The 118,034-nt window shown below is 39.1% G+C and overlaps 2 protein-coding genes across 2 annotated transcripts; one reads left to right on the forward strand and one right to left on the reverse strand.

Moving 5' to 3' along the window:
• The first annotated feature begins 14,304 nt into the window (after positions 1 to 14,304).
• KIAA1211 (KIAA1211 ortholog) lies at positions 14,305 to 79,702 on the forward strand. Its single transcript, XM_027836285.1, has 9 exons — positions 14,305 to 14,471; positions 38,983 to 39,118; positions 47,927 to 48,100; positions 51,875 to 51,943; positions 56,506 to 56,688; positions 58,438 to 61,207; positions 72,644 to 72,834; positions 74,401 to 74,563; positions 76,810 to 79,702. The coding sequence occupies exons 2-9, from the start codon at positions 38,999 to 39,001 to the stop codon at positions 76,968 to 76,970; spliced, it is 3,831 nt and encodes a 1,276-aa protein (XP_027692086.1). The 5' UTR covers positions 14,305 to 14,471; positions 38,983 to 38,998; the 3' UTR covers positions 76,971 to 79,702.
• On the reverse strand, positions 79,466 to 107,502 carry AASDH (aminoadipate-semialdehyde dehydrogenase). The gene is made up of 15 exons (XM_027836286.1): positions 107,190 to 107,502; positions 105,680 to 105,927; positions 103,791 to 103,911; positions 101,760 to 102,079; positions 100,185 to 100,377; positions 94,986 to 95,227; positions 92,147 to 92,253; positions 91,347 to 91,519; positions 90,274 to 90,466; positions 89,811 to 89,926; positions 87,116 to 87,956; positions 83,877 to 84,040; positions 83,367 to 83,489; positions 82,635 to 82,766; positions 79,466 to 81,326 (listed from the first exon to the last, which is right to left on the reverse strand). Exons 2-15 carry the CDS (start codon positions 105,907 to 105,909, stop codon positions 80,934 to 80,936), a joined length of 3,348 nt encoding a protein of 1,115 aa, XP_027692087.1. The 5' UTR covers positions 105,910 to 105,927; positions 107,190 to 107,502; the 3' UTR covers positions 79,466 to 80,933.
• Positions 107,503 to 118,034: the final 10,532 nt, after the last annotated feature.

The following is a 118,034-nucleotide window of genomic DNA, read 5'->3' on the forward strand; positions in this document are numbered from 1 at the left end:
AGACACAGACTTTTCCCACTGACCTTCTAAGTTGTCTTTGGTGTTCCGGGGTTGAGAAGTCTGGAAACCACCACAGCTGCACGCGATTCAGTCCCCTGAGGCCTGCTGCAGGGTCACTGCGGCCTGCGTACCCACGCCGAACTGCACTCTTCTCCCTGCCTGGCGCAATATGCCTTTCTGATCAACCATCCAGGCTGTCTTTGGCTGGAAATTTGTTTCACTCTGTCTTTTTGTGGGTTCTGCTTTTTTAGAATTTGTTTAGAGCCATTTTTTTAGGCATTTGGAGGGCTTTGGGAGAGAGCTCAAGACAGTTACTGCTTTCCCTCCGCCATCTTGGCTGTGCCCCCCCCCCAAGCCAATGTCTAAAGGCAAGACTGCCATTGAAGAGTGGGCCCAGGAAGTCCATGGGATTGATCCATCCTGGAGAGATACTGAACCTTATGAAGAGACGAGTGGCTGAGCAGCAGTAGTAGCCCAGCTGCAGAGTTTACTTGCCTGATCCAGTCCAGCAATAGTCTAGAGCTTGAACAACCCAGTCTTGAAGCATCCATCCCTAGAGGCCAAGAAAACTGTCTAGTATAGCCCAGCAACAGCAGTAGCTGATGAGAAGCCATCTCAGCAGCCAAGTAACCCAAACCAGTAGCAAACTGACCCGTCCAACTGAGATACTGCTCTTTATAAAATGCAAAGTCAGCTTAGCCCCTAATCTAGTTGAGATATTGTTCTACAAGGAGCCAGCGCAGCTGAGCAAAAGAGCAATTCATCTATCACCCAAACCTCACTCCTTAGTGAATTTTTTTTTAAGAACTCTTAGAGAAATCAAGGCCCTGGAGTTTCAGAGTGTTGAATTACCTTGGCCACATGTGTTCCCTATACATGACTCAGTTAAAGAAGTAACTGAATCTACTGGATGATCACTAAAAGGAAGCATGCCAATAAGCTTGTAGCCTACAAGTTGGGAGGATAGTTACCCATTGGGTTACCCTTAAGTAGTAGTAGTGATAGATGCCCCTGCTAAGGACTAGTCAATACCAATGTGGATTAGGGGCACACTCAAGTAATTCCTGTTACTGGGAAGACTGAAAGTGGTGGGTCTCTTGAGCTCATAAATTCTGAGCTGCAGAAGAGCTAAAGCCGATTGGGTCTCTGCACTTGGTCTGGCACTAATACAGAGAGCTCTCAAGAGTGGGCAGTCATACCCAGCAATAGCACTTCTAGGGCTGTGTCCCAAAGAGATCATAGAAATGGGTAAAGGACCCACATGTACAAAAATATTTATAATAGCTCTTTTTGTGGTGGCAAAGAATTGGATATTGAGGGGATGCCCATCAATTGGGGAATGACTGAACCAATTGTGGTATATGAATGTAATGGAATACTATTGTGCTGTAAGAAATGATGAGCGGGTGGACTTCAGAAAAACCTGGAAAGACTTGTATGGACTGATGCTGAGTGAAGTGAGCAGAACCAGGAGAAGGTTGTACGTAGTAACAGCCATGTTGTGCAATGACTAAAGCTGATAGACTTAGCCCTTCTCAGCAATGCAAGGATCTAAGACATGTCCAAAGGTCGTATGATGGAAAATGCTGTCCACATCCAAAGAAAGAACTATGGAGTTTGAATGCAGATCGAAGCACACTATTTGCTATTTTTTTTCTTCTGTTGTGTTTTGTTTTCTCTTTCTGGTGGTTCCTCCTATTGGTTCTAATTCTTACAACATGACTAATGTGAAGATATGTTTAATAGGAATGTGTATGTATAGCATTTATCAGATTGCATGCTGTCTTGAGGAGGGAGGTGGGGAGGGAGGAGAGAAAAATTTAAAACTCAAAAGCTTATGGAAGTGATTGTTGATAAATCAAAAGAAATTAATTAAAAAAAAGAAAAAAAGAGTGGGCAACCATCATGTGGGCCTACAAAGGGACTGACCCAGACCAGAAATAGCAGGTTAAAGCTTCAGTGAGAATCAGCAGTGAGATAGGGCTTGGCCACTCTACTTCCAGCCTGTGCAAGATGGGCAAGAGGGGGGAGGGAAGAGGGGAAAGAAAAAGGGAGGGAGAGAGTGAGAGAGAGAGAGAGAGAAAGGAGGGAGGGAGAGACAGAGAGGGAGGGAGGGAGAGACAGAGAGAGAAAGAAGAAGAGAGACAAGAAGAGAGACAGAGGGGGGAGGAAGAGAGAGGGAGAGAAGAGGGGGGAGGGGGATAGAGGAGAAGAGAGGGAGACAGAGGGGGGAAGGAGGGAAGAAGAGACAGAAAGGGGAGGGAGAGAGAGACAGAGGGAGAGAGAGAAAGAGGGAGGGAGGAAGAGACAGAGAAGGAGAGAGGGAGGAAAAGGAAGGGAGGGAGAGACAGAGACAGAGAAAGAGGTTGAGAAAGGACACTCTGCACAGGAAGTGAGTCCCAGCATTGGAAGGAATCCCTATATTTGCAGGTGTGTTTAGGTCTTAGAAAAGCAGCATGATGTAGGGAAAAGAATTTATACTCAGAAGACCTGGGCTTGAGGCCTGTCTTTGACAATTATTGGGCCTGTGACTTTGAGCAAGTCAGTTAAACTTGTTAAACCTTGAATTTACTTTATCTGTAAAAAGAGAGTGATAATACTTTCACTACCTCACAGGGCTATAAAGTATTTTCCTCACAAGAGTACACAGAATCTTAGAGCTCATAAAGGGAACTATCATTATAAGGAAGGGGTGACTTAGGTGGGAGTAGTTAAGGATGAGTCCCCTCTGAGTGCATATTGAATACAGACAGTACTGAAGATGCGCTTTCAATGCCTGCCTGCCTTATTTCCCACCCCCTCCATACCCACACATAGAAAGTGAATTGGTGCATGAAAACTGGCAGAGAGGAGAAATACCACCCACACACCTTATAACATGTTGGAAAGATGTGGCCAAACAAACACTTTAGCTTTGTGCCAAATATCATAACTGGCTTTGTTACTATTTCAAAATATTATTTGATTTTTCAAGTGAGCTGTTGTGAAACTGTGAGGAAGTCTATCTGTCAGAGAGCCAAGCAGAACTGGAAAAATGAGAGAAGCAGGAGAAAAGGAAATGGTCTGGGGAGACAGGAGCACAGAAAGAAGATGAAGGCCCCAGCCTTGTCAGTGTGCCCCCCACACAAAAGTAGGTGCTTAATACATGTATGTTGTGGTTGACTTGGCCATTTCCTTGCCCTGAGTGACCTGTTTCAGCCTCTTTCTCTTCCTTCTTTCTGTCCTCCCATCTGATGACTCTTACGTTCCTCCTCTTTTCCATTTCTACTTCCACTACCACAAATCAGACACATTTTTCCCTCCTTGAACTGCTGCAGTAGCATCCTAAATGGTCTCCTTCTTTTCAGTTCTTACCCCTGAAATGTAACTTGCCTGTCCCTACCAAATTAATCTTCCTAATCAAACAGTCAATAATCATCTATTAAGCACCTATGTGTACAAAGCACCATGTTAGATGCTGAGGATAAAAAGAGCAAAGGGAAACATCTTGCCTTCAAGGGGCATATATTCTATCAGAGGATGCACATGTAAGTCTAGATAAAAGGTAATTTTGAAGTTGTGGGATGACACAAGCAGCCAAAGGATCAGACAAGGCCTCATGTGGAAGATGGTACCAAAGGAGATCAATAAATAAGGAAGGTAAAGTATGGGAGGTAAGGAAGGGGCTTCATTCCAGGCAAGAGGTGGGAAAGGAAGAACAGCAAGGGGAGAGGCAGCCAGTGCAAAAGAATGGAGGCAGAAAATGGAGTGCCATGTATAAGGAAGAGTAAAAAAGCCAATTAGACCAGACTTGAGTGGGATGTAATATGTAATAAAGGCTGGGGCCCGGTTGTGAAGGGTTTAAAATGCCAAATAGAGAGGTTTACGTTTGATCTAATAGTTAATGGGCAGCTGCTGGAGTTTATTGGGAAGGGATCTGTGCTTTAGGAAAATCACTTGGGCAACTAAATGGAGGCTGGATTGGAATGGACAGAGATTCAAGGTCGGGAGATCAATGAGAAGCCTACTACAGTAGTCTGGAGAAGAAGTGATGAATTTGCCTATGGGAGTGGAGAGAAGGGGATGTGTTGGAGAGATGTCATGGAGGGAGAAAGAATACTATCTGGTAACTAATTGGATATATGGGGTAAGAGTGAGGAATCAAGGATAATACTGAGGTTGTGAATCTGGGTATATGAGTAACTGTATCTATATGTGAACATGGGTGACTGGAAAGATAGAGGTACTCTCAATAGGAAAAGGGAAGTTTGGCAGAGTTTGGTGAGAAAAAGAACAAGTTCTGTCTTGGATATATTGAGTTTGAGATACCTACAAGATAGCCAGTTTGAGATGTTTAGGAGGCACATGGTGATGTAGGACTGGAGGTCATGAGAGAGGTTAGGGCTGGACAAATATAATAATAATAACAATAATGATAGCGATAGTCATTATTGTCATCTCTACTTAGATGATTCCCAGATCAAATGAGTTAACATATATAAAACACTTTATTAAAGTGTTATATAGTAATAATGATATTGATAATAATTGACAATAATAATAATTATATAGCACTTTGATGTTTGCAAACATTCTTATTAGTGGGAACTAATAAGGTTCCCAGTTATTTGGCAGGACATGGATCGCAAAGGCGGATGAGAAGGAGTGATCAGATGAGTTGGAAGGGAACCAGGAGAGAGAAGTCACAAAAACCTACAGAGGAGAGGGTGATCAACAGTCTAAAAAGTTGCAGAGAGGTCAAGAAAGATGAGAATTGAGAAAAAGTCATTGGATTTGGCAATTAAGAAATCACTGGGGGCAACTAGGTGGCAAAGTGGATAGAGCTCCGGCCTTGGAGTCAGGAGGACCAGAGTTAAAATCTGGTCTCAGACACACAACGCACAACACTTACTAGTTGTGTGACCTTGAGCAAGTCACTTAACCCCGATTGCCTAGCAAAAAGCAAAAAAAAAAAAAAGAAAGAAAGAAAGAAAACATCGGTGACTATAGAAAGAGCAGCTTCAGTCAAAGGACGAGGTAGAAAACCATATTGCAGAAAGTTTAGAGTTGAGTGAGAGGAGAGTCAAAGTGGAAGCCCTGATTGCAGATGCTTTGCTATAATTTCCTTTAACTAAGAAGGGGAGTAGAGATGTAGGATGATAAATAGCTAGTAGGGATGGTAGTAAAGAGTGAAGGGGTTTTTAAGGTTGGGGGAGACATAAGGAAGGAGACAGTACATAGGGTGAGATTGAAGATTAGAGAGAGTGTGGGGGATGATAGTTGGGGCAATCTTGGTAGATAAGACTGGAAGGGATGGCATCAAGGATGGGTGTAGAGGAGTGTGCCTTGGCAAGGAGAAAGGCTGTCCCTTCATAAGAGAAAATGGAAGAGGTGATAATGAGGGAAAGCATGTGAATTGAAGAGGAGCAAAGAAGAGAGTAGAAGGAAAACCAAGACAGAATAGTATCATGAAAACCAAGAGAATAGAGACTATCCAGGGGTAGAGGGTGATCCACACTGTCAGATACTGAAAGACTATAAATCATGAAATTGTGCTGATAGGGGCCGCTATGAGTTTATGTTCTGCAATTTCAACTGGGCCCCCAGAGCAGCAAGACTATCCTTTTCTAGCTCCCTAATTGACTCACTATCTTACTCAGCATAGTGGCTTTTCCAAATTTTTCCATCTTTCTGTGTTCCCCTTCCCCCCAATCTTTCAGCTAAAAACCTTGCCTCATATTTCACTGAAAAAATTGAGACCATTCACTGAGAACTCCATTGCCTGGATGTCTCTTGCCACTATCTTCTCTTTTATCCCATCTTGCAAGAAGAGGTGATCCTTCTCATTGCCTTCACCTCTGCAGGGACAAATGATCCCATTACATCCCATCTTCTCTAGCAGATTGCTCCTTCTCTTATCCCCACTCTCTGACTAATGTTCCATCTTTCCCTGTCTACTGGCTACTTCTCTACTGCCTATAAACATTCCCGTGTCTCTCCCATCCTCAAATAACCCCTGCTTGATCCAGCCTAGCTGTTCCTATATCTCTCCTCCATTTCATGGTTAAACTACTTGAGAAAGCCATCTACAATAAGTGTCTCTACTTCCTTTCCTCTCACTGTCTTTTTGACTCTCTGCAGTCTGGCTTCTGACCTCATAATTCAAGTGAGACTACTCTCTCCAAAAGCACCAAATATCTCTTAATTGCCAAAACTAATGGCTTTTATCTTTCTTTATCCCTCTTAGCTTCTCTGCAGCAAATGATCTTGTCAATAATCCTCTTCTCCTTGATATTCTTTTCTGTCTAGGTTTTGATAACATCACTCTCTCTCAGTTTTACCTGTCTGATTGCTCCTTCTCAGTCTCTGTTGTTGTATCTTCAAGTAGGTTGTACCCCCTAACTATAGGTATCTCCCAAGGCTCCTTCTGGGCCCTCTTCTCTTTTCACTCCATACTATTTTGCTTTGTGATCTCATTAGCTCCCATGTATTAAATTATCATGTCTATACAGGTAAGTCTCAGGTCTGTTTATCCAATCCTAACTTCCTACTACCTTTTAGACATCTCAAACTGGATGTCCTGTAGACATCATAAACTGAATATGTCCAAAACTGAGCTCATTATCTTTCCTTCCTCCTCCCCAACCCTTTCCCTCTTCTTGATTTCCCTATTACTGTCTAGGGCTTTTTCCAAGTAACCCACATTTGCAACATAGGTGTCATCCTCAACTTCTCACTCTCTCACCCCCTCCCCAATATCCAGTATCCAGCTACCGAGTCCTGTCAATTTTTATCTTTCATATATGTACTACTTTCTCTCTCCTCTGACACTGCCACTACCCTGGTGCAGACCCTGATCACCTCACACCTGGACTTACAATAGTCTTCTAGTTGGTCTTCCTGCCTCAAATCTCATCCCATTCCAATTTATCCTTCACTCAGGTGACCAAGTGAATGCTTAGAACTGAACATATTGCTCATGCACACATGTGTGCACATGCACATAGGTCAGTTAATGCCAGTGGCTCCCGATAACCTCCACGTTCAAGTATAAAATCCTCTACTTGGCTTTCAAAGCTCTTCGTAGATTACCTTTCCAGTCTTCTTATACTTTACTCCCTTTCACACGGATCTATGATCCAGTAACAATGGCCCCCATCTCCCACCTCTGTGCATTTTTATTGTCCCTCTTGCCTGGAAGCTCTACCTTCTCATCTCTGCCTTCCCACTTCCCTGGATTTATCCAAGTCTCAGCTAAAATTCAACCTTCTGTAAGAAGCCTTTCACAATCCCCCGTATCTCTAGTACCTTCCTTCCAAGATTATCTTCATTTTGTTCCATACATATATTGTTTGTGCATAGTTGCTTGCAAGTTGTCTCTCACCTCATATTGTGAACACCTTGAGGGTAGGGACTGTTTTTGCCTTCCTTTGTATTTCCAGCATTTGATACAGTGCCAGGCATGGAGTAAGTATTTAATAAATGCTTGTTGACTTGAATTGAGAGACCAAAAAAGCTAAGGATTGATACAAAACCATTACATTTGTCAATTAAGAAGTGATTGGTAACTTTGGAGAGAGCTATCTTATTTGAATCAGTGAATTGATTTTAGATCCAAGTTGCCAAAAATTGAGAAGTGAATGAAAAAAGAGGAAGTAGACCTAATGCACAATTCTGATCACATCTCTCACTTGCTTAAATGGATCCTCACTGCCTACTAATCAAGGTCTAAATTCCTTACCCTGGCATTCAAGGTCATCTACCATCTGTCTTCAGCGTAGCTTTCCAGCCTTATCTCACACTGTTCTCCTCACTAGCCCAATAGACCAGTCAAATTACACTACTTACATTCTGCAACCACGTCCATGCTTTTCAAGGTACCCTTGTCCATGTCATTTTCTGTATTGCCTTCTCCCACCATCTATACCTGTCAAAAATCTTATCCAAAATCCTTAGAGGCTAAGCTCAAATGTTACCCCATGCTTTCTTTGATTGATCTCTCCCTTTTCTGAATTCTCATAGCATTTTATCTGCTCTATGTTGAATAATAGCTAGTTGTATGTCTTTTTCAGGAATCTGAGCTGTTCTGATTGGAGAGTGCATGAGAGCAAACACATGGCTAGATGGCTTACTGTATGTAGCCAGTCCTAGTCATACTTCACATTCCACACCTGCCGTCTTCAGGCTATCAGTATGACCTAGATGCACATTTCTCACACATACGCCCACACCTACTCTGCCTCTTGTACTGGAAACTCTAATCAAATGAATACTGCCAATTGGAAATAGAGTATCAAGTCAACTCCCCTGTGGTTCTCACCAGCCTGGATCAAAACACCCCTGCCTGACCACCACCCCCTTGTATGTGTTGTCTCCTCCAATTAGAATGTGAGCTCCTTGAGGACAGGAACTGGTAAGCCTTTGTCTATCTCCAGTTTAGAACAATGTTTGGCATATGGTAAACACTTAGTGTTTTTTCACTCATTCTTTCCTAATAGATCATGAATTCTTTGAGGGCACTGCCTTATTTATCTTTATATTCCCTCATTGAACCTAGGACAGCGTTTTGCAGTAGAGTAGGTACTCAGTAAATTTTTTTAATGAATGAATGTTAAAATGAGATATAGGAAAATGACATGGAAAAATGGACCAGTTTTGTTTGACTTTTCTAGATCATTTGTAAGTTTTTAGAAAAGTTTGTTTTTTATTAGCAATGTAATAAATAAATGAATGATACTGAACTGTATATAATTATAGAGACATAATGACTGACACTGAAAAGTGAAAGCAAACTTTAAAATGAAACTAGAATGAGGTTAAAAAGAAAGAGCAAAAGAAAGATGCTATTCAGGAAGGAGAAAGATTTTCCCCATTGCATCAATCAGTCAACGGACTAGTAAAAATGAATTTATTCCATTCATTAATTAAAGAATAATCACTACTGCCTTACTCCATAAAGGGGAACATACATACATACATATATATACACATATATACGTAGAATGCCTTTCATAGGAGAAATTAAGGCTTCATAAGAGGTATTGAAAGACTGATGGCTGTTCCTGTCAATTCAGCCTGGGGAAGAGAATATAAAAGTGCCTTTGCAAAGGAGGGCTGGTAAAGAGATATGTGAAAAGACTTGTTATTCTTTGGCATAACCTTAGACACCTGTTTGGCTCTGTGGGCAATAAAGTAATCATGCATCCATTATCATGCACAAATTTGAGGACTCAAAGTAATCTCAGGCAGTATCAAACTGGTATACTTAATTAATATGATTTTGGTAGCAGTAACCATGACTCATCTCCCCTGTCCCCTTGTTCTATGGAAGTAAAATTGGGGATATAAAATGTCACAGTACTAGGGAACATTTTTTTCCCAAACAATACCCTTTAAATGTTTCAGACTTCTAGAAGATTTAGTTTTGAATATTTGGGGGTGGGGAGAGGTTTTTTTTTTAATTTATTATAAGAACTTTTTATTTATTATATTATATATATAATGTAATATAATATATTATATAGTAAATAATTATAATTATTTATGTATTATAAGAATTTTATTATAAGGCAACCCAAGATGTAGTTATGAAAAATGTAAGGAGAGAAGTCCTTTTCTCCTTCTTTCCATCATGACCCTGGCTGGCCAAGTTATCTGTCAGTCATCATCAGACGCAGAAGCAATGGTTTTTATTTGTTGATATGCTTTCATTGGCTGGCCTGTTGCTGATGGACAGTTTGGCTCGCCAGTGACAGGGAATGAAGGAATTTTGGAAGGGGTCATTCTTCAACCCTGGAAAAAGCCCTGTGCATCAGCATGAGGTTCCAAAGCATCTGGTACTGTTGTGTGAGGGCAACAGAAACCCTGCTGAACCAATGCAATTCAAGAGACCTTAAGTAAACTCTTATAATTCTGTGTGAAGAACACTGCTAGGCACTGGGCTACATACAAAGTTTAGATAAGACACTGCTCTCATGGAGTTTAGAAGCTTGTCAACTCAAACTATTCTTTAATGTCTCCTTTCAACCTCTCAGTTTGCCAGGCGAAAGTTTGGATAAAGGGGAATTTAATTGTGATCAAGTAGAGCAATGCCCCCAAATGCCTTTGATGGGATGACCATTTGTCCTTGAGCATCTGAGATTCTGACTCTGTTAGAATTTCCCAAGTTTTTCATTTTTATTGCATTGTTAGAATTGCCTTGTTCTTTCAAAATAAAGTCAAATAACTCAAATACCCAGACAGAAATAATTTTTAATATTTCAGCTATCTCAATGCTGATATTACTGTGTTCTCCAACTAGGTAACCATGGGGCAATCTCTTAATCTCTCTAAATTTCAGATTCATCTTCTGCAAAAAGTGACATAGGTAGGTGTTCAGGCTTAGGCAGATGATGGTCACACTTTCCTAAGTCTTGCTAAGTCCACATCTGGATTATTCTGTTTGCTTCTGTGCACCACATTTCAGGAAGGACATAGATAAGAGGGTCTCAAGGTCATGCCACATGAGCATCCACTGAAGGACCTCAGGAGCAGTGGGTAGAAGTTGCAGAAGGGCAAATTGAGATTTGTTGTGAGGAAAAACATCTACAAAATTAGAGCTGTTCGAAAGTAGAAAAGCTGCCTTCAGAGGCTCTTTCTACCTGACTCTTTCTCCAAGCAAAGGCTGGAAGGCCCCTTGTCAAGTATGTTAGAGAAGAGATTCTTATTCAGCTACAAATTAGATTAGGTGGCCCTCTGAGGTCCCTTCCAACATTAAGATTCTCTGATTAAGTGGAGACTTGCTATTAACACAGAGGAGGAAAAAAACCACACACCATTAACCACCAAAATGATCAATTTAGTAATTGCATATAGACTTAGTTTTAGATTTTTCATCGAAAGATTACACGTTTTTCATGATGCCATTCAAATGTATACTTTACTATGGGGGAAAATTTTAGGTACTGTGCTTTTTTTGTGATACAGGATCTTGTTTCTATACCCTCCCCCAAAACAGATTTCTGAGATCAAAGAAACAGGATAAAAAGTCCAATGTAATTTAAAAAAATTCTTTCACTTCATGGTTCTTTTGTCTAGAAATAGAATAATAAGATCATTTTTCAAAGTTTAATCCTAGTTAATTATGTAAAATTTATCCAATATCACAAGCAATCAATAATCAGATAATAGCAAAACAGAGAGCAACTCATTTTAATTGAAGCTTTGGAAGATATTTCAGTCAGATAATGTTGTCTAGGAAGGGATGGGTTTTTTTTTTTTTTAACTGAGATGTCACCAAAACTGAACATGGAACAAAAGTCCTGAAGAAAGTTTTTATAAGGCTGCCCCATCTGTGATCCTACTGTTAGCTCTGACAATTCCACAGTTTTTGGAGAGGGAAGCATTGGCTGTCTCTGAATATATGTTTTGTAACTGAAACATGGATGCACAGAAATTCAAGCAGGTTTTCTTGCTCTTTTAAACTTTCCGACCATCACAGAGGCATTGCTGAGGCAGCGCTTCCTTGAAATTCACAAGCATTCCTTGACCTGACATTTGGACTTTGACATCTGTAAGAGGAATAAGGCGTTCCTTCTTCCACGTTATTACCTATATAATGTGTAATCCTATTGGCTTGTTCACCAGTAGCACAGCCTGACCTAAAAGAGCCGCACCTTCAGAATCCCAGGTCTGCTTCCTAGGATTTAGAAGTGAAAAATATGTTAGATAGAATCTAACCTATTCAAACCGAGAGTCTAGATTCTACCTCCACCACTCCTTTTCCCTTTTCTCTCCGTTCACATGGACACTATCATACTTCAAGCCCCCGTCATCTTTTGTAATAATAGCCTATGAATTAGGCTCCTCTGCCTCAAGTTTTTATCCTCTCCCAATCCATCTCACACACAGCTGTCAAAATTATATTTCTAAAAGCACAGAACTGACCATAATCCAACCCTGATCAAAAAGTTCTAGTGGTTCCCTATTGCTTGTAGAATGAAATGCAAATTCCCATTTGGCATTTGAAGTCCTTCACAGTCTGTTTCCAGACCACCTTCCTAGGCTGATGACACATTACTCCCATCTGTGTTCCAGACAGTCTGGTTTACTTGAGTATATAGTACAGCATTCCCTTTGCTTTTGTGCCTTTGCCTACATATACTGTCCCCCATGGCTAGAATGCCCTTCACCTTGATCTCTCTCTCTCTCAGGCAATAGGGTTAAGTGACTTGTCCAGGGTTACATAGCTAGTAAGTGTCTGAGGCTGGATTTGAACTCAGGTCTTCCTTACTCCAGGGCTGGTGCTCTATCCACTCCACTACCTAGCTGCCCCCACCTTGATCTCTTAAAATCCCCATCAGCCTTCCGAGTTCAGCACAAGCTCTTTTCAAGATTGTCTTTCCTGACCCCATTCCCATTCCATCTGTTAATATCCCCCAAAGAAATTAATTTATGTTTATTTTGTGTATGGTTTGTATTTACATATATCTGTACATAGTGTTTTCACCTCATAGAATGTAAGTCCGTTGAGGACAGTGAGCAGTGCAGTGTAGAGAGTTTTGGACCTAGAGTCAGGAAGACTTCAGTTCAAACCCAGCCTCAGACATCTATGAGCTGTGTGACCCTGGACAAGTCAGTCAACCTCTCTCTGCCTCAATTTTCTCAACTGTAAAGTGGAAATGATCTCTCTCCTACAGTTGTTGTGAAGATAAAATGAGATGTGTAAAGTGCTTTGCAAACATTAACATACTATAGAAATGCTAGCTACTACTATTATTGTTGTTTTTGTTTTTATACCCCCCAACACTTCCACAGTGCCTGGGCATAGTAGGTGCTTAATAAATGTGTATTGATTGATTGGTTTGTTCAAGGTCACATAAATAGTGAACTGTATAGCACAGATTGAACCCAAGTACACCGACTCCAAATCTAATGTGCTTTCCATCCTGTCCTACACTATAAAGGCTAAGTTAGTTGTCACTTCTCACTGGAATAATGTTTGTTGCCTTCTAATGTTTGTAATTGAGGGCAGAGCTGAAAGTCGTTAGAGCAAAACTATATAAGTGTGCTACTTGTAAAGTCAGTAACCTTCAGTTTGCACCCAATTCTGAGCCTCTAGCTCTGGCCTAAGGGTGGTTCTATGCCTCATTTGAAAGTCAATTACATGGGTTTTCCGATAGTCATTCACTTCGATGATCCAGCTTCTTCTTTGCTTACTTCTGGCTTCCCAGTTTGTTCCAGACTTGTGAGGGTTCCAGAAATGTGACCACCTGGGAAGCGGGGACCTGGCTTTACCCATTTCTTGTAGAAAATGGAAAGGCCTGAAGGCATGGCGATGCCTGTGTAAAGAGACCATTTTTTCAACAGAAGAGACGGGTGACTTGGGTGGGGAGAACTTTATGAAGGGTGTGCAAACATTTGTTGTTGACAAGTATTACCCAGGGTTTAAAGCAGATGTCCTTAACCTTTTTTTGTGTCATGGACTCCTGGTAATCTGAGGAAGCCTATGGACACTTCTCAGAATAACGATTTTAAATAAATAAAATAAAATATGTAGGGTTACAAAGAAAACCAATTATACTGAAATGATAGTTTCCAAAATATTTTTCAAGAACAAGTTTACAGATTCCAGGTTAAGAACCCCCAGTCTAAAGGAAATGCAAGGAGAGCTTCCAGCTCAGCCATTTCAGGAATATATGGAAAGAAGTTAAGAAAAATTCTGTAAGGGCTTTTCAGGGCAGGAGAAATGAACTGTCAAAGTCTGGTGACAGAGAGTGTTAAGGAAATGACTTGCAGCAAGCTTAAGAAAAAATGTCTGTTTCTGACAAAGGTTAGACAAGAAGATTTAAGAATAGAATAATCTTTCCTGCTTCCCCCTCCCACCTCCACCCTGTTACCCCAGTTTGGCTCACACATCATTTTCCAGCCTCTTTTACCCAAACTGGACACTCTGCCACCTGCTTTATTCATGAAGGCTGTGCCACTCCTTTGCACGGAATGTATGAATGGGGTGCCCACTGAGCATGAAGTGATTGAACCTTTTCTCTTTTCCCTCCGATGTTCAGCCAGTCTGAAACCCAGGCCCAGCTTGGGTAGCCTGAAGGACAACTGTTTTTTGTGTTCTTGACTTTGCTTTGTCATGACTGTTCAGGCGGTGTCTGTCAGGGTATTTATATTCCAAGCACAGAGCTTACTCCCTTGCCTGCCGGCTCCTCAAGGCTGATGGCTGCCCTTTGCCCTCAGACTCCCCTGGCCAACAGGAGCTCTGCTATCATTTGCTGTTGGACCCAGAAGTGCCCCACTGTTAAGCTTTATTGTGTATTTGTCTTGTAATCCACAGACAAGAAGAAAATAGGCAAATTCCAGCCCTTTAAGAAGTTGTTTGGCAGAAGAAAAAAGAAAGAAGCTCCCTTGTCCCGGGAGATTTCTGTGGCAAAACAGAATCACGCTTTCCCAAATGCCTGCAATGGTGCCTTCTCTTCTGATGAGGAGACCCTTGATGATTCTCTAAGGTAATGACACTGATTGACTTTCTTTTTGTTCTTTAGAGTGCTGGCATGAGGGAGGTAGTCCCATGTGTGGCAGTGGTGGTTTCATTTTCAGGAAAAGTATGGCAGGAGTTAGAACCAGGACAGGTGGCTCTGGACCCATCTTCTGAGTCCAATTTCCCTGTGTGTGATATAGGGAAAAGTCATCTTTTAGGGATCAAGGGGGAGGGGCACACAAGTAGGTAAAAGAAACCCAAGCTTCTGAAGACTCTGACAGAATAGACAGTCCCTCAGTTTCCCTCTCCTCCTCTGAAAGAAGGATCCTGTTGGTTTCGATTTTGCAGAAGTTACTGAAAAGAGGGCTTCTTGAGTCCTTCTCATCATTTAGTGAGGGGAGAGAAAGGAGCCCAGCTATATAGCCAGCACCCAGGAAATAGGCGCTTCTGGTCCAAGGGCACTTAACCTTCTAGCTTTCATTGAATTTCTTCAGGACCAAATTTGTACCTTTTAGTGATGATGAGAATTTCTGAAGGTGCCATTGTAGACTTTCTCTGAAACCTTCAACTTTGGCTTCAAGGCTTGTGATTATTTATTTGTTTATGTATTTATTTATCTAGCTTTACTTAGTTATGTGTGCAGTGAATCTGCCTATGACAGCATCAGAAACCCAAGTGTCAGGAATTATTTTCTCACCCAAGCATACTGAAAAGAAGTATTTATTTAAGATTTTCAGACTTTAACATTGACAGCTCACACATTCTGAAAATAGTTGTAAGAGGTCTTGTATAGCTTTGTATCTATAGGGTGTCTTGGACAATGCTTTGCACATAGTAGGTGCTCAGTAACTATTTGATGAATGAATTAACAGGATTTTTCTGGGATAAGTAAGATCGAAGACAAAGCCATCTTCTATATTTTGTGTAAGGGTAGGTTAATCCTGAAGGACCTGGTGCCATATTCTAGACAAAGGGAGCCTTCTGTGAGAAAATACTATTTAGATTACAGGAAGAAAAACTTTGTTTAACTTAAAAAAATGTTATTAATATCTTTCATTGTCACCTTTATTCCCAAATATTTCTCTCTCCCCCAAAATTTACTCCTTTTAACAAAGAATAAAAAAAGAGAGGGGGAAAAAACATGTCAGCAAAACCAGCCAACACATCACACAACTCTGACAATATATGCTGTTCCATACCCATAACCCTCCATTTCTGAAAAGAAGAGGAAAACATATTTCCTGGAAATATAGCACTTAAAATTCTAAAACTGCACATTGAGGACTACCTATTCTGTGCTATATTGACTTTTTTTCCCAAAACTTACTCTTTCTATTTCCCATTTTCTTTCTCCTTCATATTTTGAATGAAGACTTAACTGAAGCAAATTTTGAGGAAAGGTATTCAGATCGTTATGGTGATGAACTGGTAGTTGTAAAGTCATTATTGATATCAATCTGTGGTGTGGTCCATATTGCCACTTTCTAGGGGACTGAACTTTAGATTGGGAATTATAGAATCTGGTTTTCTAGGTCTAAATAATACTTTGCATGTACTTAGTAGGAATTGAATGACTGTCTGAATAGAATACTTTTTCCACTTCTGAGATCCCTATTTGAAGAAGGAACTTAACAAATCAAAATATATTCAAAACAAGGTAACCAAGATTATGAAGGATCTGGAAACTATGTCCTTTGGGAAATAGTCAAAGCAGAGGACCACAAACCTGTGGTCTGTGAACTTATTTCCTTTTAAAATATTTTGATAACTACATTTCAATATAATTAATTTCCTTTGTAATCTTGTGTGTTTTATTTTATGCATTCAAAAACATTATTCTGAGACTGGGTCCATAGGCTTCAAAAGACTGCCCGAAGGATCCATAATCCAAAAAAAGATTAAGAATCCTTGAGTCAAAGAAAGTGAGAATGTTTACCCTGGAGAAGAGAATATTTAGGGAGGATATGATTGTTTTCTTGAGGTCAGATATTTAAAGCATTGCCATATGGCAGAAGGATGTGGTTTATTCCCCTCCAAAAGGTAGAATTAGAGCTACTCTGCACATAATGTTGTGCTAAGTGTTGTACCACATATCATATAAAGATGCTACCTATAATCTTTAGGACTTTACAATCTCCCTGGGAAGGGTAGAGCTGCCCAAAGGAAATAGTTGCCTAATAGCATAAGAGGTGTTTAAAAGAGAGAGATGTAAAGAGAAAGAGAGAAAAGGGAAGAGAAGAGAAGAGAGAGATAGATAGACTGGAGCTGTCAAGAAAGGCTTTGTGGAGGACTTAGGACACTAAAAGATACCTATTTGGATGAGCAGAGATGAGGGAGGTGATGATCCAGGCAGAAAGAGCAGCATGCAAAAAGGTTCAAAGAATGAATATGGAGATACCATGCCTGGTGTGGAGAGTGTGTTGGGAGTCATGGGAGGTCGCTGTCCACCTTGAGAGGCTGAGGTCAGGAGAGTGAGAGAATAGTTTTATTGGGGAATAAGTAGGCAGGGCGGGCTTGGATGGGGTACAAGAGTAGGTGAAATGAGAGCACTGGTTGCCTGGAGGGTGGAATCAGGAGGAGGTACCAAGGGAGAAATGAAGGACAGAGGAGGTGGATATGAATACTAGAGGAGAATTCTACCTCTTCCACAACATTGCCCAAAGCTGGCTTGGAGGACAGTTACTATCATTTGACTTTCCATCTGTATAATGAGCCCACTCTCCCTGCCCCCCTTTTAGGATACTGAAAGTGTCTTATGTAATTTGTCTGGTTCATCCTCCTACCTTCTCATGCCAGAGGGTGGTGGAATTATCTTCACTTCTCAGATAAGAGTGCCTGGAAAAGAAGTAAAAATGAAATTACAATAAAACCAAGATTCTCTTTACCACCACCAACCCAAGTACTTTCTGCTTTGCTAATAGGACTTCTCAGATTTGGCATCACCACAAATGAAGAAGACCATTTTTATTAGATTTTCTATTCATACCCAGAAGACTCAAGGACACAGAGAAATTGGAAAAGGGAACAGAAGAACAACAAAAATGATTAAATAGATGGGAATTGGGAACTAAGAGCCAATTTAATGGAATTTGGGCTGTTCAGGTTGGAGAAGAGAAAGAAGATGAATGATTTGCTGTTTTCAAATATAGAGTATCATTATACAATGGAAATCAAAATGGATTAGGTTTGAAATTCCACTCTGGCTACTTACGACCTCTGTGGCCTTTGGTGTCACCTAAGTTTCTTCATCTGTAAAATGAAAAGTTTAGGTTAGTTGACCTGTAAAGTTTCTTCCAGGTCTAATACTATGGTCTTGTCTGTCACTAGCTAACCTTGGACATTTCAATTAACCTTAGTTCCCTCATATGTATGACAGAGAGGAACATGAAATAAAGGAGCTCACATTAAAAAGAAAATATAAAGAGTATAGGAGAACTCTGCAAATGCAGGGTACCATTTTTTCCCTTTATTAAGAGATTATGGGCCAATAGTCCTCCCTCTCCAGAGTACAGAAAAGATTATAATAAAAGTGGTTTACCTTAGAGTCAACAACTTTCTCACTCTGAAGATAATTGGGGTCACTTAGGAAGACCCTGCATAGAATCTCTGGCCCTGGATCTCTTTAAAAATGGGTTAAACTACAATTTGTCTTGAATAAATGAATCTTGCCTGAAATTTGAAGGCTGAGGCGGATGATTCCACCACGTTGCTTCCATCTGAAACATTCCATGGTTTCATGATCCCAGTTTCCTTTCAGGTAGATGTAAACCATGAGGGATATTCTGTAATTCCTATGATTATCTGCTGTAAATTGGCAACTGGTGGCACAGTGGATAGAGCACTGAATTTGGAGTCAGGAAGACCTGAGTTCAAACCTGGCCTCAGCCATAACTGTGTGACCCTGGGCAAGTTACTTAACCTTTGTTTACCTTAGTTTCCTCAACTGTGAAATGGGAATAATAGTAGTATCCATCTTACAGGGTTGTTGTGAGGATCAAATGAGATAATATCTGTAAAAAGTGCCTAGCACAGTGCCTGGCATGTAGTAGGCACAAGATAAATGCTTATTCTCTTCCCCTTTAATAGCTCTGGCTTTTGGTCTTCCCTTGTGTACCCACGCTATACCTTTTCACAGAATATGAAAGCCAGGAATGGGGCTCTAAGTCATCCCACCAAATATAATCTAATTCCAATCCCCTCCAGCAGTTCCACTTGGGTTAGTGAGCTGATTTAATTTGCTGTTTAGCATTTCATATGAATGAGAATAGCTTATCTGTTAGGGAGAGAAACTGCTGATCGATCACTATTGCTCTTGTTGTCATAGAAACAGTACAAAATGCAACTATAATTATATTTCCTCTTTTCTAAAGTGAATCCCTAATCATTGCCATAGTAATTACCCAATATGTATTTCCCCCAAATTACATAGTACTTGTCCAAAAATGACAATGGGTAAGGAGTGGGAGGGCCATAGATGTGTATTAAACTGTGCAGCTGTGCTGAACCCTGCAGGGCCCTACCTTCCATGAGGGAACTCTCCAGGGCTCACACTCCAAGGATGAACTGCTTGACTGCATGCTTTTGTGCTGGGCATGTGGAGGGAAAGGCCTTGGGCACTTGGACAAGCATCATTTACCCGTGTAACCTTGGACAGATTATTTCTCCACTCTAGCCTCAGTTTCTTCATCTGTGGAAGGGGGTTTGGACAAGATAATATCCAAGGTTCCTTCTAGCTCCAAATCCTGTGAACATCCCTGAGAGTCAAGGAAGTTCTGGGAGCAGACAGGGCAAATAGGGTCACTAAATACCTGTACATTTGCTCTTTGTGATACTCTCCCCTCCTCCACTCAGGACTCATGCCAAGACCAGGTACAGAGAGCAGCAGCTCAGCCTCGCCCTCATTATCTCTTTTACTTAGCATTTCCCAAGGGCAGGAAGCCAGAGAAGTGTCATGGGATCATAAATCTAAAGCTGGAAGAGACCTCAGAAGCCATCTGATAATAACTGTTAATGTTTTTATAGCAATTTAAAGGTTATAGAGCATTTTACTAATATTATCTGTTTGATCCTAATAATATCCTGATGGGCAGGTGCTATTATTACCCCAATTCTCTCCCAACCTCCCAGTGCCTACACACACACACACACACACACACACACAGGAAAAAAAAGGAAAAAAATTCTTGTAACAAATATGCATAGACAAGCAAAACAAATTCCCATATTGACTGTGTCTGAAAATGTTTGTCTCACAAAGCAGCTTGAGGCTATCACCTCTATCACCACATCTCCTTTGTTAGATGGACAGCATGCTTCATCATTCATTTTCTTGAATGATGTTTGGTCATTGCATTGCTCAGAATTCTCAAATTATTCAGATGCTGTTATTGTATGAATTGTCCTCTATGTACTACTCACTGAACTCTGTATCAGTGCATACAAATCTTTGCAAGTTTTTCTGTGATCATCCCTTTAGTCATTTCTTATGTATGATAAAAATCTAATATATTCCTGTGCCATAATTTGTTCATCCATTCCCCAATTGATAGGCATCCCCCGCTTAGTTTTCAGTTCTTTGCCACTACAAAAAGAGCTGTTGTAAAAATGGGTCCTTTTCTGTGTGACCCTGGGCAAGTCACTTAATCTCAATTGCCTCGGCAAAAAAAAAAAAAAAAAAGGATCCTTTTCCTCTCTTTAATCTCTTTGGCAGTATACGCCTACCAATGGCATCACCAAATCAAAAGATATTCATAACTTAGAAACTCTGAGGGCACAGTTCCAAATTGCTTTTTGCCTAACTTTATTCCCTCAATTTATTTTTCTTATTATATTGTTAGAGCTGCATTTCTAACAATGTCAAAAAACAATGGTGATAATTGACATTCTTGCTTTACCAATTCTTAAGATTTAAATTATTTAATTTCCAATTTATGTTTAATCCTTTCTTCCAAGGCCTTTATTGAATATGGTTTTATTGCACTGTGGTAAATAAAGAATATGTTTATTATTTTTGTTTTTTTGCATTTATTTTTGAAGGCTTTCTGCCCTAAAAAAAGATCATTTTTTGTAAAGGTACTATGCACAATTGAGAAATATCTCTACTCCTTTATATTCCCTTTTTGTAATCACCAGAGAGCTATTACTTCTAACTTCTATAAAATCCAAATCCTTAGCTTATTTCTTGTTTATCTTTTTGTTAGATCTCTCTAGGTCTCAAAGAGTTACACTGAGGTTCCTGAATAGTTTGGTTATACTATTTCTTTGTCATTTGATTACTTTTTCTTTTAACTATTTAGATACTTGCCATTCAGTGTACATATCTTAATTATTGATGTTGGTTAATTATCTGTAGAGCCTTTAAGCACAATATTGTTTTCCTGTTTATTTCCTTTATGTTCATTTTTCCTATTTACCTTCTATGAAATTATGAATTCTACTCCAGCTTTCCTAAGTTTACCTCAAGCATAGCAGATTTTGCTCCAGCCCCTCATTTTAACTACAAATTTTTTTGTTTCAAGTGTTTGTCTTGTAAACAAGATATCGTTGGATTCTGTTTTCTAATCTAGTGTGATATCCTCTTCCATTTTATGGGTGAGTTTATCCTATTCTCATTCATGGTTATGATCGTTAATTCTGTATTTACCTCCATACTAGTCTCATCCTTTTTCCTCTTATTTTCTATCTCTTTGCGCCATTTACAAAGAAGGTGGTGAAAAAGGAGCCTATCACTAGTGATCTACAGTTGAATCAGTTTCTACTCTGCTGCACCTCTTATCCTCACCCTACCCTGAATCATAGGTTTTTACTTTTACTTTCCTTTTTTCCTTTTCAATCACATTCCACCTCTGGCATTGAAGGACTCTCCTCTCTATGTCCCAGTCTATTTTCTGGTTGAGTTTTATATATTTCCACACCATATTCTTTGTGTGTATGTGTTCAACCCTCTTTTGTTTGGTGAGGTTAATGAGATGCCTTTTTCCTCTATCCTTTTCTTTGTGTTTACATATTACAATATATTCTCTTCCCTTCCTTCTTCCTTCCCTAGTATATTCTCTATCCCTGTCTTTTTCTTTCTAAGTTCACTAAAACAGAACAAAACCATTCCCAGGTCCTCCATGATATTTAGCTCACTTTATGACTCTTGAAGAAATTAGGGTTTTGAATTCCAGTTTTGAATACTTTCTAAAATAGTCTTGATCCTTTTTCCTTCTAACCCCTTTTAGAATATAAGCACTTCATCACCATATGGCTCCTTCCAAATGCTCAAATACATTGACATTTCTAATTTTCTTTACTGCTGGGTTTGCATCTCAAAGTTTTTACTTAATTCTGATAATTTCATCAGGAATTATTGAAAGTCCTCTATCTCGTTAAAAATCCACCATCCCCTCCCTCTGTAAGACTATACTTAGTTTTGTAAAGTAAGTTATTTTCTTGATTACAAGCCTTTTTCTTTTGTCTTTTGGGAATATAGTATTCCAAAATCTCTTTTTCTTTAGAGTAGCTGCCTAGTTTTGGGTGATCATGACTATGGTTCCTTGATGTTTGAACTCTTTATTTCTGCCTGCTTTCAATATTTTTGCCTTGACTGAAAGCTCTGGATTTTGATTATGAATCCTGGGAATTTTCATTTTATAGTTCCTTTAATAGGTAACCAGTGGATTCTTTATGTTTTCACTTTGCCCTCTAATTCGAATTGATATGGGAAATTTTCATTTATGATTTCTTGAAATGTTATGTCTAGGGTTTTTGTTGTTGTTTTTGTCCATGACAATCAGGTATAAAAATATTTACATCACAGTAAAAAAAGGTGAATATCTATCCAGTTTCCCTGTAATCTTACAAAGTGAAAACCTCACTCAAACCTACTTCTACAATCTAATGAATCATAGACTATTGCTCCTTGACCTGTTTTCCATAACAGTTGCTTTTTATACTATTTATCTTAAATTTTCTTCTGTGGTTTTTTCCCAATCTTTTCTTTTAATATTTCATATCTCATGAAATAATTTTTTTTGTTTGGGCCCATTCTCATTTTTAGGGAATCTGTTTCTTGGATAAGATTTACCACCTTCTTTTCTAAGCTATTAATTCTCCTTCTTATTCTTTTCTGCAGAGTTCTAGTTTCTTAAAATTACATTTTGCATCTCTTCCTTCATCAAAGTACTCTTTTACTCTTTGTGGTCAGGCCATTCTTTTCTCTCAGGCTCTACCTGAACTTCTCATGAAGCACATCTCTGCTTCTGGGCAAAATTGTTGGATTCCTCTCAATCCATAGTATTTCTTCATTGTGTTTGACATTTTCTTCTGTTGGCTGGGGTGAACAGGCTCTGCTTAATCCTCAATGTGGTGGCTGACACCAGGCCCCACCCCCAGCGGGAATCGCCGAGTTTTAGCCCACGTTCCTGGTGGCTCTACTTAGGTTTTGCACTTGGTTCCTTCCCTGTTTTCTTCTCCTTTCTCAGTCCCACAGCTGAAGTTGACTCCATTCCTTGTTGTAAGCTTAACAGTACCCAGCTAGATGCTAATTGTGCTGCTAACAGGCCCCTTGCAATAATAACTCAGGTGCTTTGCTTCTTAGAGAATCTAAGTCCTTTCTCCTGCTGGGCTAACTAGGTGTTGACCTGCCTGTGCTTTGCTCTGGTCCTTTCTTCTGCTCTAGCTCGAATAGTCAGTCTCTGAGGAAATTTTAAAAGTTCTTGTCATAGTATCCTAAGATTTTGAGCTGGAAGGAACCTTGGAGGCTTTCTAGTTCAACCCTCTTATTTCACAAGCCCAGAAATAAAAAGTGACTGGTCTGAGGTCCAACAGGCCAGGATTTGAATACAGGTTTTCTGAATCTAATTCAGGTTCTTTCTGTTACACCATACTGACATTTTTAGTTCATGTTAATTCCACTTCCTTAATAAGATATTCATTGTGATTAAGATGCTGATACTATAAACAGGCTTTAAATTTTTGACATCTATGTTACAATGAGATTATTTAGTATAAAAAAGCTTATACCACAAGAGAATATGATGAACATGTAGTTTCTTTGGTATCTAACAGAGTGAAGCCTGGCTCCATCCTATGTCTCCAGCCTTCTTATGTGTTCTTCTTTATTACAGGCCTTCTCTCTAAGATTATCCCCAACTTTTCCTGCATCTGTCTGGTTTGTACATAGTTGTTTGCACGTTGTCTCTCCCATTAAACTGGGAGCTCCTTGAGATCAGGGACAACTTTTGCTTTTCCTTGTGTCCCCAGCATTTAGCACAGTGCCTGGCACATAGTAGGCATTTAATAAGTGCTTATTGACTCGGTATGACTTGATGTTAAATAGATTTATTATACATATGCTTCATGTGTTCTTCACATGAAGACTAGGCCTCTTGATGTGACAGTCTACCTCATTTCCTTGCCTTTGCACAAGCTGTTGTCGTGGTCTTCTTTGAGAATGAAGGTCACGCAGCAACAACAACAGTAATAACAACTCACTCCATTATTAGAATACCTTCTCTCCTTGTATCTCCTTCTTAGAATCCCAAGTTTCCTGAAAACTCACTTCCTACATGAGACCTTTCCTTGTCCCTATAACTACTAGTGTGCCCCCCCTTACCTTGTATTTGGTTTGCATATATTTTATATATGTCCATGCTTTGTCTTCCCTTGAGGGCAGGAACTATTTCCCCTTTGTCTTTGTATGCACAATGCCTGTCCTGTAATAGTCACTTAATAAATGCTTATTAATTGATTGTTTGAAACCTAGGGAATGGGCCTTTTCAAGCCTACAAAGTGTTATTTTAAAGAAGGGTCTTAGAACCTCCAAATGGGGCTCTGGTGGTCAATTCATGGGTCAGAATGATGGAAAGGGAAACAGAGAGGAGATTCAAGCAGCAGCATGTCTGAATGTTCATGCCTTCCCGGGCTTATCCAATCCACAGCCATGTGAAGAGACATTCATTCCTTGAGTGACTAATGCACAGCTTACTCCTAAATGGGGTACACCTAAATCTCTAGCAAAATACTAGGCCTGGAAGGACCATCGAGTCCTAACCCTTTGTTTTATGCATAAAAAAGCTTAGGTCCAGAGAAGGGACATGATTTCACTCAAGGTCACATGGCTATTTAAATGTTACGTGTTGGATTGGTTCATCATATGACCCCTATACCTACCCCAGGTGTTCTCTTGAGCAAATACAATCCCCACTAAAATGACCTGTGTTTTCCAGTCTTCTAGGGGACCATAAGCCTGGATATGTGACCAGGCCTAGGGGAGAACCCTAGGGTTATGATGGACTAGAGCCAATTTCCAAAAGCTGACCCCGTAATCAGGGGATAGCTGGGGGAGAGGGACTCCTTATTGATTCATCATACTTGATTAGATGCTAGTGTTGATTTTTCACGCTGCACTGCTCACATTTCCTCACAAGGGCCACAAGGTTCTTTCTTCTTTGTTGTTGTTGTTGGGCCTGCGCCACTCCCCACAGACAATATATCTCTCTTATTTGGTTACAGGAGACAGGGTGATGTAATGGCTTATTGTGTTACCCATTTAATACCACCCTGTGCCTTAAGAGAGATCAGAGACCACCAACCCCAAACCCATCTTTTCAGCCACATGCATCTGCACTCACCAATAGTAAAAGAGTGGTCATGCATTTCAAAAACCAGCTATGTATATACCAAGTATGTACAATTGAAATGACCCAGAGGAAGACACCAGCTCCCCTTTGACAACTAAGCTTTGAAACACCAGCTCCCCTTTGACAACTAAGCTTTGAATATGCTTCTAAAAGAAGTCAAGACGTTTTCCATTTCATTGTTACTGAGGTTTATAACTGTTAGTGATTGCACAGGCTCAGCTGGCCCATCAATGAGGTCTTCTCATCGTGTGATGACAATGGCCATCATTTGTTCTCATGACTTCTCTTTTCTTGAGGAATTCCAGAACACTCTGTAGACAAAATGGGGTTGTCTCTGTCCTTCCATGATAGAGTTTAAGGTCAGTTTTGGTGGATTGGTAGAGATGCTCACCAGAGAGAGTGGAGAACAACAAATAAATACTAAATACATTGGGGAGGGGGGTAAATGGAGTGACCAAATATGAAATGGGTCCAAAAACCCACAGATCATAGTCTTGCTCACTTGAAAAACTCTTGGCTTGAGACTATTGGGAGCCCAGACATTAAGTTTTGCTTCTTTCTAGCAGATCTTCAGGGCAGCTCGGTGGCACAGTGGGTAAGTGTGAAGTGAAAAATACTCATCTTCCTGAGTTCAAATCTGGCCTCAGACTAGCTGTGTGACCTTGGGCAAGTCACTTAACTCTGCCTCAGTCTCCTCATAAATAAGCTGGAGAAGGAAATGGCAAATCACTCCAGTATCTTTGCCAAGAAAATCTCAAATGAGGTATGAAGAGTTGGACGTGACTGAAAACAGCCAAACAGCAGCAGAATAGAAGTGACATAAACTTATAAGGATCCTAGGATTTTAGAGCTGAAAGAAAGTTCTTTGGAGAATGTCTACCCTAACCCCTTTATTTGATAGATGAGAAAACTGAGGCCCAGTGGGAGTGGGAGGGAGGGGAGAGGAGAGGAGGAAGAAATGACTTGCTTGAGGTCACATGGCTAGTAAGCGTCCAGAGCAGGGATTCCTGCGTCCATGTGCATGGAAGGGCTACCTCCAGAGATCGTCTATGTATACGCTGCATCAGCAGGCCCTGGAACACAGGTACTGGGATAAGGTCACATCTCAGTGCTCCATCCAGATGTGCCCTCCCTCCACTAGTGCAGGCATAGTAAAGTGGTTTCCTGGGTTTCTGTGGCCTAAAAAAAAAATCACCTTTTATTAATAAGGCTCTCTGAACCTAGTCAGACTGATCCTCAGATGACAGACATTTAGTTTGTTTCCAGACCTGTCCTTGGAGCCTTTCCGATGTGGTTGGACTAGCCAGTGCTTCCAGAACCCAGGGGCATCTGAGGTATCAGAGTTAGACTTTAATGAAAGGTAATAATGATAATAGTAATGAGAAAAATCAAAATTTACCTTTGTATGGAAACGTACCATTTACAAACCATTCCCACAGATTCTTGTTTGTCCTCACAGAGAGTCTCCAAGGTAAATAAGGATTGTTATCCCCCATTTTAAGGAAAGTCAGAGACTCAGAGGGTGAATGAGTTGCCCAGAGCTACATAGCTAGAACTGAGACTTTCACCTGACTTCTTGACTCTACCTTTTCCTGAAAAGCCTGACTTCTTCCAAGCCTTCTTAAGCTCTTTTGCTACTTTCTCATTCTGAGCTAACCCAAGGAAACAGCCCCTTTCTAACCTCTTTGTGGTTTTAATTTAGTCATCTTAGTCCCCAACCCAAGTACAGTCACGATAGTGAAGATATCCAGCATTCATGTTCTGCTTTAAGGTTTGCAAAATGCTTTATAAATATTATTTCATTTTACACTTGCAACAACCCTGGAAGATAGATATTACTATTATCCCCATCTTACAGATTAGGAAATTAAGGCACTACATGACATGTTTGAAAATGTCTAAGGCTGGATTTGATCTCAGGTTTTCCTGACTCCAGGTCCAGTGTTCTATCCACAGTGTCAAATATTGACCTGACCTCACTTAGCAAAGTAAAATAGTGTGAAGTTTAGGTGACAGAAGGGTCAGGGCATGAGCAGAAGATAAAGAAAAAGAATTTGGCTTTAGACTACTATTGAATATAAGGTGAAAATGCAGCCACTGCATAGAACTGTCCAGAAATTTCCTAGATAGGCAATTGAAACTTTGGAGAGGGATCAGCATTGGAGGTGTGGAGAGATTTGGGTGACTTTCTTTTAAATAAAAGAGCTAGTTGAAATTTTACAGGTTGATAACCCCACAGTGTTTCCCAAGGGCTCTATGAAGCTCTAGCATTGAGGCAGTCAGAGGAGGAAGGCATCAGAAGCAAGCTGACCAAAAACGAGGCTCTTTGGGGTGATTGGAAGCATCAGACAAGACTTGAGAATCTGTCTTCCCTTGTGGGGAGCAGCTCGGTGGCACAGTAGATAGAGTTCTGGCCTTGGAGTCAGGAGGACCTGAATTCAAATCCAGCCTTAGACACTTGACATTTACTAACTGTGTGACCCTGGGCAAGTCACTTAACCCCAATTGCCTCAAAAAAAAAAAAAGATAATCTTCTGTGGAAACCATTCTCATTGCCACTAACAGAAGAGGAGAGAAGGATGTAAGAAATGAGAATGAAGGAATCTTATCCCTGTACTTGTTCTTATGGAAATGGTGCCTTCTGCCTTATGATAGGAGAGGTTGTCGGGTCCTTAGAAACATCTGTATGCCGTCCACCTCAAAGGCCGTATTCATTATCCCTTTCATTTCCCACCTGACTGTTCTCTGCTGGACTTTCAAAGAACCTCTTCATTCTGCAAGTTCACATCAGTACCCTCTGCCCCTGGGGCCCTAACCTCTCTCTGATTAGAAAGCAGTGGGGAGAGCTCTTCCCAAAATTTAAATTTAGGGAGGGCTCCCAGGCCAGGCATCTCTTCATTTCTCATCTGGCTACAATCCTTTGGATTTCTCTGTCATGGCCCCAGACACCTTACTCCCCCAACCCCCGCTTTCCCCCTGACTTTTGTGTGTTGTCCTCTCTCATTAGATTGTAAGCTCCTTGAGAACAGGGATAATAAGGGTTTCTTAACACTTTTCGTATTTTTAACCTTTTTGGCTGTTTGGTGAAATCTATGGACCTCTTTTCAGAATAATGTTTTTAAATGCGTAACATAAAATACATAAGATTACTATATTGACATATAGTTATAAAAATATTGTTTAAAAAATTTTGGACCCCAGGTTAATAACCCCTGAATTAGATTTTCTAAATTCCCATGATCATATGGTATTTAGCTCATACATAGTATTCAATAGATATTAAAAAGTTAATTAGGAGGTAGAACAGTTAATTAGTAGGTAATAACAATGCTTAGGATCTGTGGAATATTTGGCCACTTAAGCATACTTCTGCCGGGCAGCTGTGGTGGAGTCTAATAAATAATACTCTCCATCTGGTCACAATTTAAAACCACATTTTTCTTATATGCCATTTAAATTTATGAAAAGAAAGGCTGTTGAGATGTGAATCAAAATCAGAACCCATTCCCTCCACTATCTTATCTAGAAATGTCTGTAGAGGCTAGATAAAGTGGAGTAGTTGCTTTCACTCTCAAAGGGGATGCCTTGTGGATATCCTGGCTGAACAGCACTTTTGGGGGTCAGCCAAGTAGTAGGCCTTCTCTTGGAAAAGTGTGAGTAGAGCAATACTTCCAGTCTTCTACAGACTGGGATAGCTTTTGCCATGACTGTACCCCATGCAGGTTAGCCAAGTTTTTCTTGAAAAGGTATTGAAATTGTCCTCAAGCCTTAATTGACTCGAGGGACTACAGTCTCGGCTTTTGACGTATAGCTTCCTGGTTGTCTGAATGCAAAGAAGGGCCAGGGGCACAAGGAGCTCCAGCTGTTCCCCCAGGCTTCAGTTCAACGACCACCTTGGGCAGCTGAATCAAGGCTCTCTTCTTATTGAGTATCCTTTCCATGATGTGTCAAGTGAACCACCTTCTGATAAACACAAAATGTTCCATGAGCATCTCATTTTATTCTAATCTATAAGATAGAAAGGCTTCAGTCCCAAAATGTGTGGGATTTTTGTCCCTAATCTAAGAGGTGAATTTAGTGCAGAATTGATGGTCTAAATCCGGGATGGGGAACCTGGGGCCTCGGAGCCACATGTGGCCCTCTAGGTCCTCAAGTATGGCCCTTTGAATGAATCCAAACTTCACAAAACAAATCCCCTTAATAAAAGGATTTGTTCTGTAAAACTTGGACTCAGTCAACCAAGGACTTAGAAGGCCACATATTGCCCTGTGGCCACAGGTTCCCCATCCCTGGTCTAAATCCACCTGAGCCTAAGTGTAGGCCAGTCAATGCATATTGGAAACTATGCTAGCATATGTATTTGGAAAATCTCCTATCAGTGTTTCCTTGGAACCTTCATGAAGCAATGTGATGGCATGAATAAAAAAAAAGATTTTAATTACTTGCTATCATCTGGGGCTTGATGATAAGAAGCACACTATTATCTATAAACAAGAATCATATGGAGGACTTTGCCTTTGAGAGAAAACCTCTTTTCCCTTTAGACCTTGTATAAGGCAACTTCTATAGAAGTGTAGCCCAAATTCAATAGACATGGGGGCCACCAAAGCACACATGAGGATCCCTAAGGGTCACGTGTTGACTTATAAAACCATACATGTTATGTATTTCTTTTTTTTTAATTAATACCTCAACACATTAAAATCATATAAGAATTGTATTATCATCTGCTTCAGGCTGTACTCACTAGTATTGTGGGCCACCCACAGCCTGTGGGCCTCAGGTTTGACACCTCTCATGTAGACCATCTTTAGTAGGCATTCATCTCAGTGTCTTATGCCTCATTTCACGTTTATCATCAGAGGATCATTGAACAGAGCCATTTCTTCAGTTACAGTTACCAGTGAATTTTCTTTTATGTTGACCCATTGTTCTAGTCTGTCTAGCTGCTTTCAGGGACCTTAGAGACTTCCATAGAAGCAGTAAAGCAGGCCAGCGACACCAAAAAGCAATAAGCCTTTATTTACCCTGTTTTAACAAAGGAAAGCTTGTGACTTAGTGTGAAACACTCAGGGGCATGAGAAGGGGGGATTAGGAGGCAAGGACACATCTGGGTTAGTCAACTAAGAAATCAAGGCATAATGGGATTTCTAGAGGGGCAAGATATATCTAAAACTTAGCTGGGGAATCCAGGCCTCAGCTGAGATGATATTCAGGCCAAGAGGAAGGAAAGGGGTCAAGGGAATCCATTAAAAGGAAGTCTTCCCAAACACACAGTATCTACCGGGCCACCAAATTGGAATGGGAACCCCATACTCCCAGATGCAAAGAAAAGCAACAGTTTCATAGGGAGGGGCAAAGTCTCTATCTGTTAAATCTGATTGTTTTCCCACTCATCTCCCAGGTAGGGATGCAGCACCACTTAGCAAGGTCTTATGAAGCACAGAAGTCTCTAGCATAGGAGGTTCCAGAAATAAGATACTCCTGGAAAAGGGCAAGGTAGAGGTAACTATATAAGATGTATCTGGTGAGTCCTACATAGAGTACAGAGATATTCCATTGCAAGAAAGCCTAGGCCCAGAAAACAAAATGTTTTGGACCATCACATATCCATGAGAGATTCCGTGTTGAAGAGACTTTAAGCTTGCTTTTTTTTTCTCCTTCATTTTTAAATCTAATGCTTTTTTTTTAATCAAAAAATACAAGGAATGGACCTTGTATTCTCTGTACTTTTCTGTCAGTTGTGTGATTTTAAAGATATGGGATGCTATAGAGAGCCATTTGACACTCCATTTGACAATATTATTCCCCAGTTGAGGAAAGTGAAGCAGACAGAGGTTAAGTGATCTGCCCAGGGTCACATACCTAGGAAGTGTCTGAGGCTGAACTCGGGTCTCCCTGACACCAGTTACTCCATCCACTGTCCCTCCTAGCTGAACACATGAGCTGAGCCTTGGAGGAAGCCGAGGTAAGGAAGAGGTATATTGTAGGGCAGAGGAAGGCTCAGACTGCATGTAGAAAGAAACAAAGAGAGGTAGGAGGTGGAATATTGATTTCTGGTAATAGCAAGGCTAGCTTGGCCAGAATATTAAGCATGTGAGTCTCGGGAGCAGGAATCTTGTGGCCAAGGCAACTCACAACTCCAAAACAGCTGGGCCTCAATGCTCTTTCCTTCTCTGGAGAGTGTTCATAGAATTCACTGTGGATCAGGGTATTGGTGTTGGTGATGGAGAAGTCACTTTGCTCCTAGGCCAAGTTGGCTCAGCACAGAGCAGAGCATCTCAACTGGACAGGTGGCTCAGCTAGACTTATCCCTCCCAGTGGTAGCACCTATTTTGGACTGGCCAATCTACTGGGGGAAAAGATGGGGCAGGCAAATTGCACGGCCACTGGACTGCCCAAGGAAGGACAAAATCTCCAGGTCAGAAATGGAACACATAAAAGCATCCATGCCAGTCAGCAATGGGATTAGACAGTGAACAATCACTATACTGCCAGCCTGGGCCAGAGAAGGAGAGTCAGTCTCCCTTTCCCCCCTTCCAAAAAAAAACAAAACAACCAGTCCATGCTATTGTGGTCCTCTTCCCAGTTAATACATCCAACAGTAGCCTTCCAGAGATATTACAAGGGCCTAGTATAATGCAGAGAATACTAGATTCAGAACCAGGAGACCAAGGTTCCAGTTGGAGCTTTGTCACTAACTGGCTCTATGCCCTTAGACAATAATATACCCAGCTTCTGTGGACTTCGATTTCATCCTCAATTAGAGTAGATTATCTCCAAATACCGTAACCACTGTGCATGACAGAGGGCTACCTCACATATTGCTACTTAGCTGAAAGACACCCCCCCTCCAAAAGCTTTGCACTACATCATCAGAAATGCAGATTGGAAAAAAATTTTTTTTAATTTAAATGTAAGCATTCTTTGGTGTGGTTTGATAAAGGTTAGAGAAAACTTTGTGGCCTAAAGATCTCATTCTGTTATATGGCATCAGTTACATCAGTTGCTAAAGGGCAGTTCACAGGAATCAACGGGATATTAGGTGAAATTGATTTTTTTATACCAACACCCTTCCTGTGCCATACATTTTAAAAAAGCCTAATTATATTTTGATGGAGAGGAAGGGGGACTGAAAAGCACATTGATTGGTTGAACAGTGAAACTACTTATGTCTAAAAGGGTGCAAGGTGAACTCTAGGCCAAATACTTAATAGTTGGTGATTGGAAGATTAGGTAGAAAGATATTTCACTCCGATCATTATGATGTGCTATCCCTGGGCAAGAACCAGCAGTCTGCTCAGCTGAAGGAACCTGGGGAGGACAGTAGGGGGTCCATCCACTGAAAGAGTCCCAGAAAAAAATGGAACTTAGAAAGTTAAAAAGTAGTAACTCACCCTGCTGCTTCTTTCTGACGAGTCACCTAATCGTAAGTGTGCTCTGGTTGGGAATCTGGCATAGCTGGAAAACCTGGAAGCCACAATCTGGTAGACATAAGAAAAGAAAGGATGGGCTTCTTCCACAGATATGGGAGGTTTGGGATTGTTTTTCCTTCCAGTTTTTCATTTCTAAAAAGAGAATCACTTCTAACACAGCTGACTATCTAAAAAATGGGGTGAACTGGATTGAAAACATTGTATTGAAAATGCAATATAGTTAATTCTAAACATGATTCTTTGAGTTGTAAAAGCAATAAACCTAGAAATGATGATTCCTGAGGAACAGAATGATAGAGAATTGTTGTCATACAGAATTTTCAATACCAAAAGAAAACTATACTGTTGAGATATCTTGTGATTTTTCAAATCTGATTTTGAAAGTATATGTGCTTTTTTATTTCTGGTGTATAATTATACTTTGGTCATTATAGAGTGTTGACATAATGTCCCAATATGAATTTAACAGTCATATCTTTACACTGCTGCTCTTTTTGTAAAGTTGCTCTAAAGATTACTTCTTAAATGAAAGGATAGGAGACATTTTCCCACATTAACTTATTTTTATAATTCCATAATAGTGCCATATTCAAAAGCACTATAAGGAAAATCCTAAAACTCTCCTTGGGACTTAGACTTAAAAGATTTTCACTTTTCTTTTTAGCTCATCTGTTTATTAGCAATAGTGAATATTTATAGAGCCACCAGGATTCCATCAAAGATTTGTCTCTCCCAGAAGGTGTTTAATTTCTTTGTCCAGGATATCACCCATGCATGCATTCATTGGTGTACTGATACACCAATAGGTAATTGGGGATCTGAGATAATCTCTTGGAGTAAATCCCTTGTTATACCTCATCCCAGAATGAATAACTATTTGAAATCAACTTGAAGAAGTTTGCAAGAGTCACCACGCAACCTCAGGGATATGTGTGGAAGGGAAAAGAGACAGTCCAACCTTATTGACTGTACAGATGTATAGAGATAAGCCTTTGGTATCTTTCAGTCAGCCAGTCAACTTACTGTATTAGCCAGTGGTAAGCACTGGGGACAAAAAGAAAGGCAGAAACAGTTTCAGCCCTCAAAAAACTCATATTCTAATGATACTTTCGGTACCAGATGGAGGAGAGTGAAAACAGTGTGCTGACTATATACGTATGTATGTATATGAATGTATGTGTATATTATATGTATGTATATACGTGTATATATACTATATATATGTATGCCTACTTATCTACATTTTGTGGTCCCCACTCCCATAGAATACAAACTCTCTGAAGACAAGAGACTCTCTCTCTCTCTCTCTCTCTCTCTCTCTCTCTCTGTATATATATATATATATATATATGTATGTATATGTATATAATATCTCTATATCTATATAATCACCAGCACTCTTAGTACAGTGCCTGGAACAGAGTAAATTCAACGAATGTTTGTTGCCTGAATGAATGAATTAGGAAATCAGAATGGGTTAGAAGCAAAATGATAAATATTTATTAAGCAGCAAATATATACTCTCCTGTACATATGTGTAAATGTGTTTTGATATATGAGCATGTGAACATGTGCATGAATGAATGAATGCCATTTGTGTAATCAGGGACAGGTATTGGACCTGTAGTTTCATTGTATAATATACCACAAAGAAATTAAGTCAAAACTCATCATTTCTTTTTCCTATCTCATAACCATGAATTTGTGGTAAGTTTACTGAGAGGGCAAAGAAAGCAGATCATTCAATAAAGAAAACTGGACCCGGAGTTTCTTAGGGAGTTGAAAGTTTGAGAACTTAATTGTATGTGTGGGGATGAAATGGAGAAGGGAGGCTGTGACAAGGACTTTGTTTGAATTGAATTGAACATGAATGGGGACACGTAGAGCAGGTCTTTGTTTTTTCTGACATTGTGGGGGAATGTAGTGTTTTAGGTATGTGTAAAGCATACTCCCTTAAGAGCTGAAAGTTGTTTTGTTTTTAATTTTAACCATTTGCAATAGAAATCTTCCCAAATAAACTACACACTTCCTTGCCTTCCTAAACAGAGTATACTGAACATGATTTAACATTTCCTTGGTGACTAAGGTAATCATTATTACCTATTGTGCTGTAATAATAATAACTGACATTTATAGAGCACCTTAAGGATTACAAAATGCATTATATAAGTCATCTCATGTTAACAACAGTGAGGTCTTCAGGGGTTGCAGAGGTGCTTTGGGCTTTTTGTCTCTGGGCATCTGACTCTACACATAGAGCACGTCAAAGAGCCCAGTTCCCTGGCATTAACTTAACTTGCAAGCTATTAGCTCACTACTAACTGCTGAATTTTCCTAGTTGGTGATTCCCTTTGCTTCCTTACTATCAGCGGGTACTTCTCAATAAATCTGCTAGCAACAACCTCCAAACATTCGCCTTCATTTGTATCCAAATCCCTCCACCATCACTACTCCCTTCTTATCTGCTGGCTGCTATGATTTCCAGCAGACTGAAGGTTGCCAAGTGAAACCAGATAACCTGACTTCTTAAATCAGTAGCCTTAATTTTGCATATAACTGTAAGTCAATAATTCAGTAGACCTCAGCTGGAGAATGTTCTATGTTGCCTCTGTAAAATAAAGTCCTAGTCGGAGAGGTTTTTTGGTTTCTTTCTATATTCATGATGATGTCCTGGATGTTTGAAATCACCAGAAGTCTGACAAATGATGGATGATGATGAAGATTATACCAACAACAACTCATTTTTATATAGTGCTTTAGAATTTTGAGAGGCAGTATGGTGTACTGGCTAGAGAGCTGAACTTGGAGCCAGGAAGACGCCCCACTGACAGAGAGCAGCTATGTGAAAGTCACTCAGACTCCTGGTGCTACAGGCAATTTTCCAAAGCTTTCAATTTCAGAGAAGGTGCTAACCTACAGAGAAAGTAGAGGAAGTTCTGGTTGTTTCTACACCTGTGCAATGACAAGCTCCAATTCCTATTCCTTTCCCTTTACAAATTACAAATTTGTAATTTGTAAATACTGGAGCTCAGAGATGATAAATGATTTGCCTGTGGTCACATTAAGCAGTGGAGCCGGGATTCAACCCTCTAAGAGTTCTGATTTCAAATCCAGTGATTGTCTGACTATACCACACAGCCTCTCCATTCTCCAGATGAGAATAAACATTTTAACTGAATTCATCTTCCTCCATTTGGCCCCTAAGTCTGAATGTGAAACCTGGAGCTACTAAGTATCTTGAGGCTTATTAGAAAATGGCTCCTATGTGTGAAGCCTTGCGTGATTAGAGGAAAAGTAATGTCCAGTAGCTCCCTGACCACAGGTGTCACTTTCTGGCAGGTTTTGTTGGAGATTTTTGAGAGAGGGAGATTGAATTTGATCTTGATTGAGATTTGTTTTTGATCTGGATTGGATTTGGTTTTTGATTGGGGTTGTTTTTTATGTTGATTGGGGTGTTATTTGGGATTTTTTGAGTTTTTGATATTCAATTTGATGGTGCTTGAAGGCGCATAGCTGGGGCAAGAAGCCAAGCACTGCACAGGGCATCTAGACATTCAGATGTTTCAATGTGGTCATCGATCTTCCTAAAAGAGACTTCCTTGGGTAGAAAACAAGTGTTACGGAGTTGAGCCCTACCCACAGAACTGGAGGATTGTGAAGCAGGGATAATAACAAGAGTAGATTGCCCTTTAGGGTTGCCCTACCACAAGCGGTATTTGGACATTAGACCTTGGAGCAAGCTCTTTTTATAGTTTTGTGGGGAAAGGAAACAAGCAGAGTTGACCTGCCATCCCTGCACGCTCAGTGCCTGAAAGCAATGGCAGCGTGCCTGACCCACCTCATGGAAGTCATCTGTCCTGCTGGTAGCCTGGAGTGAGCTAATAGCTTGCGAGTGAATGCCAGGAAACTGAGCTCTTTGATGTGTCCTATGTCCAAGTGGAGAAAGAGCCTAGAATCAGAAGACCAGGTTTAAATCCCAGCCTCTATAGCTGCTAGCCATATGACCCTAGGAAAGTCATTTAGTATCTATGAACTTGTTTCCTCATCTGTAAGATGGGAATAATAAGGCTTCTACTATGTACCTCAAAAGGTTGCAATAAAAGTGCTTTGTAGGGGCAGCCAGGTGACTCAGTGGATAGAGCTCCAGCCTTGGAGTCAAGAGGACCTGAGTTCAAATCTGGCCTCAGACACTTGACACTTACTAGCTGTGTGACCCTGGGTAAGTCACTTAACCTCGATTGCCTTGCCAAAAGAAAAGAAGAGTGCTTTGTAAGCTATAAGAAATTGGACCTGTAATTTCACTGACATAGGGAACTCCCTCTTCTAATACAGGTCAGCACTTTATCTATAACTAGAGTTTTGAAGGATTGCCTAGCAGACTGAGGGATTGAGTAACTTGCCCAGAATCACACAACTGGTATGTATCAGAGGTGGGACTTGAACCCAGGTCTTTTAGTCTTCAAGGCCAGCACTGTATCCCCCACACTATATTGCACCTGAAAAGTGCTCTGAAATGTGAGCTGTTATTCAAGAGGGGCAGCATGATATAAAGGAAAGAGCCTAGACTTAGAGATCTGAGTTCAAATCCTAGGTTTACCCTTTTCTAGCTGTATGACATTGGGCAGGTCACTTTGGAGGCTCAGCCTTCTCATCTATAAAATACTTGCCTTACCTACCGCATGGGGATATTGTGAGAGAAGTGCTCTGTGAGCCTGCCATTGCTGTAGACATGTGAGTCATTATTATTATTTTCTTCATAGCATTGTTGTGAGGAAGGTTCTTTGTAAATTGTGAAAACATATAAATGTGTGAGCTATTAAAACTATTTTTATGATGACAGAGGTTCATTTATTATTACATCTTCCGGGGTGTATAGTAGCCATTTCGTATCTTGCCATTTACCCAAACATTTCTTCCATCATCATTCTCCCATTCTTAAAAATCTTCCCTGGGTTCCTTGTCTGTTGGACAAAGTCAAGACCCCCTTACTCTGGTGTCCAAAGATCATAATCCGTTCTGTCTTTCCTATCATTTCTATCCAATCGTATCTCCTACCATTCTATAACATAAATCACTGACTAGGTAGTGATTTAGACAGGTAGGTTCCTTATCACCTTAAACACATCCCATGTTCAATAAGCCTCTCTGTTTTTGCATGTTATGGTCCCCATACCTGTAATGTCCTCTCCTTGCCTCTCTGACAGTGGAAATATTACACTTCCTTCAAATCCAATCTCTTCGTGTTATATCTTCAAATACTTTAAGAGAGCCATGATTTCAATAGTATGGATAGTCCCTCCATCAATGCAGATAGCAACTCACATATAAGTTAAGTTGTGTGAGTTAGTTTGGTCAAAAAATTGCAATTGTATTTTATTTTGTTAGCTCTAAATATTTGTTCTTTACATATGTGTATATATGTATATATGTATGTGTGTGCATATTACATATAAACACATACAAAAACACATACAAATATATGTACATGTTGTCTCCCTTTTTAGAATATAATCTGAGAATAGGGATTGTTTCACTTATCTATCCCCAATGCCTGGAACATAGTAGGTGCTTAATAAATACTTATTGATTAATTGATCACCTGGTTTCCAGCTTTCTGGTGATTGAACTTCTCAAAACTTAGCTAGTTGTCAGACCCTCTCTGGGCCTGTACTTGGAACCTTTGACTTTCCATCTCCTCAATCAACAAATCTTTGTAGAATGTGTATCAGGTACAAGACACTGCCTTCCCTGAAAGTCCAGGCCCCAGAATAGGATCTGCCTGTTAGTTTTCAGAATTTCTATAGCATTTATAATCTAAAACAAATAGTCTCATCTTGCTTTATTCTCTAATTGCTTTCTATGTCTGTATTTTCTCCTTAGCTAGATTATGAACTCCTCAGTGAAAAGGTTGTCTTTGACTTCTGAATTTCCTGCAATGCCTATCGAGCTACTTAATATGCCTTGACTTGACTTGATTCGCTAAGGTTTATTCAACCAACAATCAGTCAACCAATTAACATTTATTAAGAGCCTACTATGTACCAGGCAGTCAATGTGCTAAGCATTAAGGACACAAATACAAAGAATGAAACAATCCTTACCCACAGGGAGTTTGCAATCTAATGTGTAGGAAAGCAATAGCATTCACTGGAGGGAAGGGTCTTCAAATCACAATGGGCAAATAAAAACTTCCTCAAAAGCTAAAGTGCTAGATCTCTTAACCACTTAACTTTCTAATTGCCTCTAATTTTCCCAGCCTAGTGGTTCTGCACCATGAACCTATGAGAGATCTGTTCTCTTGGGCCTATGGTCCTCATCATCCTGGTCAACTTATATCACTGCTGCTCTGCAGCAAAGAACAAAATTTCGGAAGTCCTTGATCAGAGAGGGAAACCTTAGATAGGGAAGAATGAAAACTGAATTGCAAAGACGATTTTTAATCACCTTAATAAAATGAAGCACGTGGTTTGCATTCTAGGTCCTTCAACTATACTATGGGAACCCGGGCGTTTTCCCATGACAGTATTTTTATCCCTGATGGGGGAGCAGAAAGTGAGCAGACAGTTCAAGCAGTATCACAGGACAACATTCTGGGCAAAGTCAAAACTCATCAGGTAAGAAAGCTTGAGACTGGGAGTTAAGAGCTGAAAAGATGGGGCCCAGCAGAGGAAGAAAATGGGGAGGTCTCTAGTCTGGTCATATACAAAAGATAGGGATGACAAAATGGTGAGGAATGTCACTCAGTCCTGTAAGAACTTTTCATTCATCAGTAGGATATCCACAATTTATTGCTTCTCACCTGCCTGACAGTATCTACTTTTTCCCCAGAAATTTCAGCCTCATTTTTAACTGAGTATCCACATTGAAGGTGATAGGAAAAAGACAAGTTTAGGATGAGAGAGGGAAAACCCCAGTATGGAACTCCTTAGTCAACTTTGACTACAGCCCTGCTACTGAAAGATGTACTTAGCAAATGCTCCATTCCTTTTATCTGTTGTGGCATCACCCAAAGGCCACTTCAGAGTTTCAGAGTTGTGATGTTTTCATTCTTTTCATGTTTCTTTCAAGAAACTCACTTCCAGCCCTCAGTACCTCATCTCCTTGGTAATTTTCCACAGTTGGCCCATATTTCTTCACAAAACTGAATCGATGGAGGCCTCTCACCCACTTGATGATGGAAGAGAATAAGTCACTATGATATAATGTAATATAATATAAGATAACGTCCAAGGGAATGGAGAGGAGTAAAGAGGCTTCAGATTGGACTACCTTGAGAAGCACTGGAGAATTCGTCCAGATTCCTTTGTGGAGTACACACAATCCCCAAGGAGTCCACTTTGTGAATAAGGCTGGTTTCCTAATTACTACCTGTCTATAAATCCAAGCTAATAAACAGTTGAAAGCACTGATATTTACCTACTATTTAGCTCAGAATGGTGTAAATTCAAACATGTGGAAGGAAATTTGCTACCTTCTTTAAAATTCCTCATTGTTCTTACCCAAGATAGACTAAGCACTGAACCTAAAGCATTGCTCAATCAGTGCCCAACAAGTTCTGCAGGCATGTATTTGCGTCAACTGAGTAGAGAGCTAACAAATAGTGAAAGAACAACAAGCCAGGGGGAAAAAAAAACCCCAACTACTGGAAGAGCCTCAGACATTTTTCTGTGGCCTCCTCAGCTCTTGGCCCCACTGTCCGCCATAACTCCATCAGAGAATTAGAAGGAACCTTCAAAGTTTATGCAGTATAACCCTTTCCCTGTCTGATGCATGAATCCCCTTAATATTCCAGGTGGCCTTGATTTCTCCCCTAAGGTAATTCTAGCTTTTCCTAATGGTATCCTGCTTGTGGCTTCTGTCATTTGGGCTTTTACATTTATAGTACCCAGAAGGAGCAGTGAGTTAGAAGGAGTAACAGAGGGGTAGCTAGGTGGCAAAGTAGATAGAGCACCAGCCCTGAAGTCAGGAGGACCCGAGTTCAAATCCAGCCTCAGACCAAACACTTGGCACTTACTAGCTGTATGACCTTGGGCAAGTCACTTAACCCCAATTGCCTAAAGACAAAAATAATAATAATAATAGAAGGAGTAACAGGAAGGGGAGGAGACATTGAAAGAGAAGGCTGACAACAAACCTTTACCCCTCTCCCTCTTAAAAACTCCATTAGTTAATATAATAATCTGGTAAACATGACTTTCATTTCTAAGAAGTCCTGAATTAAGCAGGAGTTGGGTTTTTTTAAATCAATAGTTTTCTAGCTTTGTCCTATCAGAAAACAGGATTGCATAGGAAATCTCTAGACCACAGGTTCTTAACCCAGAGTCCATAGACCCTGTGGGGTAGATTTGAGGAGACACGCCATGAACTTGAGGAAGAAATTCTGTCCTTATTTTCACTAGCTTCTAACCTCCTTGGTAGTCCTTATGTGGTATGTTATATGCATTTGAAAACACTGTTCTGAGAAGGGGTCTGTAAGCTTTGCCAGTCTGCCATGACACAAAAAAAGTTAAGAACTCCTGCTGTATGCGGATTGATAAATATAGATGGAGACATAGATAGATATGCATTTTGGAACATGGTCAGTGTGGGAATTCGTTTACTTGACTATACATATTTGCGATGAATTTTGCTTCTTCATGCTTTCTCAGTGGGTGGGGGTGGGGGAGGTGGGTGGAAGAGAATTTGGAACTGAAAATAAAATAAAACTGAATAAAAAAGAAAAGAACCTCTGTGCTAGAGCTGCCTTAAAAACAGTCACATAATGATGGGTAACTTTAAATGGTTTCTGCTGTATCATTTGAAGGCCCCACTTCAGCACTGGGTTGACCCTAAGCCCCCACTTCTCCCAGTATAGCGTATCTCCTACCCTTAATTTTGGCTGCAGGTGATGGCCCACGCCTCTTAGTTCATGTCCCTCTGTGGGTGATGGGGTAGTGGTTCCTCAGAAAGGCACGTTTTACCTTCAGTGGCTCTGAATGTTTTTGCAGGCTTTGAGGTTTGCCCCTTTTGGACAGAGCACCCTTAATATTAGTTAAGTTCAAAAGACTGAAAAATATAGTTGTGTAATAATGAAAAATTAAAATCAATCACCAAGTTGTCAAATGCCTACTTATATTCAGGGTGCTGTGCAAATAAGATTTAGGGTGTCCCAAAAGGCTTAGAGCCATTTTCAGTTATTAATATCTCCCTTCTCTGTCATTTGCTCTTTTCCCTCCAAATTTAAGTCCATTGACATAGGGAAGAAATATATAAGAAAATCAGAAACAACTTCCAGTTTGGCTTCTGCTTTGACAACATCTGTTAACATGTAATTTGCTTGTCCTTGAGTTTTAAGAACAAATTCAGCCACATGGACCTTATTGTGGGACTTCCAGTTTGGGGATGTAGTTTTAAAATGAAAAAATTTAATTTTGCATTTAAAATGCAAAAACAAAAACTGGAGACCCAATTGTCCAAGGAACAAAGTGGTTGCCATCATCATAGAGAATGTGATTGTTGGTGTATTGCAATCAATAACTGAGTCATCCCCAAAGATTGTGCTTTATTTTGCAGTCGACTAAGCAGTATGTTCCTGGTAAGTCTTAGAAACACTGGTAACTCCAGATTGACTTGCATGAGTGCTTTGCCTTACCCATGAAAACATGACACTGGTCTTGATGCTTAGTGAGCTGCACAAAAGGATTGCCCACCCACATGCATCAGCATGGGGTGCGTGTTCATTGGTGTGAGCATGACCATTTGTATGTCTGGGCGTGTGTATGTCTGCAAGGAGAAATGGGGTCATGAATAACACCTATTTGGCAGAAAATTAACTCTCGAAATGACTGGCCGATTTTTTTTTAGGAATTCCTTTTAAACAAGATTCTACTGAAATGCCACAGGAAAAGGGTAACATTGGCAAGTTTCCTTTAAAGCTTAAGAAAACTTTCAGTGACTCCAGAGCCAACCTCATGTGGAGCTATTTGGAGAGGTGGCCCTCTAGTGTTCATACAGGTGCCTCTCTCAGGTAATGCTGTATATAGTCAGTGTATCCTACCCAAATCTAATCACTGACCATAAGCCCACACTTTTCCAAGTATAGCATATCTCCTGCCCTTAATTTTGGCTGCAGGTGATCGCCCATGCCTCTTCGTTCATGTCTCTCTGTGGTTGATGGGGTAGTGGTTCCATAGAAAAGCATTTTTCTGTGTCTCTGAATGTTTTTGCAAGCTTTGAGGTTTGCCTGCTTTGGACAGAGCAGCCTTAATATTAGTTAAAACTACCTTGCAGTGGGGAAGTGAGTAGAGCTGTCTTTATCTTTGTGAGATCAGATCTGGACCATGAGGTGTATACCAAGAAAGACTTGAGTTAGACTCATCCTGACCATGGTAATCAGGTAAGGAATTTAAAAATTATGAGTCAGGACATGGTGATAGGACTGTGCCAAATCGTGGCCCTATCAGGAGAGGAAACATCCATCCTGCCTATCTGAGGTAGCTTGGGCTTGTCTGAAGCATGCTTTAGGCAACATAATATGTCTGGGGATTTCATCGCTTAATGTTCCCCTGCAGCTGTCAAGGACAAAAGGAAAGATTGTAGACTGTTAAGAACTTCTAAATGGAGCTGATTACTTTAAATTGATGTCGGGATTTAAATAATTTTTTTTTTTGGAATTGTAACTGCTGAGAGAAGGAAGCTGCAGTGTGCTCAGGGTGGCGGCGGTGGCTTCGTTTTTCTTTCACAGCAGAATCCATGTAGTGCTGAAGAAACACCTGGGAGAAGCTTATGTTGGCAGTGTGAGGACTGCAAAGCACAAACAGGGGCCCTCTGGGGAATTTCCACAGGATTAAAAAAAAATCCTCATAAATATGTATGTGCATTCTCATAACATCATTCTGCAACATTCCATATTACAACAAAATGCCCCAATCTGAGTGAATAAAATGTGGCTTCTTTGATTTGACATTCCATTCTGCACAGTAGCTCCATTCATAGCCACACTTCATGCATTTATCTATAGGGCACAAGTTTCCATACTTTCCTCTCCGGTTTATGAATTGCAGTTTGTATGAGGGGAAGAGACGTTAGGAGTACTTCCCCAAAAGAGGAGGATCATTCTTTTAAAAAATGTTAAGCTCAACAAAGAATTCCAAGGCAATGTTAAAGAGTGGCCAGATACAGTTCTGCAAGGCCCAGCCCTGATACCAGACTGGCCCTGTGATCCTGGGCAAATCACTTCTTCTCTCACAACCCCCGCCCCCCGCCCCCAGCCAACCCAGGGCAGTTTTTTTATAAGACTATTAGATGCATGAAATTTGCCCATTTTCTTTTGGCAAAGGGCATTCATTTCCTCAGTCAGAGTTTCCTACCCCAAGGAAATCACATAGTCCATGCAAAAAAGAGAAAGTTCTCCTTACTAGACTGTTGTTTACTGTGATTAAGCATTTTAAACTTCCCTTAATGCCAGTGATCAAAGAGTGGAGAGAGACCAGAGTAACCAACGCCATTTTACGTGACATTCAGAACTCTATTTAATGAATTTATTTAGCCATTAATTCAGTTTCACAGTACCAGAAAGGAGAATGCAACTAGGAGCTTGCTGCATTGCATTGAATTGAAAAGGCTCAGACGGCATTGGTAGCACAGAAATAACAGATCTTAGCACCTGGTTAGCAAGAATGATGAAAATAGAAATAGTTGATATTTTAATTGAATGCCAGACAATAGGTTTGGATGAACTCTCCTCCAGCCTACTCTCCTTCCTGCTGCCACCCTTTTTAGCAGTGGTTTAATGTAGATGTCCCAGGGTCTTTCCCTGTGGAGCCGATTCTCTGCCCTTTCCCACCCCTTCCTACCTCTGTATTGGGGCACTTGCCCCTGTTTTGGTCTATATTTGCCCTCTGAATAAAATTTCCTAGTAATGGTTGTGCCTGAGATCACTAAATGTGGGCAGCAAGAACCTTGAAACTATATAGTGACTTATAGCCAAATGTTGCCAGCCTGCTGAAAGATTGTGGCTACCAAAGGGAAAGTGTCTGAGAGAGCTAGGTTGTCACAAATTACCTCTCTAGTTCTGACTACCTTCTTTGTCATTGCACCATTATGGTCATGACTCTTGAGATGGACAATTGAAGGCTACCTGGACTTCACCACTTTTTGTTCAGTGGTAGTTTGTGTGTTTAAAAACAGTCTTTTGTCTACATGATGAAAAGTTTGCTCTCTTTGTGAACTGTAATTAGTTATCGTTAAAATTCGGTTCAACAGACATTAATTAAGCACCTGTTGTGTGCAAAGCACTGCTTTAGGCACATAATAAATATTTGTAGAACTGGTTTATCTCAGTGCCGCACACCATTCTTCCCTCCCACACATGGACACAACCCCTCCCACCTCCACCGCTCACACACACACTCACTCTGTATGAATTGTAAAGACAATAAAACTTAAGTTAGTAATGTAGGAACACCTGCTTCTAATCTGAATTTCTTTTCTCTGGGGGATTTTAAATCAGCCCCTTCTACTTAGGTGAATGTTTTCATTCTGGAAAGCAATAGCATGAGGTGTCTGCTGCCAGAATAAATACTTTGATGAAACAAAACAGTCTATTTACATATAATCACTCGGGTGCCATAGACAAATGTGTGCACAAATACACACACGTGCACCTCACAACATGGTACATTTTCCACCAGATTTGCCATTCTTCTTCCTTTCCTGGTCTCATCTCTTTTGTTTGCTTACTTTTTCTTTCCCAACTTCTTTCTCTTTGAATTCACCTCTTTTTCTCCTCTTCTCTCCCCCACTCTTCCTCCCCTTCCTTGTTTTTCTGGTCCTTTAACTTCAGCTTTTTTTTTCTTTTCTTTTCCTATCCATTCTTCCTGATGGTCCCCCCCCTTGGCCTATAGGTTATCTGTTTGTCTTACTTCTCTCCTTCCCTTTCCCAGCTTGAGAGTTCAGTTCTAAGTTTTGCTACATTCTTAGCTTACTCCAAGTATCACTGTAGGTCAATATTAATATTTCTGTTGAGCTAAAATAAAATAATGGAAAGCTTATCAATAGTGGTAGTGTTAGAAACATTTATTAAATAACAAAAGAATGTGGAATCAAAGTTAGATCCAGCTCCTTCCCTAAGGAGATCAGCTTTATTTTTCCAATTGTAAGTAGAACAAATGATCTCTATCTCGGTCATTTTAGGGATTGGTTAGTGGAGCTCCTTCAGAAAAGAATGTGAAGTCTAAAATGACTGAGAACAGTTATCTGTAGCTTGGTCAGTGCTCCTAGAAAAGAGAATGCTCAAACTGCAGGCTGAGTTAGGCTTTGCTGGGGGTATTCCTCCTGGTCCTTTTATCCCAAACAAAGGAACACCAACTTCTGTCCTGCTTTGGCCAGAATCTTTGGAGTTTCCCATTCCTACTCTCCCAAGGAGGTTGTTCAAAGGAATGAATGATATAAGTTGTCTGTGTAGTTCCTGTTAATCCATGTCTTTTCTGATTCATTGGCTGTTTCTGCTGAGCTTGCTTGTTGACTGGCTTTCATTAGGCACTCACTGCCCCTTCCCTCTGGTCTTAGAATCATAGCTTCTCCCTCTTAGGCTGCTCCCGCTGTTCATCATTTCATAGGCTGACATCAAAAGTTCCTCAGTATATTCAGTGGGGTTGCCATCTATGATGTTGGAGTCAGGCAAAACCCTACTACCAGTGGGTCCATACTAAGGTCACCTAGTGGAGTTGGTGGCTTATAGAATTATATAATTATGAATCTCTAGACACTTATCAGCCTCACAGTTCAATGAAGAGATCTTTCCTTGTAGGGCTTCCTTTGGGTAGAAGCAAAGAAGAGCACACTCCCTTTGGAAACCCTATTGCTAGAGACCCAGTAACACAAGAACAAATCTACCTCCTGTCTTTATTCTTGCTCCTGTTAGAAGGCACTAAGTTGCTGAATTTGTCTTTGGGTTTAAAGATTAGCCAGAGTAAAAAGCTATTATTTAGAATACTAACTTATTTGACCTTGCTTACCCTCAAATCAGTATTATCTCAAATCACCACATAGATCTTTTCCTCTCTAGATGCCATTTATTTCTGCTAGATATTTATGTTCAGCTTATCAATATTCTTCCAATGATATTGAATGGCAGCAAGCTGTGTTATATATATTATAGTGTCTGAAGAATTAAACTTGAGGTCACCCAGAGGGCAGTGGGAAGGCATATGGTGGCCACAAGAAAGTAGAAACTTGTTACCAGACCAAGAAAGGTCTGTGGAAAGTGTTATAAATGATGTCATCAGTGACACATGTGATGGAAAAAAGAGATGAACTGCTCAGGTAAAGGGAAAAAGAGAGAGAGCAAGGGATTACTGATGAATAGGAAGCCCCATGCTTTATTAAAACAGTGACACCCAGGGCACCATCAGTTGTCCAGCCCGGGAGTCATTGAAATAATAAGCAAGAGGTACAGAGGCTGACAAGATGTAAACAGGTTGCTATCTTTACATCACTGGAGAGAGTACCCTCATGCATAGGCTCACAGATGCATCGAAGATGTGTGACATATGTTGCCCCATCTTCCTTAAGTGTTATTTTTTTCTTTTTCTTCAATGAATATTTTATTTCTATTCCCTTGGCCTTTTAATTATATGCTTCCTTTAAATGTTCTCCCTATTCCCTTCTCATTTCTGTGCCTTGCCTTGCCCTCACCTCGTTCCTTATCTTCCTCCCCATCCCTTTCTCTTTTCTCCTTACCTTTTTCTCTGTCCTCTCCATTCACTACCTTTCTGTGCTCCTCTTTTTTGCATCTGCCTGTTTAATCTAGTGCTTTTCACCGTAGAATTACCAGGGGTGTTTGCAAAAAGTAAAGCAGAGATGGTGTCAGGGACGAAGAGCATCATTAATGAAACTTCCCTGAAGGGTTTCATTTAGAAGGGAAAAAAAAGCTTTGCTAATAAATGGCATTTTCTATATCCTATTTAGAACAGTATTCCAAAGGGTCAAGGTCCCTCTCCACCCACCTGCCCTGGGGTGGAGCCGGAGCTTGGGAAGTGGTGTGAACACAAGGAATCTTGTTCATCCAGAGGGAGGTTCAGAGGGTGAATGGCTCCAAAAGAACTGGCAAGTACTTTTGAGGTTTATAAAGAGATCTAGGAAGATGCTGGTTAGATGAGAATGTTCATGGCTCACCATTGGGAAGGAACGAGAGTGGTTTGTGAGGAGGGGAAGGAAGAAAGGAAACTAAAAAAACACGTGCTCCCAGTTAACATCATAGCCCTTCATCATGGTCACTTGCCTCCATGTGCTTTAGTTTGCTTCGCTCATGAATTGAATCAGTTCCATCTAGAACATACCCTTACTTTTACCAGATACTCTGGGCAGCCCTTAGTTCTAGAATTTCTAATGGCTCTGCTGTTCCAGAATTGACTAGTTTTCTTTTTTTCTTCTTTCTTCAGCCACAGTTGGGCAAGAACATCAAGTTTGGGCAGTCCCCACCACCCACAGCCCTTCCTATGAAGAGGACAGACACTCCCAGTCCGGAGACTAGCTTAGAAGACGATCTGTTCCTGAGTAGTCCCATGGAAATCGTGACCCACCAGGATTTAGTGCTCTCCGATAGTGAGAATAAAGTGAGTTGTCACCAACAGGACCCAATTTCCAATAATCTGATGAGTGACGCATCCTCTCATGGTTGGGAGGTGAGTCAGGACCTTCTTATGCCGGCTGTGGAGGCTGATGGAACAGAAAGGATGAAGCAGTGAGGGAAGGTCCCTAGAGTGGGGAAGGTATCCCCCTTTGAAGAAGGAAAAGTCTGTTTTGTCTACAGCCATTGTTTTCTACTGCAGTACAGCCCTCTGCCATGACAGTCCAAGAGGTTGCAGCTATGTTTCAAAGAAATAAAATGTTAACACTAATATGGTAATTAGGGTCAAATCTACCAGAAATAATTTTATTTCATTTAACCTTAATCTATATCCAAGCCATTTTTAGCTTAGAGAGAGAGATGTTCAAATTGACGTAGTCCCTCTCCCCTAAACGTGGAGCTCTGCCCCAAGAAGATTTCAGATATCATTTTAGGAATATTGAACAAGGAAAAGATATACCAAAATATAACCTGGGTTAACATTTCAGAAATGAGCCTTCCCTCCAGGACCACTTCCCTCCCTCCAGGAGTTTTTTAAAAGGGATCTAATGTAGGCCCTTCTATCACTACGTTGATTCTTTGTCAATGGAGAAGGGCAAGTCCTAGTGCCAATCTCTTCAGGTGGGTGGGGAGGTACCACCTGGCAATTAATCAGTTAGTAAGCATTTATTAAGTACCTGCTGAGTGCCAGACACAAAAAGAGGCAAAAGATAATCCCTGTCCTCGAGGAGAAGACAATGTGCAAACAAATATATACAAAGCAAAATATATACAGATAAATAGGAAATGATTAACAGGGAAAGCGGTAAAATTAAGAGGGAAAAGCTTCTAATTAAAGAAGAGATTTTAGCTGAGATTTAAAGAAATCTAGGGAGGGCAGCAGGTGGACTAAAGAAGAGCATAGGGTGGGTGGGGAGGGAGAAAAGGAGAGAATTTGAAACCCAAAGTTTTAAAAACAAGTGTTAAAAATTGTTTTCACATGCAACTGGGAAATAAGATACAGGCAACGGGTTATAGAAATCTATCCTGCCCTACAGGAAAATAGAAGAGGAAGGGGATAAGAGAAGGGGGGGGTGATAGAAAAGGGGGCAGATTGGGGGAAGGGGTAATCAGACTGCACAACGTCTTGGGGTGGGGAGAGGGGAGAGATGGGGAGAAAATTTGGAACTCAAAATCTTCGAAGTGAATGTTGAAAACTAAAAATAAATAAACTTTAAAAAATAAAGGTGAATTCAAGGGAAAAAAAAGAGCATTTTGTGGAATAGCCTCGGGACCATCATCATTAGACTGAAGAGTTCTTGTCAAGGAGTAAGATGTAAGAAGACTGGGAAGCTAGGAAAAATGCCAAATGGAGAATTTTGTATTTGATCCTGGAGGCAATAGGGAGCCACTGGAGTTTATTGAATAGGGGTTGAGATGGTTGGAACTGCACTTTAAGAGAATCACTTAGGGGCAGCTAGGTGGCACAGGAGATAGAGTCAGGAGGACTTGAGTTCAAATCTGGCCTCAGACCAAACACTTGACACTCACTGGCTGTGTGACCCTGGACAAGTCACTTAACCCCAATTGCCAAAAAAAAAAAAAAAAATTACTTTAGTGGCTAGATGGAGGATGGATTGGAGTGGAGAGAGGCAGATCCACCTGCAGGCTATTACAATAGTCCGGCAAGAGGTCATTAGGTAGAAAGTAGCTGAGACAGAATTTGAACACAGATCCCTGGATCCAAATCCAATGTTCTTCCTGGCTGTAGGATGATACCTTATCACTAGCCTCACCAATCAATGCTGGGCTACAGCAGCAATAGCAACATTGCATCCTTTTTTGAAGGGATGTCCTAGGAATTTTATCATGGTTTTAAACACCTGTGCCAGAGACAGGAGAACTTTTAAAAATTCTTAAAAGTTCCTTTAGGAGGTGTAAAGGAATGTGCTACCACTATAGAATAGTAAGGAGAAAAGGCAGTATGCTTCACCCTTACCTTCCCCAATCCCATTCTTTTTTTTTTTTTTGGTGAGGCACTCAGGGTTAAGTGACTTGCCTTGGGTCACACAGCCAGTGAGTTTCATTTGTCTAAGGCTGGATTTGAACTCAGGTCCTCCTGACTCCAGGGCTGATGCTCTACCCACTGTGCCACCTAGCTGCCTCCCAACCCTCCATTCTTGAAGGAAGTAATTTTAAAGTAAAATAAGGAGGTACTTATCTATATAGCAGGTACCTAAAATCCCAAAAATTCCTCCAGGTTGAAATAGAAAAGAAAGACTTTAGATAAAGTTAGAGATTATATGGGGGGAAATTAAAGATAATTAAGAATACATCCTTTAGGGCAGCTAGGTGGTAAAGTGGATAGAGCGCTGGCCCTGAAGTCAGGAGGACCTGAGTTCAGATCTAGCCTCAGACCAAACACTTGACATTTACTAGCTGTGTGACCCTGGGCAAGTTACTTAACCCCAATTGCCTAAAAAATAAATAAATAAATGAAAATTAAAAAAAAAAAACAAGGGCTAGATTTCCCAAAGGAACCCCAACTCTACCCCAAAAAATTTCCTTCCTTAATGCTTAAAATCAACTTAATTGGACAAGCCAGTTCATTCCACAATTAGAATATGACTAAATTGAAATATTCCCTTGGATAACAAATTAACAAATTCACACTAAATTGTAAATAACTGATACCAAGTTCTCTCTAACAACAGATTTTGAAAGAAGAAAGACACTGGGCATTTTAAAAGGGAAGTCAGAGGATGAAAAGTTACAGGAAAGGGAAAACTTTACAAAAGTCAATTTTACCTATTTTACCCTGTCTCTTTTTCCTTGTATTTACAGTTCCTTCTATGCCCATCTAGTTTCTCTCACCTCCATTTGGTAAAAAGAGAGTTGAGCTTTTTTTGCTTACTATTCTTGCTTATTGTTTGAAAGTGATAGAACCAGGAGAAGAGGATGAAAGGGAGCCTAAGATGAAAAAAGGGCAATGAGATGGTGAGGGCTTATTTAACTGCCCTCTTTGACATCATCAGCTCACATTAGGTGAACTGGGGTCAAAGACCACAGATGTGAGCGGACCATGTACCAAGTCAAGGAACTGAAATAGGAGACTGCCATGATGTGGAAATGTGTTAACACCAGATCAAAGGCCAGCTGCTCGCTCCATGCTCCTATGGAATACATTATTTTTGTTTCTAGAGGTGGGTTTTTTTTTTTTTAAACAAAAGAAGGGCTTTAATCTTCAGCCACATACTTTAGTAATAATGTCTGTTCTTATAAATAGTGAAAAGGAGCTGATTTTGACTCAATAAAAGCTTCACAAAAATTAGAGTTGTTAATGAGATGGAGCACCTCAGAAAGTAGTGAATTCCTCATTATTGTGAACTGGATTTGTTAGACATGTTAGAACCCCCTACTAGACTATAAGCTCCTCGAGGCCAAGAATTTTGTTTTGCTTAAATAGGCTTTGTGTTTCCTAGAGCCTAGGACAGTGCTTTACATACAGTAGGCACTTAATATTAACATTTGTTATACTGTAGAAATTTCCTGCTTGGGTTTTGGTTGGGCTACTTTAATCTTCTGTTTCCATTTGTAGCCCTTCCTGAGCTCCTTTGATACATTGAGAACAAAAATAGAAAAATAAATAGGGAAAAAACCCAACAATAACAGAATACAGAGCCAGACGTGGGCCTACCAAGAGATGAATAAACGTCATCTTTTGTTAATTTTTGGCCAGATGTCCCAACATCTAACTTCTGTAATCTTATTGTTTTCTTAGTCCAGTGATACTCCAACTTCCTTAAGCCCTTTGAATTTACCTGGAACAGGGAGTGAAATGGAGGAGAAGGTAAGAAGATATGCATCTGTTCATTTAATTTCTCTGCTTCTTTTTTTCCTCTGTAATCATTTGCTATTTATTTTCCTCACTTTTCCATTTGCAAATTTTACGTTCACTTATGGCTTTAAGGCCCTTCAAAGTGCAGCCACATGGCCCTTAAAGATGCACTGATAAGTCAGCAGTAACAGATGTTGGGTAATCTGTTTCCATGACAATGTGTGCCTGATGAAACTGGACCCTGCTCTGGAAAACCGAGACTCCCCAGCATGCCTGAATTTGGACACTTAGACACAGATAATTTTCAAAAGAGGTTCACATGCTTCATTAAGTTAAAAAGCCATTTGACACAGCTGTCCAAGGTACATGAAGGTACTTGTAGCTCTAAAAAACTGTCTCTCTTTCTTCTTTAGTACCTAGATATTTGGCCTTTCCCTTCCCCCATCTGTCCTCTGGTTTTGCAGCTTTCATTTTGCATCTGTGAATTTCACAGCAGGAGTCAAATGAAGCCTGTGAGGAAACTGTAGGTCATGCTCTCTTCAGAGTCTGGCCTGCTATGATGACCCTTCTCATCTTCCCAGGGCTCCAGGCTAGGGTTCCAGGCTTAAGAGATTGTACACAGTGGTTACTGTCTGACCTTCTGCACATGAGCCCTTGGAAGTTTATTTTTGAAGATGATTTGTACTGCTCAAATAACTTAAAAATGGCCAGTGCAGGACAAAAGTCTCAGTCAAGTTACTCATCTCAAGATCTAATCCAAGGATAGGGAACCTTCAGCCTTGAGCCCACATGTGGCCCTCTAGGTCCTCAAGTGCGGCCCTTTGACCGAATCCAAACTTCACAGAACAAACGGATTCAGTCAAAGGGCCACACTTGAGGACCTAGTGGCCTCGAGGCTATAGGTTACCCACCCCTGAATCACTTGTGCTTAGGTACAAGCATTGATTTTTGTCGTTTTTACAAGTACATGTCTGTGTGTTCAGTCTTTTAGTGAACTTTTTGAGAGCTGATTTGTCAGTCCTTTTTTTACCCACCTCTTAGGGAAAGAATGGAAATGATAGATTTATTTCGTTTAAATTGAATCAAGAATCTTTTCCTATGTGGTAGAGTCACACAGACTTGGAAAGTTAGAAAGCCAAAGATGACATCTGGGTTTTGTTTTTTTTTATTGGCCATATTTACTGAATGCTAACATCTAACTTCCATAATCTTATTGTTTTCTAGTCCAGTGATACTCCAGCTTCTTTAAGCACTTTGAATTTACCTGAAACAGGTAAAGCCTTTAGGACAAGCCTAAATCTTGCCTTTTACACATAAATATGTAAAGTCATTGGAAAATGAGGGACTACCACAGAAACCCTGCTGATTGCACAGTCACCACCAAGTGCACCCGCATAAAGTTGCCCTCCCCTAATCTCTGCACCGAGTGATAATGGTCATGGGCCCGTGTCCTGCAGCCGGGAGACATGGTGTGACCAGGACCTTTTGGTCCTCACTGGTTTGAGTGAAAACCTCCCCTCTTTATGGGCTGCAGCTGCCTCTCTTTGTCACGCTCAGCCTATTGAGCCTTACCTTCTCTCACCTTCCTGTTCTGCACTACGTGATCCAGCTGTTCCATCCTGTCTGACTCTTCGTGACCCCATTTGGGGCTTTCTTGGCAAAGACACTGGAGTGGTTTGCCGTTTCCTTCCCCAGATCATTTTACAGAGGAGGAAACTGAGGTAAACTGGGTTAAGTGATTTGCTCCAGGGTCACACAGCTAAGTGTCTGAGGTCGAATTTGAACTCAGGTCTTCCTGACTCCAGGCCTGGCACTCCATACACTATAGCTTTCCCTGGTCTATCTGTTATTCCGAGTACACGGCACTTCATTTCCTATCTCCTCGCCATTGCACTGGTAATGTTCCCCATGCATGGAATGTTCCCTCTCCTAACCTCCAACTCTTAGAATCCCTGACTTCTGACTTCATTCATTTAAGGCTAAGCTCAAACTCCACCTCCTCCAGGAAGCCTCTCATGGTTCCCCCCAGGTACTAGTGGCATCCCTCTAAGTTTACTTCCTGTCTCCACTGTATCTTCATTTCCTTTATCTTGTGCATCCTGGTTTGTACATATTGCCTCCCCCGTTAGAATGTAAGCTCCTTGAAGTCAGGGACTTTTTTGTTTTTTGCTTTTGCTTTGTATCTGCAGTACCTCCATCCCAAAACCGATGTATACAGGATGTAGAGATCACAGATGTCAGGCCTGAGGTTTCTGAAACTATGCTGCTAAGAATATTTTGGTCTATATTAGACCATTGCTTTTACCTTTGACTTTTTGGGGGGATATGAGGGGCAGAAAAAAAAGTTTGGTCCCTTTTCTGGTATCATTCCAAATTGAAATCCAAGAGAGTGGACCATTTCACAGTTCCACCAATAGTACCTGACTTCCCTTCTGAAGTAAAGAACTCTGGAACTAAATGCCTCACCTATGGTAAAAAGCTCCCTAAATACTTGTTTATCATTGGATGAATTTGTTTACCCCAAATTGCATTCTCACATTCTTCTTTTGCAGAGATGGAGGGGTAAGCTTTTTACAGGGAACCACAGACTCACCATGAACATGAACATTACGTAAACCCCACAAGGGTGCTAGGGAAGGAGGGTATTGAAAAGAAGCATCACTCTCGCCCAGGCCTAAGGTTTGGTGCTGGCACTGAACATTTCCCAAAATATTTTAGTACTGTGCTTCAAGAAATTGTGACCAGATCCTCTAAATGCATTTTAAATTTTAATTTTTTTTCAATGAACAAATGTGATAGTTGTGATTTTTGAAATATATTGTTTGATGTTGTAGTTATGAGAGGACTCCAGTGTGGAGTCACTTAGGCTAAGTGGTCTTAATGACCATAAACATATAAGCAAAAACTGACAGTCTGTAACTTTTCCACTGTTTTGACTCATTCTGACCATGTGTCGAACATGCAAATGATCTTAGCTCCTGATTGGGTGAGGCTCCTGGCCAACTGTAGTGGCCGCCCCTCAAAACCTATTCCCAGGTCCCCAATTACGTAAACTCTTAATCAATTTCTGGTTTCAGTTAGGAAACTTCTTCACCTGAGTCTGGCATAGATAAGTGATCCAGGACTTTCCTCACTATATCTGGGTCTAATTAGGAATGCTCCCTTCCTCATCTGGAATTGATTATCTATTCTCAACTAAGCCCCATCTTTAAGGTTGAAGACTTCGCTGCTCAGACCTCACTCTGATTGTGTATACCCACCAAGATCATTGCCACCATACACATCTCCCCTGACACTTTGTTTTTTGCCTGCTTGTTATGCCACACAGTAATAACGCTCTTGCTTGTGCCAGCTTCCCGAGTGTCAGTTTCCTAAAAATCTTGAAACTTCAGTCTTTGCTCTCACTTGAGCCATGAGGCCAAATAAAGCAACAACAAAAAAAAAAAAAAGGAAAAGAAAAGGAAACAACAAATAAGGCATAGTCAGGCAAAACAAATTTCCACATTGGCCATGTTCAAAAAATATGGCTTATTCTGAACCCCAAGTCATCACCTCTGTCAAGAGGTAAGTAGCATGCTTTACTATCAGTTCCCTGGAATCACGGCTGGTCATTATGTTGATTAGAGTTCTTAAGTCTTTCAAAAATTGTCTTTATTGACATTGATTGTAGTTATGATCATATAACTTGTCCTCATTCATCCCACTTCACTATGGATCAGTTCATATAGGTCTTCCCAGGTTTCTCTGAAACCTTCCCCTTTGTCATTTTTCTCAGCACAATAGTATAACATCCATATACCACAATTTGTTCAACCATTCTCCAATTAATGGGTGCTCCCGAGTTTCCAATTCTTTGCCATTACAGAAAAAGGAACTGTAACTATTTGGGGGCAGCTAGATGGCACAGTGAATAGAGTGCCAAGTCTGAAGCTAGGAAGACAACTTCCTGAGTTAAAATCTGGCCAGAGACATATATTGACCCTTGGGAAGTCACTTAACCATGTTTGCCTCAGTTTCTTCATCTATAAAATGAGGTAGAGAAGGAAATAGCAAACCGCTCCAGTATCTTTGCCAAGAAAACCCCAAATGGGGTCATGAAGAGTCAGACACGACTGAAACAACTAAAGAACAAATATTTTTGTATATGAGTCCTGGGTCCTCTAAATTATTTTTTTTAATTAATAAATTGCCGAACTTTAAACTTCTCAAATGGTCATATCACACAATTATTTCATGACATTAAATTTATTGTGTACCTATTCTTTGGAAGATACCAGTAAATAATATCTAAATAAAGATTTCTTTTCTTCCCCCTGACATGTTTCGACTTTCTTATGCTCTGACCAGAACAGAGAACCTTGCTAATTTAGTAGGGGGCCCAGCCAAGGTCACCTCTGCTACCTTGACAAAGACATTGATTTTGGATACCTTTTAAAAACAAATCTTTTTTTGATAACTTTCTTCTATCACATATTCATTCTCCACTCAATACCATCACCTTACAAAATGGTTGGCAATCCGGAAATCTCAGAATTGTTTTCTAATTCCTACTTTTGTTTTTAATCACAACACAGGTTGCTCCAGTTAAATCATCTCGGCCAAAGCGACATTTCTCCTCTGCGGGCACCATCGAAAGCGTTAACCTTGATGCCATTCCTCGGGCCATTGCTCGCCTGGACAACAGCGCAGCCAAGCACAAACTGGCTGTGAAGCCAAAGAACCAAAGGGTGTCCAAGAATCACAGGAGACTGTCCAAAGTATGGGGCCATTCTTGCTGACTCACAGATGTACTTTCATCCTGGGCACAAATTCCATACCATAAGGCCTTACATTTCCAAGTTCCAGTAGGGTAGGGAGGTGGTAGGCTGTAGCATGGGAGGACAGGAGGAGTTGTCCTAGGATAAGGGGGCCCTCTTTTAAGTTGAGTTGACCCAAAATTGACAGTGCCATCACCATTACCTGTAATTTACCTATAAATTATCTTCAACCTAGCTCCAAGTTTCATTTCTTCTTGCTGCTGCATAGGCTTCACAGTCGCATTACCAAAGCCTTCTAAGCAGGGGTATTCTGGTAAATGTTTAACAACCAGCTCCCCAGAAAAAAAGACATATGTACAAGACACACTCTTAAGTTTAATTTGCATTTTTCACATTTTCTCCATCACTTTCTTAAGTTCTGACAAGGGTTGGCAAACTAAGGGAATAGGCTAAATCTACCCATTTTCCTATGGTCCTTGACTTAAAAAAGAATTTTACAGTTTTCAATTAAGTTTTAAATAAATGAAATACCATTAAAAATAAAACCATTGAATAAAAACTATTCTTAGGAGGAGAGGCAGACCCCTGGTCTAGACTCTAGTCCAGGGGTGGGGAACCTTCGGCCTCGAGGTCTTATATGGCCCTCTAGGTCCTTGGGTGAGGCCTTTTGACTGAGTCCAAGTTTTACTGGACAAATCCTTTTATTAAGGGGATTTGTTCTGTGAAGTTTAGATCAGTTAGAGGGCTGCACATGAGGACCTAGAGGGCCACGTGTGACCTTGTGGCCACAGGTTCTCTATCCCAGCTCTAGACGATTAAGACAATATATGAAGCCCTGGTTTACGGCTAAGGTAAAAAATTGTCATCCAGGTGTAAATACTCACAGTGAAAATTTGACAGTTTGCTTGCAGAACCTAAGCTGGCTTCAGTATACCCCTGCTTCCAAGCCAGCCATTTTAAATTAAATTAAATTAAAGCCAATTTCATTAAGTACAAATCTGTTATCTTCTTCCAGATCTTTCCGCCGTAAAGGCCTAATTTGCTACCACTGTCTTCCAGTGATGAGAAAAATTAATTTGAAGGGGGGAGGGGGGGTTGAGATATACATGTAGTAAAGGATTTTGCTCTAGCTCTTACCACTTCCTTTTCCTATGCCTGTGGTTAAACCCTTAACTTTTCTTGGTGAAGAGGGGGAGGAGGCAAAAGGATTGATTTGGTTGGTTTTGATCTGTGTCTGTGATTTCATCTTCTATTATGGAAACTCCCTCTAGTGATGCTGATTGGCAACAGTCTAGGTGTGTTGCCAGCACCAAAAGGGTCTTGCAAAAAAAAAAAAAAAAAAAAAATCAGATGACCTGTCCGAGCTGAAAGCACTAGGTTTATTTATCTGGTGTGTTTAAGGAAAGACCATGGGGTTTTCCTGGAAACACTATAGGTTTTTCTAGATTGCAACCACAACTTATCCTTGGGAGTTTCTTGGAGTTTGGAGGTTAGTCAGTGTATCCTTGGTCATACAGCTAATCTGTGTCCTAGGCAAGACTTGACCCCTTGTTGTCCTAAACACGAAAGCCTGCCCTCTACAACTACACCGTGCTGCCTCTCATGACTTATTTATCCAACTATCTACTAATCGACCCTTGTCCCTTATTTTGAGTTAAAACATACATTATAAATACTTATTATCTATTTTTTAAAAAGCAAAACAAAAATCATTTTAAAAAAACTAATTGTTTCCCTCTTCAATGTTAGGACCGACAAAATGATCGAGAAAGCTTTGAGAGTCAGCTGTCCCTAGATCAGAATGGACACTCTGGAGAAGAAAAACAAACTTGGCATGAAGAACTCAAACCCCTTGATTCAGAGGAAGAGAAAAGACAGCAAGAGGAATACTGGAGACATCTTGAGGCTGAATATAGAAGACAAAAGGCAGAAAAGAAACGACTAGAAGAGCAAAGGCTTCAGGAAGTAGAGAGGAGGCTTTGGGAAGAGAATCCAAAACCACTTCTGAAGGAGGAGGAAGAGGAAGAGGAAGAAAAGGAGAAACAACAGCATCCAGAAGGGCTGAGGCCCCAGGAAGAGGAAGGGCAAAGGTTTGAAGAACAGCATCGGCAAGAGCTGCAGGAAAGCAGACTAAAAGAGACAAAGCGGGAGCTAGAGGAGAAAAAGAGCCTGGAGGCGGAGGAACAACCGGGTTGGCCGCTGGAGGCAGAGAAGCCCCCGGAGGAGCTCGAGAGACAGGAAGGACTACAAGAGCGGGGGAAGCAAGAGCCTGAGAAACAGCAGCAGGAGGAAGAAGCCAAGCTCCTGCAGGAGCTCCGGGGTCGAGAGGAGACCGAAGAGCAGATGCGAGAGGCGGAAAAGCACAGGCAGGAGGAGGAAGGGAAGGTCCTGGAGGAGACCGGAGAGCGGAGGGAGCAAGAGGGCGGAGAACCAAGCCGGGAAGATGAAGGGAAATCACCGGCAGACCTCGAAGGACAAGACTTGGGGACAGCCGAACACAGCAAGCAAGAGGTAGAAAAGCAGCTTCGCACAGAAGGAAGGGGAGAAGAGCAGCTGCAGCCATGGGAGAAGGAGGGCAAGCGCTTGGAGGCAGTCCGGGAGCAGAGCAGCCGCGGGGCCCAGGGGCAGCCTGAGGCAGGAGAGGAAAGGCACCGGGAGAGCCCAGCTCAGGGCTACTCCAGAAAGAGCCCGGAGGAACAAAAATGCCCCAGGCATGAAGCCCACGAAAGAAACGGAAGGGGACTGCAGTTTGTAGAGAAGCGGAGCCCCCAGGTGGAGGAAACAGGGGAGGATGGTCACGGAGGTGTCCCTCTGCTTCAGGAGGAAGGAGGAGGAACTCAACAGGGACATCCCCAGAAAGAAAAGAGGCAGCCAGAGGATGAGCCGGCTCAGGGGGAGAAGAAAGAAACTGTTACCCTGAAGAAGGACCAGATGGGGGAGGAGCTGAGATGGCAAGAGGTGGAGGAAAGGCAGTCTATGCCCAGACCGTATACGTTCCAAGTGTCATCAGGAGGAAAACAAATCCTATTTCCCAAAGTCAATCTGAGTCCAGTGACGCCTGGGAAGGAGTCAGGGCTTCTGTCCATCTCACAAAAGCCCAAAGCCAGTAAGTCCAGTAAGGCCTCCCACCCCCTCCCTTCTTCGCTAAGCATTCCGCACACGGCAATCCTGGTCACAGGAGCACAGTTGTGTGACCCAGCCGTCAACCTGAACCAGATCAAGGACACAGCTTGCAAGACTTTACTGGGCTTGTCAGAAGAAAAAAAGCACATGGATATTCCTGCTTTGGAAAACACGCCACGAGGCACTCATGATGCGCGGGCAGCCAGTGGGAAGGCCAAGTTTCCTCAGGAGTCTCCAAGCAGTAAGGCTGCCTTAGCTGAGTGGGAATCTATTCGTTCTAGAATCCTAAAGAATACTGATAATGGCCAAGTCAATGAGAGGGACCTGTTAAGGCACAGTGGGGAGAGTGCTTCCAAAGGCAGGTCTGATGCCCGGGGAAACCTCCGGAAAACCTTATCAGCAAATGCAAAATTCTCCATCATGCCTGCCTGGCAGAAATTCTCTGATGGTGGCATGAAAGGCCAAAAGCAGAATGCTGAAAACCTTAGGAATAAGCCTGGGCTGGGGCCCAGCGAAAGAGCAGAGGTCCAGCCTCCTGCTGGTGGACACCAAAAAATTCCTGAGAGAACAGGGACGCCGCAGGAGCCAACCGACTCTGCAGAGGGATGTAAATTTGCCAAAGACCTTCCATCTTTCCTTGTCCCAAGTTCACCTCTTGCTCCACAGAAAGCCCTGGTCCAGCCAGACTTGGCAGCTTCCTCTGAAACTGAGACAAGCAGTGTGGGGAAAGCGGAGGATGTCATGCCAAGTGGGGAGGAGAGCACATCACCTTTTGGGATAAAGCTGAGAAGGACCAACTACTCCTTGCGTTTTCACTATGACCAGCAAGTGGAACAGTCAAAGAGAAAGAAGAGGCATAGCACCGGTGACACTTTTGATGGGGTAGCATCTGTACTGAAGGATAAAGATGGGGAAAAAGAAATTACCATTGTCAAAGGTACCACATCACCTACCCAGGAGAAAAAGAATGACCCGCTGGGTGTGAAAGACTCCCTAGACAGCCTTGGGCGACACCCAACTCAGCTGGCACCCCAGCTCCCCAGTAGCCACATTCCTCCTCTGGATCATGACAAGCCAGGGGCTAAATCACCACTGCCGCAGAAGCCAGCCCTCGCCCCAAAACCCACCAGTCAGACCCCACCATCCTCTCCCCTTTCCAAAATGGGAAGGCCATTCTTGGCCGAGCTAATCTCCAGGCGGGCAGTGAAATCAGACCAGGATGCCAGCGAGAAGCTAAATGGGGGCAAAGACAGTGGTGATCTTCAGCTACCACCTGTGCCTCCCACTGAGAAGAGAAAGGAAGAGGAGGAAACAGCAGAGAAAAAATCCCCTTCTCCATTGGTCTCTACCTCCCAGCAAGAGAAACCTGAGAAAACCCTCGAGCCTGGGAAAAAAGGTGGGTAAGTTTGGAAACTCTCTAGGTGTCACAGTGGATAGAGTGTCAGGCCTGGAGCAAGGAAGACCTTGAATCTGGCCACAGACATATATTAGCTGTGTGACCCTGGGCAAGTCACTTAGCATCTGCTTGCCTCAGTTTCTTCATGTGTAAAATGGGGATAATAATAGCACCTCCTCACAGGGTTGCTGAGGATCAAACAAGGTAGTATTTGTAAAGCACTTAGCACAGTGACTGGTACATAGTAGGCACTATACAAATGTTAGCCATTATTATTATCCAGGGTAAACCTCAGGGCTAAAGTCAGAACTAACTAAGGAATTAGGCTAATGTCTGCCAAGCAGCAACTGCTATTAGTACATTCATTCATCAGGGGCCTGTTGATGGTTCTATGGTAATGGATAATAACTTTCTTAAGGGAGACCTCTCCTGTGCTGTCTAGTCATTCTTCGATAAATAGACCCCATATGAATGGGCAATATGCTTCTGAAACTCAGGTAAATAAATCATTGTTGAAATGATGATGATGACGATTCCCCACCTGGAGTCCTACTGGATGCCTCATCTTGCAAATACCCTGACTTCTCAAAGGCTGAACTAGAAAAGCATAGAGCTGACAGGGTCTGACCCGGAGGACTTCTGGTGATGGAACTGTCAGCGGAGCAGCCTAGCTAAGTTTGGAGTTAGCCATGTGGCAACAGAATTTTTTGGCCAAGACAACTGAAAAAGCAGAGCCATAGAGGGTCCTCTGTCTGCAGTAGTAGTGCGAGTACCCACCCCAATGAAGTTATAGATCCTTGAAGTACTGAAGACTTTTTTATATAGTATTTTAAGCTTTGCAAAGTGCTTTTCCTATGTTACCTCATTTGAGCCTTACAACCAGCCTATGAAATAGGTGCTGTTATCATCTCCCCCCAAGTTCAAAGGACAAAACTGAGACTCAGAGGTGAAGCTTCATGCCCAGGGTCATTCAGCTAGTTAGTGTCTGAAGCAGGATGAACTTAGATCTTACCGATTCCAAGGCCAATGTTGAATTTACTACACCTGTGCTGCCTCTTACTACTTACTGAATAACAACAACAATAATAGTAAGGATGACTCACATTTAATGTTTAAACTCTGCCAAATTGGATCAAAATGAACTAAGAAAACTTCCACTATAAAATTGTAAATATGACCCTGTCACACTTGTGAACAGCACACTGAGGGGAAATACAGGTAGAAGGAAGCCAGAGGTCACTGACTTTGCCCTTTTGCCTCAGGCTGGCCCTGCTCTCCATGACTTTGGGTTGTATTAAGTTTCATTAGACTGAGATGAGCAACCGACCTCTCTAGGGAGTGAGATATCTTCCAAAACCTTTTCCTGGACCAGATGTGATGTTTTTCAGTTCACTGGAAATAGGAGCTGGAGCGATTAAACAGGACAAAGAAGACAATGGCTACGTTTTTGTTTTTGTTTTTTTCAGAAAATTATTAATCACTAGTTTGTTTGTGCTCCCCCAACTCTAGTTCAGGACCTTATCACCACTTTGTTCAGACCATTATAATAGCCTGATAGTTGGTATCTTCTTTCGGTAGCTTGTAGGGTGAGACTATAACATTTTTAAGTGTCAGGAATGCTAAAGCTCAGGGTGAGCCGAGGAAGCTAATGGCAACAAAAAAGGGATTTTTTTGTTATATTGGAAAAAAAGATCAAAGAAGGAATAGGACCATTGCTTGAGGTTAATGGGGCAAGACCAAGTTGCTTATTTTCTTTCTATTTTCTCTGCAAAGGAAAATGACCTCTAGACAGAACAAAAATACCAACAGGGAATTGATATCTAAGACAAGTAAGACATAGTAAAAGGGAAATTAGCTGCCTTTGAGGAATTAAAGGCACTTGGCCCAAATAAATAATATTCTAGCAGATGTGATTGCAGAACCACCACCAATGGTATTTCAAAGATCAAGGAAAATGTTGTGGTACAGGGGTCACAAAATTAGAAAATAGTAAATGTTGCCCCAATTTTCAAAAAGAGCAGAAAACTTTAAGTCAGTGAGCTTGACTTCGATTCCTGGGAAAATTCTTGGAAAGATCATTAAAGAGATGGATGGTGATTACAGGGATTACAAAGAGACAGCATGGCTTCATCAAACATATTCCCAGCTTAACCTGATTTCCTTTTCTGATAGATAATATAGAGACTATAATAGATGAAATATACATAATAGGTAATATCTATTATTAGATAATAATAGAATGATATGGATATATTTCACTTAGATTTTAGCAGAATTTCTGATAAAGAATTTTCTGCTATTCATTTGGAGAAGATGGAAAGAGATGGATTAGATGATAATACAATTAGGTCAATTCGGAGCTGGTTGAATGGCTGGACTAAAATAATAGATGTTAATGCTTCAGTATCAAAGTAGCAGGAGGTCTCCAGAGGAATGTGTTAGGGATCTGTACTTGGCCCTTAGCTGGTTGACGTTTTAATCAGTGACTTGGATAAAGGTGTAGATAGTATGTTCATCAGTTTTTCAGATTACATAAAGAAGGAAGAAATAAATAGCTAATAGACTGGAGGATAGGCAGCATTCAAAATGATCCTGACAGAGTAAATATGCTGAATCTCATAAGATGAGATTCAATAGGGATAAATGTACTTGGGTTCAACAAATCAACCACTAATCTTAAGATGAGGGAGATGTGGCTAGACAGCAGTTGCTCTGGAAAGGATCTAGAGGGTTTAGTAGAGTGTAAGATCTGTAGGAGTCATTAGTTTGATGTGGCAACCCCAAAAGCTACTCTAGTCTTGGGCTGCATTAGGAAGCTTATAGCTTCCAGGAATAGGAAAGTAGTAATCCCACAGTCCTCTGCCTTTGTCAGGCCTCTTCTGGAGTATTGTGTTCAATTCTGGGAACCACAGGTTAAGTAGGATATTGATAAGCTGCAGAGGGTCCAGGAGGGCAACCAGCAAGGCATCAGTACACTGGTAAATGTTTAACAACTAGCTCTCCCCTCCGTCCCTGAAAATATATGTGTGTATGTGTAAATCTATCTATCTATCTATCTATCTATATCTATATATATATATATATACACACACGTATCATATGTGTAGGACACTTTTTAATCTGCATTAACATTTTCTCCATCACTTTCTTACATCCAGACAACCAACAAAATGATGAATCAATCCCTGATGTTTGCTGACTTGTGGGGTGTAAATGCTCACACTGAAAACTTAACAGTTGGTTCCCACGAGCCTGTATGAGCTGGCTTCAGCGCCTCCCTAGAAAGGATTCTGAGCCCATGACATGAGCATCAGTTGAAGGAACTGAGCTTTTTTAACTGAGGAAAGTGAGGTCTCTGGGAGGAAGGAAAGGCAGTGCAGGAGAGACACGATAGCTGTCTTTAAGTATTTGGATTGTCATGTGGAGGGGACAGAACCAGGAGGAATGGGTGGAAGTCACGAAGTGGCTGATTTAGGCTTGATGTCAGAAATTACTCCCTAACAGAGCTGTCCAAAGGTGAAATGGCTTTGCCTGGAGATTTTTTTAATTTGCCCTCCTTGGAGCAAGACTGGATGACCATTTGTTCAGTATGTTATAATAGAGGTTCTTTTGTGTTTGCGTTTGGATTGGATGACTGCTGAGGTCCTTTCTAACTTTCAAATTGTGATTCTGTGAAAGATAGTTAGTTTTGGAGTCTAAAAACTTGATTTTAAATCCCAGTTGTTTCTTCCTAGCTGTGTGATTGTAGGCAGACTACTTAACCTCTCTGGGTCTCAGCTTCTTATCCATAAAATGAAGGGGTTGGATCAAATGACTAAGGTTCTTTCTAGCTCTAAATCTATGATACTATTATCCTTAGTTTTCATCATCTGTAAAATGAGGTAGTTGGAAAATTCCATAATCCCACAATCTGACCAAGTTAAGTGGGAGCTGAATTCAGAAATCAGGCACAGGTCAGAATGGGAGTCAGCATAGAACCAGCTAGAAAAAGCCCTGGGCTTAGAATCAAAAGACCTGTCTTTGAGTTCAGGTTCTCATCGTTGCTACCTAGATGACTGGGCAAATCATTTCCTCTCTTTGGGTTTCTATTTCTTCATATTAATGATGGAGGATGAAGATGGTGAAGATAGCTAGCATGTGTATTGTGCTTTAAATCTGTTTAATTCAACAAGTACTTGTTAAGTGCCTACTGTGTGTAAGGCAATATGCTAGATGCTAAGGTTACCAACACAAAAACACACAGGAGAATTGAAAAGAGAGCAGTGTTATGAAAACCCACGGAGGAGAGGTCAGGAAAATTGACACCTAGCCACAAAAAGAGAACTAGGAATTGTACTGAACCTGCCAGTAGAAAATTGTCTATCTCAAGCAAGGAAGTCCAACAAGATTGATTCTAGCTTCAGCTGAAGTTTACAGCTCTTTCCTTGTCACTTGTCTAGGCTCTTCTGCCCTTGGCCATATGCAATTCAACATTTTAATTAAAGACTTGGAAGAAAGGATAGATTATTTGAAGATGACATGGAACTTGGACAAGGAGTAGAAAATGTTGGATGACAAGGTCAGGAACTAAAAAAAATCTCGACAGGTTAGAATATTGAGCCAAACAACTTTATAAATACTGGGTGGGGGCATCATGGCTGGACAATAGTTCCTATGAAAAAAGGACCTGGGAGTTTTAGTGGACCATAAGTTTAATATGGCTCATCAATGTGACATGCCAAACAGAAAAGCTGATGTTATATTATGCAACTGGGGCTTTGTCCTCAGTTGTGATCTCTGGGGGCAAGGGTTCAAGGAACATCCTTCCTGTTTTGGTCCGGAGACATCTGTGCCTGTGCCTCATGTTTTGTGGTTTTTTTGCTTATCTATGCCCCTATATGAACTAATTGGTCTCTAACCCCTTCCCTTCTGCCAACTCTGTGGATCACTGAAGTGTTGTCATTATTGCCTGCCATTTGCATAACACTTTAAATTACAACATTAGCTAGTGGCAAGGAAATGGACTAGGGGTGTTCTCTCAAGGTCTCCATAAAAAGTTTTTTGTTTTTTTTTAAAAATAGTCTCAGGTTCCTTCCTCTGAATTTTTCACGTCAGTTATACGTTGGAGGCAATTTTGGCCGTGTCCACATGGTGCCAAAACAGCAGGTTGATTTGGTCAGTTCATGCAGTAGTTGATCAATTTATTAGCCAAATTCAGTCATATATATTTCATGGGACAGAATACATTGTTTTGACTATAGTCAGTCACTTCTGCCTACTCATCTTCTTCTGAATAGCCTGAGTCTGAAAGTGGTCATAGTCCAATTGTTTGTTTGAATCTTGCCAGTCCAATTTATTAGAATTTTTCCACTCAAGATTAACATAGGCCTTGAGTTAGGACTTTGTTAAGCAGGACCCCAAAGAGTTATCTGAAATATATAAGGCATGGTCATAGAACTGGTCTTAAGTAACCAGAATGGTTGAGGAATGGGACAAACTCCCAAAGACTTAATTTCTATTTAACCCAGAATTCAACAGAAGTCCCATTTGGGTTTTAGATGTCATTGTTGGAAAAATTTCTGAGAAGTCCAAGTTCACTTTGTTGCCTGAATAAATACAGTATGCAGAAAACACTTTTAATAATCAGGCATCTTCTGGTACCTTGGGGGTAGATGTAGAAGATAAGAGATTGAACTGAATTTGCTTGTTTTCCTTTCATGTAGAACCTATAGATTCAGAGTAGGAACCCCAAAGGCCATCTAGTTAACCACTTACCCTGTCTACAGCCTTCTTAGCTTCTGCTTAATTGATATAAGGACTCATTCATTATTCCCGGAGGCAACCTATTCCACTTTTGATTGACTTTAATTGTTAAGTTGAGTTGAAATATGACTTCTCATCATTTCTATCTGCTGCTCCTAATTCTGCCCTCTTTGGCCAAGCAGGGTAAATTTCATCCTCTTCCACATGACGAAGAGATAGCATTGTGTTGTGAAGAGCCAGCCGTAGAGCCTTGAAGATCTGGATTGAAATGGCACTTCTGATCATTGAAATGGCACTTCTGATCAATACTGGCTATGTGTCCCCCAGGCAGTTCTCTAAGATGGAGAGAAGAGGCCAGCCTGGATTGGTGGAGTTTCTTCACCCAGAAGTTCTTTATATTAGTGAAATGAAAATCAGATCCAGTCCCTATCCCATCCTCTTCCACATGACAAATATTTGAACATTTGTCATGCTCTGCCTCTTAAGTCTGTTCTCTTCTGAACTGAATTACCTTCATCTAATCATAAGGTGCAGTCTTCATTTCCCACCATCCTGGTCCACCTCTCATGGACACCCTCTGGTTTCCAGATCCACTTCTTCCACGTCTCACACACACACACACACACACACACACGCAGAACAGATGACAGCCCTCTAGAATGGGTCTTACTGGAGAAGAGTACAGCAGGACCATCACCTCCCATTCTAGCACAATCACATTTTTCCTCAATGTCATTTCTCTTCTACTTCTGCCTGCACTACCTCTGTCAACAAAATAAATCAATCAGTCCAGGTGATTGGCAGGCCTGGGCAGCTGGACTCTGGTTGATCACAGTTCCAATCCGTACCATTGTCCAAAAGAAATCAGAGTAGATCCTGCTCTATGCAATGGTGACTCATTCAAAATCAGAATGAATGAGGTTAGAAAAAAACCTACTGGGTTCAAAAGTCTGTCAGCAATTCAGACTGTTTTTCTCTCACAAAGGAACATGAAAATAAAAAATTTTGAAGGACATCGGTAGGGGAAACAACTGGCAAAGGAAAGCCCAGAATTCTCATGTCATCTAGGCCAAATTGGCATCTCTTGATGCTCCAGAATCACCGAGACGGAGAAAAAGCAGGGAGAGAAGGACACAAAAAGAGAGAGTATCAGAAAGTGGATTGTCCTTTTCTTTGCATCATCAACAGAGATGAAGGTTAAGATTCATCTGCATTTGTTCTCGATTTAAACCTAGGTTCATTTTGCTTTTGAAATAAGTTAGCAGACCTTAAGTTAGGGTGTTTTTATCCTGCATTTGGTCCAGATGGAAGATAAAGCATCTTTGCTGCTCTTTACAGTGATTTCATAAGGACTAGAGTCTAGGAAAGGAAAATACTCTTCCTTGAAAGCCCCCTTTAGTTGCTGCCTTATCCATGAAGTCTTCCCTGATTTTCCCAAGCTAGCAATGATTTACTAGGTGTCTTCTTTGTACTTACCACATTTTGGGGGGCTTCATAGTTTTGTTTTATATGTATACACTTGATAATAATAGTGATATTTATAAAGTACTTTAAACCTTGCACACTGCAGATACTCCTTCCTCCCCTTAGAATCCTTCTCTTCCTTAAAACAAGCTCAATTTGTGTCATCTTCTGATTGAAACCTTTCCTGATCCCCTAGCTGCTAATGCTCCCCCAGAATTGCTTTGTATCTACATACATATGTATATATGTACATATATACATATATATCGTATTTACTTATATGCACACATGTTGTTTCCACCCAAAAGAAATAATATAATCTCCTTGAATCCAGTTTTTCCTTATCCATCCCCAGTACTTAACACAATGCCTGGTACATAGTAATCTCTTTTTTAAAAAATTAATGTTTTTCAATCATCTAAAATCTGGTTTTTCTCCTCTCTTTGAAAAAGAAAAACAAAATGCTTGGTATAAGTATGTATAGTCAAGCAAAACAAATTTCTGCATTGGCTGCAAAAAAAAAATGTCTTGTTCAGCACTAAGTCTTTTACTTCTCTATAATCAAGTGAGTAGCATGTTTCATTGCGAGGTCCCCGGAATCATGGTCGGTCATTTTACTGATAAGAGTTCCTAAACCTTTCAAAGTTGTTTGTCTTTACAATATTGTTACCATTGTATAAGCTGTTCTGGTTTGGCCCATTTTACTCTGCATCACTTCATATAAGCCTTCCCAGGTTTCTCTGAAGTCATCCCCTTCATCATGTCTTAGAGCACAATGATATTCCATCCCATTTTACATGCTGTAACTTGTTCAGCCATTTCCTAAGTGATAGGCATCCCCTCAGTTTCCAATTCTTTGCCACCACAAAAAGAGTTATATCCTTATTTAGAGCTTGTTTTTGCTTAGGATTGATCCCTCTCTTAACCTTCTCTCCAGTCATTCTCCTTGTCCCCTTTCCCTGCTGTTTGCCTGTTGACTGAAAGGCATTTCTATAACCAACTTTCTGCACATATATTCTTCCCTCCTTTGACTCATTCAGAGGAGAGTGAGGTTCAAGGGTCAGCCTTTACTCTTCTTGTTTGTATAGATGTCTACTTTTGCACCTGATTATGTGAAGATAATTTTCCCAAACCTTTTTCTCCTTTTCCTCCCATAATGGATGCCTCTTCCCCTCCCTTTCCATTCTTTTAAGACTGAGACTTAATAGAACTGCTCGCAGAACTTATAATTATATTCCCTGTGTGACCCAGATGATGATAGGGTTCAGAGGGGACATATGTATCATCTTTTCCCCATATTTAAATGGAAGTGGTTTATCCTTATTAGAAGTTCTTGTGGTTGTTCATCTATATGTTTCTCTTGACTCTTGTTTTTGACCTTCTAAATTTCTACACAGCTCTGGTCTTTTCATCAAGAATACTTGGAAGTCCTCTATTTCATTAAGAGTTTATTTTTACCCCTGTAGGACTATACCCAATTTTCTGGGTGAGTTATTCTTGGATGTAAGCCTGTATCATTTGCCTCCTAGAATATCATATTCCAAGCACTGCTACAGTTGTAGCTGCTAAAATTGTGTGATCATGTCTCCTCAGTACTTTAATTCTTTCTGACTGCTTGCTGTGTATTTTTTCTTTGACCTGGAAACTCTGGTTTTTATTTATAACATTCCTTGGAATTTTCATTTTGGAGGTTCTTCTAGAAGGTTACTGGTAGATTCTTCATATTTCCAGGGATGGGATCTGAACATGTATTCCTGACTCCAAATCCAACTCTTCAAGTACTATTCCTCGCTCCTTCCTATTACACTGTCAACATTTTGTGGCCAGAGACCATGTCTTATTTCATATTTACATCACCAGTGCTTAGCACAGTGCCTTGATCATGGTAGACAAATATTTGTTGAATTAAATTGAATTACTTATGGCCAATAGTATAGAGGTACAATAAAACTTTGTTAGTTTGTACTCTAGTAATTTGAAATTTTTAATTATTTAACTTGAGTTGAACTTGTTTACTTTTACTGAATATATGAGGAAAGGCTTTACTAACTAAATTATGGTGGCATTACAAGGGATAATTTAAACCTTCTTGAGAGAGTTAAACAGGTTCAGGCAACTTTAGCATGCCTTAAAATCATATAATTACTTATCTATTCATTAAAGAAGGTTCAGAGGGAACTGGAAATGCTTTATTAACTATCAGTTTGAATCACTATATGTACTATGAAGTATTAAAATTGCACCTCTTGTGAAAATACTCCAAAGTTGAGATTTTGTCATTTAACATTATTATTGTTATTATTATTATTAGTGGTAGTAGTAGTATTGGCTAAGACTAGTCTCCTCAATTAGCCTGACTCAGGAAGATTTTTTAAGTTATAAACAATCCCTGCATTTTATATTAAAAATCATGGAAATGGGGAAAATAGACTTCTGAACCTTGATTTCAATAGAACTGAGGATGTTCCTACTGGAATAACATATAGAATTGTCCCTGGGATGCCTCCCCAGTCAATTGAGTATCATGCCACCATGGAATATGCAATCGTTGCCAGCTCGATAGCAAAAAATCTTCTGTAGGCTTGAAGCAGGAAAGAGATCTGTACGTTTTAGAAATATTAAGAGATGAGCCTCGAGAACTTTGTGGTTCTAACCTGAGCCTAAAACAGTAGACTTAAGAATACAAAGGTTGCTTAACTGTGAAGAGATCATGTGTGAAATACTGAGCAGAAACATAATTTGCTCAAAAGATTACAACCTGAGTAATTAATTATTCACAGACATGTAAGCATGAAGCTGCCCAGCCCTATCCCACAGGCACACAAGTGAACAGGAGCTCAGACATACAGTGAATGCATACCCCAATCAAGAGCCCAGATCTCTGGGTCTCTGCCTTTATATCTGATTGTTGTTGCTAGTGGTCTGGAATGCAACACCTTCTCCCAAACCACTTGACCACAAGGGCATTATGATTAGGAAAATTTGCTAACCTTGCATACCTGGATTAGGTGAGGTTTGCTAAATTGATTATAATCAAGAAAGCTTTACATCTCTTGCCTAAATGAAGCTGATTTAACCAATACTGGGTACATTGGAACTTCCTGTTATTTAGGTGGGTCAAAACATGGTGGCCCTTCTGTCAACTAGAGCATAGCAACAGGCTGGATCCTCAGATTAACAAAAGACTACATGTCCTGTATTGTGTGTCTTGGTGAACATTCCTACCGTATTAATACCAAACAATTACAAGCATTTTTTAAGTTTCTACTGTGTGCTAGGCACAAGGTCAGAAAAGCCGCCTGTCCTCAAGGAGTTTACATTCTAAGCAGGGTGACACAGACACATATAGATATATACAGATAAAGAAAGCATGGAAGCCTGAATTGGCAGCTTGCCTGTCTCCCACTTTAGAGACAGCCTGGTATAATCGAAAGTATATGAGACTAGAAGTCCGGGCATCTAGTCTCATCCCCACCACCATCTAGCTATGTTAGTAACTTTGGGCAAATCATTCAAGCTTTCTGGACCTCAGACTCCTCAGCTCTAAAATAAGGGAGTTAGACTAGCTATCCTCCTCAGGTCTTTCACAGCTCTAAGATTCTAAAATGTTCCATCTGTACTGCACATGGGAAATATTTCCCATGGGGACTGCTAGTCACTAGAATAGTCACTTATTCAGTGACTGTTTTGAGAGGAAGGATCTTCCACAACCTTTCTGCCCTGATGGCTCATTAGGAAGTACAATGTGACCCGGCATTCAAGAAAGCTTTACTAAGGGAGCACAAACTCTGGCCAGACCTGACAAGCTGGAAAGGTTACAAGTATGGATCCAGCACTGTGGAAGCAGACCAGCCTAGCTAAATTAACAGCCTCATCCCCAGAGTAGCCACCTTGCAATGATTTTTACTGGCCACCGAAACTCAAAGAGACTGCCCAGACAGGCAGATTGAATCCTTTGTCTTGGTGTAAGGAGTACTCACCTTGCTGGAATCACACAGCCTTTGAAGTATTAGAGTTTTAGGGAGGGTAGTTTGAGCTCATGTTATTTTTCCATCATGATGTGATGTCTTTTTTTGTCTTAGAAAAGGTGTTTCACGAAATCTTGAAGTGAGATCAAGTTGAAGCACTGACTCAGAATCTGTCTGCACTGTTTCTGCATTCTGAGGGGACTGATGAGTGGTTGTCTTTCATTGCAAATCACATCTTTCTTTGCTTTTTTCTTTTCCACAGAAAAGCCAGTGCTTCAGAGCTGGCACTCTTTAGAAGGCTCGAAATCGATGGAAAAAACTGAGACTGCCCAGCCACAGTGGGTTACATTAGCACTACAAAAGCAAAAAGGATTCAGGGAGCAGCAGGCTACCAGGGAAGAGAGAAAGCAAGCCAGGGAGGCCAAACAAGCAGAAAGGGTATCTAAAAACAATGTAAGTAGACCATCTGAAAGAGTGGTGTCTTGCACAAAGCAGAATTTAATACATTTTTTGGATTGTATTGTAGATCCTTATACTTTTCATTGAGCTCAATTTTTGTACATCCTGTGTAGCACTCAAAGCCCCTCAATCTTGAATCCCCTAAAAGCTATCCCCAGATTCATGACATGCTAGGCTCAACATCCACTCAAAAGCAATAGCTCCAAGACTTCACCATTTCCTTTTTTCAGACCAGCTTGGGCAGTGGGGGATAGGAAGAAAAAGGAAAGCTGAGTAGAACAAAGAAAAAAAAAACATATTGGGCAGAAAAACTAAATTTTAAAGGTTAAACTAGGAAAAATATTTACATATGAAATCACTGTGATTTCAACAGGCAATAACCTAATTTGGTAAGATTCCATGGAGGCATATATTTACTAGCGTAGCATTTTGCTTAATCATTATATAGTGAATAGGACATAAGAAAGAAATATCCTAATTTAGGGTAGTGGGGTTAGAAGAGCAAGTGGTTAACTTGGAAAGACTTCTATGAACTGATGCTGAGTGAAATGGGCAGAACCAGGAGAACATTGTACAGTGACCCCAACATTGTGCTATGATCAACTATGATAGATAGACTTAGCTGTTTTCAGCAATACAATGATCTAAAACAATTCAAAAAGACTAATGATGGAAAATGCTATCCACATCCAGAGAACAAACTATGGAGGCTGAATGCAGATCAAAGCATACTATTTTCACTTTTTTTTTCTTTCTCATGGTTTTCCCTTTTTGTTCTGATTCTTCTTTCAAAACATGACTAATGTGGAAATATGTTTAATATGATTTTACATATATAGCCTATATCAGATTGCTTGCCATCTTGGGGAGAGGGGAGAGGAGAGAGTGAAGGAGAAAAAATGTGAAACTCAAAATCTTATAAAAGTGAACACTGAAAACTATCTTTACATATAATTGGGGGGAAAATGAAATACTATTAAGTGGGGAAAAAAGAAGAGCAAGTAGTTGTTTTTGAGGACCTCGTTCTGCGGTCACCTGGTTTATCATATTCAAGAGCTAGAAGAAAGCATTTTCCTACTTTAGTCATCTTGCACTGAGATGTTCAAGAAAGTACTAGAGAAAAGAGAAAGAAATTGATGTAATCAAATCCCCATCTTTCACCAACTCAATGACAATGGGAAGGAGATATCAGGAAATCCAAAAAGGAATCTACATTCCTTATTTTTATCTTAATCATCTAAACTTGGGGCAGGGGTAGCTAGAGGAAGGGTTGTGCTGATCTTTAACAGCTGGCTCTTTCCCCACCCACAAATGTACAAACTTTTAAGTTTAATCTGCTTTAGAAACATTTTCTTCATCACTTTTTCAGGTCTAGATAATTAACAAAACAATAAAGTATTTCTTGATTTGTAGCATTAGCTAATATTCGAAGTGTAAAATCTCATACTGAAAATTTTAAATCATCTCTCCAGCCCTTCCAAACAGGTTCCTGTATTATACCCCCAGGGTAGGGGCCACTGGGAATGAATTTTTTTTTTTTTTTTTCCCTTTCCCTTTCAGGCTGGAGTCAGCCAGCAGCCTGAAAGCAGTAATATTAGCAGGATAGGTTCCCTCCATAAATCTACTGCTCAGGAAGATGAGAAGAAGATTGAGACAGCTGTGTCCAGGCTAGAGCGCAGAGAGCAACTGAAGAAATCCAACACTCTTCCTACATCTGTGACAGGTCAGAATGTTCACTTGCTTCACTGGGTTTAATAAACAGAACTGCCTTCTAGCCTGCTCCTTTGACAAGCTCTAATGTAAGGGTTATGTATAGGATAAAGTGTTAATTTTGCTCTGATTTGATGCATTTAATAAGTGAAACATGATAGTAGTTTCCACTATTGGCTTACTAACACTTGAGCAATCACAGAACCATAAAATTTTAGAGTTGGGAGTAATTGTAATCAGTAATTGTAAAAATTTTCTCTACAACATATACAAGAAGTAGCTATCTACTCTTTGCTTGAAGACCTCCAAAGGGGGAACCCACTATTTTCCAAAATACCTTGTAGCACTTTTCTGGTTATTAGAAAGTTTTTCCTTCCATCAAGTTTCAATTTGCCTTTTTTGAAATTTAATTATTGCCCCTACGTCTGTCCTGTGGGACCAAAGAGAACTAGTCTAATAAATTTTTTTCAAATGAAGCTGCACAACCATGAATAATGTATATACTCATTATTTAGTATATACTCATTACTCAGCACATAAGAACTGTAACATGTTCACATGTTTAGAGTAGATCTAACTTTTTGGAGTTATGACAAGTGAATGGCATTCTGTTCCATAAAACATATCTTTTGATATTATTACTAGAGACTGTCTTAAATAAAAAATACTAGTTATATGAACCCTGATCTTTTCTCCCCTTTCCCTCCCCCATTTTTTAAAGTTCAAAACTTAAAAACAAAACAAACACTTCCATATACATTACAGAACTGCAATCCTCCACTGTGCAGAGCTTGTCCTTTTCAAGTATACAGCAAATTCAACATGCAACTATTAAAGGCATCCAGTCTGTCCATGATTCCCTGTGGCCTTCATTCTGTTTTCTTTTGGGGGAGAGGAGAGGCTGAACCATAACCCTACCTGTGCCTCTGTCTGCCACCATGGAAACAAATTTAAAACCTTGTAACAAATAGGCATAGTGACGCAAAAAAAGTCCCACATTGGCCATGTTCAAAAATGTTATGTCTGAACATGCAACTCCAGATGTGTTCTGACCTGGGCAAAGTACCTCCTTATTCCTAGAAGTTGCAGGTATTTTAGTGCAACCCAAGATCAACAAATTAGCTTTTCTGTCACATCACACTGTTGACTCTTATTGAGTTTGCAGTCCATTAAAACTCCCACATATTTCTCAGACTTCTGTCTAACCATACCTTCTTTCATCTTGTAAGTCAGTTTTTTGAATCCAAGTATAAAGACTTTGCATTCATCCCTATTAAATACCTGTATCTGAAAAGACCTCAGGAATCTACAGAGGAAAATAATTTGCAAATTCAGTGTTTGATTTTGCCTGGTGTGGTACACTGAACCTTGGTCACTTGATATACAGCTCTCCTGAAAGATGGCCAGTCTTACCAGATTCAGCTCTTTCAGAAAGTATTGGTTGCTGCATCTTCAACTCACTCTCCAAAGCAATTCTTCAGGCAAACATAGTTGGCAAAGGGTTTCCCTTGTTATCTGGCAAAAGCAATCTGGAACAAATCTTTCAATATGTGACGAATGAGGAACAGAATGGAGGAGGTACAAAATACCATACTGGATGTACCTGAGAGAGTTAAATTCTTTAATGATAGTACCAAAGGCAGAACCTAGTTTCATACCTTGTTCTACCTAGTTCTGGGAAATAACAGAGTTAAGTCAACAAGACTGTTGCTATCTACTGGAATGATCATTTAAATTGAATTGAATATTTCAATTCAATAAATTCAATTCAACAAATAAGTACAAAAAATAAGTACAAATAAATATAATAAATGAGTACTTCGTTTTTAATGAATTCACTGGTTGAGTGACCAGAATGACAATACTGACCCATTTCTTTTTAGCAGTGTACAAAGCTTCTTCCTGTACAATTTTGGTTCTTGGAAATTAGATTCAAAAGTATTAGAGGTCACTACACTGAGACCCATGTAATTCTGTATGTGTCAGATGCAAGGCGAGGGTTTCCTTGTTTCCCAATTCCTCAGTTCTTCCCCATGTTAAGAGATGTTCAACATTTTCCCCTTCTGGCTAATTCTAATTATCTTTCCAACATTCACACTCCTAATAAGCTTCAAAGGTTACTTACTATACAGCCATGGCATAAGATGACAAAGATATAGGACAATTATCTGCATTGTACTGATTTTTTTTTCCTTTTCTTTTTTCCTTTTTCTTTTCCTTTTCTTTTTGGTTTCCAAAAAAAACACTCTCCAAACCCAGTGGACATCTCAGATTCTGCTATGCCTGCATCATTGGTGAAAGAAGTCCCAAAGAGATTCTCCACACCAGATGCTGCCCCAGTGTCAACAGAACCAGCCTGGCTGGCCTTGGCCAAAAGGAAAGCAAAGGCCTGGAGTGACTGTCCACAGATTATTAAGTAGTCACTTGTGCTTATTTGTATTGCTTACTGACAACTCCTCCTTTGCCCTTTTTATTTATTTATTTTTTTACATGGGGTGAAGAACTTTGAGCAGGAAAAGAAGCGTGTCCTACAGGATCCAAAATAACTGTTAGAAACCGAACTGTTGTTTATGTAATTCACTATTTAGAAGGAAGAAAAAGCATTTGCACAATTGCAGGGCTTAAAGCCCCGAGAGCCTCCCATTTCTGAAGACAAAACTCTGTCCATGGGGACATAGGTAGAGCTCCAGGCCAATTACCTCTCCCTTTCTCTCTCCCACTACCCCCCCCTTCCAATAATAACATATAGTTTGGCCACTTTTTGATGTTTATTTTCACTTCTTAGATGACCCTTTAAAATCAATACAAAACTGCTAGAGCTTGGGAGGATATCTATACTTTTCTATAGGTGATGAAAAGGGTTACACACAGAAAGGGATATCTTTCCCTAAGGTTCCAAATGTGGAGTGCGCATCTGGCAGCAACTAGGAGTGATATAGCTCCAAAGCCTCTTCCTTTACTTCATTTCTTATCTCCCAGACTTGAGTTTGGAGAAAACTTCCTATTCTTATGCCTGAATCTTATTTTCATGAATTTTCCCACAAATTCCAAAGTTTTAAGTCCCCTATAGGGAAGGGGACCACAGAAGCAGAATACCTTTAAAAATTAACCCAAAGCAGCCTTTTAAATTTGGGGCATAGAGAAGAAAGGCTGTTCTAATTATACTCATCCAAAAATGATCTTGGCCTTGACAACCATCTAGGGCAAGTCACTTCACTAGGCTTTCAGTAGGCTTCCTTATCCGTAAAAGAAAGGCATTGGACTAGATCTCTTGTTTAAGACCTTATGCCCTGACATTTAGGAATCTGCTCAAGAAATGCAGACTAAAATAGGTTTCCTAAGTTAGTCATTCAAATTTGGAGCCACTCAGTAGGATATAAATTTCAAAGATTTACACCCTGCAACCTAAAAAATCTTATAGGCTTAGGTTCATCTTATAGGCTTTGTTTTTTGCTTCTAAATGTGTAAACAAAGAAAGAACTTGGTGGTCTAAAAGTCACCAACGTAATGGGTTGTTTTTTTTTAACTGCTTTCCCATCTACTGCATACCAAAAAGGTCAAAATTTTGCCACAATTTTTAATATATGGTACCTCCATATTCCCTTTACCTGTAGATTCTTATTCCAAAAAATACATTCTGGTCCTTCAGAAACAGGATTCCCCTTCTAACAAAAACTGTTATTAGCATTCATCATTACTTTCTTTTATGCTTACTCAGTATGCCATGTGTGATCATTGTACCCTTCAGTCTCAAGTAAAGTTATTTACTAACTAGCCAGCATTCTTCTTTCCTCAGTTGTGGCAACTGGCACATGTCTGGTAAAATGAAGTGGCTTTGTTCTTGTGAGTTGGTTTACTCTCATACAAATTAGACCATCAGGTGGTTAGTCATTCTAAATTTAAAGTTTCATGACATAAGAAGCAGTTGCTATTTCTCTGCATGTTCTTAGTCCTGATGTCCATGTTTAAAAATTGTAGATGAATGCATTTGTTGATTTCAGTGGTTTATCCACTAATGTAATGTTTCTTGATGAAAATCTCCATTTAGGGCCCTGGAATTCTATAATTACACTAATTCCTACAATGAAGTGGTGTTCTTTTTCTTCCAGTCTATAGGCTTTGGATCACATAAAACTTAGAGCTTGGTAAGGGAAAGGAGGCACATATCATTACAAAAAATGTCAAGAAGTTCCTACTGTTTCGAAAAGTTAGGACAAAGTTAAGCTGTCAAAAATCACGAAAATAAAGAATTGCTAAACTACATGGACCCTGTTTTAAAAGGAAAAAAAAAATCTGGTGAATAACTTCCAATCAGAGTCTAAGAAAATAAGAGTAAATTAATGTCATTCACAGTACTTGGTTTTGAACAATTTTAAAGTATACATCTCGTGTAAAAATCACTCCAAATTTGCACTACATACCAACGAAGTGTTACTTTGCTTTACTTTTGTTGTAGTCGTTTTTGATCAACAACTGAGAATTATGTTGTTGTTATTGTTGTTTTTTAAGTTACTGATGAATCTATTAAGAGTCAGTAAAAATGTTTAAAAAACTGATGACCACTATGTTGGAATACACGGGAGTGCGTGTGTGTGGTTTTTTTTTTATACCTTTAGCCATTTACATACTCTTCTTGACAAGATTACATATCATTAACCTTTGTTCATAGAATTATGTATAAAATTAGAAAACGTGTATAACTGAGTTTTTGTTTACTTTTAAAATTTTTCAAGTACAATTGTTTCTTATACATGTTCATTAATTCCTACTAAATTATAATCCAGTCAGTTATCAGCAAATGTACAGTATGAATTGTGTCTCTTCTTAGTTTTACTTAATTATTTCAAAGCAGAATCTTTAGAAAGCTACAGGTACCCGGCAATGTTTTTACCAACAATAAAATCAAGTCAAGAGATGATGAGAAGATACATTACTGTAATTTTAACTATAGATTTTGGTTGTATATGGTTTTATGTAAATCGTCCATTATGGTTGGGGGGAAAGGGAAGGAGAAGGTCTTTGAATAAAAAAATCTGTAAGTGCTTCAGTAGCAAGATGACCTCATTTCAAAATGTAGTTTTTATCTAGTGTTCTCACTATCTGAAAATGGAATTTCATTAAATCCACTTATAATAGTTGTTGGACTAGAAAATTTTGGAATGTTTTCATTTTAGGCAATATTTCATTATAGCTCTCACTGGCTGTGGGGAAAAAAATTGTTTAAGCACTTAGCAGTAAAAAGAAATTTAATTTGTATTCCAAATTGGAATTCATCTAACATGGACCAGAAACCAATTGAAGAGCTTGGTAAGGTAGCCACAAAAAACAAACAAACAAAAACAACAACAACAATAACAACAAAAATCTAACCTTTACAGGGTATTTGTGTACAGACTAGATTATTCACAATAGTGGATTCTCAATCTAGGGATGGAAGACAGGAAAAAAATCAGTAGGAAATCCTGTTACCATTACTTGAGTCACTACTATAGCTTACATTCATAGGCATTTTGTTAGTAAATGACTTTGAATCATATGCTGTGAGATTTCAGGAAAAGGAACTGAGCAATTTTTTAAAGTAATTAAACTTTTCTCACAGTTAACATAAAAGATACATGTGAGAAAGCACTTAAGTTAAATTAAAAGTTAAAGCCCATAGAAGAATAAATTAACATAGTCCTCAGGGAGGAAATGTTACTAAAAGAGAAAATGATAGAGAGTACGCTAACTGAAATCATCCAGTAATTTTACTTTCTAATAAAGGAAACTTGTTCACTTATGAAAAGATCACATCTCTGACAGCAAAAACCCAAGTGTCCTGTAAATCTTACTGAGAAAGAACAAACAAATAGTGCAACAGCAAGCAAAGAGACTGCACTCATCAAGTATCCTGCTGCCATACTTATCCAATTCAACAAGAATTTTTTTTTAAAAAAACACTTATCGTGTACAAACTAATGGGGCAAAAAGACAAACAAATCTAATGCACAGGAAAATAGCACAGACTAGGAATGAAAGGTTTTAATTCCCTTTCTACTTCCTATCCTAATCTTTGTGACTTTGTACAAGTCACTCAATTCTCCATTTCTAGGCCCAAGATCTTTTTAATTGAAATATCTGACGGCATACATTGACTATCAGAACCATTAGTGAGCATGATATGTGTAACCAGCTCATTCAACAGGTTCTGCAATAATCATGGCCTGTCAAACAAAGGATGTTCAAAATGGTCATTCCCAGATAAATCATTTATTAACCAAAATAGCTTTGATATGGACAGTACTTAAGCATAGCTCTCTGTACATGTAAAACACATAGTTTCTATCCATTTGGTACTGATAAAAACAGTAAAGATGTTATGGTTATTTTTGGTTATCTGATGGTTATTTTTCAGTAACACCCAACAAATCCAGACAATAAACATAGTCATCTCGACACCCAACAACAACCATTGATTGCCAGACCACAGGAGATGAAAAAACTTCTCCAGGAAGCTTATGTACTGTTTGTAACTGTCCTCTTTTAGCATTCAAGACCCATAGTTTTCCATCAGTAGATGCTGCTGCTAGCAGCATTTCACTGCTTAGATTATGATTGTGGAAAGTAAATGGTGTTCCGTATATACTTGCAGTAGCCTCAAATTTCCACTGAAAATGTCCTTCCATATCATAACAGTAGATAAAGCAATCATGGGAGCCAAAAAAGATTTCGTGCTTCATTAAGTCAGAAATGCACGGGGATGAAAAGATTGGTCCATTAGTAGAGACCTGCCAAACCTATATAGGGTGATAAAAATTACAGTAAACTATTTATATCTCTACATTTAATCTTAAAGTTAAATGTTCATAAGTTCTACAGAAAAGTTTTTAATGAATATTAAAGATAAATGTCACATACTTAATAATTAATTTTAGTCAAAGAGTATGTTAAGGAATTGCTATCCAATGCACCATCCCCCAAGCTAATGTCATAATACTTAAATATACTGAAACAGCCTTAAGAGTGTTTTTGAGGTCTTCACATTGTCATTTAATGAAACATAAATACCTGTTTCTGGCTTTCCCTGATTAACTGACGTCCCACAATAAACTTTTGGGGACTAAGTGGTTGGGGAAATGAAGCAAACATAGAAGTCTGAAGCAATGTTTCAGTAACTGTACACTCTAATGAATAGGTTCAGAGTCTGGATATACAGCTCCCTGCTTCAATTCTGTCCACAACTATGTGATCTTGGGTAAGTCACTTAGACTCAGGGTTTTATCTATGAAGGGGAGGTGACTAAAAGCCCCATTGACCTCTACCTACACTTCATTCTACCCTCCCAATCTCACAGGATCTCTATTTAAAGCACTTGGTAAGACTATTTACATATAAAACTTTATCATTATGCCTGGGAGTCAGGGACATCTTGAGTATTTCACAAACAAAAAAAATTATAATAAAACATTCCCCAATGGAAATATTTAATTTTACTAATTTAGAGAGACAGGGAGAATGAAAATAAGTGCAATAAGCTCTTGATGGAGTCTTTGGCATCGACCATAGCACCATTTACCACTCAGAAATCTATGAAGAAAGTGACAAATACAATTAATTCATAGAGTTGGGAAGATTTTAATGAACTGATGCAGAGGAAAGTAAACAGACCCAAAAGAACATAGACACAACAACAATGTAAATAAAAATCCATTAAAGGGAAACCATACCTTGAATCGATGAAAAACCAATGATGAAACCTACCCTCCTCTATCCTCCCTCAATTACAGCAGACAAACTGGGGATTACTAGGGCAGAATGTTATAGAAACATCTGATGCACTGTTAACAGATGCTTTTGCTTAATTATTTTTCTTTGTTGCAAAGTAGGGTTAAATGACAGGGGAGGGAAAGGTTAAGGGGAAGCTCTCTCCCTGCCATGACTGTGAAGTAAAGATAAACAATTAAAATGGGGGAGGAATTCTATGAAGACCAAGTGCTCACTACAATGGTTATAGGTTTAAATGATATCATCCAGATTTTTATTTCAGCATGTATCTACCATGCCTTTAAAAAACACTTAAAGGAAAACTGTAACAATTTTCTTACCAGTTGCCCCATGTGGTTAAAGCAGTATAAATTCCCATCCACACAACCAACCAAAACATACTGCAAGCTGCATTGTGGGGAAGAGAAAAGAGGTTTTCCACAGGAATGTGTCCAGACTCTATTTCCAGTAGTCTGTTTAGTAACGATAACAAAAAATCACAATAATTAGTATTATTGCACTGAACTCTGCTAGACCCTTTACCAAGCAAACTAATACAGCTTCCTACAAAGCATAATCATAAAACACCAATTCTTATGATGCAAGGTAAAGGCCATCCACAAACTGGCCCTTTTATCTGACTGTTTTATCTCATACAACTCTGAAGTTATAAATGTAGCCTGACCATGAATACAGAAACAGCTGCATGTAAATTATTAGTCTGTTGACATTTATTATAAAACCGAGAGCTACACAAGGATAAAAAAAACATAAAGAAAACAGGTTAGGAAATAATGAGGGTCCCAAGACCCTCAAGACAAACATGAAATCCTAACTTGGACAATCTAGGAGAAACAGTATGTCTAATCAATGCCAATTGCAAAAAATAAGATAAAAACAGACTTTTAATTTTTAAAAATGCACTGTATTTCAAATTTTCTCAGCTTAGTTGATTTTATACTGGTAATGTCTGGAATCTGATAAGTACTTTACACATTTAGACTTCAAAATGAAAATAATATAATTTCTTAAAATACAAGCCATAAAATTACTCCAGATCATTTTATACCTACAGGATTTAAGGCCAATAGAACTCCTTTCAGTGTAGCAATATATAAGTGATGGGGCGCCAGGCTTAGACATGGTGAAGAAAAGACAGTTCCTTCACAATGTGACTTCCAAACACAGGTCTCCTTCTGCAAATACAAGAATATACTCACTAGGTTTGCCATGGGGAAGATCAATAGATCCAAATGCATCCCTTCAAGATTATTTTTCTAAGAGCTTCACATGACAATGTTTGCAGGGTCAAATTTATTTGTGGAAAACTTGGTAAAGAAGACTGAAATTTCTGTAAACATTTTAAGAGTATATTAATCCCTTATTTTTCTTAGATCAGTTCCCTGTTTTCTTCTCTCACCCTATTAAACTCTGGAAATAATAGCAAGTAAATAAGCAACAACCACCCACAGGTTAGTTCCCTTTCTTCTCATGACACAACTGCACTAATGGTTTCACACCCTCTACCTTATCAAGGAACTATTCTATTGGTTATGCATGAGAATGCTGGGGTGAATTCTTACATAAATATCCAAAGCATATGCATGATGGTCATGAGATCCCACATATATGAGGCCTGTGGATGGATCCATGGTTGCAGAGCTTTTAACGGTATCCTTGGTAGCAAATATCCAATGTATTTTTCCATTACTGTTTCTGAGCACATAAATTAAACCATTATAGCAGCCTTTGGGGAAACAGGAAGACACAAATGGAAGATTTAGATACGTGAATGGAAGACAAAACCTATGAAAATCCACAGCCAAAGCTCTGTAGGTATACTTGGGTTCCTGGTGCTGATCCAGTCACCTGACCTAGTCAGATATTATACAGGCCTTTCTAGCAAATACAAAGCAGAAAGAACCCAATAGTCCCTTATGTTTTGAGAACTGCCTGACTTCAGAAAGCTTTGACTGAAGCCTCGAAAAAAGACTACCTACTGTAGACAAAGTTTGTCCATAAATAAATAATTCACAGCCCCCAAAGCCTCCTAGATTAAATATCTGTACTAGGAAGAGCACTGGGTTGAGTAAAAAATAGTTTAGATGAGACATAGTTCCTGACTTCATGGACCTTACACTTTAGTAGGGGGACAGCAAGAATAATATTAATAATACTACTGCAGGAAGATGTGAACAAAGTGCAATGTAAGGTTGGGAGAGAAAAAAAGGTCATTATCAACTGGGAGGGATAGGGGAAGGAAGGTTCTCTGCAGAAGGTGGAATCTGAGTTTGGCTTTAAAGGATGGGTGGGAATTCAAAAGGTAGGGATGAAAGATTGGGAAGGATTTGAAGCAGAGTAGACAGTGTGAGTGAGAGCATGGAGGTGGGCAGCTGTAGGGCAAGTGTAGGGTGTGGAGAACAGTGCAGTTTGACCAGGGTAGAGTATGTGCAAAGGAGTTGTATGACAGAAAACAGTCAGATAATAGTGCCAGTCAGTAGATGGCCTTTAAAGACAGAAAGAGAAGCCTGAACTTTACTTTGTAGGCCCCAAGGAGCCACTGAAGGGTGCTGCATAGAGAAGTGCCATGGCCAAGAATTGTGCATAAAAAGGTAAATTTGACAGCTGTATAAAGGATGGCATGTATGAACTGGGGAAAGAAGGGAAGTGTCCTATTAGGAGATTCCTGAAGTGGTCTAGGTAGAGGTAGTAAGGGGTATATTATGATGGCAACAATGGGAAAATAAAAGGAAGAATGGAGGCAAGAGGGATGAAAGCGATGAAAGTGCAAAGAGTCAAAGTTTTGAACAAAGACTGGATATCACCACTAACAGTGAAATCAGAAAAAAAAAAAGCAGGTTTTGGGGGAAAGATTGCATGCTCAATTTTGGACATGCAGAGTCAGAAGCAAATGAAGCATTCAGATGCATGGATGTGGGACTGGAGTTTAGAAAATGTGTGTGTATGTGTGTGTATATCACCAGCCTTGACCTTCTAATGAAGATGGTTCATGGACCCATCAATTCACCAAGAGGCTAGTAGTACTCAAAACATTTATAAAATAATATGAAAATGTGATTTAAATATCATAACTGCCAGTCCCTTATCTTAGCCTCAAAATAAATAATATGCAATAATAAAGTATCAACTTATTAGTTATTTATTATAGAAAGACCCATTAGATTTGATAATCCAAGACAACAGTGGTCAGAATAATCATACTAGAGAACAACATATTGTGACTCTCACTTCTGTATTAGAAATTACAGAAAAGCTAGAAGTCTTGAAACAACAACTATTTCTAAACTAGGAATGAAGTCAGGCTTCAGCAACTCTGGGGTTCAGTACTGCTGATTATTGATACCAACAGCTAAGTTATTTACTACAAAAGGTAAAGTCTCTGAAATTTATACTGTTCCCAGACTCTCTAGGAGTGGAGGGGAGGAAAGGTTTTAGGATAATCAGAGGTCAAGGTTATTTCACGACAACTGTCTTGTCAGGTTCACAGGCCTATCAATCCCTAAAATAGCTTAACTATTGCCACAACCACTTTCTCAAGTGGAGTCTATCTGCCTCCTTTTCCACAGCTATTGTTCTAGAATTTTTATCTGATTTGTTACCTCTATTTGGCATGAGTGGGAGAAAAAGTCTAAGAAAGCACGTTGTAAAGTAAAGGGATGGATCCCAGGACCCAGTTAGGTAATGAGAAATTTCTCTAAAGGTACATTGAAAATTACTTCCCAAACCCAATAGATAATGCCTAATCTCAATAACAAAGTTTTTTTAGTTTTAAAAATCTCCATTATTCTCCAATAAAGCAGCATCCAAATTATAATTTAAATACAACTAGAATAGCAAGAGCTAAGGAACAGTTTCAAAGAAACATTTTAAAACTATCTGCTGCTTCACAGCTGTGAAAAACAAGAAAAGATTGATAGCAATGGTCTAAGATAAGTTTTACAAAAAACATACTTATTATTCTGCAACATTTTTTTTACTAGAGAAACTGTGCAGGATAATGGATGTAGATGGAGCTTCAGAGTCGGAAAGACCTGGGTTCAACTCTGACACATACTGGATTAATTGCTTAGCGCTTTGTGGATGCTCTTTAAGACTATAAACTGCAGAACAGCTGTCCATTTGCACTGATAGCAGAAGCTTCCTCAGTGGGAGTTCCCTAAACCACAAATGAGATAATATCTATAAAAGGTTTCACATAGTGCTTGGCACATAACAGGTGCTACATTTGCTTATTCCCTTCCTTCCCTATGACAATGAAGTCACAAAAAAATCAAAATATGTTTCATTAGTATTTCTAGGTTTATTATTTAATGATGTATCCTCTGGTAATAATCATTTTTAATTTGAAACAACACAATCAGTGTCTTACATTTTTATTAAAATTCTCTTTGTTCCATAGCTTTTAGGCCCTGTATTAATTTGCAAAGCTAGTCCACATTATGCTGGAAATCATCCAGAATCCTAGCAACATATACAGACCCAACAGATCCTGCCAGATTTCAAAAGCTGGCTTTCGTTCAAAGTCTGACCTGTAGAAGGTACAAAGCCCTCTAGATGGGTAAGCTGCCTGGCCAAAGAAGAAGACACCACTCATTTCAAGTAATAGAAATGCTTTTTGACTTGGGCAAGGACTGACAGGTAGACCTGAACTGTGAGGGAATCCTTAAATGTTAATATAGAAAGTGCTATTAACAGCTACCTCAGAGGCTCCTTAGAAGCTCTGTTGGGAAATGGAACTGCAGAGTGCATCCTAGGGCCAATCTTTGTTTCATTTCTAAAAATCCAAAGTTCAAAAACGTACCCACTACAATGAAATTTCCACAATGAGAGAGACAAGCTGAGGATTCAATGCGATCTCCCAAGATCTGTTCCCATTTCACTTTCCCAGAATAGAGATCAACTGCTTGTATCCTGTGAGAATGGGATCCAATGTAGACAGTCGCAGATGACTGATTGAGAAGTAATACTGCAATGAGAGGTGAAGCATCCACACATTTGCCAGTATTGGACTTCCACCTGACACATAACTTTATTTTCTCAGACGCTCTCATAGAAGTTTCATCTTCTGAAATTTTTGACACAGGGCTGATCTCTTCTGCACCATCCATCTTCCGGATAATTGTTAAAGGGCTTTTGCTTGTCATATTTTGAACAAAACTGGACTCTTCAGATGAAATGAAATCAGAAGATGTTGAAGGATATTTTTCTAACTTAGTTCCTGTCTGTCTCATACTTAGAGAATTCTTTAAAGACTTGGAGACATTCACAAACAAAATCTGATTTCCTCTGCTCAATGCAATAAAAGCATTCTGCTCTTTGCCAGAATTCAGAGGCCTTCCAGATTTCTGATCAACATATTTGCCACTTATTTCTCCTCTATTCATGACACTGAATTTTCTTTTTGTGCCATTACTCCTCCTGAATGGTATATCTTCATCTGGAAACACTGCTTGGAGAATGTGATAGTATATATCTAAGATGGAGCGACTGAGAATAACTTCTAGAAGTCCAGGTATTGATCTACCTACCAGATTCTCAATCTCATTATTGAACCAAAGGGACTTTAAGGAATCACCACCATTATTAAGGAATAGTGAATCTTTAGAAACTTCCAAAGGATCTTCCAGAAGTCTCAGAGAGGACTACAGGAGAGAAGATGGAAGAAAGATGTTCAAAAAACAACAAAAATCTATGACACCAGAGTCCAGCAAGTATTAAGTGTACCTTAAGCAATATCATAGGTAAAAGTACCAAAATGTGTCTGATATATATGTGTATGTATGTACATATGTATGTATGTATGTATGCATGTGTGTGTGTGTGTGTATGCACACACACATTTTTTTAATCTTAAGAAATTCTACTACTAGTTACTATTAAAGAAGGCCTTCATTCTATTCTGGCTCTGCTACTAATATACTCTGAATCTTCAAAACTCATAACTCTTTACTAGTCCCCCTTCTCAAAGGAGAAAATTGACATGTCAATGTTTGGTTTATTAATCATAATCCACAAGACATAAGTCATGAGTTATCTTTCTATAAAACTGTTAATACTTGCCTTCATCTATTTCACATGAATTTAAAGTAAAAATGATCCTTCAAAGGTTACTGGATTTATCTCCCCTTTCATACATGACTATCACAAATATCTGAATTCATTCTATTCATTTTTGGTTTTGGCTAGGCAGTGGGGTTAAATGACTTGCCCAGGGTCACACAGCTAGTAAGTGTTATGTGTCTGAGGCTGGATTTGAACTCAGGTCCTTCTGAATCCAGGGCTGGTGCTCTATCCACTGCACCACCTAGCTGCCCCGAAAAAATACAATGTTTTAATATTTCATTGTGCCAATATGAATATATGGATCCTTTTTAGTCATATTACCTTTGGAAGAGTCAGCACAAAAAATTAAGTTCAACCCATTTTACTCATGACAATTCTTGGCTGCTTACTACTACAGGCATATGTCATCTCAGCGAAAGGCAAGAGTGCTGGATTTGCAATCAGAGGACACAGGCTCAGCTCCAAGCTGTACTACCTGTGTGACCCTGGGCAAGTCACTTAACCTTCGGGGCCTCAGTTTCCTCACCTGCAAAATAAGGAGGCTGGACCAGAGACCTTAGAGGTTCCTACAGCTCTAATTCTATAACCCTACAACCTCAAACGTCCCCTTCTAGATTAAGGATCCTGTGATTATATATAAATGTGAGTTTTGTTATTATTATTATTACTCATCGTTTACTCAACAAAGTCACCAACTTCTCATTATAATACGAAATCTTCAATTGGTAACTAGGAGAGAACACAGGTCACTTTCTCATGAGCACTAGCTGTTTCTTTTTCATGCTTTCTCACCAATACTGATGTCTCAGTAGGACAGAGTACAAAACCCACAATTCATAATGGAGGGCCTAAATTTTTATAGTATTCTGTGATTTGGAGGTTTTTAAAGACTAACAGCATGGACTTGAGTCTGGAAGAAGTGAACACAAAGAAATGAGGATTGGGCAGCACAACAGTGCCCCAACCATCCATATTATCCTCTTCCTCCTTCACTACTCCTCTTATTCAACCAAAAAAAAAAAAAAAGACATAGCACATGTCAGGAAACAGATTAAGGCACTAACAACTGCCTCTACTTGAAAAAATATAATGTTTTAATATTTCATTGTGCCAATATGAATATATGGATCCTTTTTTAGTCAGATTACCTTTGGAAAAGTCAGCACAAAAAATTAAGTTCAACCCATTTTACTTATGACAATTCTTGGCTGCTTACTACTACAGGCATATGTCATCTCAATTTATGGCAAACTAAGTAATTTTTCCTCAGGCACAGAGTAGCTCTGGTCAAACTGAACAGACAAAGCTATAATACAAAATTTTTGTGCAGCAATAATACTCTAGTAATATAAGTCAGACTTAGTAAAAAGTATTTCATTCTTGACACATGTAAAATGACCCCAATGTGATAATAAGCAATTTGAAAATACTACCTTCCATAAGCACTGCAATCTTTCCCACAGTTCCTCTTTTCCTTTAAGGTTACTGCTAGACTTCAAATTTATGTAGTTAAAGTAAATCTTGGTTAACTCAGACACATCGATTTTGCCTTAATAAAAAAAAAAAGTTTTTTGTTTCAGCTCAAAGACTATCCTCAGTGATCACAATATAAATATGTATTTTTTCATTTTAAAAATCCTAGAGACTCCATGATATAAACTGTTTTTCTTAAGTAATGATTTAATTCTAATGACTTCAACACCACACTACAAACAACAGCACAGAGTTAATCAGAATTAATCACTAAATTCATTTATAAGAAATGGTATTGCTTCTTAAATATCAGGAGCAAAAGATTTGAAATTTGTTCTAAAGTGTTCAGCATTATTTCACACTGAAACATTTGTTTAATAAAAACAACAACAACAACAACAACAACACAATACTGCAATTTACCATGAGATGTAAATGGTAAAGCGTCAATCACCATAATGTCATCTGGGACTGCATAACTTGGAAGATGTTTTTGAAGTTCTCCTAAAATACCATCCTTCACTAAACCATCTTTGGTCACCACAAACAGAATTAATTTTTCCTGATGATACCATATAACTGCACAGGATTCTACTTGACATATTCGTTCAGCAACCTATAGCAAAAGAGATTCTCTTGATTTACTGGAAAGATATTTTGAAATTTGAGCTCCTGAGGATATAAATTCCCCACATCTGAAGATAAACCAATCCATTTTGAGAACCTAAGTAGAAACTACTTCAGTACTTCAAAACATTAGTGACTATGATAATGCAGGTATTCTCTCCACTAGTGTAGATCATAACCCTTCTATGCCTTAAAAGTTGCAATATCCAAAACAGTTAATACCTGCTAACCAAATTTCTAATAGTAACAAGAGCACTTACATAGCACTTTGCAAAATATTTTTTCCCTCATAACTATGGGAAGTAGGTAGTGCAAGTATTATTGTCTCTGTTTTACAATGGGGAAACTGTAATGAGCTCTTCTAACCTCAGCCAGGGCAGTCCTTGAATGAAAGACACACTTGACCCATTCTTAAAACCGTTCCAGCAGGTCCTACCATGCCTTGTAATCTGCTAACATAGAGCCTTGTTCCACATCATGATGGGGCACTGGGGCGGTACTTCATATAACTAAGTAGCTACTGTATTTAAATTGCTTAGCATCAAAATGTCTCAAGAAGTAGAACTAGTACATTGAGCTCTTAACAAAAATTATTTGATTATGATAATAACATTCACTTAGGCGTCTAAAAATAAAACTTTTTGGAGGTGATGATGCTCCATTCTCTCAGTGGTAGATTTAAAAAATACATAATATTTCTGGGATGTTGGAAACAAGAGACATAGTAAAAAATATCAAACATAATCGATTCAATGTAACACAGAAAGATTAAAAAAATTAATTTTGAATTAATAGTGGTAGTATCTGCAAATGAAAAAGATAATCACCTGCATATATATAACTGCACTCGTAAGAGTTAAAAATACTACCTGCTGTACACATTCAATGTTAATACGTTTGCCATGACGTTTAATTTGACTGTCTTGCCGTCCCAAGAAAAACACTGCTTCACCTTTCACAGTAACAAAATCACCAGTCGCTCTCATTGTACCGAAAGGTAGAGTTATTTCATCGTCAAGAAAACATACCCGCTTCTCACCACCTTCACAAAATAGAACCACAAGTGTAATATATCAGTTGGAAAAATATTTTAAATAACATCTTATCTTACATTAGCAAGGTTAAATTAGGTAGACTTGGTAAAGTGTTTACATATACACATACACACATATTTAAGTACATAAAACATTTTACCAAGCCTACTTAATGGCTAATATACTGAAGTTAATTTTGAAGCATTAGATAGTCACATTAAAAGAGAAGATCTACTCTAATCCAGAAAAGTAAAAGTCTTCTCTGCTTTTAAGGAAAAGGAAAAAGCAAAATTTCACTGAAGTTAACTCTATGGTATCTCCTTGACTTTAAAGCACTGATTTTAACAGGAGAAGACTACAAAGATTTTGGCTATGAATTTGGATATCAAGGTCTAAAATGACATCTTCTGAATTGTTTTTATGCAAGCCCTCAAGAATTTTGTAAGAAATTTAACACTTTTAGCTGAAATAATCCCAGAAACCTCATTTATGTTTTATGCCTAGGAAGATAAGACATTTTAGATTTATCCTTGCTGAAAATGTCTATAACTTACAGAAAAATATTGGAATTATATTTTGCTATTCATTGTTTCTTTAAAATAATTATTCCCAATTAACAGAAAACATAAAAGAACCTAAAAATACTTGGCCTTCCCCTTCTCGAACTGTCAAACCATTTGCATCTCTGACTTCAACTACTGTTCCAAGCAGTGGAAATCCCAATTGCACAGGGGACTCAACTCTGCAAAAACATAACCCAAAACCCCCCAAAAAGATTTAAAATGTTTTCTTTGAATAGAACATTTTTCAATCTATTTAAATCACATGATTTCAAATAAAGAACTTCATGTACAATTCAAAGGCTACCAACTACAGAAAGTCAGTCAGTCAATCAAAAGTATTTAAGTGCTTACTATGAGCTGAGCACTGGGGATATAAATATAATGAATACAACAACCCCTACTCATTAGGGGGTTTAAATTGTAACAGGGAAAACAATAGGATACATACAGAATAAATATAAAGGTAACAAATACAAAGTAACTAAATAAAACCTATTTTGAAGAAGGCACTAACCGTTGACAGGAAAGGCTTTGTGTGATATGTGAGCTTTGAGTCTAGAAAAAAAGCATTCCAGGTATGGGGAACAGCCAGTGCAAAGGCACTGAGACAGGAAATATAGTATTATGTTTGAAAAACAGAAAATACTGAGTTGTACAGCATGTGAAAGGGAGCAATGGACAACGAGGTTGGAAAGATAGGTTGGGACAAGGTTATGAAGGGTTTTAAAAGCTAAAGACAGAAGCTTATATTTGATTTGAGAGCTGGGGTTAACCTTTTTATGTGTCATAGACACCTCTGATGTCTGATAAAGCCTATGGACACCTTCTCAGAATGTTTTATTTTAAAATGTATATTTAAAGGAAATGCTAAATTCCATTTAGAAGCTAGTGAAAATAAAGATGTAATTTTTTTTCTCATGTAAGTTCAGACACCTTAAATCTATCCATAAACCCATTAGGCGCCTGTGGACTTCAAAATAAAAACCACTGTTCTAAAAGCAACAGGAAGCTGCAGGAGTTTATTGAGTAGAGGAGTCACATGGTTAGACCTCCCCTTAAGGAAAGTCACTTTGGCAGCAGCAGGAGAATGAAGTGAAGTGGGGAAACTTGAGGAAGAAATATCAATTAGGAGATCATTACAATGATCTAGGCAAGAGATAATGAAGACTTCAACTAACATGCTAGCTGTTTAAGTAGTGAAGGGGTCATATGCAGGAGATGGGTAAGTAGAAATGGCAAGACTCGGCAAGTGACTAGATATGTGGGGTGAGACAGTGAGGAGAAGAGAAAGGATATGCTAAGGTTACAGATCTAGAAGACTGAAAGGATGGTGGTACATTTGACAGAAATAAGTAAATTTTAAGAGAGGGGGTTTTGGAGGAAGAGATAATGAGTTCAGTTCTGGACATACTGAGTTTAAGGAAGGGACATTCAGTATGAAATGTCTGATAGACAAATGGTGATGCAGGACTGAGGGGAAATTGGGGTCTGGATATAGAGATCTCTAAGTAATGATTAAACCCATGGGAGTTAAAGAGGTCACTGAGAGGGAGTGAGCATAGACAGAAGAGTAGGGCATCTAGGGCAAAGCTTTAAGTAACATTAACAGATGGCAAGATCTGGTCAATGAACCAACAAAGCTATACCTAAGCAGGTAAGAGAACCAAAAGAGAAAAGTGTCACATAACCCCAGAGAGGAAAGACTTTCCAAATAAGGTGGTTAACAATGTTTAATGCAACAGACAGGCTGAGTATGAGGATTAAAAAACCACCAGATTTTGAAATTAAGAGAACATTAGAAGCCTCAGTTGAGTGATGAGGTCAGAAGCCAGAATGCAAAGGACTAAGAAATGAGAGAAGGGGAAGTGCAGGCAGTTGAGTAGAGACAACTTCTTCTTAGAGCTTGTCTGAAAAAGCGAAGAGTGATAAAGAATAATCGTTTGTGGGATCGTGACGTCTAGATAAGGATTTGGAGTTTGTTTTTTTTTTTGAAGGATGGGAACAGGATGTTTAAAGGCAGTAGGAAGAAAGGTGAAGAGAAATGAGAAAGAGAAAAAGGAAAAAGGAGAGAGAAAAAGGGGGAAGGGTGATTGAAGTTGTAATCTGCTGGAGAAAATGGAAGGGTTTGGGATCAAGGGCATATGGAAAAGCATTGGTGTTGGCAAGGAAAAGAGTCATTCATTGCCACTGACTGAAGGAAAGAGAGAATATGATGTCAAAGTAGCTAGGTGGCACAGTGTAGAGAGCACAGAACCTGGACTCAGGAAGACCAGAGTTCAAATCCAGTCTTAGACACTTACTAACTGTATGATCCTGAACAAGTCACTTAATCTCTATTTGCCTCAATTTCCTTGTCTATAAAAGGAGGATAAAAGCACTTAGCACAGTGCCTATCACATTATAGACACTTTGTAAATGTTAGCTTTTATCATTATTTTGAGATGTGGAAAAGAGCCTCGATATTCTTAGTAAAGTAAGAGCAAAGGTCCTCAGGTGAGGAGGGCAAGGAGGAAGGAAGTGGTATAGGAGGTGATAAGAGAAGCTTTAGAAAAGCTTTTGTAGGGAATGAGATAGGAAATAAATTACGAAAGAACGAAAGTACTGCCTTGCTATAGTTAAGACCCCATGAAAGTTGCATAATATAAACTCATAATGTACCCTGTAAAGTGGGAAAGCTATCTTGCAATGGATAGAGAAGGCTTAGAAATCTATCAATATACACATACCTCAAGTGGGTGTTAAAATACACTAATAAGCCAAGGCCCAATTAAAAGAAAAAAGATTCTGGATTCCCAATTCACTGTCCCAGGTGAAATCCTTTCTGCCATCATTATACCCATGTCTATCAAAATATCTTAAGTGTCATTACTGGGAAAATGCTACCTCCCCAATCCCAAATCATAGCCCTTACCCCACAGTAGAGGTAAGATCTTCTTCTGGAATCCTGTAACATGTTGCCCAGGCGGATACCTCTGTGATACCATAGATATTAAATATCTTAGTTTTATTCTCTTCTTCCCTCCAGCTTCTGAGGACACTCAATGACGGGAATGCCTCGCCACCAAGAGCTAATACACGAAGTGAAGTTGTAGCGGATAAAATAGATGACCTGATGAGCTGAGATCCAAATCTTCTAAGCAGTGTTGGTGTAGCCTGCACACATATTTATGATAACTTATTTAGCTTCCACGTTAATTATAATCTTACAAACTCATTTTGTATATTTTAATCACATGCTAAAAACAATGTAGCGTTCAATACTTGAGGCTTGCAGGAAAATTAAAGTTAGGTGTATCAAATATTAAACCAATATTTTGGGGAAAAATTAACAGGTTAAGTGCATTAGCTTCTTTATGTGCTTAACGTCTAATAATAAATTCTATAAAACATTTAATCAACTTGTTTCAAAAATATTCTGCCATAAATAAGGAGGGAGAGATTTAATGACAAAAAAAAATTGCACTAAGCTAAAAATATTCATATATTCCCATCCTTCCTAACTAAAAAATATAAAGAAAGGAATCATTCTGCACTAAATAATACAACATCATTTATAACACTTAAATGACATAAACATAATCCAAGATTAATACTTATGAGAATATTTCATAAGCCACTGAAATTTATGGCACTAAAGGAACTATCTGTAGGGAATTCATCATTCGTAGCTGTGGGGCCCTTTTGAGACTGTTTCTGAAGTATATTCAGTTAAGGATACCACCTCCACAAAGGACATTAATGACAATAAGAACTAGCATTTATATTGCACTTTAAGGTTTGTAAAACGCTTTACAAGTATTCTCATTTTATCGTCCCATAAGCTGGACAGTATAGATAAAATCAGAATCTTAGTGTTGAAAGAGACCTCAGAGGCCATCTAATGGCCATCTAATCCAAACTATGCCTGAATAAGAATCCCCTCAACAAGCAGTCACCCAACTTCTACTTGAAGCCCTACATGGAAGGGCAACGCTCTATTTCCTGAGACAACCCATTCTACTTCTGGATAGTTCTATTAGGAAGTTTTCCTTTACCTTTAAGTCTATATACATCACATTGCTATTTGTGCCCACTGACTCTAGGTCAAGACAAGTCTATTGTCTCTTCCATGTGACAGCCCTTCCAATATGTGGCAGCGATCATGTCCCATCTACCCCCTCCCTCCAAATTTTATGTTCTTCAGGGCAAACATTCTCAGTTTTGTCAACCTAGTTATTTACACCATGATAACAAAGCCCTCAGGACAGAATGCAACAGCACTGTCTATCATCTCCTTTGTACTGGATGCTGTGCTTCTCTTTATACAGCCAAGATTGACACTACTGACTCATGTTAAGCTTGAAGTATGTTAAAACTTCCAGATCTTTTTCTGACAAACTGCTGTTTAGCTATGCCTCTAAGATCTTCAGAAGCTGATTTCCTGAACCCAGTCTTATTAGATTCAACCCAATATTCCAGCCTGTCAATATATTTTTGGATCCCGATTCTTATCCAGTGTGCTAGCTATCTGAAGCACAACCAGAATAGTAAAGGTCCTCAAGATCAGAGGATCATAAGATAATTGATAAAAGAAACTAAGAACATTTAGTCCAGAGAAGAGAGGAGTCCCAGGGGCATGCTAGCTACTTTCACATAATTCAAGAGCTGTCATCTAGAAAAGGGAAAAAACTACTTCCCCTTTCTCTAAGGCGGAACTCGGAGTAATGAACAGAAAAAGCAGATTTACACTTGATATCAGAAAAAATTCCTAACAATCACAGCTATCCAAGCACCACGGTCTGATGGCTTTATGAGGTGGTACATTCTCCTTCATAGAGGTCTTCAAGAAAAGGCTAGATGGCTGGTTGTGGGATTTGTTATACAGGATGCATACACATGGTGTAAAGAAATTTTTTCGTTGAGGTCAGATTAGATGGCCTCTAAAGTGCCGTGCAACTCTTGAGATTCTCTAAAACTCCACCAATATCTTTTAAGGCAGTAAGATTCATGTCTCTCATGACAAAAATTCTTTTAAAATAATTATTCTGCATCAGTTTATTCTCACTAAAGAGAATTAAAAACTCAATATTTACCATCATCCCTCCTACCCCCTCCAAAAAAAAAAGAAAATCAGATTTGAAACACTCTGGTAACATTTCACATTTCATTTCAAAATACAATTCAACAAAAAGAGATACAAACTGAATATTAGTGAAGAACAAGTATATCAATTATAATTTAATTTAAAGTGAAGGGATAAATCAGTAGCAGAATGCTTCAAAAATTGTTAAGAAAATGGCAAACCAAAATCCTTAATGTGACAGACAATAGCAGTCTCATCCCAAACACTGTAAGTGCAAGAAAAAGACATTTACATTCTTCTGCAAGAGAAGACTGACAACATGCATCAACAATACACATTCCTGCCACCTCCTTCTAAGCCCAAAAAAGACAGGTTTGGCAAAAAACAGGAAGTAGCAGGAGGTCGCTTTCTAAAATTTATTGTATGAAGCTCACTAAAAACACTCCCACTCTACCAGAGGGCTGGTTAGTTATCAATCTCAAGCTTTTAATTTAATTAAAAATGCTTCATTTTTTTTTCTTTTTCTTTTTTTTAGACAGTTGAGGTTAAGTGACTTGCCCAGTGTCACACAGCTAGTAAGTGTCAAGTGTTTGGTCTGAGGCTGGATTTGAATTCAGGTCCTCCTGACTTCAGTGCCAGTGTTCTATCCACTGCGCCACCTAGCTACCCCTAAAATGCTTCATTTTTCAAGGCAACTAAGTTTCTGCAATACATTCTCATTACCCAGACAATACTTCAAGCACCTATGATTTCATCAGTGTGGTGCTCCTTCCACTGAGAGACTGCAAACCCACTTTGCTTGAGTAGATGATCATCTTGTGAGTTTTTTATTACCTGGTAGCCAAAGTTATGGTAATGACCTTCTCCAAATTTATCTAGAATATAGAATAGTCTCTAGAAGGCACCACAATCTTCCGAGTCCTTCAGATTCAAAATATCTTCCTGGACTCCTCCCTATCTCTCACCCACCATATTCAAGCTATTTCCAAGGCCTGTTGATTTCACCTTTGCAACATTTCTCAAATATGTCCCCTTTTCTCCTCTGACACTGCCACCACACTGGTGCAAATCCTTATCACCTCATGCCTGGACTACTACTATAGCCTGCTGGTGGGTCTTCGTGCCTCAAGTCTCTCCCCAATCCATCCAATCCATCCTCCATTCAGCCACTAAAGTGATTTTGCTAAAGTGTAGGTCCAACTATGTCACTCCTCACCCTTGCACCCCCCAACCGCCGCAAATACACTCCACTCCTATGGCTCCCTATTGCCTCCAGGATCAAATATAAAATGTTTTGTCATTTCAAGTCCTTCATAACTTATCTTTCTCCCACTTCAGTCTTCTTACATCTTATACCCCCCATACACATTAAATCTACTATCCAGTGACACCGGCCATCTTGCTGTTCCCAAATAAGACACTCTGTCTCTCAGCTCCAAGCATTCTCTGGCTGTCCCCCATACCTAAAATAAGTCCCACCTAAAATCGCACCTTCTACAGGAAGCCTTTCCTAACCTCTCTTAATTCATATGCCTTCCCCTGTTAATTATTTCCTACTTTTACTGTATACAGCTTGTTTGTACATAGTGGTTTGCATTTTGTCCCCCCCACCTATCAGACTGTAAGCTTCTCAATAGCAGAGACTGTTTTTTTTGCCTTTCTTTGCATCCCTAGTGCTTACCACATTGCCTGGTACACAGCAGGCACTTAACGCTTACTGAGTGGCTCACTGAGACTGCAAACAGAGACCTTATCACTAGGCTCATATTCATATTCAATGCCTTTCTAACTTGGCAGGACTAGGCAGAGCCTGAATTCTGTCAGCCCAGTCTCTTAGAACTGGCCAACAAACAATGGAGTATGATTTTAATGGCTTTAAATATTATGCAGATTAAGAAATATTCATAAAGATATTCAATTCAACGAACATGTACTAAACACCTACTATATGCAATGCACTATCAGATATTAGGGATATAAGAACAAAACAGTTCCTTCCTTCCAGTAAAACTTGCATTTAGGGAAAGGAGGGAGAGGAATACAACATGTATACAGGTAATAAATACAAGGTAATTTAAGGAAAGAGTGCACTAACAACTGGGAAATGAGGAAATTTGCTTAAAGAGGTAGCACATTAACTGAGACTTAAAAAAAAGCTAAGGAATTTGAAGAGGTAGAGGTGAGGAGGGAGTGCATCCAAATTATCCAAACTAGGCAAAGACAGGAAATAGAATGTCCAGTTCGGGCAACAGCTAGAAGGGAGGTTTGGGTGGAATGTAATGTGCATGAATGAAATGTCTGGAAAAGAAAGCTGGAGTGTAGCCGGATCTAAGTGCAGAGCTAAGGCATTTGTATTTTATCTAAAGATAATATGGAGCCACTGAGAAGAGGAAAGGCAAGACAGCTAACATTTAAATCACTGGCAAGAGAAGTGATGTCTTAGGAATATTAATTTAGCAACTGGAGAGGCTAGAAGCACAGAGACAATTACGAGACTGTTACCATAGGCTAGTCAAGAGATAGAGAGTGGCTGAATCAAAGTAGTGGCTGGTGAGAAAGGTATAGATTCTACAAGATGTTGTAGAGATAGAACCAATAAGACGACATCTGATTCAATGTGGCTGGTAAAGGAGAAAAAGTGAAAAGTCGATGATTCTAAGTTATGAACCTAGATGACTACAACAATGTTGCACTGCTCAAGAGATCTAGGAAATCTGTAAAACTGGTGGGTTTGGGAGGAAATTAACGGTGTTTTGGGCATGAGTTTCAAACACTGAAAGGACATATATGTAGAGATATTCAGCAGTTGGATAGTGTTATGGAAACGGAATTAAAGAGAGATGTTCAGGGTAAATAAAAAGATCGAGGAGTCATTAGCATAGAGATGAAACATAATTTGTGGGGATTACCTTCAGGAGTGACAGACAAATGTGATTGTTCTGGATCATGATTTTTCAGTTTTAAAAATATCAGAAACCCTGAAACATCCTATCTGATCTAAACAATATACATATATTGCCAAAAAAAACAAAAAAAAAAACCCTCTACCTGGAGAACTGTTACATGGTGATGGTGAAACAGAACAGTAGTTAATTTCGATGGCAGCATTTTAATAGCATTGGGAACTATAAGCAGAGATGCTCCACTTGTCAAAGCAAGAAATATCTCCACAACGGATGGATCAAATGTCAAAGGGGAAGCCATGAAAAGAATATCTTCCTGTGTGATCTCAAAGAGTGTCCTAAGAAAAAATATCATATAGTTAGGAGAAAACATTTATCACAACAAAGCTGTAATATTTCAGCTAACTTAGATTTATGAAGTAATAAGATCACTTTCCTTTAAATTAACTAAATGGAACTGATAATTCTAAAAATCCCTTCTTACAGGCTTACACAATTAAAATGTGTACTAGAAAGTCCCCACTTTTTGCCATTCTGAAATCATCCTCTGTTCATCTAGTGCTACCTAGTAATGATCTAAATTTCAATTCTTAGCACCTTAATTGGTCTTGACATTGTTCTAAGAAAACAGTTTAGCATCTTCACAATACTTCCTTATGTAAGCCTGACTTAAGATGTGATTTCTAGGAATGCAGGAATACAGTGCCTTTAACGAACAGTTTGTTCATCTAAATTAACCCTAAATAGAGAATACTTGTCTGTTGTTGTTGTTGTTGTTCAGTCATGCTCGACTCTTTGGGACCCCATTTGGGATTTTCTTGGCAAAGATACTGGAGTAATTTACCATTTTCTTCTCCAGCTCATTTTTACTGATGAGGATACTGAGGCAAACAGGGTGAAGTGACTTGCCGAGGGTCACAAAGTCCATACGTGTTGGAGGCCAGATCTGAACTCAAGAAAATGCCATAGCTGGCATAAAAAGATTACCCTGATCAGAAAACACTTGCTACAAGAGCAACTGGCAACAAGAAAGAACACAAACCTAATTTTCTCTCACCTGCAGTCTCAATAACAAGACAAAGCACTAAATATGTGTATAGGCTATTTATGCTTCCATAATCTCCTTCCAAAGTTCCATTATTATCATTGTAGACTGCCCTGACTTCACTTTCTTCATTTGTAAAATGAGGGGATATACCACATGTGCTCAAAAACTTCTTCCACGTCTCAAAATTTGTGATTCTAATAAATCTCACTCTCCCTGCTTATACCAGATTACTTGACTGAAAGTCAGAACAAAGAAAAACTATCACCAACATCACTTTCTTTTCTAAATTAAATACATGAAAGACTACTTAAGAGCCAGAATTAACTTAGTTTAAGATGACTGGGTTTTCCCTTACTAATATAAACATCATTCCACATTTACATAGCTCTTTGAAATATTCAAAATACTTTCCTTATAATGACTCTGTGACTAAGTAATACAAGTGTTTTTATTCTCTTTTTATGAGGAAATAGATTCAGAAAGGTTAAGTGGTTTGCCCAGGATGACAGTGAATATCCACATATTCCTAGTAGGAGACAAAATAACGGGACAAAAATAACCCCTTTATCTAAGTCTACCAATCCAGCAACCTGTTGTTTTTGTTTTTTAAATTTCAAGAACTCATTTTTCCTTAAAGTATACTTCAAAAGAAAGAAATTTCTGAAAACTCACCGAAGATGTTGAATATTTGGTACTATACATGTATGAGGCACTCTGACAATCTTAGGGATTCCTGTAGTTCCTGAGGTATGTAGAACATAAGCTAAACAATGCTGAAATCTGACATCCAGGCATTTTTTTGCTTTTTCTTCATTGCTGTTCAAAGAACTGATGCAATTATTCATTTTTTCCTTTCCATTGTTCTCTTTCTTATCAGGTAGAATCAAGTTGACATCAGTATCATTCCAGTGAAGTTCAAAAAGTGTTAAACCAGTATGGTCTACTGTAATGGTATCATTACTTAACCAAGTTTCATGGGAAGCTTTGAATTTCTGCATTAGATGGCAAAAAAAGCATTACAAGTCAAAAAACAAAACAAGTGCTCTCTCTAACACTGTATGGTTTCAGAAATACCATTATAAGTATTATATATTATGTTACAAATATAGGTATTATACAAAGCAGCACTCACTGCAAAGTAACTCTTTGTTACTAACTTTGTAACTAACACCAAAGGATTACAAACATAACAAATGAATGAGGGGAAGTATAGTATAGTAAAAAACCACTGGTCTAGGAGACAGGATTCTAATCCAAATACTGCCACCTGCTAAAAGACTGAAATCACTCTAGCCTTAATATCTTTCTCCATAAAATCACAGGATCATAAATTTAGATATGAAAAGGACTTTGGGTCATTTGGTCCAACCTATCTTAAAGATGAGGAAACCGAGGACAAGTGAAGTTAAGTGACTTGCCCAAAGTCACACAAATAGTGTCAGAACCCAGAAATGAATATAGGTCAATATCAAATCCAGTGTTGTTTCCACTGTATCATGATAAACTTTATGACCTCTAACTTCCTATGTATTTCTTATAGGATCCTATGAATATGGAAATATAATAAAAGTTTGTCATAATGTAGATAAGGTGATTTCAAAGCAACTACAAAAACATTCAAAACCAATAATAAAGGTTATCCCTGAAATGCAAGGAACCCATGAAATATCTTTATTGCCACCTTTTCTTTAATCCCCTCTGCTACTATGTGAATCAAGTTGGTTTTTTTGCACCTTTTTAAAAAAAAATGATGGGACAGCTAGGTGGCGCAGTGGATAGGGCACCTGCCCTGAAGTCAGGAGGTCCTGAGTTCAAACCCAGCCTCATACCAAACACTTGACACTTACTAGCTGTGTGACCCTGGGCAAGCCACTTAACCCCAGTTGCCCCCCAAAAACTGTTTTTTTAAAAAAAGCAAACAAAAAAAATGATGAGTTCAAAGAAGAAAGGAAAAACACATGAAGAGCAAATCTAATCTGTATTAGGAAAGAGAAAGGCAGTAGAGGGACTGGAGAAAGAGCAGACTCCCAAGGACTGGCTTACTATACGGTGGCACCCTTGCACTAGAATATCTATTGTTTCAACTTTTCACTTTGTTACACAACCTAAGAAATTTTTTTCAAGTTGTTAATCTGGTTTTGATCCCATCACTCACCTCAAACTGCTTTCCTAGTTACCAATGATCTTAATTGCCAAATCAAAGTCTTTTTTCTGTCCTCTTCCTTCTACACTTCTCTGAAGCATTTGACACTGTTGGTCACCCCTCTAAGATTTCATGACTGTTTTCCCTTGGCTCTCTTCCTAACATCTCCTTTGCTGATTCATCATTCCTATTACACCTTCTAACTTCGGTATACCCCCAAGCTATGCCTTGGTCTCTCTTCTATTCTCTTTATACTTTCTCACTTGGTGACCTCATCAACCTCCAAGATGATTCCCAAGTCTCTATACCTTGGTCTAGTATCTCTCCTGAGTCCTAGTCTCATACCCCCAACTGCCCAGAGAATATTTCTAGGGTAGCTAGTAACACTTGAGGGAAATAAAGTAATTTATATTATATAGTACCCAATACATCAGAAAGCTAGAACACAGTTTTATTCAACAGTGTTATATCAGTATACATAGTATATTAATAAAATCAGGTGTCTGGCGAAAAAATTCAAATGCAAGACAAATGTAATATTTTATAGACTAAGTACTTACATCAACTTGGTTTTTTTCAACGAGGATATACTTGAGGTTACATTTTTTCATAAAATAGGCTGATAATTCTGGGGATATATCTGGATCAACTGGAGAATATGCAGCAGGGACTTGAAGAATTCTGAGACAGAAGTACAGAGGCAAAAGAAAACCTCTTAAGATGACATAGTTAACTTTTAACACTGTGATGAGGTTTCTATTACTTTAAAAGCATTCTCATTTTTAGAAAAAAACTGCCAATACTTTCTCACTGCTTTGGTTATGGATATTAAAAGACTTTTTTTTTTAGTTATTACTTCTAAGACATCTAATGAATCTGAAAAACACTTAATAGTATTTTTTGACAGCACAATACACCAGTTACTTTTTTCACAGTTTCATAAAGCAAGCCTACTAATCAGGTATACACATTGATACTGTGACCAGAGTTGAGTTCCAGAGGGGGAAAAAATTGTTATCCAGCAAGATGGCTAAAAATGAAATAAATGTGCAATTTTTAGTATTTCTAACTTAATTCTGACAACTTCATGATAAAGTCAAAGTGTTTCTAATATAAAGATTAAAGAAAAGCAAAGTTCAGTTAATTTTCCACAAACAGATAATCTATAAAACAGATGATATGGATATATCTAGCTATATAGGATAATCAAATATATGGCAAAAGTTCTTGTGTAACTACCACTACACTATCAGAATCTTCACACTACAAAATATTCATTCTATCAAAAATACTTTAAATTTTAAAAAATTATATTGGTTTATATGTGACAGTATCTATATTAGGAACAAAGCTCACATATGCCATATTAAGCAGATACTTTTAGTTCAGTATGTATAATAAAGTACCTTGCTGATAGTCAACATTTGTGATTAATGGCAAATCTGTACAGGTTTATCCAAGCTATAATACTATTCGTAATCTGTTAATAGTGTCAGAAACATTTAGTCAGTAGCTCAGTGTACATATCCTTGCACTATGTTTGGATTCAGGCAATGTATAGTATTAATACATTAAACTGGTTAGTTTAAAGTAGTTTAAATTAGTACCCTCTAGTGGCTTACCACTACAATAATTCTTCATTTTTCTTTCAGACTACAACCCAAAACTTTTCATTAAAATTTTAAAGACTGATACAGATTTACAAATCTGATTAAGTACTACTGACCCATTTTTCTTTTTTTTGTGTATGTGTGGATGTGTTTTTTTATTTTTAGGCAATTGGGGTTAAGTGACTTGCCCAAGGTCACACAGCTAGTGTCAAGTGTTTGGTCGGAGGCTGGATTTGAACTCAGGTCTTACTGACTTCAGGGCCGGTGCTCTATCCACTGTGCCACCTAGCTGCCCCCCCATTTTTCTAAGAGTAACATTTTTGTAACAACATGACAAGCAGCCTAGAACAGTGTTTAGAGAGTTGGTCTCAGATTTAGAAAGGCCAGGGTTTAAGTTTAGTCTCCGAAACACAATGGCTAAGAGACCCTAGTGAAGACACTCCCACACACAAATAAAATTATATATCGTAGAACAGTTTCACATCATAATTGGTAGAGAGATTTCCTCATCCAGAATTCCCTACACCAATGAAATCACAGGCTTGTTTAAAAAAATCAAAAACAGTCTTATTAAGATGCTTATTTCTTACATGGGTGAAATAAAAACATCCAAATATTTTTCTGTCAACTACAGCCTCTGCTTTTAGTAAATAAGTTCAAAATAATTATCTATTTAAATGACTGAATAGAATAGTTCATTGGAGAATACAATCTTCTTTCTAAAAGGGTTGAAATTAAAAACAGTAAATAACACAGCAATTTCCATTATATTCTACCTAGTAAAGAATCTTAAATTAACAAAGATTATTACTAAATATAACAACTCTAAATACTATTACCCCAAAATCCATGATGGTAAATTTATTCCTGGATAGCAGTAAAGACCAATTTCATGAATTCCTTCAAAACTGCAGTGTAGTTGTAGAAAGCTAGATAATTCTGAGGCAAAATTAACCACAGATCTGTAGGTATGATAAACTGGACATTGATTATTACATCCATCAAAACATACAGCTATTCGGTCAGAGTAAAGAGCAGCAGCTTGAAGCACCATTTCCTGAAGAGTCATTTTCACAGAACTTGATTTCTTGAGTAGTGAAGAAAAGAAAAAGATTGAGGATGATTTTATATCATTTATACTTCTTAAGAAAGTTACATCTAAAAAAAATAAATTTAAAAAAAGAAAGTAACATCTATACTTGAGGTAAACAACTTTTTTTCAGTTTTTCATCCTTCAACAAGCATTGTTTAGTAATCTGGAGTCAATTGTAACTAAAAATTGTATTTAACAATAGGCTAACAGAAATTAGTGATGACTTTATTTTTTTTCAGGTACCCCTTTTTAAAAAGTATTTTCTCTCTGTAAAGTTATTTTTTTTTCCACATAGTTTTACCTTCCTTTGACAAAAGCCAACCTTTCTGTCAAGATCCTTTTAGTGTGTTGATGCTGTGATTGATTGGTTACTAGAATGAAAATTTATATTGGTGGGAAAATATAAATGTCAAAGTAAATAATTATTAGCTTTCTATATTCTAAGAATAACTGAAAGATCAAACTAATTCGTTATGCTTTGAAGGCAGTTTTACCATTAGTTGATAGGAATTGTTCTATTTCATTTATTCTGAACTCTGGCTAGCAGAGAACTGTGGGTAAAGGGTACAAAGATGGTGATTGATTTTGGTCCCCCATTGCTCCTTGCTCTTAATGCCTCGAAAGTAGGACTAGGCGCAATGTGACTTTAAAAATTATCTTGATCAGCAGTTCTTAAGTTAGGATCTATGATGTTTTTAAAAATATATATATATTGATAATATAATTAGTTTCCTTTGTAATCTTATGTATTTTATGCGTTTACATTTTTTTCTAAGAAGGGGTCTATAGGCTTTAGACTTCCAAAGGAGATATATAAAACACACACACAAAAAAAATTATGAACCCCTGATCTAGATTCTACATTAAGTCTCTCACAATGATAGACCTGAGGCCTAGAGAATTAGTGATAATTTGTGTGTTTAGTTTCCCCATAAACTAAATGGGATGACAATAACAAGAGCTGATATTTATATGGGATTTTATAGACAATAAACGATTTACATATATAATGAATAAAACTGTCTAGTCTTGGTTATGAAAAAAAAATGAAGTAGGACTAGAAGCATGTTATGTTTACTACCTAATTTTTACGTTTTCTCTACTTCTTCCTTTTTTAAGTCTTGAACCCCAAAATCTCCAGTAAAAACATAAAATAGCTCAGTGCACGGGATTCAGAGCCAAAGCTAACAATTTAAGAGGGAAACGTGGCGTCCTGAGTAACCGAGAGATTGTTGGGGTTAGAAGCCCAAGGATACCTGAGGCTTTAAAGATGTACAACCGGCCACCTCTTACGTCACTGTGGCCTCAGATTCCGAGTCGACTTTACTCCTCTCTTTACGAAGCTTGCCCACTGTTCACGGAAAACTTTAAAAGGAGCCGATTCTCCGTAATTACTTTCATCCACCATTAATCTTTCCCCCCTTCCCCAACGCCCCCCCACCTCAGCCGTCCCATTCCGGAATACCGTCTTTATTCCTTCAAGTAACTGTACAGAGGGAATTTGGAAATTTTAATTCAAGAACGGAGGTCCGAGCTGGGCACGATCTCCGGGCCGAGGCGGGCAGGGCCAGGCCGCGGCACTGGGACTCCACCACCGGGCCCGGCGTCAGCCTCGCCGCCTGCCCTGCAGCGAGACCCCGCAACCCACAGCGCGCCCGGGACCGGACTCCGCAAGCTCCGGACCGGCAGCGGGTCACGCACTCCGCGCACTCCCCACCCTCCGCCCCACAGTGCCAAGTGCCAACTGCCGCCAGGGAGCCTGGGAGAGACGCGAGCCACGCCCACCACCTGACGCCCGGAAGGAGCGCAACCTCCGCGCCGTCCCGCCCCGTGACGTCCCTCGGGCCGATGGGTGACGTCGACCCGTGATGTCCCGCGCGTCGACGCGTGACATTGGATGCGTCACACGCTCTGCGTAGGGGACGCGCGTGCGCCTGCCCAGGCCGGAAGCGAGGAACCGAAACTTGGTTTTGGGAAGGAGTAAACCATCAGGACAAACCTGAAGCTTAGTCAGTCAGTCGGTCAGTGTGTATTAAGCGCTTATTAGGTGCCAGGCACCATGCTAATCGCTGAGGACACAAAGAAAGGTAAAAGACCCTGGTCTCCAGGATCGCATGGTCTAATGGCAAAGGCATCACGCAGACAGCTACGTACAGTCTATATACATTTCAGGATAAATTGGAGATCGTGCGTAGGCGGGCACTAGGTTGGGGGGGAGGGTCGAGAAAGATCCTTTGACACGTGGGGCTTTAGCTGGGCCTGGAAGCCAGGGAAGCAGGGACGAGGAAGGACAGCATGTCAGGCATAGCGGCTGCTAGTGCCAACGTGCATTGCGTAGATGTAGCGTATGGTTGGAAGAGCAGCATGCAGGCCAGTGTCATTGGATTAGAGTACGTGGGGGAGGAAGGCTAACAGGTCTAAGACTGGAAAGGTAGGGGTGGACTTTATATTTGAGCCACTAGAGGCAGCTAGGTGGCATAGCGTAAGCCCGGGGCCTGGTCAAAGCTGGAAGGAAACCCTTGGACATCATCTAGTTTACAACCCCTCCGTTTTACACGTGAGAAAACTGAGGCCCTGGTAAGGTTAAGTAACTTGCCCAAGATGACACACGTAACATAAGGATTGAGCTTTGAACCCAAGACCAGCACTCTTTCCATTACAGTGTCCAGGTATCTTAGTTTGGAAGCCCTCATTTAGTGAATTTCTTGGGAGAATAATTGACCATTACATTAAAAACAACAGAGCCTTCAAATAACGCCATGGGAAAAGGCAGCCTAGATTGGAGTTAGTAAGTTTATCTTAGATCCAGTCTAGTAGTGACCCACGGAAGTACCAAAATTTCTGTTTTTACATTCTCGTGAGACCTACAGGTGTGTGGAGCCTAAAGGAAACTCCTTAGAATTTCCCCAACAGGCACTCATTCAGTCATTGCTTACATAGGCTTTTTTCACAAGCCAACCGCGTTACCTGGAATGCGCTCAGTTCAGGTGCCGTCACCTTACAGGAGGAAGACTCCAGACTTTTCTAATAGCTCTGGCATTTAAAGTTCATCTTTGTTCCAGGATTGGGTGAGGCGTGCCAACTGATTCCTTCCTCCCCCAGAGCCCCGTTCACCGCACCTGAAATTTCCTCACATCTCATCCCTCCCAATATGTCTTGTTTACTCCCTTACAATGTAAGCTGCTTGAGGGCAGGGACAATTGTTACTTTTTTGTATTTGTATACAGAGTATCCCTAAAGTTTTAGTGGTTTTAGGTTTCAGTAAGTTTAGTTGTTTCAGTGTGACTCTTCCTGACACCTTTTGGAGTTCGCTTGGCAAAGACACTGAAACAGTTTGCCGTTTTCTTCTCAAGCTCACTTTACATATAAGAAAACTGAGGCAAACAGGGTTAAGTGATTTGCCCAGGGTCACCAGCTAATAAATGTCTGAGGTCAAATTTGAATCCAGGTCTGACTCCAGGACCAGCACTATATCTACTACATCACCGACTTGCCCAGTATAAATGCTACAAACTACCAAAAAAAATTTAAGTTTAATTTCCTTTGCACTTTTGTGAATTTTCTATAATAAATTTTAACAAGATATGGCACCTTGTCATTATCCATTGTGTGATTTCTTAAAGACTCTCAGGTTAATTGACAGAGGTCTTTTTTAATGACCTTAGTCACCTGATCTATTTCCATTTTACTTTTTCTATGGTGTTACCACAAAATCTCAGTCTCTGGATGATCTTAAGGCTAGGATTCAAAAATTGACTAGAGACATATAGAACAAGATAGTGATTATGTTGAATTATAGAAACATCAATATTTTGAACATGTAAATAATCAACCTTTCAAATTTTTTGTGTGTAGCACTTACATTTCTTAAGTTTTTAAAACTTAAAACTGTACTAGTATTTTTTGGGACACTTCGTATTCCTAGCATTTTGTAAAGTGAATGCTTAAGGTGTACTTTTTCATTTGTTCATTTAATGAAGTCTGACCCCAAAATATCCTTATTGTCTCCTTAACATGTTACTGAACCCACTTCACCCCCACTTTTTGTCTTTGCATTAACTGTCTCCCATGCTTGTAATGCTCTTCTGCCTCACTTTGAAAGTCCTAACTCTAGGCAAGGTTAAATTCAATTGCCACCTCCTTTGAGAGGCTTGTCCTAATACACGCAGTTGGTGATGGCTGTTTCCATATCACTATGTATTTTGTATATATTTTACAATATATTCTGTATTTTCTTAGCTGCAAATATGGATGATGTTGAAACTAGCTCTCCTTTTTGTCTTTGTATTCCCATGACGTAGCACAGTGGCTTCCACATTGTAGGTGCTTCGTAATGTTCACTGATTATTAGGTTTGGAAATATATCACTAATTCCCACATTTTAATTTTGTTGGAGCTTCTGGAATTTTTTTTTTTAATGGTCTGGATTCAATTTCATTGGTGAAGTGAAATTTTTTTTAATGGTCTGGATACAATTTCATTGGTGAAGTGAAAAAACTAATTTTACTAAGTGAAAAACCCTGCCACTGCAGTTTCGCAAGTATAGAGTTGCCTGAGACACTGAGAGGTAAGTGACATGTCCAGGGTCACTAAGTCAGTATGTGTCAAAGGTGGGAGTAGAAGACAGGCCTCCTTGAGTCTGGGACAAGTTTTATCTACTACCCAATATTATCTTTCCTGAATATAACTTTTTTTTTCAAAAAGTTTAATTATAAAATACATAAGTATATATATGTACACACACACACACATATATATCTCTAAGGGGCAGCTAGGTGGTGCAGTGCATAAAGCATGGGCCCTGGAGTCAGGAGGACCCGAGTTCAAATCTGGCCTCAGACATATAACACTCACTAGCTGTGTGACCCTGGGCAAGTCACTTAACCCCATTGCCTAGCCCCCCCCCCCCAATCATCTAGTACATATATCTGTATGTATATATAAAAATATCTATATATTCATTTCTCTTACAGAAGACACACACATACACCCCAACCATCCCAGTTGTGGAATATATGTATGTGTGTGTGTGTGTGTATGTGTGTGTGTGTATATATATATATAACTAAAAAAATGTGTGTGTATATATGTGTGTGTGTGTATATATATATGTATATGTATATGTGTGTGTATATATACGTATATGTGCATATATAATATATATGTGTGTGTGTGTGTGTGTGTGTGTGTGTGTGTGTGTGTGTATGTATATCTTTAGTTCTTCATTTCAGGTAAGAGCAGTAGTTACTATTTAGAATAGCTAATTATATAGCAAAGTTCCACCTTATTTACAGGATATCAAAGCCAGGCTCAGGATTAAGCATGTGGAAAACAATCCTATTCAAAAAAGGAAATAACACAGTGGGGAAACTGAGTCAAGGGGATGGTCATCCCCTTTTCACCTGTAGTATTTCTTGGATCACATTCCCTTTGAGCAGCTTGTGGCATTTCCCTTGAATGGTGGACTTTTGACTTAATGATCATTCAGACATTTATGCCTGAATTCAGAACTCGGAATATCAAATTACAGTCCCAAGAGATTTTTACCTCAAATAGATAGCTGCACTAATCATAGCTTTAGGACCAGATAGCTATTTCTTTCGGGTTGTTGCAATGGCACTTAATAAAAAGTTTACCAGGCCTTAAAAAAAAACCAAACAAACCACAACATCCTTTACTTCTTAAAATAATAAAAATCAATAATTAGAAATTAAAAAAATAATCACATCCTGAAATTCCACACAGATAGTGAATATAGGATTGGTTGTTCAATAAAACCCAGAAAAATACTGGCTAATTATTGTATATTTCCAGACTAACTGATGTCTATCTCTTAAGATATTATTTACTAATCTCTAAAAGCAAAAATAAATCTTTCAGACTAGAGTCTAAGACTAACTGGGTTCAAGATATAACTTAAATATATAATATTCCAGGTATGATTTCAAATTTTTCATAATCATAAATCACATAAATCACTTCTATACTATAAACAAACTTGTAAAGCTCTCCCTCCTTATGCAAGGAGTGTTTGTAATAGAAGAGGAGATCCCACTTTCTCATTAAACTAATTCATTATTTTAGAATTTCACAAAAGTTAGCAAGTTCTTTCACAGGGCCAATAAGATTTTATAACATTGCCCAAGTAGATGGTCCCAAAGGAACCTGGCAAGTTCATAAATAATGAGATTTTGCAAGGTGTTTTCTTTGTACTATTTCCCATACAGTAATCATTCTTCCCTTTTAAAATACACCCAGTTAAATACTTGATAGGTTTTAAAGATTACAACAATAACCTCTAGTAAGTTCAATAATTCCACAGTATCCAGATTAAAAGGAGTTAAATTTTCCAATGATACAATTGTATTATCCTCTTGACATTTCTTATTCAATGGTTTCCCAAAATTCACTATACAAGAAAACTAAAAACACATCATATATTTAAAACCTGAAATAAAACTTACTACCAGTCAGATGACATCAATTCAGTTCAATGCATTTCTAAATTCTTTCATATAAAATAATTTTACCATTACTTAATATGGAGTAATTCAGTTAAAGAATAGTAATAGTAGTAACAATAGTCAATAGGGCTTACCATATGCACATGTCAAGCACTGCATTAAGCATTTTACCATAATTACATCATTTTGATCCATAGAACAACTCTGGGAGATAAGTGCTATATAGGATTTATCTCCATTACAGATTAGAAAACTGAGGTAAACAGAGGTAAGATAACCTGCTTAAGGTCACAAAGATAACAAATTTCTGAGACTGGTTTGACTCAGGCTTTTCTGAGCCATGCTCATCTTAATGCCAAATAATGTAGTTTGCATGAGGTTCTCATTTACCACAATCATCCTAACAGAACACATCTAACTTAAAATGAGACTAGAATAAATTCAATCACATCTGAACCTACATGTACAAATGGTATCATGCAGAATATTATTTTTCTCAAGAGCCGTTTACAGCTACCACTTCACATTACAGAGCCCGCTACTTTGTCAGTCTACGGCCAAAGATTTAAAGCGACAGTCTTGTGGTCTCATTCTTGTCATTTAGGGTCCATAAAGATTTTATATTCCTTACATAATAACTAAAATATATACTTCTAATGGTCCCTTCAAGAACAGAATTTGAGTGTACTATCTTCAAATAATTCCATGTTACAAATACATTACTATAGTTTCCAAATCATAAAGAATAACCACGTAACATTTCTCATTTCCTTATCTCAAGAAATCAAAACCTTTCCAAAACTCCAAACCACTTTTACTTTCAAATACTACTTAAAACTTTTTCTTTTCCCTTCTCTATATATATCCTTTCAAACCCACCTCTTCTCTTCCTTCTATATATCCTTTCAAAACCTCTCATCTTCCATATTCTGAGCTAACACTTCCTGACTTATATTTGCTCAGTTCCTTTAATCTTTATTTCCCAATCCTACCCCAACTCTCTATAGAACCTTCACCCTTCCAAATTTCTTTGTAATTTAGCATAAAAAATTCTTACACAATCCCAGTTAATTGCAATATTGTTGTATTTGGGGTTCTTAAGAGCTTACAAATGCATGGTCTTTTCCTTTTTTTTTTTTTTTGTGACCTTGCTTCTAGTTTACCTAAACAATTAGTTCTGTTATATCATTTACAGAAGAAAATACAATGATGATGACAAAACATTCTTCCAAATTAAATTTTACTTTCAATTTTTCCTGATTTAAACAAGCTTTTCTCTTTTCAAGGTCAGGGAAACTGGTAGAGATAAATTAAGTACCGGATAAATGTAAACTTCGAAACCCATTTTTTTTTCTCTAATCAGTGAATTCACTTTCCCCCCAAGCACTAAAACAATAAATCTGTCACTCTTCAGGGAAAGAGTGATTAAGGTCTGATTGTTGTTTCCATGTTGTTTCTTAAATTCTGATTACCCCAAAATTCACTAAAACATTTCAGCATTTATAAAAACATTCAAACAATATTTTGAAAATTCAAAGTAGAGAAATTACATTTCAGTCACAAATTTAGTTTATGATGCCATCAATTTCTGCAGACTGGGAACAAAGATTTCCTCATAGCTGTCTCTCGTCTGTCTTTTAACTTGGCTAGAGTTAAAAAACAGACTTTCTGAAGAAAAATATTTTATTTCTCCTTTTCCTTCAGCTGACCAGGCCCCAGGAAAAAGCTAGTTTGATCTAGAAAACACAGATAATACAAGACAGACACAAACACACTTGAAAATGGTTGTATACAAGTACAAGTCCCCTTTCAGGTCAGATTTGGGACTTTTTTTATATGTCTTAGACTAATTTTGCTGTTTTTAGTTACCCCTTTTCAATCAGGAATGTTCTCATTTCCAGGCTCAATATCCCTCCTGACTTCAATCAGGAGCCCCACTTGAGGAAAAAAAATTCTCCAAGGGTGTAGTAACAACTTTCTTTTAAGGGCATCAATATCCTGTGCCCTTATGATCTCTCCCAGCTTGAATCAGGAACCCTCCTTGAAAAAAAGTTGTATAGTTGTCAATTATTGCCAGATAGTTGCAGAAAATATAAACAGAACAGTAAGACGAAGCAAAGTTGCAACTTGCCCAGCAGCATAAGGCTTTACAACTTGGCTTGGACAGATTTGAGACTAAGGAATCTGACCGTCAGAGAAGCCTCACTGAGTCCACCACCAGGACCAGTGTCCACCACCAGGACCAGTGTCCCTCTCAACTCCTGGCTGGCTTACCAATTGTTGCAATTCAATTTAAGGGAAACTGTGGCAACAAAGTTCTGAACACATTTCGGTTTATGTCAGGCTAGCAGTTACCAATAAAAGTGGCCTTTAACTTCTCAGCAAGCCAAAAGACCCTGATAAGGGCTAATAGATCATTTCTATAGACAAAAAATAAGTATCCAAAAATTAGAAGATAGCAAATAATCCAATGTGACTAGGAGCATGTGTGACAGAGAATGATGTAAAATTATTCTGCAGATAAAGTTAATAGTTCAGGCTAGAAGTGATGAGGGCATGGGTATGGAATGGGGCAGTGATTATATGAATGGAAACAAGAAGACAGAAAGATGAAAGAGATTGCTGAGGTAGAAATGAGACACTTTGCAAATTATTATAAATAGGAGATGAAAAAAAGTGAAAAGCCAAAGATAATTATGAAATTGTGAACCTGAGAGACTGAAAGGATGGTCCCCTCAACATAAACAGGGAAGTTGAGAAGGGTGGGTTTAGGGAGAAAGATAACAATTAGTGTGAGATTTTCATGATTATGCTGTATTTTTAAAAAATACATCCAAGTAAGTTAATTACCAAAGAAAAAATACACTTGTTCACATCCTGCCCTGGACTGGCTATGTGATACTGGACCAGTCACTTAATCTGAAACAGTTGACAGTGTGCATGGGTAGAAGATTCCTCAAAGAGTTCTCTGTACCAAGGAAATCACAAAATCTGCTAAAAACATAGTGGTTTAAAAAATAAGATACTCCAAAGATCCTCATGTTGTTAGTAATTGGTTTGACAACTGTAAATTGTTTTAAGACAGTTATGTTTTTTGGCTTCAATTCAAAATATTTTAAGTGCCTACTGTGTGCCAAGCACAATGCTAAGCTCCGGGGTTAGAAAAAGGGGCAAAGACAGTCTCTGCCCTCAAGAAGCTTATAACTGATATACAGAATAAACAGAAAATAATTAGCAGAGGGAAAGCATTGGAATTAAGAGAGGTTAGGGAAGACTTCCTGTAGAAAATAAAATTTTAGTTGAAACTTAAAAAGAAACCAGGGAGAATTAGTAGTCAGAGCAGAGGAGAGCCTGAGCCAGAAATAACCAGAGCCAAGAGGTGAAGTTGATGAAAATGGAGAGATAAGTCTTGTTTGTGTAAGAGTCAGGCAAAGGCTTGGTAGTTCAGAAACTTCTTTTAAATATACATTATTGCAAATATTTTAAATTCCAAATGTTCTTTAAATGTCTAACCCTCCCCCCAATATTGCCTGTTACATTTTACTATAATGCTAATGACCCACACTTGATTTTAATAAGCATGTTATAGTCCAATTGCTATATTTTTTCTTAAGAATCTACTGGTAGATCTAATTGATATCCTGGTATTCATGGAATCCTTTCTTTCCACTTGCAATTTAGAGGATTTTTCCTTGACACCGTAAGGTGAACTTCAATATTAATTTTGTCCTTTTCTTGTTCAAGTGGATTCCATTTGTATTTAATTATGTAAAGTTTTCTTGAATTGTTTTTTGAAGTAATTTAATTCCACACACACACACCCAGTTTCTAAGGATATCAGCAATCCTGAGGTCAAACCCAGAGGTGTGTCTTTACTCCTTCTAAGTCTGTCATTTCAATCTGTGTTTTCCTTTTTCTCTATTTTTAATCTTTTAAAAAAATTCTAAATTTAACACCAAGTAAAACAAGCATTTCCGTATATAAAGAGATTTTATATGAAATACTAATGTTTTCCAGTTCCTTGAAAAGTCATTTTCTGAACTTGATTTTAATGCCATCTACACTATGACTTATTTTCCTCTGTATTAACTCTGTAATGATTATTTCCATTGGCCCAACCCCCCCCCCATTGCCTATTACAGGCACATTGTAGTACTTCTTTCCCCCATTATTTTTTCTAGATTTAGGGAACATTAAAGGTCATCTGATCCAACCTCATTTTACAGATGAAGAAACTGAGGTCAGAGGGGTAAAGTAACTCATCTAAGTTTACTCCAGTAGTAAATGGCAAATCCTGTTTAAAATCAGGGCCTCTGACTCTAAATCTCACTCTTTTCACTATACCACAGTGAAAGCATCTTTCCTTCTGTCTTTATTTTCTCCCACATTAGCTTAATTTCTACATACTATTTTCAATCTCATGACATTCTTAGTAGTTTAAAATTCTTGCTTAAATTTTTAAGATATCCATGAAGTTTTGGACATCTCATGGGATAGCTTCCATTTTCTTTGGCATTACTTCTAGATTTTATTTTCCTGTAGAGTTTTCCATTCATGTTTTGTATTTCAGTTCTACTTCAAAGAGTCAAAACATTTTGACTGGAAGACATGAATGTAACTTTTCCTTCTCAAGGATATGTAATTATCAGCAGTTAAGCTGTTTGTGGCTGGTTTGGAATAGTGGCCTTAAACCCAGCTTCAAATTTGCTTTCAATTCATCAAATATTTACTAAGTGCTGCCTAGGTATAAGGCATTGGGGACACAAAGAGGGGCGAAACCATTCATGCCCTTAAGATGTTTATTCTTATGCTTTCGGTAAATCACTGGTAGGGTACTTGGGGAACGACACCACGGGGTAAAGACAAGAGAGGGAATATAATAATGTTCTAATAGTATTTACATAGTGCTTACTATGTGCCAGGTCCTGTGCTAGCACTTTGCAATTATGATATCATTTGATCCTCACAACCACCCTGAGAGGAAAAGTGCTATTATTATACCCATTTTACAGATGAGGAAACTGAAGCAAACAAAGGTTAAGTGACTTGCCCAGGGTCACACAGCTAATAAATACTTGAGGCTGGATTTGAACTCAGGTCTTCCCAACTCCAGGCCTGCCACTCTATTCCCAAATATTGTAGATAGGCACCACTGCATATCACTTTAAGCAAAATAAAAATCATGTACTCCCTATCAAAGGGAATTAGATTGATCTTGTTATTTTTCTAAGTGGAAAAATTCTGTGTCCCCCAAATTTTAAAAAAAGTTGTTATATTTACATTTCTTGGTTTAAGTGAAGCACATATACATCTTTAAAAGTGAATATATGTACTATCATTAAGGTTTCATTCTTCCTTCCCAGAGATACCTTGAAAAATTCTAAAACTGTTTATGCACAGAAAGTGGTAGGTCCTAACTTAGTTACATCAGTGTCACTTGCTTTGGGCTAATAGACTCCTTGCCCTAACTAAATTCAGTTACCAAGACACTTCATGATTTTCCCATAATATTGCCCTTACCATCATATAATGTATTATTTTCTGTACCTATTTATCTTTTGGTACAGTATATGTATCTAACTCTAATAATTTTTATGTCCATTTGAATGTCAGATTTTCACCAGCTCTTGAGTAAAA

This window comes from Vombatus ursinus, unplaced genomic scaffold, assembly GCF_900497805.2.
Source record: "Vombatus ursinus unplaced genomic scaffold, bare-nosed wombat genome assembly UNPS02014818.1, whole genome shotgun sequence".
NCBI classification, from domain to species: domain Eukaryota; kingdom Metazoa; phylum Chordata; class Mammalia; order Diprotodontia; family Vombatidae; genus Vombatus; species Vombatus ursinus.

Excerpts from the sequence above, each read along its gene's own strand:
- KIAA1211 (XM_027836285.1), top strand. The coding sequence starts at position 38,999 with ATGGGAACCCGGGCGTTTTCCCATGACAGTATTTTTATCCCTGATGGG. Across the intron at positions 39,119-47,926 it reads GCAAAGTCAAAACTCATCAG|CCACAGTTGGGCAAGAACAT; the intron begins GTAAGAAAGCTT and ends TTCTTTCTTCAG. Across the intron at positions 72,835-74,400 it reads AAAGGGTATCTAAAAACAAT|GCTGGAGTCAGCCAGCAGCC; the intron begins GTAAGTAGACCA and ends TTTCCCTTTCAG.
- AASDH (XM_027836286.1), bottom strand. The coding sequence starts at position 105,909 with ATGACTCTTCAGGAAATGGTGCTTCAAGCTGCTGCTCTTTACTCTGAC. Across the intron at positions 91,520-92,146 it reads GGAAGGCCAAGTATTTTTAG|GTGGTGAGAAGCGGGTATGT; the intron begins GTTCTTTTATGT and ends TATTTTGTGAAG. Across the intron at positions 90,467-91,346 it reads ACATTGAATGTGTACAGCAG|GTTGCTGAACGAATATGTCA; the intron begins GTAGTATTTTTA and ends CTTTTGCTATAG.